Source organism: Pituophis catenifer, unplaced genomic scaffold, assembly GCF_029215685.1.
Source record: "Pituophis catenifer annectens isolate HBS135680 unplaced genomic scaffold, rPitCat1.0.hap2 SCAF_2, whole genome shotgun sequence".
Taxonomy (NCBI): domain Eukaryota; kingdom Metazoa; phylum Chordata; class Lepidosauria; order Squamata; family Colubridae; genus Pituophis; species Pituophis catenifer.
Genome location: NW_027256882.1, coordinates 233,341,040 through 233,485,218, shown reverse-complemented (window position 1 = coordinate 233,485,218; position 144,179 = coordinate 233,341,040). Strand labels below are relative to the sequence as shown.

Here is a 144,179-nt window from a genome sequence, read left to right as displayed (position 1 = left end):
TAATTTAGCTTTAAAATTACACATTAACCATTTAAAGCCTGCCTAAATAATCTTTAAAACCTACCAAAAATTTCCTATTGAAAAGTAATTCAAGGAAACGTTTCAAAACTTAGGGGAAAACATACCTTTATGCAATTTGAGGAGATCTGAAACAATCTTTGCATTCCCATCATTCATTTCCACACTGCTTTGAATTTCATGATTTTGATAATCCCTGCGTATATCAAGAAAGATATGTGAAGTGCTTAATTCAATAGATCTCCTTTGATGAAGAAAGGACATTATTGCCAGATACTATGGCAAGAAAGAACAAAATAGGCCAGTGGGGGTTTCTAGGACTGTGGGTGATTTTACTTTATTTCTTCACTCAGCCAGTTGAAAGATCCACTTATTAGTGAGAAGCTGAACAGAGTTTTCATTCATCTGTCACACTTGCTTAAAATGCAAGGTACTTGGGGAAGATTATTTCTATGAAGGATTCCTCAAAACGTTTTTTGTTTTGTTTTTTGCTGCCAAGTGCAAGGCTGCATTATTGGAACATACACTTGATTACTTCAGAGTACAACTTGAAGTGTCCAAGTTATTTCGGGGTTGCTAAAACAGTGACAAAGATATAAAGGAAATCCATGTGTTTATCGTTGGGAAGGAAACTAGTACCATATGTTCCCCACATACACCTCATTTTTTGTGTCTGGCTTTCTGGTCAGGCAGCATCACATTGGGATGTCATGGAATAGAGGGTAAAATCAACAATCTGCTTTTGCTTAAAATCTCTTTCAAAGACCACATTGTGATGACCTGTTCAAAAGCCATCAAAGTTCATTCTGAGTGGCTAATTGCAAAGCTCAGGCATGGAAGACTTTTTTTTTATTTTAAATGCAGTTTTTTCTTAAGGTTAGACCTGAAGTGCATGCATAGCAATTTTTGGTTCTTTCAGAATATTAGAAGTAGCTGTCTGTCTCTGGGTGACAATAACAAGTCTTCTTATAAAAGAAAATTTCTAAGAATACCCTCCAATTTTCAAAATTACAATCTGTTAAAATGTCCACATTTGGTGAGAGGGTAAATACTTTTTTTTTCTGCAGTTGAATTTTGTTTTAGTTTACAGCAGAAGCTAAGATCTTCTTATCCTTTAAATTTGAAAATCACGTGAAGTATTAGTATTGTTTTACAAAGCCTTAGTGAGACCACACTTGGAATACTGCATCCAGTTTTGGTCACCACAATATAAAAAGATGTTGAGACTCTGGAAAGAGTGCAGAGAAGGGCAACAAGGATGATTAAGGGGCTGGAGGCTGAAAAATATGAAGAACGGTTGCAGGAATTAGGTATATCTAGTCTAGTGAAAAGAAGGACTAGAGGTGACATGAGAGCAATGTTCCAATATTTGAGGGGCTGCCACAAAGATGAGGAGGGTCAACCTACCGGTATTTTTCAAAGCACTAGAAGGCAAGACAAGAAACGATGGATGGAAACTAATCAAGCATAGAAGCAATCTAGAACTAAGGAGAAATTTCTTAATGGTGAAAACAATCAACCAGTGGAATGGCTTGCCTTCAGAAGTTGTGGGTACCGCATTGCGGGAAGTTTTTAAGAAGAGACTGGACAGCTATTTATCTGAAATGGTATAGGGTCTCCTGCTTGAGCAGGAGATTGGACTAGAAGACCTACAAGATCCCTTCCAACTCTATTATTTTATGTTCTACAATATGTTCTAAACACAGATTATGGGGCTCTGCAGGCAGGGAACAAGGAAGAGGAATGACTTGTATCAGATGTTAAGATGCAAATACCCAATGGTGGCATTTTTGTGGTGGGGCAATCTTACGAGTTGTTATTTTGGCATTATCCCAGTTTCCTACAAATAAAGCTATATTTTAAACCGACTGTATGTGAAAGGTAGGTGTTCATTCTTCAAAGTAAGGGTGCACAATTTTTCTTGGTGTGCTGCAATTCCATAGTCCAGAAGTAGTCACGAAGAGAGTGAACTACATTATAGTAAATATAAAGGTGAATAGAATTGTATTAAATTAATTAAGTAGTGTAAGAGTTCTTAATGTATTAAATAATGTTTCTCTCTTTAAGAGACACTTTGGAGTTCAAGGCTTCCAAGGATTGTATGTGATTTGTGATTTTATTTTGTTTGCCTATGCTATTATTATTGTTGGTCACATAGTCAACAAGATGTGTAGACAGGATTTAATCCGTTTATTGAGTCCACCCTGAGGACCTGGGATAGGCAGATATCATTGTTTGATGGTGTTAATGATATTGTTATGAATTATTATTTTTATATAATAACTATGCTTTAAAGCAAATACATGTGCAAGAATCAAGTCAATTTATATCCAGACTCAGAAGTCCTATGTTAATGGCAATTGCCCCAGATATAAATATGCTCACCTACTTTCAATCTAAGCATGATCTATTCTAGCAGTCCATCACATCCTTTTTCTGGATAGGTTGTAGAAGATGGTGGTGTAGAACATGGAAATTCAAGAAGTCATAACACCTGGGGATGACAAAATTGAAGAAGATTGGTTTATTCATTTCATCACCTTCAATTTGTCTCATGCTGAATGCCTTAGAGCTGAAATTCTACCATATAATCTAGTCTAAGAAAAATATGTTGAAACTTGTTGGAATTACCTAATATAGTGATGTCCAGGGTGCATTATTTTAAAGTAATTTTTGCTATTTTTTTTAAGCAATGTAGAATTACATTCAAAGAAGGCATTCATCAGTTACACTGGAGCAGCTTCCTTATCCCAACTGGTTTATATAAATCAGAAGAACAAAGATCAACATATCCATGGCAGATTTCACCCTGTTGAAATCCCAGTGAGTACAGATAAAAATATATCCCTCAACTGGATAAAATAAGGCCAGAGTTACAGATATATGATATGAATTACAGTAGTTATTGCATCCAAGTTGTTCTGCAAAACCCCACAGAAACATGAGTCTAAATCTAAGCATGGAACTTCATTCCCATCATAATTAAAGTATAGGAGAATATTTGAAAGGCTGTTTCATGTAGAAAAATACCTTTCAAGAAGAAAATCTGAATCAGATTAAATAATATATGTGGAAAGAGTGGTTTTTCTACCTTTTTTTTCCCATACATGGTCCCAAATAAGGAATTAGACTTCAGTTGAACAATAAATACTCAGATCTGTTCAATAATGGAGCAGATTGGTCAAGAGATGATGGTACAAATGGAGGTTAATGGCAGTGGTGAAATGTAAAATTTGTTACTACTGGTTCTGTGGGTGTGGCTTGGTGAGGGGGTTATGTGACTGGGTGGGCGTGGCCTTTTTTTTTTTTTTTAACTTTTAAAAACATTTTTTCTACAACCTCTTCTGCTGAAGAGGTTGTAGAAAAAATGCTTTCAAAGGCTCTGACGATCCCAGCTGAGCTGCGCGATCATCAGAGGCTTTTTTTAACCTTTAAAAGCATTTTTTCAGCCGAAGAAAAAATGCTTTTAAAAGTTTAAAAAAAAAAAAAGCTTCTGATGATCGCACGGCTCAGCTGGGCATGAGCCAGGGATTTTTGCTACCAGTTCTCCGAACCACCCGCCACCATCGCTACCAGATCGGGCGATCCGGTCCGAATCGGGAGCATTTCACCCCTGGTTAATGGCCAACTTTTGAAGAATCTGTAGTAGTGGATTCCTGCATTAAAGTTAGAGAGTATAATTTCCAGGATCCCTTCTAAGACTTCCACTCTATGATTCTATGTTGCAGAGAAAAAAATCTATCTCAAATTCACATTGACATTTTGAGATGATTTATTCTGGGAGGAAAATGAAGGGAAGGATTTCATGAATGCTCTTTTTTTTCTTTCTTTCTTCTGTTTGTTCATCTCTGATTCTTGGACACTGCCTGGAGAAGGCCCTGCGGTTGTTTTGACAAGGTTTTTCAGAAGTGGTTTGCTTTGTCCAGTGGTGAAATGTAAAATTTGTTACTACTGGTTCTGGGGGTGATGGTGGTAATATGACTGAGTGGATGTGGCCAACTTTTTTTTTTTTAACTTTTAAAACCATTTTTTCTACAACCTCTTCGGCTGAAGAGGTTGTAAAAAAAATGCCTTTAAAACCTCTGACGATCCCAGCTGACTTGCTTGATCGGCAGAGGCTTTCTTTTTTTTTTTTAAAGCCTCTGATGATCCCAGCTGACTTGCCTGATCGGCAGAGGCTTTTTTTCCTTTTAAAAACATTTTTTCTATAACCTTCGGCCAAAGAGGCTGTAGAAAAAAATGCTTTTAAAAGCCTCTGATGATCCCAGCTGAGCCGTGCGATCATCAGAGGCTTTTTTTTCTTTTAAAAGCATTTTTTCGGCCAAAGAGGTTGCAGAAAAAATGCTTTTAAAAATAATTTAAAAAAAGCCTCTGATGATTGCGTGGCTCAGCTGGGCAATGGGGGGGGCAGGGATTTTTGCTACCGGTTCTCTGAACCACCTGCCTCCATCGCTACCGGATCGGGCAATCCAGTCCGAACCAGGAGCATTTCACCCCTGCTATTGTCTCATTTCTAGGGCTGAGAGAAAGTGACTGGTCCAAGATCACTTAGTTGACTTTGAGCCTAAATTGGACTAGAATTTATGGTCTCTTGCTTTCTAGCCTGATGTCTTAATGACTACACCAATTTTTTTATTTTTATTTTATTTTATTAGTCATATTTCTATGCCACCCACTCTCCGAGGACTCTGGGTGGCTTACACCAAAGACAGTATACTAAATAGCATATTGCCCCCTAACAATCTGGGTCCTCATTTTACCCACCTTGGAAGGAATGGAAGGCTGAGTCAATCTTGAGCCAGTGAGATTTGATCCGCTGATCTGCTGAACCAACAGTCAGCTGAAGTAGCTGCAGTACTGCACTCTAACCACTGCGCCACCTCGGCTCTTGCTAAAATTGGCTAACATCTACACCAAACTACACCAAAATAAAGCCTCTCCCCTAATGTTTTTTTCCCATAAGATCTGGTTGGATTTATTACATAGACAGACAATGTGTAGTTCCATCCTGAATGTCAACATTTCTTTTTCACCATCTCTTTACCTCTCAAAAGTCTCACCTTCAGAGTGAAATCAGTGTGGAAGCAGCTCAGATTACGGGACAGTAACGCAACAATCCTGGATACAGGATCTCCTGTCTCAGATTTTTTCTTTGGGCTGGAAAATGAGAGATGCCTGTTGCCCAGTTCAATCAAAGATTATTATTTTTCATTAAAGTTGAGAACCTTGGAAAAGCCCTTGGAAAAACCTAACCGGTTTGTTTTAAAAAAAGAAAAACAAATAAATCCTGCAGCAGCCCAGAGGGAGGATCAAGTTACCTACTGTTACTTTAAAATATGTCCAGTGCTATGTCAAAGCAGCAGTGGGCATATTTAAAAGTGACAAGTCAGCCCTAAAAACCAACATTGTTCTTATTCAGTTTCCTAGCGCCCCCCCCCCACTTCTCACTCTTCTAAAGAGAAGAATCTCATCTTAGCCCCCCAATTAGCAAGCTGGAGTATTTATAATGCCAGCAAGGACCTTCTCCTCCCTCTCCTACTCATTAGCTCACTCCGGCTCTTTTTACCAGGAGGATTTTCTAAAGAGTCTTGTTAAGAACATTAATAATAGTAATTAGAGGGTCAAGAAACCATCCTGAAACCTGACCCAAAATCTTCACCAGTGCCTAAAAGCCTAAGACGAGTGATTTTTCCCTCTCCTGTTTTCTTTGGCCACTGGAAGTGAGTGTCTGTTTCTTTTAAACAACAGCAGACTTGTTCCATCCTTGTATATCAAAGCCTTTCAGCATTGTTTTTGAAGGATGCCTTTAAAAAGCTGATCTTTCTCAAAAAGTGATCACCACACAATCAGGCAACCCGCAAGGAACACTATTAAATTAGCAAATCTGGCGCTTTGGCAGGAGATTCAGCCCAAGCCTGAAACATCTGCATCACAAAACAAATCAGCAAGTTGGAGCACCAAGGCATGACTCATCGTACCCTCTGTTTTATTTATCTCTGGTTTTTCCCTCACGAAGCAGAGCTCCAAGCTTAACCAACTTCGAGCAGCTCAGACTACCTTTGGGATTCCTCTTTCTCTCACACAATCCAGTTTTTCACGCTTAACAAACTCATTGAACAGCCACCTTGATTAGAAATTCTGGTCTTTATTGTGGTCATAAATTGAGGAACACAGGATGCTCCTTGTTGAAAGTTGCATCAGTAGGAAGAGCCTCTTGTCACCAAAAGGAGCGTTTGTGTAATGTTACAGATAAACCTGCATGTAAAATGGATACTTAACATCAAAAACATCATCAAAAAAGCACAAAAAAGAATGTTCTTTCTGCGCCAACTCAGGAAGCTCAAGCTGCCCAAGGAGCTGCTGGTACAGTTCTACAGAGGAACTATTGAGTCTGTCATCTGCACCTCTATAACTGTCTGGCTTGGTTCTGCAACTCAATGAGACAGACACAGACTTCAGAGGATAATTAGAACTGCAGAAAAAACAATTAATACCAACCTGCCTTCCATTGAGGACCTGTATACTGCATGAGTCAAAAAGAGGGCTGTGAAAATATTTACAGACCCCTCGCATCCTGGACATAAATTGTTTCAACTCTTACCCTCAAAACAACGCTATAGAGCACTGCACACCAGAACAACTAGACACAAAACAGTTTTTTCCCAAACACCATCACTCTGCTAAACAAATAATTCCCTCAACACTGTCAAACTATTTACTAAGTCTGCACTACTATTAATCTTCTCATGGTTCCTATCACTCATCTCCTCCCGCTTATGACTGTATGACTGCAACCTTGTTGCTGGTATTCTTAAGATTTATATTGACTGTTTCCTAATATTCCTTCCAAAAAGAGCCTTGATAGTACAGTGGTTTAGTGCACCCTGTTATTAACACAGCTACCTGCAATTTCTGCTGGTTCGAATCTCTCCAAGGCTCAAGGTTTACTCAGCCTTCCATCCTTTCTAAGGTAGGTGAAATGAGGACCCAGTTTGTGGGGGCAATAAGCTGACTTTGTATAAAATATACAAAAGAATGAAGGCTATTGCTTAACTCATTGTAAGCCGCCCTGAGTCTCCGGAGAAGGGCGGCATATAAATCAAATTAAATATATATATATATATATATATATGATTTGATTGCTTATTTGTTCCCTATGATTAACATTAAGTGTCGTACCTTATGATTCTTGACGAATGTATCTTTTCTTTTTACGTACACTGAGAGCATATGCACCAAAGACAAATTCTTTGTGTGTCCAATCACACTTGGCCAATAAAGAATTCTATTATCTATTATGTTGTTTCTGTTGTTCAACTGCCCTGTTTGATCACAAACTGAGCCTAATGGACAACTAAGTCTGCCTCTACCTTGACCTTTACTGAATATTTATGTAACTTGGCTTGATAAACCAAGTATTTTCTATATAGCTCAGCCTCTTAAGCCCTGACTAAAAAAATTCTCTTTTCCTGGGCACACAAGCACATGTTGTTATGTCTTAAGTTCACAGCTGCTTGAAAGTGTTTTATGTTGCCAGATTTGGAACATTTATTCCCTAGCACATTCAACCTACTTTTCTGTGCCATCTGTGTTTTTCTTAAGGAGCTGAATTCTTCCCTTATTTGTGCTACTTTGCTGCTTTTTTGTGCCAAGGTACCACTTCATCTCTCACTTGAATGCACCAAATAAATACTGCCCAACACGCTGGCCCTGGCTATGTCCTGCTTGCTTTGCATCTGGCTCTCCCTAGCCATAAAACTATTTGTGTTCACTTGAATCTGAATCAATGCTTTAGTAAGATCGTGGCTTACACAGAGAGCTGCTCTCGCATTCAAGGGAAAGTGAGTGCAGCTTTCTTTCTGGAATCCACAAAGACGTTGTAGAGAAAAAACAGATGGGAGTCATAAAAAGCAGAGGCTTGTTGTGTATGGTTTCTTTTGCCTGCCATTTTAAGTCTCCACAAGGACAGGGAACTTGACATTGTGGCCAGATCTCTTTCAGTGATTTAGACCAGTCACACGGTAAAGTTAAGTCCGAGACGCTCAGATCATTGTACATTGAATAAACAAGCAAAGTATTTATGTTGCCAACTTTTTGCAAGTCTCATGAAACCTTTTGGAGCTGAATCCGATTCAATTACAAGTTTCTGAATCTAAAGCCAGTAGTAGTTTATACAATGGCTGATAGTGAAATCAACCTGAGCTTAATGGGATTTCTGTGGTCCTCATCTCCAGCCGTGAAAGACCTGAGATTTTGCCATGGAAATTAAGGTTTAAACATGAATATAAGGATTGGAATGAGAGTCGAGGATTCTGAGCAGTGGTGAAATTTAAAATTTGTTACTACTGGTTCTGTGGGCGTCGGTTGGTGGTGTGGGTGAAGGTAGTGTGACTGGGTGGCTATGGCCAATTTTTTTTTAACTTTTAAAACCATTTTTTCTACAACCTCTTTGGCGAAGAGGTTGTAAAAAATGCTTTCAAAAGGCTCTGATGATCGAACTGAGTTGCCTGATCAGCAGAGGCTTTTTAAAAAAGCCTCTGATGATCAGGCAACTCAGGTTGGATCGTCAGAGGCATTTAATAGAAAAAAAGGGTTTTTTTCTTTCAAAAAGCCTCTGACAATCAGGCAACTCAGCTTGAATCGTCAGAGGCATTTAACAGAAAAAAAGGGTTTTTTCTTTTAAAAAGCCTCTGACGATCAGGCAACTCAGCTTGGATCGTCAGAGGCATTTCATAGAAAAAAAGGGTTTTTTCTTTTAAAAAGCCTCTGATGATCAGGCAACTCAGGTTGGATCGTCAGAGGCATTTAATAGAAAAAAAGGGTTTTTTTCTTTCAAAAAGCCTCTGACAATCAGGCAACTCAGCTTGAATCGTCAGAGGCATTTAACAGAAAAAAAGGGTTTTTTCTTTTAAAAAGCCTCTGACGATCAGGCAACTCAGCTTGGATCGTCAGAGGCATTTCATAGAAAAAAAGGGTTTTTTCTTTTAAAAAGCCTCTGATGAACAAGCAACTCAGCTTGGATCGTCAGAGGCATTTCATAGAAAAAAAGGTTTTTTTTTCTTTTAAAAGTGTTTTTTTTACTTTTAAAAGCATTTTTTTCAGCCAAAGAGGTTGTAGAAAAAAATGCTTTTAAAAGTTAAAAAAAAGCCTCTGATGATTGTGTGGCTCAGCTGGGCATGGGGGGGGGCGCAGGGATTTTTGCTACCAATTTTCTAAATCATCTGCCTACATCGCTACCGGGTCGGGCGATCCGGTCCGAACCGGGAGCATTTCACCCCGATGCAATCCCCCCTCCCAATTTCCCACAGCACCAAGTGTGAGAGCCCTGAAGATCCAAATAAAAAGCCCCTCCAGGACTGAGACGAAGAAGCTCAGTCTACAGACAGAAAGTCTGGGCGTAAGCTTATAATGTAACAAACTTTACCCAGAGGCAGTTTCTGGAAACACTTAAAGCTGCAGGGCAATTAAGATAAGGATTAGGTTAGAAATACAGGCATAGGACAATGTTTCCTTCCTGCCTCCCTTGCAAGATTAGCCCTGTAAAGTAGGAAAAGATTTCTTCCAACAACCGGTTCTCCAAACTGCTCAGAAAATTAACATCCGGTTCAAGAGAACCGGTGTGAATCGGTAGCAGCCCACCTCTAATGCTAAGGTTAAGCACCATATGACAGGGTGAGTTCCCGTCCTGCCTCAGCTCCTTTACCAGTGGGAAGGTAACAGTGTTCCCATGCCTCAGCATATAGTCATGCTGGCCCACATGACCACCGAAGTGTCTTCAGACAACCCTGGCTCCTTTGGCTAGGAAACAGAGATGAGCACTACCCCCTAGAGTCAGATATGACTGGACAGGGGAAACTTTCACCTTTACAGTTTTTTGTACACATTACCCATAATTTCAGGTGAAATAGACAAATGATAGCTGCTCATGATATATATGCTCACCACAATGTCAGCTAAACATGTTGTACAGATTAGATCAGGGTGAGAGAGGTATGTATTACTTACCTTTGAGTCTAGCATTTCTAAAAAATAATTTTCAGCTTTGGGAAAAACAATGGACTCTTATCAAAGGGATGGCCAATTTCAACAAAGGTTATTCAGGTGACAATACTTTAGTGTTGTTTCTTTTGCATATTAAAAGAAAATTCTATCAATGCATAAATGAGAATATCTAGTATTTAAAAACCATCACATTACTGGAAATGAAGCAATTATTTCTATGACTATATTATAAAATATAAATATGCAAGATGAGCTTCCACTGTTTTTGGACGTCCTCCTGACTTTGGTTCTGTTCCATTTAGTCTACATTCTAATCTGATTTTATTGCTTTAGTTTTAAACTACTGGAATTTTTAGTTCTGGAAAATCACTTATGGTGAAAAGTCTGATCCAGTAAAGGACTTGTAAAGTCAGCAATAACTATTTCCTTTGGGCAGAAACGTCAACTCCATTTAACTGCAATGTTTTTAAAAAGCAAAAAGTTAAAGCTTCTTATTTTTATCATTTCTCAGTGTGAACAGTTGAATACACAACACACTTCCAAAAAGATTTCTTACTTGGTTTCCAGTGGCTGGATTCAGATAATTTAACAACCGGTTCTCTGCTCTAATGACCGGCTGGGTAGGCTTGGTTGTCATGTGACTGGGTGGGCATGGCCAACTCGACATCATTCATGTTGAGGGGCACCTCACCTCTCCCACCATCTCCTCACCATGCCATACCTGGCCCAGCCCGGGCCACTCCCCTCCCAGCCACTCCTTGTCATGCCCAGCTACTCGCCCTGCCACCCAGCCAGTCGAGAGGCTGGGTGAGCAAGTGGGTAATGAGGCAAGGAATGGCTGGGAGGAGAGGGGCAAAGCATGGCAATTCAGCCGATTCGCTGAACTGCACAAAAAGTTAGCTATCGGTTCCAGCGAATCTATGCAAACCAGCCGAATCGTACCACTGGTGGTTTCTCTTAAATACCAGTAAGCCTATTTGTATAATGAATAGGACAGAAGAGACATACTGTTGTTTATAGGGGGGGGGGGGGGAATCCCAAATAGTTAATTAAAACTTCCATTCTATTTTCCCTATACACAAACTAGAATATTTATGTACAATCCTGGTGTTATCACATAGTATGTAAAGTTACACAGTCTTTACATACATGGAGGTGCCATATCTGATGCTGCCCAGCTGCTATATTCTTACCAGTAGGGATCTCCTCCAATGTAAAGAATGCTTGGCATTTGATACTTCTTTGTAATTGATAGTTAGCTGTAATTTAATAAGAAAAATGAAACAAGTTAATTCCCAATGCTCCTCGTTCTTGCTTTAACCTTTGTAAAGAACTATAATGTTGCAAGCATTAATTGGATAAATCATTTTGTGAGATTTTTCACTATAATGTTAATTGCACTGATTTTGGAGACCTGCAGAACCAGAAGAATTCAAGGAGGAGTCAAAAAAGTCAAGATGGCCCCCCACAATCATGACATCTAAGTCTGATCCCCTTTTTACGTGGATCGTAACAAATGAAATTTAGAAACTTCTGGGAATATGACTTCCAACCATGTCTCTATTCATAATAAAGCACAGATCTTTCCATAATTGGACAGCTAGCTAGCCCTTCTAGAGCTAACTGAATCTGATCAGCCACTATGCAACCTCATTGCTTAGCTCAAATAATCACCCAAAACTCAGCTCAACTTGTCTCACTGTTTTCAGAGTGCTGCAATAAACACATAAGAGACTATAGCATCCGTCCTGATGCTCTTTAGGACTGAAACAGATCACCGGACCATGATGTTAAAGGTTAAGGACTATGGATGGTACATATTTCCGAGAGTGTTAGATAAAGGGGAAAAACTGACCTCTTTTCCAATCTGTGAAGGTCATCGGTGGAAGACGAGATGAAGCCAGCATTATGTGAGCAGGTGATATAAATTATGTCTTTGATGGCTAGATATCATCAATGTTAGCTTTTTCTGGATATTTTCAACACTGTTTGGAGACAAAAAATTCAGTTTGAGTCAAGGCTTCCTACATCTCAGATGATGAAATGGAATGTAAATATATTGTTATTAGGAATAACAACATATTTGGATAGATAAGCTCACTTAAATTGAGCATTCACAGAAAATTTAAAAATGTATATTTTGTCACAGGAAATCAATACCATATGTGGCACTACTTTATATATACATGCCTAAAATATATTTTCAGAAATGTACTGTATTGTTTTGGAGGTTTGGCGGGTGACACACTCTAGCTCAATTCTCACCTAGTTTAGTTTAGTTAGTTTTAGTTTATTTGATTTGTATACCGCCCTACTCCCGAAGGACTCAGGGCGGTGAACAGCCAACAATAAAATACATAAATACACAAAATTTAAAAACCCGATAAAATCAAATTAAATTATTTGGCCCAGACAAATTAAAATACCCCAATAATTTAAAAACAGATTAAAATTTACATATTTAAAAAGGGAAGAGATTAGGCCAAGCCCGCTTGATGGAATAAAAAGGTCTTCACAGCACGGCGGAAGGAGCGCAGATCCGGGATCCTCCGTATCTCCGGGGGGAGCTCATTCCAGATGGTAGGTGCCCCCACAGAGAAGGCTCTCCCCCTAGGGGCCGCCAGTCGACACTGTTTGGCTGACGGCACCCGGAGGAGTCCCTCTCTATGAGAAAGCTTTGTCACAGAAAGAGTGTTTAATTTACCAGATTTAAGCCTGGAAAATTTTAAGCATATATTAATAGTGAATTAAAGGGAAGTTTTGTGGGAATCCAAACTAAAAACAGTGGAGACATAGGTTATTGGAGAATCCATGTAGAATGTGGACATTGTATCTTAGATCAAATAATATGAATAAGCGCTATTATTTGTGGAGTTGCAGTCTAAGTATCATTTGTCACAGTGTGCAGATTGGCAGCATTTCAGTTAAACCACTATTTTTCATCCACATATGAGCTAACCTTTCAAAATTTTAGACACCCGTAAAAAGCAATAATTTTAAAATCCCTCAAAGGTATTTGGCTTGTAGGGCTATGTCATGGATGCTGTAGGCCCCTGATGTTCTTTTAGGAATGGCTGAATATGCACAGTCTAGGTGTCATGAAAAGGTTTCTGAATTATAAAAAATTCATCCGTCAAGAATAATGAATTTTTCCAAGCTTAATCGCTTCGCTCTGTAGATGTATATTTGCACAGAACCTGGAGGGCAAAAGAGAATGCTAAGCGCACAGAGGCCATGGCAATTTTGCACATTTTGAATATGGGAAGGTTAGCAGTGCTCTAATTAAAATCTGATTAGCCAATGGACTTGATCCAGACTATTTCAGCAGTGAAAGCATTGGTATTTTCTTTTCCTTTGGCTGCCAGTTTATCAGAGGTAGGCAATTAAGAGCTCACACACCTCCAGCTTTTCCTCATTTGGAAAGCCTGAATCTCATGCCAGTCAAGCCATAGTGTCCCATTGTCCTTAGAACAATATTCCCCTCTAATCTCACTTCTAGCAATTTGCTTTTTCTTTCTGAGCAGATTTAGAAACAAAAAACCCTGAATAAGCATGGAAGGGAGGGGGCAGGGAAGAGGAGGGTATGGCAGTGGCCAGCCATGGAGTAAATACTGCTGGTCTTACATCTAATCCCATCCCTAAAGTGAGAGTTTTCTCAGCCTATTCAGGGTTTTTTTTTTCATTTAACAAGCAGTGGATAAATAAACGTTGACTACATCCCTGCTTTGATTTAAAGGGAACTGGGAGGATCCAATTATATTTTCAGCAGGGAGGGAGACGTTGGAGGCTGCTTGGAAAGAAATGGGCAGACATTCCCTTTCTCAAAGAAAACATAATGTCCGCCGTGTAAGTCCCCTATAATTATTGCTTCACTACAAATTGACAAGCTCAGAGGTGAGCTTTGCTTTTGTTGACTGCTTAAATGCAATTATTACCTTTCTTCCACTTTTCAGGTTCCCAAACCTGGCTGCCTGTTGCTTTTGTTCACAAAGCCCCTAGATCTAAAAGAGAGACGGTGGGAGATTTAACTGGAAATCCACTCAATAGTATTGCGTTTACGGAACACAGAGTGATGCTTAGCCAAAAGCTGTTTATGGAAGGGATACCCAAATAGGCTACCTGCAATTCACGTTCAATCAGAGAAGCATTGGCTTTGATGTGCACCCCCAAAGCAGGATCTATTATTGATATCTCAGCAGTAAAGAAGTTTTGGTAGGCTTGAGATCTTTGGGGTCCTGTTTTCTGATTTGAACAACCAATATGATTTTCCCCTTTAATGAGATTGTTGTACTTGAGAGGTTCAAGATTCTTGACCTCATTCATTGTGATAAATAGATTTGCAGGTTCTTCACACAAGAATCAAGGGCAGAAATGAAGTTTAAATGGCTTGCAAGAGGCATCTGCCATAAATTTGGGTTGTTGCAATTTTTTGTTCATAGTTACATTTTTTCTCAGGTTGCCCAGAAACATTCCTTTCTCCTCCTCAGTTATCCAGCAGCTCCCCTATGGGCAATCTGTAATCAAACTGTCATCTTGTTGGAAAGGAAGGAAGGATTGCTGAACAAAGCTATGAGCAAAACTTTGTAGACTAGACTAGACTAGACTAGACTAGACTAGACTAGACTAGACTAGACTAGAATAGAATAGAATAGAATAGAATAGAATAGAACAGAACAGAACAGAACAGAACAGAACAGAACAGAATAGAATTCTTTATTGGCCAAGTGTGATTGGAAAGAATTTGTCTTTGGTGCATATGCTCTAAGTGTACATAAAGAAAAAATAAAATATATTCATCAAGAATCATAAGATACAAAACTTAGTGATAGTCATAGGATACTAATAAGCAATCAAATCATACTAGGAAACAATAAAACAATATAAATTGTAAAGATACAAGCAACATGATTATAGCCATAAGTGGGAAGTGGGAAGAGATAGGTACTAGGAAGGATGAGAATAATAATACAGTAATACAGTCTTAGTAAATAACAATAACAATAACAATAACAACAACAACAACAACAACAACAACAACAATAATAATAATAATAATAATAATAATAATAATAATAATAATAATAATAATCTTGTGGGACTTTAGGATTCAGACTAACAGGCACTTGGTCCACAACACACCTGACATAACAATAGTTGAAAAGAAAAAAGTATGGTTCATTGACATTGCAATACCTGGTGATGCACAGATTGAAGATAAGCAGCAAGAAAAAATCACAAAGTACCGGGATTTGCAAATTGAAGTTGAGCGACTGTGGGAAAAGAAATCGTGTGTTGTCCCGATTGTAATTGGAGCCCTTGGAGCAATACCCAAAGGGCTACCCCGCTATTTAGAAATTCTAAATTTGCCAGACTTGAACATTTTGACTCTACAAAAAACCACCTTACTCGGAACAGCTTACATCCTCCAATGATACCTTAACAGTTCCTAGGTCCTTGGTTAGGACTCGAGCTGCTGAGCTATTAACCAGCCTCAAAGGCTGTGAATCTCACTAAAGATTAAATAATAATAATAATAATAATAATAATAATAATAATAATAATAATAATAATAATAATAAAATAACAGTGTTGTGGGACTTAGTTGTTTAGCAGAATGATGGCATTCAGGGAAAAACTGTGTCTAGTTGTTCTGGTGTGCAGAGCACCATAGCATCATTTTGAAGGTAGAAGTTGAAACAATTTATGTCCAAGGGTCTATAGATATTTTCACAGTCCTCTTTTTGACTTGTGCAGTATATAGGTCCTCAATGGAAGTGTTCAGTTGAAATTAAATATGTTAACAGAATCGATAAGGTTTACGTAATTCGTTATAACTTTTGAGTTACAAAATGTGAGTTGCAAAGTCCAATAAAATAATGTCTTAAAAGTATCGGCTTCCCTTTGATTCCCAAGTTCTCCTAAATGTTGCCTTTATTTTTTGTTCTCCTTGCCATGGAAGGGTTAAGAAGCAGAAGGCTTTAAGAGCTTACTGCTGAGTGGGGCGGGTGGGGAAGGGGAAGATTGATGTATTACCACTCTGAGAAACTCATTTTCCAGAGGCAGAGATTAATCAGCTCTGAGTTGAAGTGTGTATCTCCTTGGGCTGCTGTATTTCCTCAAGTGTTTTGACTGGGTATTTCTCAAGAGGAATTTCGGTATTCAGTGGGTGATACGTATTTCTCCAGAAGATTGTTTCACTTGATACTGAGCTTAACTCTTTTCACTGTCCAGGATTGAACTAAAATCCACTTAATACCAAACATGGACAGACGCTTTGGAAGAGGGAGTGAATGAAAGGGAGGGAGGAATAGCTAGTTCATCGTCTGAATAAGGCCATTTATATCCAGCAGGAGTCAGAGATGTTGCACTACTAAATAACAGCAGCATGGCTGTATCCAGAAATAATTATGTGGCTGATGGCCACATACCAGGGGTGGGTTCTAAATTTTTTTACTACCGGTTCTGTGGGCGTGGCTTATTTTGTGGGTATGGCTTGGAGGTCATGTAACTAGGTGGGCGTGGCTAGCTGGTCAGAGCCATTTCTGGAAGGTCCTCGCACTTACGACCCAACTCATTTGTTTGCTTTTAACACTGATCAGCTGTAGGACGGCCCTTTGAAGCCCCGCGGCAAGAGTTTAAAGTTTTTTTCCCTCTAGTCATCAGCTGGGACTCAGGAGGCAGCAATAGATTGGGGGTGGGACCAAATAAAAGGTAAGAATAACATGGGGGGTGGGGGGTGGGAGGGCGGGGGGGGAGAACCGGTTCGGTGATGTCATATCGTCACCGCTACCAGCTCGGCCGGACCGGACCGAACCGGGAGGAACCCACCACTGCCACATACATAACAGGACTAGGGTCACATGCTTCACCAAAACCTTTCTAATGGTAAACACCTGTTGCAAAGCCAAGCTCCATGATTAGTAAGCCTCTGTGAAGAATCTGCTGTTGGACCAAACTACTTCAGGCAAAGAAGTGTTGGAACAGATTTGATGGCTTCTTTTTCCCATGGAAATAAACATAAACTCTGCCTATACAAAATTAGCACGTGTCAAATCCATTGCAATTTGACATGGAATTGTGTTAACAACATGATAAACTTGGATTCATTCAGGTCATGCTGTAGGCCACATGTGGTCCCCAATCCATGTTATTCCCCTCCCCCCCAAGATCTCACTATTCCAGTCATTCAAAAATCATATATAGTATATATAACACCTCAAAACTCTTTGGCCTGCTTATGTAAATACTGTACAGTTTCCTCCAGCAGTTTGATGACGATATTATCCATTCAGTTGTGTCCAACTCTTGGTGGTTCTATGGGCCAGGTCTCTCCACATCTTCCTATCTTGCATTACTTCTTTGAGTTGTTCTGTGCTCTGGCTGGTGTCAACTTTGATGGTTTCCTTTCCTACCACTAAGTCTTCCAAACATAATTGCTTTCTCCAGTGAATTCCTCCATATGACATGGCCAAAATAAATAAGATACAGTTTTGTGATTTTTCTAGCAGTTTTCCACAAATAAAACTGGTAATTCTACAGTTCTGAAGCACATGAGGCATGTAAATCTTCCTCTCTCAAGTTATATTAGTTATATCCAGATAGCAAGCATACAAACAAGGCAAGCTGTTAAGGTTAGATGAAATAAATCCATAACCAAAAAAGATACTGATGGACCTGTAAGTACTGCAATGCCCTTTCAAAACAGTATAATATACTGCAATTCTTCACAATATAAAGAATTAGGAAAGAAAATATGACATGCAATGCTTAATGATCATCAACATCTTCATAAGTTCTCTTTTAGAGCAAGCTTCCCTAATTTGGTGTTCCAGTTCTCAGAATTTCTAGGAAATATGGCCAATGGTAGAATAAGATTGGCCAAGAGATATATTTATTTGTATAGCTTTATTGCTTTTAACCTTATAAACTGTCCAGAGTTGCCTTGCGGCAGGATGAATGGCAAAAAAATTCAAATAATAAATAAATAAATGTTGTTTTATTCTGTTTTTATTTTATAAATTTATAATAATTGAGCAATTGCTTTGTTCTTGGGAACTTTGGAACATTCAACAAAAATCAATTACCTTATCACTCTTTCACAATCATTTGGAGTTTTCATTTCTGCCCCACTCAGCTTTTCTTTAAAAAAAAAAAAGTATAATAGACATAACATTTATAGTAATTCTGAGGTATTCATTACTTGGAGGCATATTCCATAGTTTTCATCATTCAGGATTTGTTTGCTAGAAAATGTTAGGAATGTAACTTCAGTTATACCTTCCAGTTATTCTACTCCAACCACACAATGACTTCATTTTATTTCTTAACTGTTACAGGAAACAAAATCCAACATACATACCCATTGTTCAAAACGAAGTGATTGTTTTCAGTGATTTCCATAAAAGACTAAAATTTCAGCACATGTGGAAAGCACTCAGGTTAATATGGATGGTCTATCCTGAATATTTTCTCCTCATAATAAACTCATTAAGAAGATAAAACTGAATTAAAGTAGATATTGTAAGTTGCCCAGAATCATGCAGAGACATGGTGGATAAAGAGTTGAAGACATATAATCTTACTCCAAATCTATAAACATTACCTTTGACTTCCCCAACCTGCTATCCTTCCATAAACTGGAATTATAACATACGTAGAATTCTAAGAGCTGCAGTTTGTCCACCAGTGGTGGGTTGCCCCCGGTTCGCACCAGTTCTATAGAACCGGTAATAAAACCAGCAGGAGCCTCCGCCCACCAACCCCAACGTCATCAGAACGCTTCTGCGCATGTGCAGAAGAGCGTGCATGTGAGCGAAGCAAGTGCACACACACAGGCTCATTGCGAACTGGTAGTAAAGGTAAGTAGAACCCACCCCTGTTGTCCACACCTGGAAATACCTAGTAAGGAAGGCTGCACTATTCTTTATTGGTCTTTTCTTCGTATGGTATTTTTCCCTTTAAATAAGTTAAACAGACTAAAGATGGATATTATATGTTTGCAAGAAGTTCATATCAGAAAACAACACAAAAAACTATTAGAACATACAAAATTGGGAGTATTATTTACTTTGTTGATAGATCAAAGCAAGAGAGGGGTAGTGTTATATATTAAAGAAAAACTAGAACCCAAGCAAATATTTGTTGATGAAGAAGGGAGGATACTTATGGTGGAGGTGACAATGAATTACAAACAAATGCTGTTGATAGCATTATACGCATCAAATGATAATCAAGAAGAATTTTATGGGAGATTATATAGAAAAATACTAGAATTTGAATATAAAAATATTTGTATAATGGGTGGTTTTAATGTGGTGATAGACGCAGATTTGGATTATAAAACAACAAAGATAAATAAGAAATCTAGGAAAACACTTCCAAAGACTTTTTTCGCAATGGTTGAGGAATTAAGTATACAAGATGAGTGAAGAAAAGGACATCTGAAAGAAAAACAATATATCTTTTACTCAAATAGGCATATGTCATGGTTTAGAATTTGTGATGTTTTTGCATGTCCCTACAATGCCATGGCTTGTATGGCTTGTTGGCTGTCTTGGAAAAGCAACCCCATTAACTTCTTAAGTTAATTCTCTTCTCAAATTCCTAGGTTTGTCATCTCTCTGCTCTGGGTCTTGCTCATGTGTATTTGCTTTGTAATTGTTCTTCCTTATGGACATCAAACCAGGAGGTGTACTCTGAGGATAGGGACAATGTCCCTCTTTTTGAGCTTGCTTCCATTTTTTGAATTTGCTCACCATTTGAACTGGGAACTACTGAGTAGATGGTGGTGCAAAAATGCTGAAGTGAATTTGAGATGGGAGGGAAATGTGAATCTGCTGGGGCAAACTGTACATATAAAGCATTCTAAACTCAACATCTCCTAAAGAAATAGCTCAGAGTATGAATAATGTCATTGCTCAAAATCTGGGGATCATAGCAGTTCCATTTACATAAAAAATATTGTTAAGATCCTTTGTTTTCCAGATAATTTAATACACGACTTCATGGACATTATTGATACAAACTACTTTTGCATGTTACTCAAATTAAAAAAAAAATGTGTAAGGAATGTGGCACTTGCAGCTTTAATTTTTAGTATTTGACCTGTTACAATAATTTATGTTTTTCAATTAGGGTACACTTAAATGGCAGTTCTACAGTTAACTGTAGAAATAGATCTGCAAAGCACTACTTCCTCTAATAGTAAGGACTGACGTTACTGCATTTACTCCAAACCTCTCAAACCTCTCACATTCAGATATTAATTTCAAAGAGAAAGAGTCTAACATATCTTTCTGGGGAGTGCTTTTTTATGTATATGAATTTATATTCCCCCCGCCCCCAGGGAAAATTTGAAGCATTTGAGCCATGGTGGCACAGTGGTTAGAGTGCAATACTGCAGGCTATTTCTGCTCACTGCTGGCTGCTGCAATTTGGCAGTTTGAATCTCAACAGGCTCAAAGTTGCCTCAGCCTTCCATCCTTCTGAGGTCAGTAAAATGAGAACCCAGATTGTTGGGGGCCATATGCTGACTCTGTAAACCGCTTAGAGAGGGCTGTGAAGCACTGTGAAGTGATTGATATTTACTTGCTGTCTGAAGTTATGTAAGTCCCTTAATTTGCCATCTCATTTGCTTAAATTAATTAAATTATTTTCCTTTTTTATTACTTAAAATGGAAATGAGCTCATAATGATAAGGTCAGGAAACAAACCAATAGAAATGATAATTTTGTGCTTATTTCTTAGGCTACTCTAGAGTTTAATAGAAATTATGGGATGCTTAGTGCTAGTGACTTCTCAAAGACCAGCATTAGCTCTATGAAGGTAAAAGAAGGGGTTGACATCAGATTTGACTGCAAAGACTACTTACGTACCCTTCAGATGAAGTCTAAAGCTACGTTGGGATCTCATTCAGGAAAAGCAGACTTTTACATAGTGGTCCTTTCAAGGACTAACTGGGCTGCCACAATTGATTTCATGGGACAAACAGGACCACGTCCTCCACATACCCAGGTTTTAACTACTTAGGAGGCTAAGATTAATAAATAGCCTCTCAAATTTAAATCCAAAATGAGCTAATGATAGTCCACCATCAATTTACTTATTTATTCATTTATCATAATTTATACATTGTTGCCAAAATTAATAGGATAATACCTAGGTTCCCTGAAGTCACTTTTAAATAACTAAAATAATCTAATATACAATAGTTATTCTTTGGATTTGTTATTTTTGGTCTTCAATCTATTATAGTATATATTGTAAGTTTATACTATATCAATAGTGATAGTTTTCGGTAGAAGACAGTTACTAATATAATAGTTTACTGTCACTTATTCCCGAGTAGGGATGTAACTTGTCTACTATAGTGCATTTTTAAAGAAGACACCACAGAAAACATATTATATTTTGCATCTGTTTACAAACTAAGCATTAACTGACCATTAATGCCCCAGGAAATACTTTTCCCTATCAGTTTCTGAATGCGCCAAACGCCAAACATTAATTCTTTCAAAGAGCAATTCTACTCCACCTATGTTCTTTTAGTTCCTGTTTTAATCCTGCAGATGTGAGAGGATCTTTCTTAGATTCTTCTTCTTTTCTTTTCTTTTTTGTAAAGTTTTTTTTTTAATTTTTAAATATACATCAATATCAATATCAATACATGAACAGTGAGGCACCTAGGTATCATTCATTACAAGTAGTAATGATAGTATTAATAATATTTGTTACTTAAATCATACTTACGTAAATGTAATGTTATTATATATATTTGTGTTAAAATATAGGCCTTTATTTTTTTAGTTATTCAGCATTTTAAGGTTAGGGTTCTAATGACAATAACAATATCATTAAAACATACATCGTGTCACCCTCTTTCAACATATAATATTTACAGCTAGCTATTACTTTTAGTATATCTTATAGAAATATGTATAATAATATTCCCCCTACTTCTTGTTTCTGCCTTTGTTCTAGCTCCTAGTAAAGCCAATCTTGTGTTACAAAACATTTTCTCTATTCATCATCTCTTGCCCATTTTAATATTTCAATTCTTATCTGTTTTTTTACTTGCCTCCCAAACTCTTCCCTTAGGTCTTTATCTCTATCTACATCTTTCCTGTTTAACCTAAGTATTTCTTCCATCTCTACTATCTTTTGCTGTCAAGCCTCCAGAGGGTCTGCCCAAGTCTCTATCTTCTTTTCAAGAATATCTTTCTGTTTATCCAGTACAATTTTTTGGTCTTTTAGCATGTATTTTCTCTGAATTGTTTCATAAATCTTTATTGCCTTTTCCTTCTTATCTTTTTGTTTTATTTGTTGATTTGTCTGTTCTATCTTTTCCCATGGTCTTTCTATTATCTCCTCTATTTCCTGGGCTTTTTGATCATTGTTCATTATCCTTTGTTGAATACTTTCTAGCTTCCCATCTGTTATTCATTAGATCCTTTATCTCCCTGTGATTCCTTATCATAATATCATAAATGCTTTGAAATATTGACACCATTTCTTTTTGCAACCCACTTATTTTCCCCTGCTGAAACATCTTGTCTTCTTTTGATAAGTCCAAATATAGCTCAGTAGTCTGTCAATGGTCTATCACCGCCCCAGAGTCTCAATTATCTTTGACTTCAGAAAGTCGATCTGGAAACCATTTATTCAATCCTGACGTTGCTCCTCAGGGAATACAGTAATTATAATTCTTTATGTCCCACGGTTAATCAATTAGTTCTTTTTAGGTAATCCAGGAAGATTTCCAAATGCCTCCTTAAGTCCACTCTATAAGTTCAATCATAACTCCTAGTATTTGAAAGTCACTTTATTTAGATGTCTTCCGTGTTCTCACCATTAGAGCTCCTGTAGTCATGAAATAGATAAGTATAGAGCAGTAGATAGCACGGCAGTCCTTCAGGTATTATTTATTTCCACTTTCTCCTCTGTCTTATCAGTATTTTCCCCAGGGTTATAGGAGTATAATGTCTATTCCATTCACCAGTAGCTGGCACCTTCAGCTTAACTTTCAATGTTGCCCAAAATCTGACAGGTTCCATTAATATTTATTCAAATAAATAATAAAAATTCTGACAAGTAATTTCAGCATTTTAAAATGCCTTATTGCCAATAAAAATTAGAAATCCAATCTTTCTATGTTTTTAAAGGTTTTGCGCTCTCTTAGAATCTTTTCTTTCGGGTCTATCATTTTTCTCTCTGTAATTGCTCACTGCTTAAACAAACTTTTCAAAGACTCTCTTTTCCAGAATTTATTTTCTTTAGGGTAGGTTTTAGGCAAAAAAAAAAAAAGAATCACCTCACCCAGTTCCAGTCATTGTTCATCCACACTGCTCCAGCACATTCTTTGTTTCTTTGGCTGCCTCGGCTTCATGGCAGCCATAATGGCTGTCTCTCCTCTTCATCATTGGATGAGAGGGAATTAGCCCTGGGTCAACAGGAAAGCTGCCACTCTCTGAGACCTGCAGGGCACCCCTCCACTCTTTGTCACCCCTACAGGGTGACTTTAGCTCCTTATGGGACCCTCCAACAAACAGATTCGGTGTGAGTTCGCAGAGCTCTGCTCCTCACGTCCGATAGCACTGCAACATCAACTGGAAGTCCCAGATCAGTGCTTCTTATTGTGTTGATCTTCAATTCCTATAATTCCTAGCAAGCATAGTTTTGAATTTTGTCACTGACTCCAATAGAATTACAGACCAGTTAGGCAAGTCCTCTTAAGCAGTCTTGCCCTTAGGATAACAAACACTGATAGCTCCTAGAAAAAGCCCAGAACTTGGACATATATATATATATATGCATATTCTTTCTAGCCAGGTTTTACCTATGTAAACTTAGTTGTTCTTCAGCCCTAGGTTCTGTGAAATCTCATTCACAAGTTCTTGGGCCCTTTTTCTGCTGACAAACTGCAACTCTGTGTTGCTTCCTGGGAGAGTTGCAGTTTGTCAGCAGAAAAAGGGCCCAAGAACTTGTGAATGAGATTTCACAGAACCTAGGGCTGAAGAACAACTAAGTTTACATAGGTAAAACCTGGCTAGAAAGAATATGCACATAAAAGCCTATGAAAAAAGAAAAAAGATATATATATATATATATATATATATATATATATATATATATATATATATATATATATATTTCTATATCTATATTATATATATGAATAATTGTCAGTATAGATTTTTTATTAAAACTGCATAACCCAACAGGCATAACCAACTGGAGTTTATGACTATTCTAGATAAAAGCATCAGTTTAACTACAGCATTCAGTCATTTCTATATTTTTGGCTGTTTGCCAATCCACATAAGCTCTCCTTGGTTAAAATGTCTATAGCTATGTCTATTTGGCACAACAGGAGAAAAATATAAATTATAGCATATTCTTGAGGAATATTATTTCCTCCTTTGGATTTAATTGGTTATTTTTCTCACCCTCAACAGTTTGGCTATCACGGAGTTAAAAACTGCAAACCCATATCAACATGTTTCACTTCAAGATATATATTGACAATATTCAGAAGTTGAGCATACAATACAACGAGGTTTGCTCTCATTTCCATTTTCATGAACCAAGGATGCTGAACAATAAGTTCTGGGAGAGTCAGGAGTGACACATTCGTACTTTATAATAAATATGGGTGATTGTGTGAGTTACTCCCATTAAGTTTAATAGTAGCCACATGGTAAATTTCCCTCTGATTGCACCATGGCTCTCGGCCATCGTCTGATTGTACAAGACAGTATTTGGATGAAAGATCGACTAACCAAAATTAAGTACCACAGGAAGTCGTGGGATTGACTAAGAACTCACATTTGGAGCACTGCTTAATGAGTCTTCAGAGAACTTATGTTGCAGAATACAATGAAGATTTCTGGAATAAATAATGCTTGGAGCAGATGCTTAGCTGGAGTCAAAACTTTCTTACTGTTTTTAAAAATTAAGACCAATCAATAAGGTTTTGTTTTGTATAAAAAGAGAAACAGAGTTGAGGGGCTATTCCTGAATTCCTGCACATCACACTAGCCTCTCCCAATCTGCTGGATATGAATTAATTTGTAAATTAAGTTCACAATAGAGACAAAATTGGGAATTGTTCTTTTTATATAAACAAGCAATTAAAAAAGGGGGAGTCCAGCTTCTACTGCCTCCTAGTTTGCCTTGTACTTCTTGCTGTACTTTTTTTATTGTTTGAGAAATTACCCATGGCAATTCTGACAGTCTCAGTACTGTAGCTTCATCAGACATGGAGGATGTTAAGTGGAACAACTTGCCTCCAGAAGTTGTTAATGCTCCAACACTGGAAGTTTTTAAGAAGATGTTGGATAACCATTTGTCTGAAGTGGTGTAGGGTTTCCTGACTAAGCAGTGGGTTGGACTAGAGCAGCAGTCACAAATTGGTGGTCCGTGGACCACTGGTGGTCCACAGAAAAATTATTTGCATTTTTTTTTATATTGCACTAAATCAGGGGTTCTCAAACTATGGGCCCTGGACCAGATACATGCAATGAACGTTTGTGGTATACTGTATACATTTTAGGACTAATTAAAAGTGAAAATTTAAACAATATAATACTAATATTTAGTATTGGTAATGGTATATTGTACTTAATATGTATAATATACAACACTTTTAATAATTTATTCAAATATTAGATGATTAAAATACCAAACTATAAACAAGTAATCTTGCAATGAATTTTATGGCAAGGTGCTAGGATTTTATAAAATCAGTAAATAGTCATTATATTTAAAAAAAGGTTATTCTACAAGTTCTGTTCTTTCAACTGCACCATATTTGACTAGCTGTCAGGCAAAATAAATATAATAATAATAATAATAATAATAATAATAATAATAATAATAATAATAATAATAATAATAACAATAACAACAACAACAACAACAACAACAACAACAACAACAATAATAATAATTGTACTCGGCACACTGGGTGCTGTGCCTAAAGACCTAGGCAAACACTTAAAAACAATTGGCGCTGACAAGATCATCATTGGTCAGCTGCAGAAGGCCACCTTACTGGGATCTGCCCGCATAATCCGCTGATACATCACGCAGTCCTAACTGCTTGGGAAGTGTTCGACTAGTGATTTGTGATACGAAATCCAGCATGGTTATCTCGTTTGCTGAGTATACTGTCATTTTTGTGTATATAATAATAATATTGAATCCTTCTTTATAAGTCACATGATGCAAACCAGGTACAAATTAATTATGTTCTCAGAGTGAGTTGTAAATCTTTCCCACTCCAATCAGGCCACTTTGGTTGTTGTCATCCCACTTTTTTCCCTAACTCTACAAGGCAGTATCAGAGTACCAGGAAGAGGTTTTCCCTCTGCCCCCTCTTCTTATTTTGTTATGAGATGGTCAGTTTCTCTCTCAATGTAGGGGAAGAAGTGGCAGAGTGTGGGAATGTAGTTAAAAGAGGGATCAGCCTAGAATTCCCACATAGCCACAAGCAGACTAAGCCCAACTCATCTTGAATTCCATTGATCCTTATATAACTCCTAGCAGGTACTAATTCTCATTTGAAAATATTCCTGTGCATAGACATGAGTAGCAATAATTCAATTTAATTGATCTTCCCATGTGGACCTGGTCTTTCCATGTGCGTAGCTGCTAAAAAAGCCAACAGAGTTCTAGGCTGCATTAACAGAGGGATAGAATCAAGATCATGTGAAGCATTTATACCACTTTATAATGCCTTGGAAAGACCACACTTGGAATATTGCATCCAGTTTTGGTTGCCACGATGTAAAAAAAAAAAATGTTGAGACTCTAGAAAGAGTGCAGAGAAGAGTAACAAAGATGATTAGGGGACTAGAGTCTAAAACATATAAAGAACAGTTGATGGAATCGGGTACATCTAGTTTAATGAAAAAAAGGACTTGGAGTGACATGATAGCAGTGTTCCAATATCTCAGGGGTTGCCACAAAGAAGAGGGAGTCAAGCTATTCTCCAAAGCACCAGAGGGCAGGACAAGAAGCAATGGGTAGAAACTAATCAAGGAGAGAAGCAACGTAGAACTAAGAGGAAATTTCCTGACAGTGAGAACAATCAACCAATGGAACAGCTTGCCTTCAGAAGTTGTGGGAGCTTCATCACTGGAGGCTTTCAAGGAGAGATTGGACTGCCGTTTGTTGGGGATGGTGTAGGGTCTCCTGCTTGGGCGGGGGGTTGGACTAGATGACCTACAAGATCCCTTCCAACTCTGTTAATCTAAATCTAAATCTAAATCTAAATCTAAATCTAAATCTAAATCTAAATCTAAATCTAAATCTAAATCTAAATCTAAATCTAAATCTAAATCTAAATCTAAATCTAAATCTAAATCTAAATCTACTCCACTCTATTATTTCAGGCTGATGCTCAATTTTGTGTAATACATTCATGAAGTGTCACCCACTCATAAGTTTCATATCTTGGAATACCTGCAATTTCCCGGAAGGTTTCTGGGGAAATGAAGATAAGAAGGAGACTCTCAGCAAATCATTTTGCTAGTAGTAGTACTAATGTCCTCACCACGAACAACCACATACTTCCTCATGGTATTTGAAGATTTCTTCATTCTACAGAATTACAATATGAAGTATAACCCAGTATAAAAAAGGAAATTGATTCTGATACTGTTTAAATAAAAAATAACTAAATCATTTAATATAATCATTTTTAAAAGGTAAGTGAAGTATCAAACCTTCAATTAATAGACTCCAAAGCAGTAAATGTCCCTCTAAGAGCAAAGTATTTCTACCAGAAAAGTTGGGAAAATTCATATAGAAGACAGTATTTTATTATTATTATTATTTTAATGTTCCCAGTCTGCCAGCTGAAATATCCTTGCAGAACATAACATGGTGCTCTTTTGAAGAATTTGAAAAACCAAAAGGAGATAAGGGAATTGGTGCAACTGACATGTTGATAGATTTTAAACATTAAATGAGTAGTAAAATACACTTCTGGCTGCTTTGCTAGTTATATCACATTTGACTTTTAGGAGTAAAAAAAAATATTTTTCTTTTACCGATAGTTTTTCTCCAAGTTTGCCATTCTATTCTTGTGTATCTATTTGTAATCCTAGGAGGTCCTGTTAGCTTTGCAAACTGTTTTGGCAGAAGATGCAAGATATTCATAATTTTATAATACATAGTTACTTTTAATGTTGTTTCTTGACATTCTGAGTATAGCTAAAACCTTAATATAACAATAACAAAAGTATAAATTTCAGGGTGAATCAAGTCTTCCCCTTTCAACGTTTGCTGAGAAAGAAAAATCCATTCTGCTCACCTATGCAGGAAGGAAATTTCATTCATTGTAATAGCTTGAAAATGTTTACAAATCGTTCTACAATTAAATACTGGAATTTCTGAAAACATCATTTTGAGTAATAAAGATATTTCTTAAACTGGAATATTTTATTGTCTTTCAGATCAGTTGTTTTTAAAAATCCACAGTATCTTTAATGTTGTTAGATTTGGCTCTGCTCTTATCACTTCTAAGGGCAACCTAGTTTTCTTTCATATGTAAGCTGCTGAGTAACTATATTCTTGTATTATTTGGATGCTATTTTTACTACCAGAAGGAAAAAACAACATGGTCCAAAAGAATGGACAGGACATCCAAGGAGAAAAACACCAAGACTCAAGGCTGTAAAAAAGGCGTTCTTAAAACATTTTATTATGACTCCAAAAGAGCATCCATATTTAAATTCCTCTTTCATTTTATGTTGAAGATCTATTGCTTTTGTGACACCAGACCTCCTAATGTCTGCTGTAGCATGTTGGGGGCCACAGTCTTATTTTTCCAAACAGCCCCTTAAATGAATGCAAACTTTTACTAGCACAAGTTTTTCACCTACCTGACAAATTATGCAAAGTGAGGATAAAAGGTGATCTCTATGCAACACCTGGGCTTCTGCTACATACTTGCATCTGTGATTAAACTGTCAGTGTCGGCTACTTTAGCAATGTTAATTACTTGCTTCAGATGTTGAGAGAGACTAATTCCAAGAGTGAAGGTCCCTCTCATGCCACACATATGGGAAATAATTATCCTGATCATAGCTTGAGATCTCCTTTAGATCTCACAATATTTTACTAAATGTTTGTCTACTAAATTGGGCAAAGTCATGTAAGAGCCTACAGGTGCAAAAGGCTTAAATAGAAAGATACACAAATGTAAGTACTATATATATAATCAGGCTTTTTTTAGGTTGAACTTCTATGTAAAAAAATGTTCTCTATGATTGAAACCTGCTATGAAGAATTTTTTTAGCAATATGTGATTAAATGACAAATGTAGAGTTATTTGCCACACTGAGCTTTTTTCAGAAGGATCTAGATCATCAAACCATCTTGAACTTTGAGCTATTGGACATATGAATCACTAGTTTGAAGCCCTTTAAGAAAAAATTACCCAACTCCTCAAAATAGCAGCCCATATTCTAACTTTGGCCATTATCATAAGCCACAAAGCTAAGGACCAGATCAGAATTGTTTGGGTTTAGGAATCTGGATAAATCAATAAACTTTCTATTATTTTGTCTCCTTCACCACATATATATATGATCTTAGGCTGAAATGAAGTAGTTACATGCCAAGATATTTCAATGAGATCACTATAAATGTTTTATTGTTTTGCTCTCAGCTTGAGTTTCTCTACCATTTATAGAGAGACCTTTATGGTCATTTCTACTAGTAGTTGGATTATCTTAACATATCGCTTTTAGACTATTTTTTACTAACTACTTTCCCCTATTAAAAAGGAGAAAATTATATTAGACTTACTATACATATATTTTTTCTTATCAGAGATGATCCATTTGTTATAAAAGAGGCCATTACTGTACAACAGGGGAGTCAAACTCAAGGCCCGGAGGCTGGATCCAGCCCACAGGGTGCTTAGATCTGGCCCGCGGAGCCGCCCTAGAAACAGCGAAGGACCAGCCTGCAGTGCCGCTGCCAGTGAAAATGGGCTCCCAATATCCATTTTCCACTGGGATGGCCTCCTGCAATCCTCTGACAGCAAAACAGAGCTTGGGAGGACCTGTTTTCACTGGCAGAGCGCTTTGGCCAGTACAGGTGCCCCTGACACGAGTGATGTTGAGCTGGCCAAGCCCACCCTGGCTACGCCCATGCTGGCCCCCCCAAGGTCAAACACAACCCTGATGCGGCCCTCAATGAAATCAAGTTTGACACTCCTCTCTACAACATAATGGCAAGCCAGTGTTATTTTGGAATTATTTTACATGCAGCCAAGATAAATCTGTATATTATGAGTTGGCAAAGTCATATTAGCAAGCCATTTTTGTATGAGCAGATTGTTAAATAAGATTAATCAGAAATCTAGAAGAAATCTATTTACAGTAGTATCACAATGCCATCTTAATTCTAGATATTATAGATCAGGGGTGTCAAACTCGCAGCCCATGGGCTGGATGAGTCATGCACTGGCCATGCCCGCCCCCATTTTAGCGAAGGGGAAAAATTTTTCTTCCTGAACTTCATACATTTAATTTCATAATTTAATATAGTTTCATAATTCACATCCTGGACATAAACTGTTTCAACTCCTACCCTCAAAATGACGCTATAGAGCACTGCACACCAGAACAACTAGACACAAAAATGCCCGAACTTTTTTTCCAAACACCATCACTCTGTTAAACAAATAATTCCCTCAACACTGTCAAACTATTTACTAAGTCTGCACTACTATTAATCTTCTCATCCCATCACCCATCTCCTCACACTTACGACTGTATGACTGTAACCTTGTTGCTGGTTTCCTTACGATCTATATTGATATTGTTTCCTGATTGCTTATTTGTAACCTATGACTAACATTAAGTGTTGTACCTTATCATTCTTTTTTTTTTTAATTTGATTTATATGCCGCCCTTCTCCGGAGACTCAGGGCGGCTTACAGTGCGTTAAGCAATAGCCTTCATACTTTTGTATATTTTATACAAAGTCAGTTTATTGCCCCCATAAACTGGGTCCTCAATTTACCTACCTTAGAAAGGATGGAAGGCTGAGTCAACCTTGAGCCTGGCAAGATTCGAACTTACTTTAATTGCAGACAGCTGGTGTTAAATTACAGTGTTTCTTGATGAACGTATCCTTTATTTTATGTACACTGAGAGTATATGCACCAAGACAAATTCCTTGTGTGTCCAATCACACTTGGCTAATAAAAATTCTATTCTATTCTATTCTATTCTATTCTATTCTATTCTATTCTATTCTATTCTATTCTATTCTATTCTATTCTATTCTATCCTATCCTATCCTATCCCATCCTATTCTATTCTATTCTAAAAAATAAAGCAGTAAGATCCTCCTGAAGATAATCTATCTGTGTGAGAAGAGTTGACATCCCTTGATGGCACATAACCAATCAATCAAATCTACAAGAAAGAGTTAATGAGAAAGCTCTTCTCTAGTTTTTTTAAGTCCTTCAAAATTCAAAACTTCAAGGAAGATCAACAAAGAGAATTTATGTAGATCATTATCTTTTTTTGGATAACGTATCTACTAAGACAGTGGAAGTTTTGATGTCTTACACTTTCTCTTCAGGAATTGGCACCATGATGCAAGAGATTAGTGGTTCTTCAGGGACAAAGAAACATCAACAAAGAGAATTGAAAGAAAACAACCCACTTTATCCAGATCATCTCACTGTTAATTGTTCTGGCTCTTTATATGTTATTGTAAACAAATATATTTTAAAAGCATGAATTAAAGAGACAGTCAAATGTATGCAGTCAGTTCAACAGCATTTGCTACCTTACAATTAGCTTCTTAAAGTGATTAAGTAACACCTGGGTTCTTAGCAAGACAGATTTTACAGACCTAATCACTTCCCTCTCTTCTTGTTACTGTTTTCCCTTTTATCATTCTATGCATACGTTACTACCACAAGTAAGCAAGGCTGTAACTGCACTTGCACAATAGGACAAAGATTGTGTTTATGTAATAATGGGCTGTGCCAAACAAGCATATGTTGTCATTTAAAAGACCGATTAGGACAGAACAGGATGGGAGATTGATACCTCTGGGGAATTATGAAGGCCATCAAATCCTTTTTGGGTGGATCCTGAGCCCCTACAACCAAATCACTGAAAAATAATAAGTGTGATTTTTAAAATATTTTTGAAAGGATGGGCATTAAGATAGATTTAATGTATTTAAAAAATACAGGCAGCCCCAACTTTTTCTCCCAAAGTTTTAAAAAAGGGGGGACACTGTTTGTTACTAGGTGTGTCTTTCTGTTTCCATTGAGCCAGCAGAATTTCTTCTCTTTGGCCACTCACTGGCCTAAACTAAGAAAAAATTCAATCATGAGGTTTATACATCCTTCTCCATTTGGGAACTAATGGTAGATATTCTTCTAATAAAATCAAAGGAACAGAGTACCAGCCAACATCCATTTACCCCTAATCAGAAGAGTAAATAGTTAGGGACGATAAGAAGAGTAATCCAGTCGAAGACACAAAATATGTATTTGGAATTATCATTCAAATGTATCTGTTTGCAACACAGAAAAATAATTCCTCATGAATACACTACATTAAAAGTCCTTGTAACTCCTACAAAGGATAGAGAAATTCACTGTAATACAGATTCCTTTTTAGTAATGCTCAGATAATAGGTCTTTCCATTTCCTAGGTGCACCATAAAATGAGCATTTGACAAGTGAACAGCAGGAACATCCAATCTGAAGGGTTGTTACTCCATAATGAAGAGAAAGATGCAAAATTGGAGCAAAAAAGGAGAAAGGGTTAAAGAGAATTGCATTACTGTACATCTGTGCAGGGCCTAGCCAAGTGACGGCTGCCCCTGAGCTGCACTTGGGTGGTCTGGTACAAATTCTTATGCAGCAATCTATTCGGGGCATCGAATAGCATGATTTATGCAGCTGTCAAGCAGACGTCACCAGCACAAGTGAACTGCGGGCATCATCAACTCTTGCAATGCCGTCAGAGCATCTGAATTAAAAGAAAAATAGCCCAAGGTGCCACCCACCCATCTTCTCAATTCTTTAATAACAAGTTCCCGCTTTACAGAAGGAAAAAGGAAAGCCTATAAAGCAGCTCACTAGAGACGCCTCTTACAGAAACCCTACTGTCTAACAGCAAGCAGTCTATGAAAAGCTCAAATTCAGAGACTGTGTAGGAGCAAGGAGGACAACAGGGTAGATTCGAAGAGCTCTCTCCAAACTTAACTGAATGTCAATACTAATAACAATTAATAATATATGTTTTGTTTTGTTTTGTTTTTTAAAGGACACTTGCCCAAGTTGGTGAGGTTATTAAATAAATACTCTAGCATTACTTTGTGAGGAAATAACATAAAATATTCTATGATTATAGAACTCTGACCTAGACTCCTATGTTGATCTGAAATGAAATATGGTTGTATTGATATATCACCTCTCAGCACCTGAAATAACAATATACATCTCAGCATTAGTAGCAATATTCTGATGAACTTAGATGAGAGAAAACTCTACAGATATTCAGTTGACCCGTACGATTTCTTAAAAATAGTGCATATGCTTCTTCTGGACCCCATGCATGCTCATGCTCATGTACATAAATTTATCATGTGAAATATAAATGAGTTATTCATTACACATCTCCTTTCTTTTCTTTAGGATACAGGTAGACAAACCTTGTAATCCTGTGATCTCATTTTCTCTTTATATCCACTTTAGATGCCACAAAGAACATGGCTCGTGATAGCAATAGCACTTAGACTTATATACCGCTTCATAGTGCTTTAACATAGTGCTGTAAACCTCTCTAAGCGGTTTACAGAGTCAGCATATTGCCCCCAACAATCTGGGTCCTCAGATATGACATCATTAAAGGGGGAGAGACCAAACATTTCAAGGCTATTTTTTCCTCTCATTTTAGCAGAAGGGTTGAAACAGTATCTTAAGCCTTGAAGAAATTTAACAAACTTGTTAAAATAGAAACTCAGCCAAATTCATTGGGATTTTTAAGGGCAGCTAAATGGACTTAAGCTTCTGCAGGCGTGATTTGTGGCAGCAGAACATAGTTTGAGATCAGATGAATGACAGGGTGGGATAATATGTGGTTCTGCCCTTATTTAATATATTTATTTGGTTAAGAAAATCTCATTGTACTAAATTGAAGCTGTATTTGGCCATGTTTACATATTCCACCGACAAAAAAATGGCACTGATGTTGTAAAACCATTTTTCAAATAAATGTATCAATATATATGTGTGTATTTTGCGAACAATTTTTCTACAATAAACTGCGTATTTGGGCTTTTTTTTTCTGTTATGAGAATCATTATGCTATTCCTTGGGTTACATTATACAAATCTGAAAAACATATACCTTTAGACAATATGCAGTTTGGATTCTATTTATTGTAGAGCTCCAAGATTAATTTATTCATATAAATAAACCAATGTAGTAGATTTTGCATGCGTCCCTAGAATTGGCTGAGCACATTGTTTTCATAATCACATAATACTGTAGCTATGTACCCTATTGCTAGATACCATACACATTCTTCTCACTGTTTACAGGTACAACCAGAATGACTGCTAATGTGAATACTTTGTATGAATGTTAGAGCCTTTTCCTAGATTAGCTACAAAAAAATGGGAAAATGTTGGCTTTGGTTATCATGGATATGCTTCAGTGGTGGGTTCCTCCCGGTTTGGCCCGGTTCGGCCGAGCCAGTAGCGGTGACAATATGACGTCACCGAACCGGTTCTCTTTGTTTGGGAGCTGGGCCCTCCCACACACACACCCCAATCTTACCTTTTATTTGGCCCCACCCCCAATCTATTCGCTGCCTCCCGAGTCCCAGCTGATTGGCTAGAAGGAAAAAAACTGTTTAAACTCTTGCTGCAGGGCTTCAAAGGGCCACCCTACAGCTGATCAGTGTTAAAAGGCAGTGTGGTGGTAGATTGGTGTCTCCAAAAACAAATGAGTAGACCGGTGCCTCCAAAAACAAATGGGTAGACCGGTACAGCTCTGCAAGCAGTTAAAAGCCTGGTAGACCAGTACCTCTGCTAAATCCTAAAAAATTGTCACATGACCATTAAACCATGCCCACAAAATAAGCCATGCCCACAGAACTGGTAGTAAAAAAATTTAGAACCCACCCCTGGGTTACACAGCAGGTGTATCCTCAAGTTATGGGTTTTTTATTATATACGTCACACATAAAAAGTAGGCAAAGCTTCAATTGCATCATTGTGCCACCATCTTGATTTTTTTAACGATACCTTGCAGACATCCCACTTACTCTGCTTATTTGTTATTTTTATTTATTAAATTTATATGCTGTCTAACTTTGGAATTGGGCAGAGGTGGGTTTCAGCAGGTTATGACCAGTTCTGGAGAACCGGTAGCGGAAATTTTGAGTAGTTTGGAGAACCGGTAGTAAAAATTCTGACTGGCCCTGCCCCCATCTATTCTCTGCCTCCCAAGTCCCAGCTGATCGGGAGAAAATGGGGATTGAAATCCACAAGTCTTAAAGTTGCCAAGGTTGAAGACCCCTGTTCTATTCGGTAAGTTTTTTTCCCCTTTGGGAGCTTTAAAAAAAATAGTTAATTGGGGTTTTTTTTAGTTGTTCTTTTTTAGACCTAGCCATTTAAAGTTTAGGAAGTTTTAAATTTAGCTGCTTTTATATAAAAATAAAAATAAATTAAAATAAAATAATATTTGTGCAGCTTTCTGAGATTTAGTGTGTTTCTGTAATGTTTCACTCTAACTACACAACACACAAAATCTCACAAAGCTGTATGTGGAATTTTGTGTGTGTAAAGTGTGAAAGTTGGTTTTTTGGGCTTTTTGTGGCTGTGTGAGGTTCCTGCTTGTTGCAGGGGCCATTTTGGGTCTAGCACAGCTGCTTTTACATTGTGGATGAGCCAATTGTGTTGTGTTGTGTTGTGTGTGTGTAAAGTGTGAAAGTTGTTTTTTGGGGCTTTTTGTGGCCGTGTGAGGTTCCTGCTTGTTGCAGGGGCCATTTTGGATCTAGCACAGCTGCTTTTACATTGTGGGTGAGCCAGTTGTGTTGTGTTGTGTTTTGTAGGTTAAAAAATGGCAAAGAAGTGACATTGACTTGGCCACACCCACCCAGTCACCTTACCACCAAGCCACGCCCACTAATTAAGCCACACCCACAGAACTGGTAGCAAAAAATTTTAGATTTCACCCCTGGAGAGAACCCTTTGAGTCACATGGCTCTTATGTGAAATGATAGATTCACAATAATTGGAAACATTTTCATGGAGGATTTAATAATGATGCATGTTCTTTCATTTGAATATTACAATCACAGGCAAACCTACATTACATTTCTAAATGTTAGCACCTGGCTATCTATTTTCTGGCAAATCCTTGGTTTGATTCACAAGTTTCCTTTGCAAGGCATATTGGCCCTGACCCAATAAAAGCTACCAAATGTAGTTCATACAGCTACTGTAATTGTCCAGGTTTGGACTGAGAATTGTACAGAGGTGATATAACCTGATAGTTTTATTATCCTAAGACTAAAGGCTGGCACTTTTTTTCTTTTCTTTGCCTTTCTCCTACACAGAGAAATACAGCTGGCAAAACTTTAGCCATTACATCAGTGGTGGGTTTCAAAATTTTTTACTACGGGTTCTGTGGGTGTGGCTTTGTGGGCATGGCATGGCTTTGTGGGAGTGGCTTTGTAGGCGTAGCAGGGGAAGGATACTGTAAAATCTCCATTCCCACACCACTCCAGGGGAAGGATACTGTAAAATCTCCATTCCCATCCCACTCCAGGGGAAGGATACTGTAAAATCTCCATTCTCTCCCCAATCCAGGGGAACGTTACTGCAAAATCCCCATTTTCTCCTGATCAGCTGGGACTTGGGAGGCAGAGAATGGATGGGGGTGGGGCCAGTCAGAAATGGTATTTACTGGTTTTCTGAACTACTCAAAATTTCCGCTACGGTTCTCCAGAACTGGTCAGAACCTGCTGAAACCCACCTCTGCACTACATGATATCCATCTGTTAGGAAAACAGATGCTTGCTAAATTTCTGTATGACTACTGAAATGTCCAGATGAAGAGTTGCTAAAATATAGGGACATCTACACAGAATATGGGCTAGATCTTTCTAAAAACAGATGGGAGATTTCACAGAAGGTCATGGAGACTAAGAAAGCTAAGATCCTCTGGGACTTCCAGATCCAGACAGACAAGCAGGTACTAGCCAATCAAGCAGACATCACGGTAGTTGACAAGCACTAAAAAACAGTGGTGGCCAAGCCAAAGTAACCCACTGACCTTTTTGGCTGAGTGGGACTTGAAGCCAAGCAATATTGGTCCAATAGTCTAACAGTAATATCAGCTATCACACCTAGGTTGCAGATATCTAAACAAATAGATGACTTTAAAGAAATGCAGGAGTCTCAATCACTGCCATGTAATGGTTGCCTGAGTTTTGCAGCCCTAATCTGTACTTCTAATTAATTCTATTTAAGCAACTAATTCACCCCATATTAATAACTTTGGGGGAAAAAAACTGTATGACAGTTGGTGAATCAAAGAAATAAGGAAGCCAGCTTTTAAGTCAGAACAATGCGAGCACCAGTGATGCAATAGTGGGGGTTTCTAATTCCTCTCAGAATATATATCATTATTTCTGCTCATGCTATTCTGCAGTTGTATCAAGAGAAGCATAGATTAAGATCTTTGCAAAAAACAAAAATAACAAACATTGCAAAAAGCATTTCAAAGTATGGTTCCAATTAAAAGATTAAATTTAATTAGGATTTGTTTGTTTGTTTTTCTGTCGCCTATTATCCTGTAAGTATATGGGAGTATTTATAAATAAATAAATAAATAAATAAATAAAAAATAAATAAATAAATAAATAAATAAATAAATAAATAAAAAAAATTTATATAGCCACCCATCTTTCAATCAACTCTGGAAGATTCCCAATCAAAGACCAAAAGACACATAGAATCACATGAAAATTGTAGGACCAAACCAATGAAAACATTAAAAGCATATCCGCCAGAATATGAATCCCATGACAAGACATTACAGATCTGTCCAACATGTCCCAGAGTTTCCAGACTGGGGAAAATTAAGAAACCTTGAAAAGCAATATACCATACAAGAGCCATTCTCTTTAAAAAAAAAAAAAAAAAAAAATCCCCTGTAAGTGCATTTATGTATGTGATATGACAAAATGTACACATTCAAAGTAAAAAATATTTTTAAACTTATTATGGCTTCTGTAGCATAACCTTGAAGTTGGTACTTAAGGCTCAAGTTGGTACTCAAACAACCCCTCTACCCCCATGCTGGTTCCATTTATAATTTGTTTTACTGTTCATCTTTTAATGCGATAAGAGATTTGTTCAAGGATTTATATGGCTTCAGTTTTAACACAACCACACATGTTTTAAAATGTTGCATAATCATCATAAAAGTTGATTTAATATTTTTTAAAAATTCAACATATATTTAATAATCTATAATGAATTTTAAGGATTTGGCTATCTTCTTTTATCTATCAGCAACCTTTACAACATGCCTTTCTGTTGCATTGTAAGAATGGTTTCCAGAATTCATAATCCGGCTAATATAGCTTTGATGGTGTCAAACTGCCACCACTATCTGTTCATCCCACAGAGTGGATTCTGGACACAATATCTAATATAACCATTAGCTCTTCAGCTGATAACTAGGTGAGGGTGTGTGTGAGAAGTGCAGAGCCTGGGTCCCCAAGAGTTCTTCTCATCTCTTATTCTATAATTTCTAAATGTGCATATCTTTGTTCAGCTACATTTTAGCTCTTTCTTCATTTACAAAGGTAACTCCAGCATTAATTCATTTTTAGTGGCTGCCAATAGGCCATGACAGCTGGTGCGGTGTGGGTGTCACCATCTGAATTTCCCCAATGTACCAACTGTAGCATTTCTCTAAGGCAAATTTATTTTATTTATTTTTATTTTATTGTATTTATATACCGCCCTACTCCTGAAGGACTCAGGGCGGTGAACAGCCAAAGAGATAAAACACACAAACTACAAAATTTAAAAGACAATATAAAAACCCATTAGATAATTTGGCCCAAAACAAATTAAAACACCTCTAATATTTTAAAACAAATTTACAATTTACAATTTAAAAGGGAAGTTAGGCCAGGCCAGCCTGCTGAAATAAAAAAGTCTTGAGGGCACGGCAGAAGGTGTGTAAATCCGGGATCGTCTGTATCTCCGGGGGGAGCTCATTCCAGATGGCAGATGCCCCCACAGAGAAGGCTCTCCCCCTGGGGGCCACCAGTCGACACTGTTTGGCCGACGGCACCCTGAGGAGCCCCTCTCTATGTGAGCATACTGGCCGGTGAGATGCTACTGGTGGCAGAAGGCGGTCCTGTAAGTACCCAGGTCCTAAGCCATGGAGCACTCTAAAGGAGTGCCTATTTTGGAGTGCCTATTCATTTATTTATTTATTACATTTGGCACTCTTGAGAAGCATTGAAGCTCTAGTTTTCATAATTCCAATCAGTAGGACCAATGGCCTGGAGCTGGAGACCCTGTAGTCTATTATATCTGGAGTACCAAATTGTAGAAGGCTGATCAAATGAGCATCATACTCATTCCTCTGAATTTCTCTGCCTTCTTCTGCAATATCTAGTGTGTTTGTGTGGATTTGTGCTTACGGATGGGAGTAAATGAAAGATTAGCATAAAACTTGTCTCCTTTACTGTTTATTCCAAAACACCCATACTCTCTATTTTACTGAAGTAAGGAAAACTTTCACAATCTATGATTACTGCATGAATATCACCTACAATACTGCAGTTCTCACTCCACAGGGGTACTTAATGTTGTCATTTTTATATACTTCTTTGTAGGGAATATTTTTATTCCCCATTTGTACTTCCAGCAAATGACTCTGAAAATTTTGCTACATGCTGTTAACTTTTTGGAACTGGCAACTATTTATGTCAAGCTGCCCTAAATTCAAGGATGTGACTTGCATTTGGAAAAGTCCTGTAACTCCACATGTCATAGTTGATGCACGAAGCATCTGAGTCCCAGTCTAGGCTGCAGGAAGCAGCAAGGCAGAGGTCTTGTCACACATGCTGAGTGGTTGGAAACACAATCACACACGGTTAGAGTAGTTATTATCATAGCTGATAGGAGGATTGTCTCTTGTTTCGCAGGAACTTCAGCTGTTCTTTTTCTGTAAATGTCAGCCAAATATCTTGATGATGCTTGCAAACATACATAGAATCAATTTCACTTAGAACATTTTTTTTTAAAAAAAAAAATCACATAAACTCACCAGTCAGCCAGCCAGCCATAGGCAGACAAAAGAATCTGCTGTCTCATCACCGCCGGATTATTCAAGCCAGATATACTGTATAATAGAAGAAATTTAATATCAAGCTCATCTGTAACCAAAGCAGTATAAATAAACATAACCTAGTCCGTTTTACAAAGTGTTTTGGAGCTACTCATATATGCACAGGTAGCCTTCGACTTACAATAGTTCATTTAGTGACCATTCGGTATTATAACGGTACTGAAAAATGTGACTTATGACCATTTTTCGCACTTAAGACCGTTGTGGCATCCCCATGGTCCCATGACCAAAAATCAGGCACTTGGCAACTGACTCTTATTTATGATCCTTGCAGAATCCTGAGGTCACGTGATCATTTTTTGCGACCTTCTGACAAGCAAAGTCAATGGGGAAGCCATATTCACTTAACAACCGTCTTACTAACTTAACAACTGCATTGATTCACTTAACAACTGAGGCAAAAAGGTCATAAAGTGTAGCAAAATTCATTTTACAAAGGTCTCACTTAACAACAGAAATTTTGGGCTCAGTTGTAATCATTAAGTGAAGGGCTACTGGTACAAAATGAAGATAATGTTGATTTCTAGAAAGATTTTAAAAGCAGCTAGAATCTGAACAGTAACAAGTCATGGATCATTCTGATACCTTGATTTCAAATCAATAGTAAGTTAGGTTTTCCTTAAATTCAGCTCAAGTGGTGATTACACTGACATGTCCATATTATTTTCGTAACAACAGTGCAGAACTGGTTTACCACTACTTTAATCCAGGAACTACATACTATCCAGAGATTTGTGGGGTTTTTTAATATATTTTAACAGCAATGAGGACGTTGTCTCTGTCTAGATTGAAAAAAGGCTGAATTAGCAATCCAGATGAATTTTGTACATCCAATAGGAGATGCTGTCAAGTAGATCTTCTTTTGTCTCTGTCTACCCCTGAGTGAACTTGTGAATAAAGATTATTCCTACAATTCCGCTGAGTCTTGATTGGATCCATCTGGTACTGATTTAGCTTCAGTTACTCAACATGGGCAGAACGAGTGACCTGAATATTTCCATTACATCTTATTTTGTAACTTTAGAGAAAGTATTTAATTTCTTGGTGTTGCTGTTCATATGTTATCGATGGAAAAAGATCCTCAAAGCATCTAGGATGGACCATGAATGCACTGGAGAATTTATTGCCTCTTAAATGTTGTTCAAGTATCACAGGGAAAGAAATATGGAAGAAACTGTGGCTTTCCCTTCTTAAATGTTAAAAAAAAAATGCCCAGAAATAATGCAGAAGAATTTAAACAGGGAAAGGTTTGTTCTGGTTATGCTAACTATGTCAAGCTGTTATTCTTTGTAGAACAATTTAAGCAAACAAGAGATGAGCAGAGATGCCAAAACTTTATTACTGCTTTAAAAAGTCTCTAGGATTTTTTTTAAAAAATGAATTACTTCAGTACTGCTGCTCCAACTGGTTTTAATATAGTGCAGTTTGTTAGTGTGGAATGATGGATCTGTTCCATCAAGGAATGGTTAGCTTTGCCACAAAAACATATATCCTAGAATTATTTTAAGTTACACTGTTCCAGATTCATTGACACTAACAGCTGGGAGAAATACCACAATCGTCCCAGCTTAAGTTAAAATCACTACCGTATAGCCAAGTCATATGTTAGATTTTGACATAATATTTGAGCCTGCCCGAGTGCTCCCCCATCTGCGTACATTGGAGTAGTGATTGCCACAAAAGTTTCCTCACTGACTTTGTTTTAACCCAATAGAGCCTTTCTAAGGTAAGCACCACAGTAATTTGATTCCAAGAAATTTGATTCTAGGTTTTTACCTGAAAAGTTGTAACCAAATTTACTCTAAACATAATCAAGAACAAATCCCATTCATCCCATTTTATTTCATACAAACTGCAGGAAAGATAGAATATTTTTCCCAATAAATAAATATAGTCTATCAGTCTGAAAGATGAACTAATTGTGCAATGTTTGGGATGCATATGGACTTATCTGGTTCACTTGGCAGTACACAAATATGAAATTGCTTGGTAAATCTTCAGTTACACTTAGTTCAATAGGCAGGGTGTGTTGTTATCATGTCGCCCAGGAGCAATGACTTCAGAAAAAAAATGAGGGTTGGCAGGGGTCAAAAGTTCAGCACATACTATATCTCAAAATACATCCACATTTCCATGGACATCCCTTTGTGAATCATACATCCAAAGAGATCAGCCTTCTCAAGCCTTATACCATCTATACAATTTCCTGGTACACTATATTTACTAAACGAAAGAGTCTTAAATTTGCCATACATTTGCACCAATGCAATCTTAATAATGTGATTGTGAAGGATACCATTGTATACCATTGGAGTGCAATGTAGACCAGCCTCCTTGTGGTGCATCTCGGGCAATGTGACTTTGTCATGGCTAAATAGTCTATGCCAGGGACGGGTTCTACTTAACTTTACTATCGGTTCACAATGGTGCCACACAGTTCTATAGAACCGGTGCGAACCGGGGGCAACCCACCACTGGTCTATGCCTTCTGGTTGCTGGACCGCACAAGGCTCTCCCAGCTAGAAGTAACATGAGTACCAAAAATAAAAACAATGGTTAATGCTGTATTCTGTATTCAAAATGCTGCAGTGTAACAATTCCCATAATAAACAATTAATAACCATAGTAAATAATGATGGATAATTTTTCAGGAGCAAAGCAAAGCAAAGCATTGAAGGGAAATACAGAGGGAAACATTGTGCTCAAAGTCTCAAGGCAAACATGTATTTATTCCATGTGAAGAAGAATTGAGTTGCATGAGTTGGATTATGATAGTCTTCTACAACCTGTTGCCTTCCACATGTGTAGCACTTCAACTCCTGTAAATGCCAAGGAGTAGACTAAGAAAACATCTCCTCATTTATACTGACATGTCATTTTTATCAGATAGACACAAAAATAAAGATTGTTGGGTAAGGCTACCCAAGTTTACTTTGATAGTGTATTAAAGCTCTATATAGCTAGGATATATATTAAACCCTCCAATAGGATCTCCGCCAACACTTTAGTCTTAAATTTGTTTTTTTCTGGAGCTAGCTTTTTTATCAAGAGCTGTATATTTGCTAATTTACAGACTGATATACCAACAGCAAGGGTTTCTATCCATCAAATTGGCAGCTTGCAGTCATAAGACTGCATCTGGACTGCTATTTTATTTAGAAGCCACAGAATGTTTGTGGAATGTACAAACAAGTTTCAGAAAACCTTATTTTTCCAGTTCATACCTAACTTTTTTTTTCTAATTTCTGGCAAATATAACCCTGGCCTTTTCCATCTCTGGGTGCCACCCAACTTTTCCAAGGAGTGTCTTCCTGATGCATTAATTTTTCTCTCAGTTTCTATGTTGTCAACATCTCTTTTTAATGAGAACTGATCTTTGCATCCGCTTCTGGTTCAGGCAAAGCAGGACAATTCTTGTGCTGTCTACCTACAGGGAACCAAACTGTCCTGTACAAAATAATAATAGAATGCAGTGAATAAAAATATAATCTTAATGAGCATGTAGAGATCTAGAGATGTTAGATTTATGCATTCCTGTTCTAATAGTTAGTAGAAATGAAGGTAAAGGTAAAGGTTCCCCTCGAACATATGTGCTAGTCGTTCCCAACTTTAGGGGGCAGTGCTCATCTCCTTTTCAAAGCTGGAACGCTGTTACCTTCCCACCAAAGGTGGTCCCTATTTTTCTACTTGCATTTGTTACGTGTTTTCGAACTGCTAGGTTGGCAGAAACTGGGACAAGTTACGGGAGATCACCCTGTTAAGCGGCACTAGGGATTCAAACCGCTGAACTGCCAACCTTTCGATCGACAAGCTCAGCGTAGAAATAGTAAGTCATAAAAGGAAATATTTATAAACAAAAGACAATGGAAAACGAGCCTTCAACATAGAACAAAACATGACTCTGCTTTGTAACTTTATTTATCTCATCCCTATGTAAAGTAAATGGGAGAGCTGGAATTCAAATAAAGATATGTATTGATAAATTCAGGATTTTCTTAACTGTAATGCATGGCTATGAAAGTTGGACTGCCAGAAAAACTGAAGAAAAAAATCAATGTCTTAATCAATGCTATGAAAACACTGTGATTTCCTTGAACTGTATAAGAAGAACAAATCCTTCAATATTGGATGAAATCCAGACACTGGAAACACTAATTACAAATTTAACCTGAAGTATGGCCAAAGGCAAGAGTCACTGGAGAAGACTCTGATGCTTGGGGGAAAAAAATGAAGGCCATCAAAAAAGAGGCTGATGGAAGACAAGGGAGTTACATTCTATCTCCAAAGACACAAACACAAACCTACAAGAACTCCGATGCATTACTGACAGATAATCATGGGAAACTGTTATCCATAGGGCCACAAAGAATCAGAAGTGAAAGAATATACAACAGCAAGAATTTCCTTTAATGATGAATAAATAATAATAATCTACTGCATCATAGCAGAGAGATGGAAAACATAAAGCAACATTTCTATAAAGTTGTGAAAAAGGCAGGAATGTAAAGCCAAGATGATGCAAGAAGCAATTCTGCTCTCCAGCAAGGGTTCCTTACTATGGCACCATCATACACTTTTGAAAAACTTCAGCTAGATTCAACTGAATGAAGTAACGACCGGCTCCAACAGTTCACAACTGTAGGTGGAGGAATTTAGAGTTGGCCCAACCAATTAGGTTCACCTGTGAAGCTCCCAGTGTGAGGTGTGTAACCAAACCAGCTTGGTACATTCTATTGGTCATGAAGGGTTGCTGCAGGACCAGCTCTGCTTCTGCCTACTTCTGCTCTTGCCTGCAGTTAATGAGGCTGGCCTCCCATCTTTCCTGGAACTAGTCCACAAAAGATTGGATAGCAGGCTTGGATGTCACAAGCACAGCAAGGTTATCACTGCCCAAAGTATGTTAATCTCAAGAGCCTTCACAAAGGAACCAGTCAAGGATCCCTTTTCCAGCCTCTCATTAGAAGACTATTTGATAACCCATTTTGACATGCAGGGCCAACATTCCTCTGAATCCCATGAAGGAAAATCTGATAATAGGTACCCTTAATAGGCATTTCCCTTTGTTGCAAAACAATAAAAATTCTCCGACGACATTATTTCTTCTCTCAATTTCCCCTTCTTCTGAACTGTCATTTGCCAGTAATCCTCTCCCCTCTCATCTTGCCAAGAAGGGGAAAACTATATCCTTATGTTTCTAGAAGCAGCTGGTCATTGTAGCTGTTCTTCATATGAAGAACGTGAGGAATGCTATGTTCAGACAGGAAATGAATAAAAATTGAAGTGTAAGCCTAAAATATTTTCCATCAAATTAAAAATAATAATAATAATAAACCAAACTGCCTCCAAAAGCAACATAAATTAAAATCCTAGCTTCATGCCACCCAACTTTACATCATAGCCACTTTCACTTTAATGCCCACTTCTCCAAAATGATTATGATCAATGGCCACCCAAAAAATATGCACTCATGTTCTAATTTCATATTCTGATAGCACTTGCTTGCTCGAGATCAGAAACTACTAGTTACTCTTAGTTTTTTTCCCCCACTTTCCCACCTGTTAAGGTGGACCCAATTATGCCAATACTTGTCCAGAACCTAAAGTAAACTAAGTACCTTGGCAAGAAATCAGAATGTTGAAACTTAGCAAAAACAGTTCCAACCTTTCAAAGGCAAAAGTATTGTTTTATTCACTGACCATAAAGAGGTTGATTCTAGCAACAAAGCCCCATAAATGAAACCAATGAACAAGTGTCAAACTTGTTATTCAGGTGTCAATATAATGAATGAATCATTGTAACCCAATGGCTGTGCTAATGCCAGGCCATAAATCATGGCATATAAACTACAATTGTTGGGCTTACACAAGAAACACATCAAACAAATTATATGGCTTGATAAAATTCAACCCTAGATACTGACACTCCAAGATGTTGAATTTTTAAACATTATGACCGAATCTAACTTATTGGTTAAATTATAGTTGTGGAAGAGTTGCCTAAATCAGTGGTGAAATCCAAATTTTTTTACTACCAGTTCTGTGGGCGTGGCTTGGTGGGTGTGGCAGGGGAAGGATACTGCAAAATCTCCATACCCACCCAACTCCAGGGGAAGGATACTGCAAAACCTCCATTCCCTCCCCACTCCTGGGGAAGGAATATTGCAAAATCTCCATTCTCACTCCGCTCTGCAGCCAGCCAGAGGTGGTATTTGCTGGTTCTCCGAACTGCTCAAAATTTCCGCTACCAGTTTTCCAGAACCTGTCAAAACCTGCTGGATTTCATCCCTGGCCTAAATCCATGTTTTGTAATAGGCTTACTTATCTCAATCATAGCTCCAGTGTCATCTCAACTTGGAAGGGAAAGCTTTATCTATGATTTTGGCATACATAGAGATGTCATAATGGTGATGAAAGAGCAGCCTCATATCACTCTGCCCTGCCAACCAGAATATCTACTGTATCATTCCTGCTGATTTTGCTCCTTCCTCCCCCGAAGCATTCAAAGGGTAAACAGGATGTGCAAGTGAACCAAGCTCAGCTCAGCTTCCTATCAACCAATGCAGATCTCTATGTTTCAAAAACAAAAATGCCAGCTGATTAGGCACTGCAATTCAAGAGAGACTGTCAAGCACCCAGAGACATTGTGACTTTTCTCCTGTCCTTGAAATAGGAGGAATGTTGATACATGTATTCATTCATCGTTTTTATATGGCCGACCATCTCACAGAACTTGACCCTGGGCAGTGTAATGTGCTGCACAGTCTATTATGTCTTGGCAATGAGTCAGGTCCCTTTTGAATATGGTGGCAATTTTCTCCAGTTTCACTACCCATCCACCCACCCAAAAAACTCCAGCTGCTAAGTGAGAATCTGGTGTTTCTGATAGCCAAACCAAAAAAAAAAATTACCTTAGAAGCAGAAAATGCAGTGGCCAGATGGGAGTAGTCATTTGGAATATGACTACTCCTGACCTCTAACTTCTCCTGACCTCTAACTTCTCTTTCATGGTCTCCATCTAATCGGTGGCCTTCTGGATAGTGAACAAAGATAAAAATATAACAGCAAAAGATATTCTCCTGTCCAGTTGTGTCCAATTCTAGGAGGCAGTGCTCATCTCCATTTCGTAGCCGAGGGATCCAGCCTTGTCCGAAGACCCTTTCCATGGTCATGTGGCCAGCATGGTTATATACTGAGCTGAACCCTGTTACTTTCACACCAAAGTGGTACCTACTTATCTACTAGCTTTTGCATTCTTTCGAACTGCTAGGTTGGCAGGAGCTAGGGCAAGTAACATGAGCTCGCCTCATTGTGCAGTACATGAGTCTTGAACCTGGGCTGTCAGCTTTCTAGGCTGACAAACTCAGGCCCTTTAACCGCTGAGCCATCATGTCCACCAAAATATCATACATAATCCAAATCAATTTTTTAAAAATCCAAGCCGAGGCCCCTATTAAAAATTAAATTAAAAAGTCTATTTGACAACATTTTTATGTTTTTATTAGTCTTTTTTTTTATCCTGTCTTTAGTTTTGATTAAAAGGAGGTGCATATAGCTAATGCTCTCACCTGCTATTTTCCCCACAATTACAAGAGGTGCCATGACAGAGATGGCATTCTTTCTAAGATCTGTCAGGTGACACTGCTTCACTGAGAGCATTCGGAACATGCCTTTTCTGTAAGGTCTGATGGGACAGGCAGAAACCACTGTGGAGCCATGCCATCTAGGGCTTTAAAGGTGATAACAGCCAACAACCTAACTAGAGTATCAGTGACTACAAGCAGTGTCTCATTAGCTAAAAAGGGCACATGTGAGCAAGATGTATTTGTGCAAAGACATTATTTGAGCAGGAGTATAAATCAAGGAAGACCTCCAGACTATGCACCAACTGTGTTTGGAAGATTGTGAGAATCTTCTGCTTCTGGCAAAAAGTACTCTAAGTAGGATGTCTTTGAGGTGCGGCAAGAAGGCTAGGTGGGTGAGCCCACATTGTGGCTAGTTGTGCTTTGTGGTGTCATCTGGACAGCATTTGTTGGGTGATTCACTTAAGCATGTGCTCTGCTACATCAATCCATTTGATCTGCAAGTCCTCCTAAACTAGACACAGTTTTCCTTAGTTTTGTCTCCACAAGCTATAGACTGGAATCAGGTCACTATAACTAGCTAAATGAATATGAAATGTGAACTGGGAGTTAGGGGGAAACATAGTCATTTATTCTCTCTAATGAAAAAAAAAAGCACAAGAGAAAAATGCTAGAATGCATGGTCCACCCATTGTAGAGATGTAAAAGAGGACAACATCTGTGGTTGTTGCTGTTTTTTTAATGCATGCTATGTGCCAGTCCTGGTTTTAGTTGAAGCTATGCAATTGGTGGAATGCATAAAAATCAGAAAGAGTCCAGCAGCCCCTTTTGAGAATAATAAAAGATACAAAAAGACCCAAACTTTTGTGAGCTGTAGCTTACTTCAATAGATGCAATCTATGATAGCAGATGGGGAAGGAACCCTCATGGGGTTGGATCCCAGCTGAGTATATCCCTAGTGAATATATTACCTCTGAAATCAAATTGAGATTCAGTTCTAAATTCTAAATTTTAAAGTCTGAATCATAAGACAAACCACAGGCACTGCCAGACAATCAACTGGTTTCAGACAATCAACTGGTTTTAGCGTATTATGACAGAGAAAGAAGCCAAGACAAAACAAAATCTGAAGACGTATGTTTAAACATACAGGTGATGTTTACATTTTTGCAAATAGTCCTCTGTATTAAAGGTAAAGGTAAAGGTTCCCCTCGCACATATGTGCTAGTCCTTCCCGACTCTAGGGTGCTCATTTCCATTTCAAAGCCAAAGAGCCAGCGCTGTCCGAAGACATCTCCGTGGTCATGTGGCCGGCATGACTAAATGCCAAAGGTGCATGGAATGCTGTTACCTTCCCACCAAAGGTTACCTTCCCACCAAACGTGCTTTCGAACTACTAGGTTGGCAGAAGCTGGGACAAGTAACGGGAGCTCACCCCGTTATGTGACACTAGGGATTCGAACCGCTGAACTGTTGACCTTTCAACTGACAACCTCAGCATCTTAGCGACTGAGCCACCGCATCCCTCCTCTGTATTAGAGGATTAAATAAATGCACGCTAAAGGTTATTCAAAACTGTTAAACTAAGTATTAGTTTTGAAATATGTATTTGCCCTTTTAATTAAATTTCCATATTGAATCAATAAAAAATCCAATCTTTTCCACCTTGATGCCCTCCAGATGTGTGGGAATTCTCAGATATCTTAACAAGCATGGAGCTCATTCTGAGCATTATGGCAGCTAAGGGACCCAAATGTCTGGGAGCTACAAGATTGAAGAAGGATGAGATAAACCCACCAACACATTAAATTTTAAAAATCTGCTAAATGATTGCATACTGCAAAGAAAGTAGTACGTCATATACTAATAACATTCTTCCACTGATGAAGAGAATCAGGCTTTATAAGCAGAACTGAATGTTACCAATTCGGGCTGTATACTTTTAAAGGATAGCCAAACAATGACTCATTCCCAGATCTGCACAGATGAAGCATTAGAATCAACTCTTGTGACTTTATGGATCCAACACACAATCTCTTTTTCCATGACATAAAGGAGATAATTTCATGGTAAAGTTTTCCAGATGTCTTTTTTCCCATAGAGTCTCAGTAAGAAAATGCGCTTTGTATATTAATTTGAAATCTTGAAATCCATGGCAAATTATTTAACCAGGAATGAATTTGCACACACACACAAATGTCTTCCCTAAACTCATTTAAAGAAGCATGCTAATCCTTTAATTATGCAACATGTTGAAATGATAAAACGTTCTTGAAAAAACACCTTGATTTAATGAAAACTGTTGACAAACCTTTGCCACCAGGGAAACTGATAAATCTGCGAGTTTGCAACAGACATCTTAAAAGTCATGATAACTGGGACCAACTTTATTTGACAAATTTAACTAATTCCAAAGTTAAAAACACCTGGAGTCAAGGTATTGCTTTATTTATTTATTTTTCTGCACTGTCCCAATAAAATTCTTTCTTCAAGAATCAAAGAGGTAATAGAGGAGAATATTTGTAGCTCTGGGTTGAAATGAGGGGTCCCTGGTGCTCTCTGAACTTGGTTGTTTTCTTGCAGATTTTTCATTACCCAAACTTAGTAACATCATCAGTGCACGTTACCTAATTTGGGTAATGAAACACCTGCAAGGAAACAACCAAGTTCAGAGAGCATCAAGATCCTCTCAAAGAGATGAGCAAGGAGCATGATATGTGCTATAATGGAAGTGTTGGTATATTTAGTATGTTAACTTGAATAGAATAGAATAGAATTCTTTATTGGCCAAGTATGATTGGACACACAAGGAATTTGTCTTTGGTGCATATGTTCTCAGTGTACATAAAAAGACAAGATACATTCATCAAGAATCATAAGGTACAACACTTAATGATAGTCATACGGTACAAATAAGCAATCAAGTCATACTAGGAAACAGTATCAATATAAATTGTATGGATACAAGCAACAAAGTTACAGTCATGCAGTCATAAGTGGGAGGAGATGGGTGATAGGAACAATGAGAAGACTAATAGTAATGCAGCCTCAGTGAATAGTTTGACAGTGTTGAGACATACATTCATTCCCAAAGTCCAAAATATCTCTTTATGATGGGGATCAGAACTGAAGGAGACCACAAGTCAACCCATATGCCTTTGCTTCACAATGCAGATTTCCTTGTTGCAGGGCGTATCCTTTTGACCATAACCCAGGGGTGAAATCCAGCAGGTTCTGACAGGTTCTGGAAAACCGGTAGCGGAAATTGTGAGTAGTTTGGAGAAGCGGCAAATACCACCTCTGACTGGCCCAAGACTGGGGGGGGGAGAAGATTTTGCAGTATCCTTTCCCTACCATGCCCACCAAGCCACACCCACCAAGCCACACCACACCCACAGAACCGGTAGTAAAAAAATTTGGATTTCACCACTGCCGTAACCCATAAGTGGCCTCACTTGTACCTAAATACAGCATAAATATACTCTAGCAGCATCTTCTCCATAACCATCTCTTCCTCTCATCCCTTGCCTATGTATGAGATAGGCTTGCCATCTTTAGTTATGCTCCTATGGAAGTTTTCCTCTTATTCAGACATCATCCAAGGGCAGCCTGAAGACATATAAAATCTGCTAGATGTGTCATCCATTACCTTGGAAGGAAGACAGTGACCGAAGGAAGAAAGTGACTGAAAACAGAAACATTAGATGTAAGACAGGGATCAACAAAGGAGACAAAGAAGGGTCAGGGTCTCTTTAACTTATCTCTCTGCTGCCTGTCTCCAAGAAATCTTGCATGTTGAATTCTTACTTCTCTATTTTGATGCCAGTTTTAAGCATCAAATAATTCTCTAAATTCTGAGCTAGCATGGAAAACACCAGGTGGTAAAAAGCTGGAACAAAGTCAAGGGCTATTTTATCCTGTACTCTAACTGATGGGAACCTTTCTATGCTTTTCGCTTCTTGTTTGTTAATGTGATTTCATAATGGTGGCTATTTTCTATACAGGTAGTCCTCAACTTACTACCACAATTGAGCCCAAAATTTATGCTGCTAAGTGAGTTGTTAAATGAGTTTTGCCCCATTTTACGACCATGCTTGCCACAATTGTTAAGTGAATCACTGGTGATGTTTAGTTGGTAACAGTTGTTAAGTGAATGTGGCTTCCCCATTGACTTTGCTTGTCAGAAGGTCACAAAAGGTGATCACACAGGGCACTGCAACTGTCATAAATACAAGTCAGTTGCCAAGCATCTGAATTTGGATCCCATGACCGTGGGGATGCTGCAAATATTGTAAGTGTGAAAAATGATCCTAAGTCACTTTTTCAGTGCTGTTATAATTTTGAATGGTCACTAAATGAAGTGTTATAAGTCGAGGACTACCTGTACTAGTTTACATTTTAAAACCTATTATTCCAAAGTGATATGAAATGGCACAATAGTTATAAAAAAGGGTTAACCCACCTTCCTCCTAGGATTCTCAGCAGCTGACAAGTATGGAACATAATAGATATAAAAAAACAGGCACTGAAAAGGAGTAAGGAAAAATAAATCAGAATTATTTTTTAAAATGGCTAGCCAATTAAAAGCTGGGATTGTTTGCATTGTATTCTGAAGCTTCTGGAACAGTATCTCAACTCTTGTGGTGCCTTCCAGATGTGAACAATCACTGGCTGGGAAGTGTGGGAGTTACAGTCCCAAGACATTTGGAAGGTGTCAGGTTAGAAAGACAGATTCAAAAGAGCCAAGCCGTTATATGCCAATCCCAAGGTATCCAGATTAGCCCTGATTTATAGAGCCTAAGAAAAGTACAGCCAGCCTCTTAATGGGCCACTCCTTAAAAAGCAGATGTTGTAAAATTGACAGATATATGCTGGTGTGTGTGAGAGAGAGAGAGAGAGAGAGAAAGAGAGAGAGAGAGAGACTGTGAGTTAGATAGTCTTTCAATCCTGAAGCTTTTGAAATAGATATGACAAATAGAAATTGAAATTTATGTACTAAAAATGAGCTTCCGTTTTGGTAATTTTGTTTTGGTTTTTACCCCACTTAACCCTCATGTCAGAAACTTTACTTATCATATGTCTTGTTATTGTAGATGGGTAATAAAATAAATAATAGAACAGACAAAATTCTATTATTGGCATTCATATCTTCGTTCAGTTTCCTCTTCAAAGCTTTGGTGCTGAATTCAAGGGGCACACTTTCTGAGCTCACCTAAGTGGGCCAATAAAACAAATCCCCACATAAAGTTGCCAAGTCTATACCACCACGGACTTGAAGTGGGAAGGTTTTTGTGGCTGACTATTCCCTGGGTGGTGAATATTTCATTTATGTAATAGCAGCATATCAGGGAAAAAGCAAGATCAATTTTTAAAACTCCATGTCATCTAACTATTTATGAAAATTGTTCCTCGGGATGTGCAAAACCTTATAGAATTTTTGCTATCCAAAAAGAAGAAGAAGAAAGATTTCTTTCACATGTTTACTTTATTAAACTATTATTTTTATAGAAATACTCAAGTTCACTTTAAAGTTCACTTCGAATGAAATTCGAATGAAATAATCGAATTGGTTATTCTGACAGCAAATTTTCCATCCAATTTCAGAACTATTGGTAATCAGCTGATTGCAAATCCTTATCCCAGATCCTGATGGACATAAACATTTGGACAAACGTTTACTTTTAAAATCATAGAAGGTCTTAATATTTCTTTTCAATGCACTAAACAATATACTATAAAAGAAAACTTTGCCAATCTGAATATGGATAATCAGTAACATTCTGCAAAGCACACCATCTATGCTAGTAAGAAGTGGATTGTGTGCCATCTAGTGGCAGCAGACTTGATATACACTTTCTAAAAGACAAGATTTTTCCTCACTATAGTACAGTACTAAATAATAATGCTACAGGTTCTACCTGTACCTTAGTAGGCAGTAAACTACATTAGCATCAAATTTGTCATCCCCACAGTTGATTTCTATCATATTTTTATTGCCTCTGTTTTGAGCCCCTGTGACTTCTCTTCAAAATAATGAGTGTCTGGCACTGCCCTGGGACAGCTTCCGAACAGGAGGAAACATACTATTTTATTGCTACGAATAATTTGAGCTTATCTTATTTGTGAACTGAGCATGAGATGTCATGGGGACAGGACAGAAAAAAAAATATGTTGTCATACCATGTTTGCACTATGGTTAGGTACCAATGAGAATAGAGCCACAGAATTATAAGGGATCATTTAAGGTTTTAGATCCAATCTTTCATTGAATTTAATGAAAAACTATTTAAATGTAGAAATAAAAGTTAGAAATAGAATCGGATCATATTGTCATTTTGGGTGAACAGGAAGTTTTTTTTTTTAAATAAAATAATTGATGAAATAATTAATGAAATAATTTCATCACAGATGATGGAATTACATACAATTTTTCAAAGTGATCCTAAAGTTATTGCCAGTACTATATGAAGTCCCAGGTCACTATTGGAGACCAGGAATCTCTTGCTGACAACTGTATCTATGAGTGAGCATGAAGATAAAGATACTTCCCTCTGATGAATTTTTGAAACAAATGCAAAAGGATGAATGGGAGAGAGACACAGGTCTTTCACTTCATGGCATGATAGGCTACCTTGTTGGTTAACATTGAGACCCTTGACACATGTACAGCACCGAGCTAAGAAGCATTTAGAAAGTGCAGGGTAGCACAATACAAGGTAACCAGCAACCAACAACCTTTCCCTCAGCTTCCTTTGATATTGTTTTCAAGGTGACAAGACAATTTGTGGCAAGGAAAGCAATCACACATTTTCGCTTCCTCTGCATTATTTCTATCAATATCTTTAGAATTTTATTGACAAAATATCTGCAAGAATTACTAAGTGAAGAAAATACCAGGCATTCTGTGTGCGTTCTTACACTTGTGTTTTCTCTTATTAGTTCATTTCTACATAAAAGGAATGGATTCCTTGCTGAGTACTTTGGCAGTTCAGTTTGATTAAGCACCCAAATGTTCTGGATTGTTTTTCTCTTTCTCTTTGATCTGAAGGGTGGAACTGGCAGTTCTACAGACAGGATTTTCCAGAGCAATGGTCAAAAGCTGATGTAATTTAGCATCCTATGTCAGTTTGAAACTAAATTGAAGTGAAATCCTGAAAAGTTTAGAATGCCTTAGAAAATAATGATGAGCAGCAGTCATTAAAAAGTAAGTAAGTGCCAGGCAAGTTTCTCTATGTGAGACATTCTACACTTGGTGAGCTTTATCTGAAAGGCCTCTAGTTTAGCACACAGATGCATCTAATTTGGCAGGACTCCTTTAGAAGGCTTTGCCTTCGTTTTCAAGGAAGATTTTAGCATTTGTAGGGTAAGGGAATGGAATGGAATGGAATGGAATGGAATGGAATGGAATGGAATGGAATGGAATCGAATCGAATCGAATCGAATCGAATCGAATCGAATAGAATAGAATAGAATAGAATAGAACTTTATTGTCACTTTAAATGCAAACTAGTCAGCATACATTAAAATGAAATTTCATTGCATTTAGCTCTCAAAAGATAGCCATTATACATATACCCACATACACGCACATATATATGACACGGAGAAACATCAGTCTAGTTTGAATGTATACATATACCTTGCAAAAAACAAAATATCCTGCAAATTTACAAGAATCTGGCGAATTTACCATGTAAGAGGAAACAAAGTTTCTGCCTTGGTGATTCTGTGATTCATTGGCAACCAAGAGGTGAGATTGCTAAATTGAAGTGGCTGTACAGCCGCCCACCTGGCACCACAGCCAGTGGAACTTGCCATCAGTTACTAAACATTGACAAGTAGAAACAAGCAAGCCTAATTCATGCTTATGTCTTGGGAGCAAATTGAACCGAAGAGCTTTGACAACCTTTCAAAAATTCCTTGAGGCAGTTTGCAGAGCGATTGATACTAAGTAGAGAATATTTTACACAAAGAAACAAGTTGAGAAACCATGCTAGTGTTATTTTTAAATAATATTTCAATCAAATGGTTCCGGTTCTCTTAATCTGATATTCAATTGGGGGAGGGGACAACACACAATTTTGCAATGACCTAGAATTTAAAAATGGGAAGGAATCTTGGAAACTTGTTAGTCCTGATCAGGACTGAAACCATCCCAGATAAATGGCAATGCAATGTTTGCTTGAAAACTTCCAAGAAGCAGGCCAGTCCACTGCTTAATAGCTCTTGTGATGCGGAATTTCTTCCTTATTTTGACTTTGGATCTCCCTGTGAAAAATTTCTATGCTCTGGTTCTTGTTCTTCCCTCAAGAGCTGTACAGAATATATCCATATCTTCTTTCCTATGACAGCCCTTCAGAAACTGAAAGGCAACTATCATATATCCCCTCAGATTTCTAATCTTTTTAGGCTAAAAATGTATTCTTTCTTCATTAGGATTTAGCTTCCAAACTCCTTATCAATTATGATATTCTTCTCTGAACTCTCTCTAGGTTGTCATCATCCATCTTGTATTATGGTAACCTAAAGAAAAGGATATGGCATTCAAGGTATGATCTGATTAATGCAACATAAAATGGACCTATCACACCTAGAAAATATAGTTTTCCATTCTTAAAAAATGAAAGCATCTTATATTGCTGAACTGTTAATTAAAAAGGAAAACATTTGCAAGAAGTGTGCATACTAGGCAAAGTATAATAACAACATTAATAGTGGCCTCCATTCCAAGAAGATATTTACTATTGTTTGCTCCTGGTGAGCATTTGTGTATATTACACTATATCTCTTCAGGCAGTTATTTAATTGAAGGGTTTCATTATATTTATTGTTAGGGTTGAAATTAGTGATGAGGCAACCCAACCCAGGCAAGAGATGATTATGTAAACATACCACAAATGACTTAATTTCAAGTCTAACAAGAACCAAGCCTATTAATTAATTAAATCCATTAATCTGGGCAGGCAGGAAAAATGAGCCTTGAGTTTAAACCCATGCAAATAGATACATATCTCTGACATTTTTGACCTGCAATGTTGACTGTGTGCCTTCATTTTTGACTGCAGTCAAGATTCTCATCTAGCTGAGTTGTGTCTGTTGAGTCTTCTGCCAAGTCAAGCCAAGAAACTGAGCTAAGGGGTGAAAATGTCAGTCTGGTGCTTTACTGTTGATCCCAGATGTGAATCCTGACATTATGAAATACTCTTTCACACTGACTACATATAAATTGTTGAAAAATGCCTTTGGCTTTAGGAAAAAGCAACCCCCACAGGACTTCACATCCAGAATCTATATGATGAACAGACCTGTTACAGAAGTCAGATTCATCTAAAGAGAATGTTCCATTTGTTCTAGGCAGTTCCTTTGGGTTTTCACAGCTTAGAAAAACATCAGACTTCAGCATGAAGACAATTGAAAGCTGTATGACATATACTTTGTGAGAAGTACAGTATAATCATAAAATGGGCATTACAGAGGAAGCTATCCTCATGCCAGATTTAGAGTATGTTTAGATTTAACTTGATCCCTTTGGACTTTTTAGAATTTAAGCATATGCTTATATTCAAGTAAATGTGTTGGTAATTTACTACCACTGATGGATTTACACACATAATTAACTTCATTGAATTAGGACAACAGCTTGTCAAGTGGAATGGAAGTGTTCATACTGGCAAGAGACTGAGGTAAAATATGATGCGTGATTTTCCTCCCCAAAATGTGTTCCAATAGATTTTTCTGCCCACCTGCAAAAAAAAGTTTTGAAGCAAGTCCATACTTGAATTTTTGTTATGTTTCTTATATAGTCTTGATTTTTTTTTTTTACCTTACAAATTATACACATTTATTAGTCTGCTTCTTGTCAGGACATTTTTAAAAATCTGAACAATGGAACGCAATTTAGTACATTTTTCTCCAAAAAAGAACAAAGACAGGAATGCAAGTTTTTAGTATCTTTGAAAGAATGTGAACTGATCCTTCATGCTAACATATGGTTCTTTCATTAAGTTTTAATAGGCCATAAGATCCCAATTTCTGAATCCAGAATGTAAAACTGTATTTTGAGAAACTTAGGAGAGCTAGGTTTAAACTTTCAATTTTATTACCTTATTTTCTTTAAGTAGTAACATGCTTTCTTGTGAACCTAAGGTTTTCTCATTTCCATTCTACTTGCTTGGGGTTTTTTACTGTTCCACTGAAAATGATCATACTGGTTAAACTCTGATTCCCAGATGTCAGTCAAGAAAACACATAATTTTTCTGATACGAGTAGAAACAGTTTTACCTTCAAAATATGCAGGAAAGCAAGGAAGATGCCATTATTATGGTGGTCGAACAGCAAAACATTTTATGTGGACTAAATCTGGAAGATGAAAATTGCAAATAACCCAAATCAATTATTACATAAGACAATATACCTGGAAAACATGTCCACCTGCCATTTTTTCCAATCACTATCCATGATAGGAATCATAGAAAGAGAACTGTTATATGGCACTTCCCTGTTTATCCCAAGCTTATTGGAAAGCTCAACCAGGCATCAGCCAGGAACACCAGGAAACATATATGGTTGTGGAATATACATTCGGAATATTGAAAACACATGTTTGGGTTGGAAGAGCAAAGGCAGGAGAAAAGAAAAAAACAGGCAAGACCCCAATGCAGTGCAGCATGAACCCAAGGGAAAGTTTCACATAGTGCCTATAAGACCAGAAACAGATATGTGCCTGCCTATGCAGAATCCTTAGTGCCTGAAACTTTGTAGTGCCAACACTGAACTGGACAGGGTCCAAAATAAAGATCACGTGAAGAGTTAATACCGCTCTATAATGCCTTGGTAAGACCACACTCGAAATACTGCATCCAGTTTTGGTTGCCACAATGTAAAAAAAGATGTTGAGACTCTAGAAAGAGTGCAGAGAAGAACAACAAAGATGATTAGGGGACTGGAGGCTAAAACATATGAAGAACGATTGCAGGGATTGGGAATTTGTAGTTTAATATAAAGAAGGACTAGGGGTGGCATGATAGCAGTGTTCCAATATCTGACGGGCTGCCATAAAGAAGACGGTGTCAACCTATTCTCCAAAGCACTTGAAGGCAGGACAAGAAGCAATGGATGGAAACTAATCAAGAAGGGAACCAACCCACTGTGGAATGACTTGTTTCCAGAAGTTGTTGGTGCTCCATTGTGGAGATTTTTAAGAAGTGACTCGACAACCATCTATCTGAAATGGTATAGCATATCATTTCCTGCTTGGGCAGGGTATTTGGACCTCCAAGGTCCCATCCAACTCTCTTATTCTGTTAGGGTAAGATGGATCTGGAGGTAAACATGGCTGCTCCCCTAGTCTACTGTTTTATTTTTTCTTACTTAGGCCCACATATCCTCTGTTTTCTTTCTTTTTTTCCAGGCAACAGTATGGGAAGAAATAACACCACAAATACATAGATACAGTATTGTATACACATAATACTCCTCACATACTTCTATTATTAAGAGCACAACTATGACCTCGAGAAATATAAATCACAGCTTCACCGTTGTGCCGCTACGATTTATCCTAAATCCCTCCTAGGTTTATCCACTCTAATCACCCTAGTATAACTTTACCAGGCGTACAACTCTGTAGAGCAGTGGGTCTCAATCTTCCTAATGCCGTGACCCTTTAATACAGTTCCTCATGTTGTGGTGACCCACAACTATAAAATTATTCCTAAGGTCATTGAAAATATGTGTTTTCCGATGGTCTTAGACGACCCCTGTGAAAGGGTTGTTCGACCCCCAAAGGGGTCCCGACCCACAGGTTGAGAACCACTGCTGTAGAGTATTTTTGAATAAATCAGCTGATCTAACTAGTTCAATACTTGCTAAATTTAATGCACTTAGAAATACAACAGGCTCAACAAAACTGAAGGAACAGAAAGGAGTTTTTTTTTTCCAAATAGCAGAGAACATATATCTTGACTATTAATACAGTTTTAAGCATTCTGAAGTCACACTGATTTCTCTGATAGAGATTTGAGGTTCTGCTAAATAAGATGGAAATTAACTGAATTTCAGGATTAATAGTCTGCATTCTGATGCAGCACTCTACATAATTTTCTTTACAATGGATTATTTGATATTGCTCATAAATCATTCTATTCCTTAAATTCCCACATAGAACAATGTATACATAATATTAAGTGTTTAAAAGTGATTTTAAGAAGATTCTAATTCTTTTGTCATGAATTAAATATTTGTCTGATAATAATCAAATAATCAGAATTCAAAATGTCAAAAGATTAGAAATAGATTTACATAGTTATGGACACATTATGATAAGAAATGGTCATGTCTAATATGCCCACCAGTATGGCAAGAAATGCTTTGTTTGTGAACACTTTAGTGAGAGTAGGATTAAGGTGCTACATTCAGTAATGAAATGAGCTTGTAGCTAATTAAGAAAAGCTCATTTTTTTCCAGGTGTGCATTATGAAAAATAACATTTGTTGTTTCTCCTCTTTTTAAATAAGGGAGACCTACATAAATAGCCCTCAGGTTGATGAACTTTATAACCACTGCAATATAAACTACTTCGGGAGCAGCAAAGACCTAGATTAAATAAATCTGTCAGTTCCAGCTACTTCCTTGATCATAAATATTGACTCCAGCTAAATTAGTTTATACTGGCAATGTACTCATGATCAATGATATTGTGACTTTCTATACATAATTATGAACAAAAAGGCAGAGTTAACACATCACTAAGCTTTTTTTATTTAACCACTTTTTTTAAAAAAAATCTACAATTAGTTGCATTCATGCAGCATTACAGTATTACAAATATTTTACATAACTAAAAAAGAACATAGACCTTGATTCAAAGCAAAACTTATCAGCATATCAGAATGAAAAGAAAAGGGATGACACCAGTAAGCAACCTGCAGTCCTAGGTCTGCATATTCACCCAATCATTTTTTCCCTAGTCCCTTGATTTTTGTTTAACCATCATTGTTGATTTAATATGGCTTAAGTAACAAAAGGCGCCAACTGATCCTCAGAAATATTGTGGTCACAGCCACCAAAAAAAGGGTAAAAATTATTAGCAACAAATTAATCTTAGTGAAGCTTTATGCGATTAATTAGAAAAAGCAGAAAATACTGTATAGTGGTAAAATCTAAGAAAACTGACAACAATCACACTGATTAGGGAAATAAAGTTTAATTAGAAATATATAGAATTCCTCCCCTAAAATCAAAATCAGAAACTCTTGGTAAAATATTTGATGTAATTTAATTTTTTTTTAAAAAAAACTATCAGACATTCAAGTTCTCTCCCTCTCTTCCCTGTCTTACTTTTGCCATACATAGAAAAGAGAAAACAAACTAGCAACTTTTGCAAACATTTGCGCACTGTACTATACCAAGTTTGATTTGTTTTTGGCTTAACATAAATATAAATTCTCCATTCTGGTTTAGATTTATGCTCAAACCAGACTTATATCGTTTCACATAGACTGAATGCAGCCACTAATTACTTATCTGCTGAATTGTTCAAAGAGCTTCAGAATAGAAAATATTTCTCTCGTTGCATCTAACCATGGTACAAATGTAACTTGGCAGACTTTTTTTTTCCTGCTGTACTCGCTTGTTGTTTAGCGACTGCTAAACAATGGTCGCTAAGTGAACACATGACATATAGAGAGATGCTGCAACAATCACTGGTTGTTGCCATCACATTCGGATAAAATTTTCTTGTACATTATCTTGTGCCTGAGGCATTTTTTTTCTTTTTTTGGTCCTCGTAGGGTGGAAAGCTTGCTTAAATTATTGTTTTGGTGTTTGTTCTTGGGCTACTCATTTTTTTCTGTGTTTTTTTTTTAGCTTTCCTACTTCTTTTAGCAGTAAGATATCCAGAATTGCTGGAAGCTGGCTAGCCTCCAAATGTTACAGATAAAAAAAAATGTTTACATCTTTTTAAATTGATTCCATGCAGCGGCAGACACAAGGTGTGTAAAATCTGTTATGCCTCATTATGGTAGATGCAAAGTCAGGTGACCAGAAATGGGTGAGCTGCTTATTGGCTATTTCAAATTGATGAAGACATCCCCCCCCTTTTTTTTTCCCTCTGGTCTCCAGTTAAGAATTGTTTATCCCCATTCTACTGCTGTCTAAACAGCTAGACACAACATGATGTGAAAAGTGAAGAAAACTATTTGCTGAGGAGTAAAACAGCATAACAGTGAAACTGTATACTGCAACAGCCTGAGGAGGCAAAGTAATGATATGACATACCAACCCCCAGCCTCTTGCCTCCCAAGCAGAAATAAGAGAAATGTGGAAGTTGCCTTTTGTTGCTTATATAAACAAAGGAAAGGAGAGAGAAAATTCTAAATAAAAAAAGCTTCTGTGACTCAACCTCAATCTGTTTTAATTTTAACTCTGGCTAGGATAGAACGTATGAGAAAGAAACTGAAGAGGGTGCCTTGAGGTGACTGACATTATCCTGCAGCTAGACTCAATCCATTCCTGCTGCGGTTCTGTGATCCATGGATTATTTTCTACCAGCTGGTGATGAGCAGAAGAGGAAGGACAGCAAAACCAACTGCTTAGCTTAAAAAGCTGCATACGTGCAGTATAAGCAGGATGGCATCGTCTGGCAGTGGTCTGGAATAAAGTCAAGAGAGGGGTGAACCATCAGGATGGGACATTTTGTTGTAATACATACTCTTAAAAGGAACTGGTGTCAGATTTCTCCTTTCCTCTGTATGTCTATGGTGATTCTCAGTCATCCATGTCATGGTTGTCCCAAAGGTGTTTTTTCAAAAGAAAAACTTCCAAGAAGCTTCTTCCATTCTGACTGAATGGTGGAGGATGGAAGGATTTCTATTCCTTGCAGTCATCTGGTCGTTAGCACTCTTAACACTAGGAGTGCTAACAACCAGATGACTGCAAGGAATAGAAATCCTTCCATCCTCCACCATTCAGACAGAACGGAAGAAGCTTCTTGGAAGCTTTTCTTCTGAAATAACTAACTAACTGTTAGAAGTGTTCAAGGATCAGGCCCAATAACTCCATCACACAAGTTAATTGCTTAATCAAGAATCTTTATTTATAGCATATCTTCTTCTTACAGATGTTCAACTGGACTTGGACCTGGACCGCATGGCTGGACCTTAAGTACCTGTGGGGCGGAGCTAAGGTAAGGAGGGGTCAATGGGTAAGGGTGGTCCCTGGGAGTTAACCTCAGCAGCTCCCTGCCCCCTGGCATGGGCATGTGGTCAGGCATTTATATGTGACACTAACTAATTAACTGACTGACTAACTAACTAACTAACTAACTAACTAACTAACTAACTAACTAACACTAACTAACAGTAAGAGTGCTAACAACCAGATGACTGCAAGGAATAGAAATCCTTTCATCCTCCATCATTCAGTCAGAACTGAAGAAGCTTCTTGGATGAGAAGTGAAACGACTTCAAAGAAAAAGCAAGTCCAGTTTTGAAAAACTATCTTTGGGATCTTTTCTCTATAGTATAAATCAGCAATTTGAGGGCTTTGTCCTTTCTGAGACATTTGAAATCACTGATAATTCAGGAAGCTGTAGTCTCATAGATCTGGAAGGTATCAAGATGGGATAGGCCCATGATGGCGAACCTATGGCAAGTGTGCCGGAAGTGGCACGCAGAGCCATCTCTCTGGGCACGCGAGCCATCAGCCGTTGCTCTTCTGGGTTACAGCATGCCAGCCAGCTGGTCTTCTCATGCGCAGGAGCCCCAGAAATCAAAAGAGCAGCCGCAAGGTGCACATGCGTGCACCTGGAAGATAATCTTCTGATTTCTGGCACGCATACACACACAAAGACCAGCTGGCCAGTGCACATTCGTGTGCCATAAACTGGAAGACCATCTTCCCAGTGCACACATGCGCACTGGGCGGCTGCTCTTTTGGTTTCTGGCGCTGCTATGTGCATAAAGACCAGGTGGCTGGTGTGCCGAAACACGGAAGAGCAAGGGGAGCAGAGCTGCCAGCCAGGACAGGTGGGTCGGGGCTTCCCTCCCTCCTGAGCGCGGTCCCAGCCCTCCAGCCTGCAGGACCGATGTGCGGCCATGGTCCAGAGCGCCTGGACGGCTCTGGCGCACGGGACAGCGGGGCAGTGTTTGCTGGCTGGGTGGCCAGCCGCCCTGCCTGCTGCTCCTGCCACCAAGGGGCAAGGGGTGGCGGCGGTTCTTGCACTGCTGCTTCCAGGCGGGATGCTGGAGCAGCCAGGAGGAAAAGGAGGAGGAGCCGCTGTTGGGGACATAAGCTGCTCCAGGAAGGCTGGAGGAGAGTATAGCATGGAGACTCCACCAAGGAGTTTGAGACGCACCACGCCAGTCAGGAAACGGGAAGGCACCGCCAAAGGATAAGAGGGGGGCCCACACTGGCTTGTTCTTGGTGGTGGGCTGGGGGGGCACTTCATCCCAACCAGAGTTGGAGTGAAGCTCTCCCACCTGCTGGCCCCCCAAGCCGAGCCCCAGGAACGCTGACGTCCCTTACCTATGAGGCCGGGAAGGGGCTCCTGCTTTCGAGCAGAGGGAGGCGGCATTTCCTGCCCAACTTTCTCTCCCTGTCTGGAGCTGTGGAACCAGGTCATCGGTGGGGATGTCCCGCCACCCCAACGGGGGCCAGGGGGTGAGCAAGGGGCCAGGCAGGGAGGCACGAGGACCCCCAAAAAGCAAGGTGGAGCTGGCGCATGTGCACTTGACAGCAGGTCTTCGCACATGCATGCACGCCAGAAACCGGAAGACCAGGTCACCAGCACACATGTATGTACTGGAAACCAGAAGATCATCTGCTTTTCCAGTTTCTGACGCGCAAGCTCCTGTTTCGGCACTCGGTGCCGAAAAGGTTTGCCAACACTGGGATAGGCTATTAGAGAGCACATACTACCAAAGACATTCTCAAGTGCAATTAGTCTCAGGTAAAAACAGGTGCCATGATTCAACATCCCAGCCTACTACGAGCTACCAGTACAGTATAAAGCAGGTTCTCCATATAGTTGCTGGTTTGATAGAAGCTATGTGCCTTTTCATAGCATCTAGTTTCATCCTGAACACACCACAGACTGGAAACCATTACTAATATAATCAGCTATGGTACAGTTATAGACATTTGAGTTTGCTTTCCTGCTGTTTACCCAGGACAATAATTTCTCCCACTTTCAGTCACTTCTGCCTAGTTAATTGCTTGTTAGATTTCTTGTGAACTTAGAAAATACTATTATCTGCCAAATGTCATCTGACTTGGAATTCTCTTGACAATCAACAAATGAAAACTAGATCTTTCAGAAATAAGCTTTTAATCAAAACACAAGCATGGAGGGGAAATGGCTATTTACTTTGACCAGGAATTCAGCCCATATTCCAAGCACGTGAATACCATAAACAGGGGGGGGAAACCCACAAAAATCCTTAGTCTAATTGCAGATTATACTTAAGATTTCTGTGAAAATGTATTTGCTTGTGGCTACATACACAAACATAAGTTATTGGCCAGGGCATTAGAATTTGATGCCAGAAAAACGTGGAGTGGCTGCCAAAGTCAATGCAGTACTTTTTCCTTAAGCTATCCAGGGTTAAAAGCTCCTATGCATACTCCATGACATAGTTAAACACAGGCTACTTTTAAAAGGCACAAATTCAGACCAGTTTTAGCTGATCATGCTATTGAATCAGCTGCACAGTGCAATAGATTTAATTCTTGTTTAGCAAATCATCTGCTTGGCTGAAAAACCTTGACAATTTTCTTATTGTCCTCTAAGAAATGAGACAAAAAAATGGAATACTTCTCATGGCACTTTGCCACGCATGCTTAGGGTATAGCTGCCCAATTTCCTTGCCTTCCAAATTCATGGGTGCAGCATGTTGAACTTTCGTTGTTACGGAATTAGGTGCTGTGGTAGATGTTGGAACATGGAACATCATTCCTCTTCCTCTACTCTATAAAGATGTTTAATCCATTGAAAAGTCGATAGCATAGAAGTTGGTTTGGCTCAGGAGTCTCTTACTTTCTTCAGCAAGACTGAAATCATTGGAATGAAGTGACAACATCTTGTACTGAATTCAAGTTCTGCCTTTGTCATAAAAAGCAGCTGGCTGACATTGGGCCAGTCACTCTCTCTCAGACTAACCCACTTCATAAGGTTGTTGTTGTGGAAAAAATAGAAGGAAGATGTATTGGATACAGTTTTCATCCTGAGTTATTTGTAAAAATAATAAAAGCGGGATATAAATATATAAATGAATCTTGGACTAACTGGTATTCCAGCCTGTCGAAGCGTGAATCAGCCTCGTTTCCCCCCCCCCGGGGGAAACTGTAATTAATTAGAGGTGAATGAATCTTGTTTTCCATGGTGTATACTCTCAAAGAAAGAAAACCCAAAGTATATATTCTAAGAAACATTTTATTATAAAAGTACAAAACTAGCAAACTACATCTTACTGGCAGTTATCTCACACAGACAGACAAAGGAAGTTAGAAAAGAAAGAATGTAGACATACGCAGTAGTCCAATGTCTCACAAGACCAGCCTTATCTCAGTTACAGATAAGTTCCCTGGCCAGGCTATCGTAAGTCTTAAAATGGGAGCTCAGCTGGCAAACACTTAACGCAGTGACACAGTCATCTTCTTTTTTGAGAAGTGAACCTAAAATTCAAGAGACTGCGATGACACAATGCATTTGCTAGATGAATAAAAGCTTCTAAAAGAGGATTGGGCACTTGATCTCCAACCTGAGCACTAGGTGTAGATAAATCAAATAGACCAATGAATCATGAAAGGCGTTAACTATCTGGTTTGAATGAAAAAAAGCACAAATTCTGTTAGAGTTTGAAGGGAATAGATCCTATGACTTAATGTTGGTGGGCTAAATCTGAAGCTGAGTGGCTTTGGCAGATATGGTTTAATTGACATGGGTGAATATGATACTTTGGGAAGGTAGTCATGTTAGGCTAGAAGTCATGTATGACTTCAAAACAATGTCTTCAAGAAAGTTCCTCCGGACATGAGAATGATGCTTGAAAAAGCATATGCATAATTCAAGACCCAATTAAGTGGCAGAATTCAAGAGGAATGTGTGTAAGGGCAGAATGCATAATGATTTCCCTCATTAAATATTGGGCTATCCTAAACATTGATCAATTCCCCTATCAGATTAATGAAAGTTTTGGTGCCCAACACACTATTGACTTACACTTAAAAAGCAGGACAGCAAAAAAATGCCTATCGAAGAAATACTACCTTTAATGGCGGAGTGAGAATGAAGTGAGTAATTACAATTTCATAAGTTTGAAATCACCAAAGGAAAAGATTTGATTTTTTTCATCTTTATGGATAAGAGAGAAGTCTAGGGGAATGGATCTCACGGGAGATCTTTCCCAAAATTCTCAAGATCAATTCCTATGCCTGACGAAGAGCCACTAGGAGACTGGAGCTGTGTCAACTCAAAAGACTATCCACAATAAGATTGGTAGCAGCGAAATTAGAAACGGTCATTGAATAGAGAGAAAACTGAGGTGTTGCAGATAAAATCAGAGAGTTTATCTTTGGTTTTGGTTTGGTTGAAATCAGCAAGTTTCTTAAAAGTTTGAATTTGTAACTGGCTGTTTTTTCAGTGCTAATAATTGTATAGCAGTGAGCTGAGGATTAATTACAAATTGTGGAGAATTTTACTGATCCCTTCAAGATAAATTAAATTAAAGTAAAATAGCCATCGTTTAATTTGGTTTTATGGTAGGAAGAAGATGAGAGGGGACATAAATTTGGAGACCATCACCTTTAGAGCTTGCTTCCAAAAGAGTGGTTTGCAAACAAAAACAATTGTGTCATGTCTGTTTAGTATAGCCCTTGTAATGTTTACAAGAACTGATTGTGTAAACTTCACTACAGCCAATTTAAAAAAAGTGGTGACTTGTCCAAGGCTAGTCAGTTAACTTCATGGCTCAGCAGGGATATCAACCAATTTTTTTCTGGGCTAAAGACCAACAATCTGACAGCTACAATACACTGACTTTCAATTATTGATTGATTAATAGTGATGGATTATTTACCAACTATTTCTACCTTTTAGATAGTACTGAGTCATTAATTGTTAATTAACTATTAATGGTACCATTAATAAATGCAGAAATGGGATGCAAAGTGGGATGAGGAACAAAATTAGCTACGGGCTGCCTAAACTACTTAGTTATTACTATTACAAACCTTGAAAATAATAGCAAGTGAAGAGTATTCCTTCAGTTTCTATGATGTCTAAAATGACAACATAATAGTGTTTGTGTGAAATAATGAGAATGCTTTTCTAGATATTCTTTTCTTTACAATCATTGAATTAAATTAGAAAAACTTGCTGAAAAGTGTTCTTTGCCATATACCCAAAATATGAAGCTCATAGGGAATTGTTTGACTTCATTTTAAACTCTGCCAAACCACAAATTATGTGAGGGTTCCATCTGAAACCATGAACCAGTCCTTGTTTGCTCAAAATTACTCCTAATATCACAACATTTTTCAAGATTTATTTAACTTTTCAACATACCTTTTATAAATCTTGCATCTCTTACAAAATATAAAGACATATACGTTACAGATGGATTAAGCTTTTTGCTTGCAGTCTTTCCTAATAGGTGGGGAGTATAGGTAGTCTTTGCCTTAGAGCCATTCATTTAGTGACAGTTTGAAGTTACAATGGCACTAAAAGAATTGACTTATGACCAAGTGATCAAAATTTGGATGCTTGGCAATGGGTATGTATTTATGATGGTTGCAGTATCCAATAATTTTTTGCGGTCTTCTCCAAATTCTTCAACAGATTGCCTGTACAAGAGTGAGTGACAATAAGCTAAACATAGAAGTGATATATGGAAGAAAAAGTTTTATGGTCGGCTTTCCGAGTGAGAATAAGCTATTCTCTTGCATATACAATTTGAAGTAGTCAAAAAGGAATACTCATCTTCATGAGGTACACACACACAATTGAAAAGAAGGTAAAGCAAACTAAAGAGTTGTGGAAAAAAGTAGAGGCGAAAGTAGTTTGTGGCTACTGTACTTCTAAAACCCAGCACTTATGTCCAGAATACTGAAGGGAGAACAATTTTGAGCAGGCTCTAATTCCCAACAGTATTTACTGAATGCCAATGCCGCTTTTTCATATACTTACTAAAGTCTGCACAAACCTATAAAACCACTTTGACCACAATGGGATAAGAGTCTCTCTGCAGATATCAGGTATGCAATTACATCAGCAAACTGCCTCTAATGATCTGAGAAGATACAATTTGCAAACATTATAAAAATGTGCAATTCTGGTACTGCTGCTACTAGTAGTAGGTAATATTATATTTACATTTAGTATCACATATAACGAATAGCAATAGTAATTATTCCAGATCAATTATGGAAGTGCTTAAGTCAATGCCCTGTGAAAACACTAGTTAAACAAGCTGCTATTTCATTATGTCTTAAAAATAAAAATCTCCTTAGGTTTAATTTACCAGAATTCCCACTGCTATCATGGAAATTAATTACATAAGCATGTGGCATAAAATGCTTTGCTCTTTATGTTGAGTTTGATTTTCTGAGCTCTCTAAAGCATAAGCATTAAAATTTTATTGGGTTACAGTTTCATATACTTAGCTTATAGAACCAAACTCAGATTTCCTCATGTTACACACCACACCAGAAAGCTTGTGGGCTAAAATGTATCTGCAGTACACAATCCATAAAGAGGCCTAAATTTACTCAGTTTTTTCATCCATTGTACATTCACTTTTCCCCCAGCTGTCTAGTGCATTTTTCCCTTTTTCTACTTACATAAATCCATTCAGCCCATTTCTTCATTTACTTGTCAGAGTATAGGATTGGAATGTAAAGAAAAACTTTCAAATGGAATTTTAATATTTATGATGGCCAGTGAAAAATAGAAGGGTGATAAACATAACATACATGAAAAACAGTTTCTAAGATGCTTATCTATTACCAAAAAAAAGAATAAAGATTTGCATAAAATACATATCTATTAAGTTGTACACAAACATTTAATTAAATATAACCTTTATAATTTAAATTGATGAACTCCATTGTTATATTTTTAATGACAGATTAATAGTTTTATTCATATCCATCAAAATCAGTGGTGGGTTTCAAAAGTTTTTACTACCAGTTCTGTGGATGTGACTTGGTGGGCGTGGCATGGCTTGGTGGGCGTGGCTTGGTGGGCATGGCAGGGGAAGGATACTGTAAAATCTCCATTCCCACCCCACTCCAGGGAAGGTTACTGCAAAATCCCCATTTCCTCCTCAGCTGGGACTCAGGAGGCAGAGAATAGATGGGGCCAGTCAGAATTTTTACTACCGGTTCTCCGAACTACTCAAATTTCCGCTACTGGTTCTCCAGAACTGGTCAGAACCTGCTGAAATCCACCTCTGCATCAAATATAAAGATTATAGGAAACATGAAACAGGAATAACCACATGCCAGTGTAGCACTTTCATATACAGAAAAATATAGACCATCTGACTTTTATTAATTCTACTTACTGAACCTGAAGATTGACATTCATAACATAATATTCCAGAAGGTTGTAAAATAGAAATCAAATACCTCATCTTAAACTGATGGAAATGCCTGCAGTTGTCTAATAGTAACACAAGATACAGCTTAGAGATTTTAGTATGTTTGTAGTAATTAATTTATTTTCAAGTTTTTATAGGCAACTTTATAGTGTTTTTGTAGAAATAAGTCCAACTTAATTTATTGGAATTTATTCATAGGACGAGTACCGAATTATAATATGAATTGTCTAGAAATTTCCGAAACAGATGTACACCCACCTAAATATTAAAGATGGCAAGCATCATTACAAAAAAATAATAATTGTGTACTTCTTCAAAAATTAAAGACTTGATGTTCTTGTTTCTGAAATATTATTTTATTTATGTGAAACAGAAGTTCATATCAATAAAATGGTTAAGGTTATTTAATTGAGTTATAATTCTAGGTTTAGAATCATTGAGAGATACAGAACACAGAATCTTAAAAATAAGTGGGTGGATAATGGAAGGTTCCAAAGAGCTAACACAAAATTTATTTCCAGCTTAGAAAAAAATAGATGCAAACTAAAATAAAAAATAAATGTGTTATAAAATATCCTTTCCATACTTGCTCAGGAGTAAATCTATCAAAAACCAATAAAGCTTTCTCTCAAAACTGTCTGCATAAATTTCAAACTCAATGTACTTTCTAAAATTAACTTCGATCTTAGTGGAGGGAAAGATAGTTATAGATATTACTTTGACACATATGTCAAAGTAATATCTATAACTATCTTTCCCTACACTACACAAACCATGCTGATTGCAAGTTCTGGGAATTATAGTTCCAACATATTAGAAATCTTCCACTATGTTTTTTAAAAGTCTTATGTTTAACTGCTATAGTTTGGGAAAAACTAAATAGCCTAGCGACTGGCAGAAAACTCAAGGGCTGTGAATAATTCTAAGAAAATAAAACAGTAATAAATTGTGACATCTAACTTACACATGTGGGCTTAAATCAGATGGGTGAATGGAGTTATTACTTTAAGTTTTCCATAAACGATGCAACGTCTCTTAAACATGATGGCTGCTACAAGAGAAACAAGCTGGCTTTTAATAGAATGAACATGTATATTGAAATTTATGTTAGATATCATTGGCAATGTTAAAAAAACCTGTGTTAGTCAGAAATCATGCCTTTTTGTTCAGCATATGGAATAATATAAACTTGGACATATACAGGTAGCCTTCAACTTACAATAGTTCATTTAATGACCATTCAAAGTTACAACAGCATTGAAAAAAGTGACTAATAACCGTTTTTCATGCTTATGACCGTTGCAGCCCCATGGTCATGTGATCAAAACTCAGATGCTTGGCAACTGACTCATATTTATGACGATTATTTTGTCCTGGAGCTATGTGATCATATTTTGCAACATTCTGACAAGCAAAGTCAAGGGAAAAGCCAGATTCATCTTACAACTATGTTATTCACTTAACAACTGTGGCAAGAAAGGTCATAAAATGGGGCAAAACTCACTAACAAATTTCTTGCTTAGCAAAAGGAAATTTTGGCCGCAGTCAAGAACTACCTGTACACTACTGTTCTATTTCATAAAGTACAATCCAGACTGACTACATCACAATAAATTGTATGAATATTTGTTGATCAGTAACATCCCGAGAATGTCATTCTCTCCTTTAAGTAAGTTCCCCTGTCCTGAATAAAAAAAAATATAAACTCATATCAATCCATCACCCATGACATGGTGAGCATTTCTGTGTTTTGTTTTACTGATTTTAAGGTGCTAATCCAGGATGTGAGCTGAAATTAAAGAGGCTTAATTGACCAAAAATAGAGTCTGTTGCATGAATAATGGGGCAGACTAATTCAGTACAGCACCCCAAGATTTGGCTGGGTTAATCAATTCTGGGTACCCATGGAAAGATTTGAGGAACTACAGCAGAGCAGCGGAAAAAGCAACACTCTTGAAGTTGAACCCATGCAACTGCTTGGGATAAAAACTGAATAAAATATTGTAAATCATCTATATCATCAAATAGTCAATTTATTTTGTATTAGTTTTGATGTGTGAATATAGAAATGTATTTAGAACAGAAATACAAGCTTGGGTTGCAAAGCCAATTCTCCTGATACATTATTTTGCATCAACTGCCATCTAGTGAGAAAGATTAGTTAATTTAAAAAAGCAGATTTATTCCAATATGATATCAATTACATTTATCAAAAACATCACTGTGCTTATTGAGAAAGCAAAAGCTTTCTGAGCAAAAGAGATGGGTGGTGTGGAAATGTGATAGGTATCTGATGATAGGATATCCTGCTGTTTCTGCAGGTCCAGTAGCTCCTGTAGAAAATGATCACTTCCAAATTCCCTCCTGTTGTACTTCATATGGAGTGGGAACTCTTAATAGACATTTGCTGTAAACATGCCTTGAATAGATGCACTCTGTTTGGAGTGAGCAGTCCCACAAATAATCAGGCCTCAAGCCATGAAGTACTTTTAAACAATGATATCCCAATCTTTAGTCAAATATAAGCTTAACTGAACAGTTTAATAATCTTGTAAAATTTAGACTGGTATTGCATGTGTTATGAATGTACCTGCTTGCCAGACATACACAATACTACATTTTCTTTTGTATGTTTCTTTTAAACAGCTGTTTTACTGTGATCCGGACAACTCTGGAATTTATCCTCTTCATCTTTGAATATTTGCCTAGTATCAAATTAATAAGGGTTTTTATCTTCTATCTGAAATACCTCGTTATGTTCTTTTTAAATAAATATTCATTTATTTGTGGTGAGATTGGTCTAGTTTTCAAGGGGGAAGGAACAGCTAAATCATTTAGCAGTACACCTTTACCTTATATGGCCAAGAGACTGCAATACTGAAATTATTTAACTTTTTGTATGTTTATTTTTTAATTGCCTGAAAGGCAGCACAGATTGTAATATCTATATCTCTCCCACATACTGGGTTTATAGGTATTCTAAACATGCTATCCCATTCTTATTGAAAATAGCTGACTGTTGCAGAAAAGAATGTAAAGAGGCTTTTGCCATGCAAATTGCCATACCATTAATTACATGAATTAATCAAGAACACTTGTGAAGTCTTGTTTGAATAATGTTCTCTGCTTTGTTCCATTTTGCACCATTGTATCATATTAGTCAAAACATTTCTATCTCATCACACATGCCATGAAATTAGAGAGAGAGGAAAAGAGAGAAATAATATATGGATGCATCTGAGCAGTGATGTTTTGGAAACAATTTTATATCAAAGAAGCAATTGCTATATAAAAGCGTATTACACATTGATTTAATCTGTCTGTAATATGAGAAATAGTATTATAGTATAATTCCTGTTATTGTTAGCTTATGTTACAGTGTATATGTCAAAAAGGGTTGTATTATGGAGGATTATTATACCATTTCTATATCAACATTTATTTAAAACATGCATTTAGATACCCATCTTGGAGTGCAACTCTGGGTGGTTCACAAAAACAATAAAAAAAACATAAAAACAAAGATGAAACCTGGTGCTTCAGCCAACCTCCTGAGATGCCCTCAACAAACATCTGTAGGCTCTACCCTAGCACCTTAATTTTAAAGCATTCTTTAAGGGAAGAAACCTGGATCATGACCACTTATCCACTGGTGAGTAGTCACATAAAGAGCATTTTGCAATAGTCCAACTGAGATGTGACCAAATCATGAATGACTATCAGCAAAGTCTCTATCTTGGGACGTATGCAGTCGGCACACAAGATGAATCTGTGTAATGCCTCCTCTGGCCACCGTTACCACCTGCTGTTTAAGCAGGAGCCACAAGTCCAGGAGAACCTCCAAACTGCACACCACTTGTCTGGGGAAGTACAATCCCATTAGGAATCAAAAATGAAATTTTAGCAGACCCTGGAGGGCTGAAAACCCAAAGCCATTCCATCTTACTAGGGTTGAATCTGAATCAATTCTTCCCATTCAAATTTTCACAGCCTCCAGGCACTATATCAGTACCTCAACAGGATCACCTGACTAGCTAGAGTTGGAGATGTGCAACTGAGTCTCATCAGTGTACTGATACCGTACCCAATACTGACATATGATTTCCTCCAGCAGTTCGTATACAGATAGTCCTCACTTAACTATGTTAAATCGGACCAACAAGTCCATTGTTAAGCAGTCCTAATTAATATTGTTTGCTGTTGTAAAGTATGACATCACTTGACCATGTCAATGTAAAATGCAGCAGTTTTGGTTGCAATCATTAAGCAAATCCCATGTGGTCATTAAGTGCAACCTTGTGCCAACTTCCCCATTGTCTTTGCTTGTTAGAAGTGGGAAGTGAATGTCATAAATAATAATCACATGAATGTGGAATCTTCTGGCTGCCATATTTGCAAACTGGTGGCAAAGGCCCAAATTGGAATCACCTCGCTACAGACACTACAATGACTGCAACTACAACATCTAATTGTAAATCTCCTTATTCAGCAGTGTGATAACTTTGAATAGTCACTGAATGTGTGGTTAACCAAGGACTTATCTGTTTAGGTTAAAGAGGAGTGGTGAGAGACCTTATCACTGAGACACACTACACTGATGACAAAGTTGTGAACTTGTCAGAGGCAAAACTAAGCTTAATAGGGACAGTTATACCTACATATTTTAGAACATGTAGAGGTATTCATCAGATCTTGTTATTATGAAGTTAAAAAGCACAGGAACCACGAAATGTTTTGAAAATAAGCTCTCTCCCATGTGTACTGCACTCCACTGAACATTCAATGTGATTTATAGCCATGCAACTATGTTTAATTTTATCCTTATAGAGCAAAACTTCACAGACAAGTTCAAACGTCCTATTAAATTAATAAAATTTATGCCATCTTGCAAATGCAGAATGGTATATTAAGCATTTATGAGCAGGCTTTTAAAGTAGTGTAAATTCTATGCCGCCCACTTTGGCAACATGCTTCCAATTGGCCTACACTGAAGGGAAAAAAATGATTTTCTACAGAAATAACTAGAATCAACTACTTCCTAACTTCAGACTCAGTGAAGATCAGACCTTCTTAAATAAAATCTAAAGGAAACCAACTAGAAACCTGCGGTCAGAAAAAGCCACATATTCAAAAGCATCTTTGCTTCAGCTGCATTCTGGAGAATCAACATGGCAAATAGGATTGGAAAGGGAGAGCTTAAATTTGTCACTCGTGTTAACATTTTTGCTGTGGGGCCGTTGGTTCTTCCTCTGCTTAATCTACCTCACAGAGTAGCAAGAATAAAGAGGCAAGGCTCTACCAGCATAAAGGCTTCCTGTTGTTTGTTGTTGTTGTTGTTTTGTAGGAATAGAATTCTTTATTCTTTATTGGCCAAGTGTGATTGGACTTACAAGGAATTTGTCTTTGGTGTATATGCTCTCAGTGTACATAAGGAGAATAAAATACATTCATCTATATAAATAAAAATGTAAATGTCCGTTTGTACATAACTGCACATCTCCGAAAGTTCTTCACCAATTGCTTTCAAATTTTGACACAACGTTGCATTCAACTACGGCCGTGTTTTTATATACCTATATTATATACATGTCACAGCTGTGACAGGTAAAAACATGAAAAACATTGGAAAACATTGAAAGACGTTGACAAACATTGAAAAACATTGAAAAACAGCACCATCTGCTGGACGTAAAACCAACATGGCAGCCTCCCAGCCCTGATTACGCTCAACAGATTTCTGCTCCTTATATTTAGATTCTCCATATTGCTTCCAAGAAACTGCACATTTGGAAGGCAGAGACGCCCAAGGGCCATATCCTGCCACCAGGCTCTGCAGGTGGCCCCCTTGCCCGCCGCTCTTGGGGCTCCCTCCAAAGAACACCTGGCAACGAGGCTGCCTGGGTCCGCTGAGCGGGAACCCTCCATCCCTCGCCTGACCCGAATCGCGCCTGGCCCAGTGCTACCACGGGCCCCAAGGTCAGAAAGACCAGCCACTAACCGGCGCTTTTTGTAAATCTGGTCGGTGAGTGGGAGATGGAGGCAACTGGAGCCTCGGGGTCGCCTTTGACCACTGCTGCCTTTGATTCCCACGTGGGCACTCTGGCAGTTCACGGAGCCTACACAAAAATTTTGCCCTCTGGCAGAAAAGGGGCTCTGGGGAGGCTTCGGGGGGTGGAAACGGGCAGGAGGGAGGATGGCTGGCCCTCCTTCATTTTGCCTGGAAAAGCGGGGGATTTAATCATTGGCCGGCGGGGGAGAACTGCGCAGCAGGGGTCGTGTGGTGTACGTGGCTCCTGGCTTTGCTGCTTTCTTCCTTCAGCCGGGAAGCCCCAAACAAGCCTCGAACCCTCACCGCACCCCCTCCCTCCCTCCCTTCCCTTTCCTTCCCTGGTATGCGTCTCCCCGTCGAGCCCCCAGAGAACATCTGTGTAGGGAGGATGGAGGCAGCCCCCGGGCTTCTGCTGTGGTGCAGAGAGCTGCGAAGGCCTGGCCTGAAAAGGTAAGGGCGATGGCGGGGGATGCAGAAGAGGCTGGGCCAGAGACAGAGATAAACAGAGAGAGAGGGAGAGAGAGACATAGAGAAATACAGAGACGCGTGGGGAGGGAGAGACTCATACAGAAATAGAGAGAGTGGGAGAGAGAGACATAGAGATACAGAGAGAGGGGAAGAGAGAGACACATAGATACAGACAGGGGAGAGAGAGACACAGAGAGAGATACCGGGGGGGGGGGGGAGAGAGAGACACATGGAGAGATACAGAGGGGGGGAGAGAGACAGAGAGACAGAGAGAGGGGGGAGAGAGACAGAGAGAGAGAGAGATACAGACGGGGAGAGAGAGAGACATAGAGAGATACAAAGAGAGAGGGGGAGACAAAGAGGGAGGATTTTGTGGTTCCCATTGTTTTTTAGCAACCGGTTCTCTGCCCTAATCACCATCTGGGTAGGCGTGGCTTGGGGGCTGTCATGTGATGATGAAAGTGAGTGACCTCGAGTTGGCCACACCCACCAAATGTTCATGGAGAGTTTGGAAATTCAGCCTCGCTCTTTTAGCCCAGCGGAAGCACCAGACTGGGCCACAGCAATCCATGGCTGGGTACAGCTAGTCAAGAATAAAAAGATACAACACTTAGTGATAGGGTTATTAATAAGCTATCAATTGTACTAGGAAACAAGTCAAAACAATATAATTGAAAGATACAAGCAACATGGTTATAGTAATAAGTGGGAAAATAGATACTACTAAGGAAGAGAAGAATAATAGTAATACAGTCTTAGTAAATTATTTGAGTGTTGTGGGAATTAGTTGTTAAGCAGAGTGATGGCATGGGGGGGGAAACTGTCCTTGTGTCAGTTGTTCTGGTGTGCAGTGCTCTGTAGCGTCCTTTTGAGGGTAGACGTTAAAACAATTTATGTCCAGGATGTGAGGGGTCTGTAGATATTTTCACAGCCCTTTTTGAGTCCTGCGGTATACAGATTCTCAATGGAAGGCAGGTTGGTAGCAATTATTGTTTTTTGTTTGTTTGTTTTTTTTGCAGTTCCAATTATCCATTGAAGTCTTTGTGTTTGTCTTGGTTGCAGAACCAAACCAGACAGTTATAGAGGTGCAGATGACAGACTCAATAATTCCTCTGTAGAACTGGATCATGTAAAATTCACACTGGATTTTTTTGATTTAATTTGATTTATATTTATATGCCGCCCTTCTCCGGAGACTCAGGGCGGCTTACAATGCGTTAAGCAATAGCCTTCATACTTTTGTATTTTATACAAAGTCAGCTTATTGCCCCCACAAACTGGGTCCTCAATTTACCTACCTTAGAAAGGATGGAAGGCTGAGTCAACCTTGAGCCTGGCAAGATTCGAACTTACTTTAATTGCAGACAGCTGGTGTTAAATTGCAGTGCCTTGTCTGCAGAGCTATCCAGGCTCCTGGATAAATTTACCATGAAAAATTGCCACAGATCCTAAACTTTCTAAGGTTCGGAATCTGTATGGCGACATGACTTGGCAACTACGCGTAAAAAACAAAATTAGTTTTTTTTTTGGGGGGGGAAGGGGGCAGGGAGCTCTTTTTCCTCTCGAAAGCGAAAACGTTTTTTCTAAGTTTTCGCACCATGAGCTACATCTGCTCCTTTACAAAAGGAAGACGGACTCCGCCGCTGGCGCCACGGCCGATATAGGAACCGATGACGCGCGAGGGGAAAAAAAAGAAAAAAAAAAGAGAGAGAGAGAGAGAGAGAGAGAGAGAGGCGCGGCTCTTCTTCTGCCTCTCGTGTCATGGCGCCGGCACCCCGTGAGGTAAACAGAAAGTGCCGGATGGAGAGAGGCCGGCGCGACCGAGAGTGGGCGGAGGAAGGCGGTGAGACGGTTTTGTTGTGCGACGGGGGCTGCTGCGGGCTTCCGCCTTGGCACAATGGACGGAGAGCAGTAACCGAAGCGGGGACAGGAGCCGGCAAGCGGCCGTGACGGCGGGGCGAGGGGCGAGGAGGCACGACCGGCGAGAGCCTGTGGCCCGAAGAGCGGCTGTATTCTCGTCTAAGTGAGTGTTCAGCCTTGTCCCCTGTCGACCCGTCTCTCCCGCCCCGTTGGGCGGGGTATATAGGGAGACACGGCCTGACGCCCTCGGCCCCACCCACCTCCCTAGTTACCCACCAGCCGCCCCTGGTCGGTGGGATTCCCCATTGGGGGAGGGGGCGAGGGGGGTTTCCCCGACGCCAGCTGAAGAGCACTGTGGTAGATGGGTGAGGCGGACTCTCTACGAACTCTCTCTCTCCCTTGGGCCTAAGTCATTACCTCGGTTGGAGCTCCTCCTCCTCCAGCTGTGGCTGATGATGTAACTGCCCCCCCCTTGGGGAGGAGGACTCCCAAGTTGCCCCTGCTGTCATAGACGTTTTCGCGAATCTATTATGTATTCCCTTTACCGTCTGCTTATCCTATGACATACACTATATAGCCTTCTGCAATCTGTTTTGGACGGCCAGCTCCTTTCTCCCTAACTAGATGGGCTTTGAAGCGTAGCTGGAGGGCATTATATACAGGAAGACCGGATTCGATTATTTGATCCACATTTGCCTCAGAATTAATGTTCAGATGTGGCAAGAAGAGATTTTTTTTTTCAACTGCGTCTCTGTTCACTTGAGAAGGTTTATATAGGCTTAGAAAAACGTATGCTTTCTCAAGCAGCAGTGAATGCAGGTACACATTTTATTAAATGATGGCCTTTATTGTCTACTTGTCTTAACGTTGCAGTGTGAAATGGAAAACAAAAATCCAGATGTCATTTTAAGCATGGTGTGCTCGTAGATTTAGAAGCATTCCTGCAGATGCAATAATATTGCAGTAATTACAGAAATAAGTTACAGTAATTTATTATTGAATGCTTCCCGATCTATAAACACATGATGCTAAAATGAAATCTAATGTTTTTCTTTCACACTGTAGTGTTAAGACTATGGACAGATTACTTCTTTCTAGAAATATACTGTATAGCTACCCTCATGGGACATTCATGTGATTTCTTTTGTGGAAAAAAAAAATGTGGGAACACAATGACATTCTATGTACTCTGGTAATGCCGTTTACATTTGTTCAGGTGAATGCAGCCTTGACAGTTAGGTGGAATTTGTTCTGCCCTGTCGCTTTGCCATATAAAGAGTGGGATGGAGCCCATCAAGTGGCTCGTTTGATAGTCTGTTGTCACCAGAGGGGAGGGAAGTTATTGTTTTTTAATTCTTTTATATTGGGGTTGGGGGGGGTTGTTGTTAAGCCACCCAGAGCCACTGAGAGTGAGTGGGCGACCATATAAATTTAACAAATAACTATTCTGAAAGATGTTTTAGTAAATCACATGGCTTCCTCATAGGCTTTGGGTGTTTCTAATAGGCACTGTTTTTACTACATAAACATACAGTACTTAGTAATGTATTCTGTAAATAAGCATGTCTATGCTCAATAGGGCTCTATTTTCTTGTAAGGTTTGGGTTCTGTGCATCTTTATAGTTAAAGCTGTACTATAACAGCTTGGGAAAAAACTTCGTTATAATCAAGCTCTTTTTAGAAGAATTAATTATGTGCAAAGTAGTTACCTTGATTTATTAAAATAAAGCGGTGTAGAAATCAAATTTTCATGTTAAATCAAATTTATAGTATAACTTCAGTTTTTAGTTTGTCAGATCAAAATTCATTGAGTATGTTTTATGTGGCATGCCTAGTGAATTATGTAATGGATTATCTTTTTTTCAAGAAAACTTATCTTGGTTCCTCAAGAGTTAATGAACAGAATAGAGTTGAAATATGTCTCTTACAATTTGCCTGCAATTGTTGATTTATGTTTTTAGCTGGTCACATCTACTTGCATTTCTAATTGCCATTAATTCAACAATCTCAGAGTATTGCAGTATGATATATGAGCTCCTTTCTGTAAGGTTGTCAAATGGGGAGGCAATGAGTTAATTTAAGTCTGAAAATAAGTGATTCCCTTCCTGGTGATAAAGGCCTCACTTGTTAAATCATATTGCCGACTGACAGTTGCATGAGGAGAGTGATGTCATTTAATGATTTATGATATACATCATTGAAGTGACTGGGCTGGGATGGTTTGCTTTTGGAGGCAATTGAGCTACACATTGTATTTATATTATTTACTACCCTGGGATAGAAGCTGTTTTTCAGCCTATTTTTCCTTGTTTTTGTTATCTTGTACTGTCTGCCAGATGGTAATATTTCAAAAAAAGGGTGCCCAAGATGAGATGAATCTTTAAGAATGTTTTGAACTTTCTTAAGGCAGCGGGAGCTATAAAGTTCATCCAAGGAGAGGAGAAGGCAACCAATGATCCTCTGGGCAATAACGTTAACCCTCTGGAGTGCTGTCCTATCTGCTACTGTGCAATTAGCAAACCATACACAAGTACAGTAAGTTAAAATACTCTCTATGGTACAGCGGTAGGTCATCAGCAGTTTTTCATTCAGTTCTTTCCTGAGAAGTCTCAGGTAGTATAATCTCTGCTGGGCCCTTTTGACCAGTGCTGCAATGTGAGTGCCCCAGGTCAGGTCCTCTTTTATGATAACACCCAGAAACTTAAAACTGGCCACTTGCTCCACTCGGTTTCCATTGATAAGCAAGGGCTGGATATCTGATCTATTCCTTCTATAGTCCACTATAAGCTCCTTGGTCTTATTGGTGTTAAGGACCAAGTTACTGTCTCCATACCACGAAATCAAGCGGTCCACCTCATCTCAATAGGCAGATTCATCCCCCCCCCTTCCCGGAGATGAGTCCCATCTGTTCTAAATCTGCAAATTTAGTAATAGTATTACTAGCATGAGTGGGAATACAGTCATGCACATAGAGTGTAGAGTAAGGGACTCAACACGCAACCCTGTGGTGTACCAGTGTTAAGAATAAGGGCTGAAGAGATATGATTACTTAATCTGACCCTCTGAGAGCGGCCAGATAGGAAATCCATAATCCAAAGGCAGATTGAATAAGAAAGCCCAAGATCCATAAATTTAGACACTAGTCTATGTGGAAGCATTGTGTTAAATGAAGAGCTAAAATCTACAAAAAAACCCGTTAACCACCTGAAATTTGCCAAAATTAGCACTGAGGGCACATCAACATATAGTCAATTTGTAAGATTTAAGATTGGTACCACTTCTCTCTAAATTTCTGTCTCTTGGGAATAAATTCAGAATGTTACTTTAAAATCCCACCACTGCGTATTGTCACCATCTTATTTACTATACCGTCTTTGGAGCTTAGTGCTTTTTTAGGTACTGAATGTGCTTTTATGATCATTATTGAAATAATGGGCATTGTAGAATGATAGGTATATATGAATATACACAGATATTCAAATAAATTCCTAAAGTATGTAGGTTTTCTGGAACATTTATTCAGCCTTCCTCAACTTGCTACTATCCTGTTGCTGTATTTATCATTCCCTGAATCCCCAGCCAACACGTGTATCCCCAGCACATGTGAAACTTATCAGGCTGAAGAACTTTGATTTAATTTGTTCTAGTATATATAGCTAAAATAGCATCCATCAATATTAGAATATTTAGTAATATATTTATTGTGTTTGGATGATAACTTTTTATCTCAGTTTCATAACATGATGTATTCTGTTGTGTATTATGCTAAACTTGAAAGAAACAGTACAGACCTCATACTGAAAATGTCCTGCATAAGTGGCTTGGTTGTAGTTTGCTTCAGGTGCCTTGTGTCTTGATATATGGGATCGACAATTTGAACTATCCCATATGTTCCCATAACTATCCCATACTCTTGCAAGTACCTGATCTTATTTTGAAATTTTATTTTAGTTTTTCCATCATCCACAGGGAAAGAGTAAGCAGTGATTACAATGGGCGATGCTGCAAAATCTTGCTATACGAGGCGTAATAAGGACTGGGGAGTTACAAATGAGGAGGATTTCCAGAAATGTGCTTCACGTCAAGTGATGGATGATTGTGGAAATGGACACGGTAGCAAAGTGGACACCAAATTTGAAAAAAGAAAGGGAACATCAAGTGACTATGGAACAAGTCCTAGAAAGGGAGCGCATGCTGCTTTGAGTAGTCCAAATTCTTCAAAAAACATTGTTTACAATCAAGGGGCAAGAATAAATGATTCTTCAAAAGACCAAATTAAGAAATGGGTGTCTGACAACCATCAAGCTAATTCCAGCAATTGGAGAGAATTCAAATCTACAGCCTGGATACCTGTGATTATCAGACCACGGAAAGAGTTTCCTCATGAATGTGAGAATTTAGGAGGCAGAAGTAGAAGAAGGCAGCTCTTTAGAGACCTGACAAGTGAAGATTTATCTGATAGAAAAGGAAATTCTGGTAATACATATTTTGATGATCTTCTGTAGATTAACACTCATATTTTTCTGCAGTCATTACTAACTATTGAAACTATTCACACTATTGAATATTGAATAGTTTGAACCATTAAACTATTATATAGTTTGATATAAACTTTGCTACAAGTTTAGCCAATATTGGTAGGTATCTTCTAATCCTCAAAAATATTAAAGTAGACTTGTTACAACAATTCAAGCAGTTAATGTTATGAAAAGATTGAAGGATATATAATATTAATGTCAATGCAGTTTTAGGTGGTCTGTTATACTTCTGTTTTAACTTCAGCTTTTCCTCTGGCAAATCTAGAAGTTTCTTTGCAGAGAGTATAATAGTGTGTTCTGTGAGGTAAGTGGGTGTACCACTGACCTCCCATAATGTTTCAGTTAAGACCATTATAAGCATTACTTTAAATATTTTAGGGATGACATAATTTCCATTGGTTCAGGTTGCTGCCAAAAAATTTAAGTGCCAGTGTCAAAACTGTAGCAGCACCATGGGGAGTAAGCTACACCAGTCCTACTAAAATGAAAATGTGTGAAAGTTGCATAGTGCTATATTGCTTTTGTGCAGGATCCATTCCTTTCAGTGGACATAAGTTTGGCTGAATTCTGCTTTGTGTGCCTTGTGTAAATAGACACAAATGAGAGCTTTTTATAGGACATGGCCTCTTTCAAATATTGCAGTGGTTCTTTTTAAGAACTGTCATTTGTTTTTAAGTAAAAATTTCAGTATTACCGTGCTTTTCCTTTTTCATCTTATATGCAGTATTATTCAACTTAACCTGATGTTAAGACATGAGTTTAAAAGTACACATTATTTTCAAACTGATGTACTAGAAATTTAAAGTTGCACACGTGCTAGAGACATGTAAATAAAACTGCATAGGACTGTCCTGTACTTTTATTTATTTTCTGAGTATCTTTTCTATATTGTACTCTCTCTGGTTGGGTCTGCCTCCAGAGTTTTTAAACCATGACTATTACTTTTGAAAGTTCATTGCTCAATGTTCCTCAGCAAAGTTTTGCCATATTATCAACACATGCTGTGCTAATAACGGTTAATTTATGCAATATCTTAAGATAATTCTTTTTCTGATAACCGCAAAAAAAGAAATGAAGAAGCATAGGAAACCAAGGAGATCAAGAAGAATAAAAAAAGAAGACAATGATCAGGATGATGAAATGGATGGACCCGTTATAGATGAGTCTTTACTGACAGCAAAAGAATTACTGGGGTTGCAGCAGGCTGAAGAACGACTTAAGAGAGACTACATTGAGAGACTGAGGAAGGTAATATTTCTGCCACATACATGCTTATTTAAACATGTATGTGAACCAGGGTTGGGTAACACACGTTCAAATATATTAGAAAAGCAGAAATAAACAAGTTTGGGAAAGCATAAGAATTGTCTATTTGAGAATTATAGGGCTTTGCTTTCTTATACTAAGTAGCAATGGTTTAGATAAATTTATTATAAATTGTTACAAGTTTTGATTCAAATGGCCAGCGGGTATATTAGAGTAACATTTGAATATGTGTTTTTTAAATGTGCAGCAAAGTATCTAAAAAGTAAAAAAACTAATGAGCAACCCACTGTAGTGGAATCATCTTCAATACAATTTTGCAGTTGTAGCATATGAATACTATTCTGAATACATAAAATATAAATATTATATGCCAATATTCATACTCAAAATCAGCCTTAGCCCAGCTTGGTTCCTTCAAGATCTCCAAATTTCCCAGTTTATGAGAAGTGAGAGTTGCTATCCAACACAAATGGGAGGCTCCAGACTAGAGAAGGCTATTACAAACAATACCCACAGAGCATAGAATTCCAGATGTACCCAATATACAGTGGTAGAATGACAAGCCATTAAAAAAAACAAAACCCTAAATGATTCTGAGTTCTTAGGAGTACAAAAATGTAAGTTCTGACAAAGTATTGTAGAGCAAACCAGACATAACTGCAGGAAACAAGTAAATGCAGTTGAATATAGAATGGTTCAATATATAACAACATTGGTCAATCTCTGGTAGCATTCTGAAGTTACTGGCTTACTATCTTTGACTTTGGCAGTATTTGCAGTTAAAATTCTCTAATTTAACAGAGGGTGAAGATGAATTACAGGAACTGTGTGCAGATCACATGGGAAAGGTGAAGTCATTAAATCAACTAGAAACTGGAATATGCCCAGCTTTAATTGGGCAAGTAGTTCCCAATATGTTTTATGACACTATAATTTTTCTTGACAAATATAATTAAAAAATAATTTATTTTTCTCTAGCGACCTCGAAGCTACCCAACAGCTAAATATACTTGCAGGTTATGTGATGTATTGATTGAGTCAGTGGCATTTGCTCATAAGCATATCAAGGAAAAAAGGCACAAGAAAAACATAAAGGTGAGTTAATGACAGTAAAAACAACAGCAATATTCAGTTTCATGATGTTATAAAAAGGGAGAAGAATACAAATGTGGTCCTATTTGTGTTTTGTGTCTCTATGTACTAAAATATATTGATTTCTGCCTAGCTCTTCTAATCAACTCTGCTTTGGGTTCTGTGAGCATGTAATTGTGGAATGTGATATCACACACAAAGCCCCATGTAACCATCAAGACAACAGAAATTGTGTACCATGTTAAACAGATAAAATATTAGAACAGCAGTTAAGAGCAGCAACTCATTTTCACCATAGAGCTAGGCAGCAATCCATTCAGCACGCTTAGGGCCTTCTAGAAAAGTCTGTAAAAAAAAGCTGGTTGTTTAAATGAGGAGGATACTTTCAGACTGCAGATTGAAGTGGGCAAGCAGGAATACATTACAGGTAGTCCTCGACTTATGACCACAATTGAGCCCAAAATTTATGTTGTTAAATGAGAATTTGTTACTTTATTCATGTCACTTTATTCAGTGCCGTTGTAATTTTGAATGGTCACTAAATGAACTGTTGTAAGTCAAGGACTACCTGTAATTAGGACATTTATTTGCATTGGATGGGAAACAGATTCTCAAATTCTTTGCCTAAATGTAGTCCTTATAGCCTTACTGCTAAATGAGTAAGCCATTCATTTAGAAACCATTCAAAGTTACAACAGCATTAAAAATAGTAACTTACAACTGGTCCTCGCACCAATGACCATTGCAGCATCCCCAAGGTCACACAATCAGAATTCAGGTATTTCGTAACCTGCATGTATTTATGACAGTTGCACATCCTGGGTCATGGGATCACCATTTGTGATCTTCCCAGATGGTTTCTGACGAGCGAGATCTGTGGGGATGCTGGATTCACTTAACAACCACCTGATTCACTCAACTGCAGTGATTTGCTTAGCAACCATAAGAAAAAGGGTCATAAAATAGGGCCTTAACCACCTTGCTTAGCAATGGAAATTCTGATCCCAATTGTAGTTCTAAAGTTGTATTTCACAATCTCAAGAAGATTTTTTTATTTTTTTCATAATTGGTTTGCTGCCTTGGCAGCTATTATTTTTTTGGTTTGTTTGCTATGTTTTTATTTTTCTTTGGTGTGGAAGCTTCTTGAGATAGACATCTATATTTTGTGTTGTTACTCTTCCAGTTGTCATTCATGTGGGCACAATGGGTTGGATCTAAATTTAATGAAATTTAGTATTAAACCACTGAACTTAATAAACTTAGAATTAATTCTGAGTTGAAATGTATAAGTTCACTAGATTTAATGTTATTGGAATCAATAGAGTTGAATATTAGTTCTAAATTGATATAATTGATTTAACTACCCATAGTTACGACTAAAATGAGATCTAATATTTTGTATGCATTAGTAATATTTTATGTGTGCTCTCTTTTTCTTGCAAAAGGAATGTTTTTGTGATTGAATTGTGATTTCTATGTTCTGATAATAAATTCTCTACTGAAGAGATAAATTATAATGCCCTTTGGAGGTACATTTGAATGTATTGGTTGTTGGGTTTTTTTACCAAGATATGAAGGAAAATCAGTCATATTGTTTTAAGTGATTTGTGCACTAGCATTGATATTCTTACATTGTTAAAATATTTGACGTATTTAGATTGCTTTATATTTTATCTTTAAAGGAAAAGCAAGAACAACAACTGCTGAATGCACTTCCTCCACCAACACTTTTGCAAATTGAAGCTATCCGTATAGCCGTTCAAAAAGTAGTAGAAGAGTTTGGATTAAATAATGAAGATGTCGAACAAAGGCTTGGAATCAAAACTACTATGGAAAATATACTTCAACCAAAATTGCCAGGTTATTATTATGATTATTATACATAGATTTTTATTTTAATAACTTTTAACATGTCATGGCTGTGAATATTTTCCCTGCATTTTAGCAGCATAATGCAAAATATGAGCCTAAAACAGTAAAATTTAAATACCATATTACTGAAAAAGTTACAAAATGAATTGATACAGAGAAATCATAAGAATATCTAAATTTTGTCTCTTAATTATCGATGAGCTAACTTCAGGGGTTTTTGAAAGATGAGCCTTCATCTTCAGCCTTCACCCTTCATAATAACTCCTTTTAAAATTCTGGATTAGACTGTCTTGGAGAACACTGGGCTTCTCGTGGTTTTTCCGTTTGATTTTAATATTCTCATTTTCTTTCATTAATAGATTGTTCTCTAAGGTTATATGGTTCTTCCTGGAGCAGATTTGGCTTTAAAAATTCTGATATAAATCTGGATATCCAGTTTCCACCCAATGTAAGATATTAATGTTACTAGCAAATACAGGATAAACTGAGTTGTAGCAGTCTGGTTCTTCAGTCTATATTTATGACATGTTGATATTGTAAATTGATGGATTAAAATAACAACTTTGGGGAATGTGTTCATTTGAGACTTTTTTTATTTTTGAGAAATAACATGTTCCTATTTGTTTAGCAGAAGTATTTATCAATAAATTTTGAATCTGCATGTACTTATGGATTGAATGTAATAGCATTGTTCTCTCAATATAAAATGTATATACACGTATATAATGTATAAAATATATAAAATGTAGTGTAGATGGCTGAAGTACTCTTTGGAACCTATTTGATCTGGAAGGATAAGGATAAGATGCTACATGAGTGGGAGACTGTTCACGTTAGCTTAAATCCAGCCCTATTGGCATAAATTAAAATTGAAAATTAAATTTATTTATTTATTAATGTATGTATTAAAAATTTTATTGGCCACCTGCCCTACCACAGGATAATTTCCCCCCCTTTAATGTATTAATCAGCATTGTGAACACATGAGCCAAAAAAAAAATCCCTATTTTGAAAGGAGTCACAACATTTTGGCGGTTCATGTGGATCTTTGGCAGAAGACAAGTCACAAAGAACAGTTGTGTTAGAGCAGCTGTAACATTAGAAAAAAGCAATTTTATACTGTTCCTAATATTTTCAAACAGTAATTTCAAACAGGACTAATTGGATAGTTTAAATAAAAAGAGATTAGAAAATTAATTGTTCTGCTGGACTGATATTTTGAAATATTGCTGGAAAATATTTAGGAAAATGTTATATTTAACTTTTGTTCTGCTCTTCTTCATAGATGTCCCAACCAGATGTTCTCTTACTTGTACAAGAAAGCCTGAAGAACAATGGTAAGAGTTCAATCTATAATTATTTTTTTTCCTCATCTGATATGAAAAAATAGCATTCCTTTGCACTCATAAACAATTAGTTGTGAATAGGTGGTACTGTAGATCAAAAGAATTATATTGGATCAGAATTTTTCTTCATCATAGAAAAATGTCCTCTGTTGCCCTAATAAATAAATAATTAAGGAAGATAATTGCTTGGAGGAAAGGAGCAGAATAGTAATTTTCCTGTAACCCCTAGCCTGCAGTGATACATTATACTGAAGGGTTCCCAATCTTTCAGGAGAAAATATTCAGGATGAGTAAGAGCATTAGAAAATAAGGGAGTTGATTTCTTTCCTCTTTCCTCCAATCATGTTCTATCATTGGGAACATCCAGTGCATGGAGTTCATACAACTATTACGTCCATCTCTGATTTTTTCAATGATAGATGTAATTGTCCATTTCTATATACAGCAAAGAAGAGACTTTAGTGTACCAGTATAAGGGACACCAGATTGAAATGTTGGGTTGGAATGGGGAATACTTGGGGTCAGGCCTGTAATTTGATTGTCGAGCTGTGATTTTCACCATAGAATATTTAAAAATGAAGTATGAATGAATTGTTGCTCAAATTCTTTAGGGATTGTGGTGATGGGAAGACATAATGCCCAAATGTTGTTAAATCTGATTAGAGATATGTACTAACAGGGATCTTTTAGCAGCACAAAGGGAAATGCCTTGTACATCCTGTACTAGATTGCCATAGGGAATTCTAATTTATGACTTCATTAAGACTAATGAACACTAGTTCTTCTAGTTTGTTGGTTTATAGGACTAGTCTAGCAAGAATAAAATATATACTTAAACACATACTAAAATTGGAAACAAAATGCTACTGAAACCATTTCTTTCAGAACAGAGTTTTACTAAAGAATATTGTAAATCACAACAAAAAAAGTTTCTAGTAAAAGCATTTGTGTTATCTAGAGCAGGGCTGTCAAACTCCCGGCCCACGGGCCACAAGTGTCACAGGCTGGCCATGCCCACGCCCAGTATAGCGGAGGGGAAAAAAGTCCCAATATGTCATGTGACGCCACCATGACAACATGAGTTTTACACCCCTGATCTAGAGAGTCTGCAGTAGTTAGGTAATATTCAGAATATTTAGTTGACATATCTCATTCTGTAACAATTGTTCATGCACCCATATAATAGGTGGATTGTATTAATTATAACCAGTTCGCCATTCAATCCAAGGGTATTTTCAGAAGAATGAAAAAAATAGAACTTACAGTCAATTCGTTGCTAGTCAAGCTCAACTTACATATGTTGCTGTATGATATATCCTTGGAACTAGTTTCATGTCTTAATGAAGATACAACCTGGCCAGCTTACTGAGGCCTCGGGAATTAATGAAAGTTTGCTGCTGAAAGAAGGGGTATAAATCTTCAGATATTCAGTATAATATGTGATAACACGAGTTAATGTCAAATCTGCTTATTGATTATGTAATCTTAATTGGGCAAAACTCTAAATTGTACGGCAATGATTTTTGAACCAAGACAGCTCATATGGGCTTAGTTACAGAACGTGTCCAAAATCTGCATTTATGACATAATACAAATTGTCCTGTAACATTTTCTGTGATAAACTCCTGATGTTTGATCATGCTATAAAGTTCAACATGGGCTATTTTCAAAGCAGATACAACTCTGAATATCTCTCCAATTTTTAAAGAACTTTTCCAGTGAAGGCATTGCATTAGGAGCTGTGTCACTGTCATTAGCAGCTGTGGCATTGAAAATCTGGTAAGGAAACAGCTCTGAGATGGGTCAGGGATTGTCTAGTCATAGCTAAAGTTTGAAGGGCAGGTACCAGATCCAAACGTAAGATCAAGCATGTATTTTACATAACTGGACAGAGTATTTCTTTTTTTAAAAATTAAACTTCTTGAAAATATATTCTATTTCATTTTCTTATAATCCAAAATAGATTTGTATTGCTATTGAAATTGAAGTTCAGTTAAGATTTATTTAACAAGTGCAATAAACTATATACAACAAAAGTTACCATATGGAGTACCCACACCTGATAATTTCAAATAGCAATTCTATACTGTGATTTCACTTGTTTCATGCAAATTGCATCCATGTGAGTCCACCAATAAACTACAGAAAGGAAACATACATTTTCTGTTTCATTTTTCCTTCAGGAGAGACATATTGGTACGCATGTTTCTTTTGGTACCATGATTAATGTGGCTTTCTTTTTTCCCCTAGAATCTTTTATTGATGTTGATGCAGATTTCCATGCTAAAGTGCCTGTGGTGGTGTGCAAAGAAAAACAAAGGTCTCAGTTAGCAAATTTGTGTGTTCCTATAATATATCATAATGTAAATTATATATGGCCACACCTAAATTACCATTCTTATTAAATAAATTCAAAGAGCTCTACTTACAGAGCAACAATAAAAGTGAATTCCAGACCACAAACCTCATTGGATCAAATGAAAAGCCTATTAGTTTAGCATCTTGATCCTGCAGTGCTCATTTGGATGTTTTTGGGAAGTTGCAAGCAGGTGCAATAGCACTTTGCTGCTGGTGGTCTCAGCAAGATATATTATTTGTGGAATATAGCAGCCATGATTTTTTTCATGTCTTAGAATTACAATTACTAGGCATGATCCATGGTTATCTAATCCTCTTTAAAGCTATAAATTGACAGCCTTCTTATATTTTGTCATAGTAGATTCCCATTGAATGAAACATTTCTTTCATTTGTTATAAACTTCTCACTTTTTAATAGTACATTCCACTCTCAGATTAAACTTAATTGCTTGTAATGGCAGCTATCTATTTTTCTTAGCAATGTTGTATAAGTGTTTTGTTACTCCTTCACTGATGTGTCTTTGATTTCATACTTCAGCCTTAGAGTATGGTGGTGTCTCTGTTCTTTATCTCATTAGATGTGCTTTCTTCCAATTAGCATGTTTTACATTATGTAGGATTTCTATCCAAAATGTTAAGGTTGGGATACTGGAATATTACTATGGTGATATAATGGCTGCAATCCTAACCCCAGCAGTGTTTTTTTTCAAGAGGCAACTGGAGTTTATTAGAACTAGAACTTGAGTTAGAACTGAAGAAACTTCTTGGATGAGAAGTGAATCATTTTCAAGAAAAAGAAACAAGAATGTCCAGTTGCCTTTTGAAAAAAAGCACTTTTGGGACAACTATAACCTGGATGATTGAGAATCTATAGACATCTGCAATCCTAACTTACCTATGCTGAAATAAGTCTCAATGAATGGATTAATACTATAAAAATGAGCAAAAAATGCCATATTTTTAGTATTCAGCTTGATTATGTGCCATCAAGTCATTTTCAACACCTACCATAGTAACCGCATAGATAGATTTTTTTTTTCTATGATAGCTTGTCCCTTGCCTAGTCCTTTAGGTTTTCCAACACCAGGAATCCAATCTGGAAAAGGAGGATTTATTATCCTGAAGTAAATAGTGAAATATAATTATTTTATTATCTTTATAAATTTTACTTGCCTAAAATTTCATTTGTCATCATTATAATAACTGGGTTTTCCTAGCCTTACTCTTCTTAGTTGCAATTTATATGCAACTAAATATATGTAAAATTACTTGTAATGTGTAATCACCATATTAGCACTGTTTCAGATCAATGGACTTCACTGCTAATGGAAAATACGGTAGATATGCAATTTAGTTAATACAGACCCTAATCATTCCTAAATTCTTTTATTCGTCTTTAATAGAATGCCATTTCACTGGCCTGTTCTGACAGAAACCCTAATAATTTACATGTAGGTTTATGTACTATAATCAAAAAAAAAAAAGAAGTAAGTATCAAATAATTTCAAAGAACAATAATTGTAATTGCTTCTCTCTTTGATGGATTTCTGGATATACTTCCAGCGTATGTTAATCTAGTGGTCCCATTTAGCTTGAAATAAAAAGTGCTATTTTTCATTTAAGGGTCTTGCCCAGAAGCTATCTTAAATGCACAATGATAATTTCAAACGATTATCTTTTAAAACTCAATGTAGTTAAATGATTCAAAATATCTCTATTACAGTAGATTGTAAGTACTTTTTAAATTACTACTTCTTGTTAGCTGACTTGAGTCTGGTGTGGGCAGGAAGGTGGAATTTATAGCAGTAACATCACCAGTAACAACAGATGTAGCAGCAGATAAAGTTGTTTTTAATGTCCTGGGCAAAATCACTACTCGTTGCCATTGAATAGCAAGTTCTGCTCATGATACTGCATCACCTTGATTTCTACCAGAAATTTTATTGCAGAAAAAAGATGGAGAGAATGTAGCATTATTCTTTTCCACCACAGCCACTCCTTTCTAGTTGTGTATTCTTCTGTCTCATTTTGCATATCCCAGAATGAGAAAAAGTTAACGTTTCTGTGTTTATTATTTTAGTGGCCTTGTTTGCAGAGTAAGTGCAGGAAATGATAATGCTTGTCTGACGACAAATCACTTAGCTATGGTTGGAAGATTAGAGCCTCATCTTGTGTCCTTGGTCATTGCTTTCAGACACTGGGCCAAGGTAGGTTTTGTTTAGTAGCAAAACATGTTTATTAATACATAATCAAATATATATTCCATGTGTACTCAGTCTGTTTTGGAAAAAGTAAGAAGATGCATCCTGTAAATGTTGGGCAATATTTCTACTACTGCAAAGGGATTTACCCTTCCTTTAGCTGTCCTCCCCTCTGGAGTGGGACAACTCGCTGCAGCCAACTTGCCATGGCCAGCTCACCATGGCCAATTAGCTATGGGACAACTCACCACGGGACAACTTGTTGTGGAACAATTTAACAATTCTATTTAATTATTTAAAATAAATATTGTTTTTAATTTTTGCCATTCACATTTCATTCTGTCCCTCCTGTTGCATCCGTTCTTTATATTCCACCATTTCTTGATATTAGTGTAATTCTTGTCCCGCAGCGAGTTGTCTTGCGGCAAGTTGGCCATGGTGAATTGGCAGTGGTGAGTTGGCCATGGAGAATTGTCATAGACCCCTCTCCTCCCCCTCCACCCATCTGTTTCATAAAATCTTGAACCAATTTTGCTGGCTTGTGTAGGTTAAAGAGAGGAGGCTTAAATTGTTCCATTAGTTCTTCGGCTCCAAAAAAAAAAGTTGCTCATCTTAGAACTCCATTTAGATGGATTTCTTAAGGGGTAATTTTCTATAGTTCTGTTATGAAAAGAAGGGATCAGGAGTTTCTCTCTTTTTCTTAGGGCTTCTAACTGGAAATAATGTATCTCACATAAGGATGACTACCTGTTTTAAAGATAGCAGCTAAATATTTAGCAGTTTTCTTTATTAATCATTGAATGCTAAATACATCCATAAGAAGAATATATCAGTGATCCTAAAGTAGTTTAGAAGAGGGTAGTATTTGTGGCTGTTCCAGATTTTGAATTTTCTTCCCTAAAGTAAACATGAGTTTGTTGATCAGAAGATGATAGGCTTGCTTTTATACTATTATGAGTCTTAATCATAACAGACTGGAAGGATATGGAGGTAATAAATAAAGTTAATAAAACCAATTTTTTGAAATTATGGTTAAGCTATATCAAGTTATAGTATAAAGTTAAGCTCATTGACTTTTTGGATTGTGCAGCTTTGCCAGAGTATGACATACACACACATACCCCTTTCATTCATTTCCCAATCATTGTAATTGGGTCTCTTAATTTTCTTTTATCCCACTCTACAGTAGTTTGTTTCAGTTTCTATAGTATTTTCTTCTATAAGAGTAGCTTTAAATATACACTATGCAGTACAAAGAATGCAGTATTTCCACTGCAAATGAATGCTTTATTCTGTCAATCGCCTGATGCTTAATATACACCCTTCAGCTGTTCCTTACATTAAGCTTATAAGACTTAGTCATATAGCCTGGTGAAAAGGAGCGGCCATGTCTGCCTTGGTTATACAGCCAACTTTATTAGATGTGATGATATGATGGTAAGTAGGTTCTGTGTCACGGCCCAGTCTATAAAATTGCTGTAGCTGCATGTGAGTGTATTACTCAAATACTCAAAAGTAGAAGTATACAACTGTCTTCAGTTTGCCTAAGAGTATATTTAAATAATTTTTATAGTAAAAGTTGGATTAATTTCTTCAAATTCATGAACTGTCAAGTTGAAATGTTTCATAATGTTACTTTAATAAATATTTTTCTTTCTGTTTTAGCTATGTTGTATAGATCATCCTGAAGAAGGTGGTTTACCACCTTATGTATTTGCTCTCATGGTTATTTTCTTTCTGCAACAAAGGAAAGAACCTTTTCTGCCTGTCTATTTAGGTTCATGGGTATGTGTCTATAAATTTTTTTAAATGCAAATAAAATGTTTTCATTTTAATCAAATCAAATAAACTAAATTGTGTTTTGTTTATGTAGCCTTGAGATTATGAATTCTTACTTTTTTCCAAAAAGAGGGAGAAAGTTCTTTATTGATTATTGCTTTTACAGCATCCATTATATTAACACAGTTCAAAATCAATGAAACATCAATAAAATCAATTAACAGCACTGTAACAGTTCATTGGTCTGACTGATTGACTGCTCATGGGCCTCACATTAAAGTACTGGCAGTCTATATAATGCCCTCCCCTCCAAAAGCTCTTTGAAATGGCACAGTCTTAATTGCTTTTCTCAATGATAGCGAAGTAAGAGTCATGTCTTGAGCAGGGACATGTTCGTGTTCTGGATTAGCATTTCTCTCAATTCTGGGTGAAAAGAGACCCATAGCATGCCTTCTTTGACTGCTTGTATTGAGAGCAGATTCTGCCTTGATTGATAGTCCTATGAATAGCAAAGATTCAAGCTATAATGGCTTTTATTAGTTATAAGCAGTTATTAAATATCCTAAAGTTGGGAATGAGTAGCAGATAACAAGCAATGCTGAAATCTCACAATAGTTTCAGAAAATTAATCTAGATATTAGCTCAGACCTATTATAATGGTGACATTTTGTTCATTTTTAAAGTTTTGTGCTGGATCCAGAATTAACAGAGTTGGACTATAGCATCTTAAGTTATCAGGGCCAAGTTTAACTCAAATATTGCCATCTTCCATCTGATCATCCTAATCAATTAAAATATTAAAATAAGACCCACTTTTGTATGTTTCAGATTTAGACATTACAACATGCACCCTAAAAAAACCCCAGGAGGAAGATAATCTCCTAGTTGTGGAATTTCTTTTCAAATCAGGTGTTTTAGGGCTGACACCATGTTTAAGATACAAAGAAAAGGCTATTGTATTCATTCTTCTTTAGTGGTTGCTTTTATGTATTTAAATAGTTCATAATATTTGTTGATTTGAATGCTATTTTGAGGGGGGGAAATAGCCCTTTTTCCAAATTTGTAATGAAGAAAGAATATCTTTAATAGCATAAAGAATGGCCAATGAGACTTGCTGTTAATGAAAAGTAATGTAATGTAGAAGACAAAAATCATGGCTTCTCATAGGTACCAACAGTCTAAATTGGCTATGATTACAGAAGGAATACTTCATTAATACTGGAAAATATGTACAGTATATGTTAAAATACAAAGCCAGATGTAAAAAAAAAAACAAACCCAGGAATTAGAAACAATAATATCCTTACATTATATAACTCTCTGGTATTATCTCTTCCAAAACATCACCTCCAAATGTTTTTAAAATGACTATAACAAAAAATAGAATTGGCCAAAATAGTATCTTGGAGAGGAATAAAATCTTTTTTAAGTTTCTGTCCTTAATGTTGATTTTTTTCCCCTGAGGTAATTATTTCTAATGATTTTTTTTTCTTACATTAGATTGAAGGATTTTCATTAAACAAATTAGTGAATTTTAATCTTAAAGAAGCTGAAAATAATACTGTGGTCTGGGAATACAGCCCTGGTGTTGATCCCACTTCTTCAAAGGAATCTTCTCCTAAAAGGGGAAAGGTATGTTAATAAATTAATTGTAGGGATAGAATGTTTTAAATGTACATTTTTAAAAAGTTTCTGTTGCTAATTTATAATGAAGTAGGTTTCAATAAACAGATTGCAGTTCTCAGAATTAAAAGATTGCCATCAAATAAATGTGGGCATTTATTTAACAAGTGTAATATTCATTTAAAAAATAAAGTAATTAATATATTTAGTATGTTCTATAATGGTTTGTCTGGTTTCAGAGCTGAGTACATAACAAAGATACAGAAACTAGAATCCACCATGTTATAGTTAAAATAGAAGTACACCAATGAACTGTAATAATATGTCTACCATATTTTTTTACTTTTCAATTTTGATTAGATACTTAAATAATTTTAAGTGTAAGCTAAATCACAGTTACCTTGAGAAGCAGAATAGAATCCTATTAGTCATTAGTAAAAGCCACATTTTTTAGAGAAACCACTAATTAGTATACTTCCTGTAGGACAGATGATGACCAATGTTGATATGTGATGGGGCAGTCAGCTGGAGTTGGTTTGAGGATGGTATTTGTTAGCCTGTCTTCTTTCTGTTCTAGAATTATTTCCCTACAACAGTTGATGATAAGGATCCTATGGGGAGGAGGAATTGTCCAAATGGAAGAGATTTCGGAATCATCTTTGCCTCTCTCTTCCCATCTGCTTATAGATGTAGAATAAATCATTGACCCATTGTGCTAATTTTTTTGAGTACAGCTAGTCTTCGACATACAACAGTTCATTTAGTGACCATTCAAAGTTAAAACAGCACTGAAAAAACTGACTTATGACCATTTTTCATGCTTGGGACATTTATAGCCACCCCATGATCATGTGATCAAAATTTGAATGCTTGGCAATTGGTTCATACTTACGACCGTTGCTGTGTCCCAAGGTCATGTGATCATCTTTTGCCAAGCAAAATCAATGGGGAAGCCAGATTCACTTAACAACCATATTACTAACTTATTAACTATAGTGGTTCACTTAACAAGGTCGTAAAATGGAGCAAAATGCACTTAACAAATGCTTCAATAACAGAAATATTGGGCTCAATTGTGGTTGTAAGTTGAGGACTACCTGTATACTTGGGATGTATATATACTATGTCCATTTAAACAAGTTAAATGTTTAAAAACAAATTCTTGATATATTTTTTTCCGAGGACAAGCCTGTGCTCTTGACAGAATCATATATTTTAACCATAACAATCTAGTTTCACAACAGAGCTTTTATCAGAGCTCAGGTACAGTATTTGAAAGAAATCTAATCTGATCACAGGAGTATTTTCCTAATTTGTCTGCAAAACAGAATATAAAGTTTTTATATAAAGTATTTTATATAAATACTTTGAATAGTGTTTAGCCTATATAAAGATCAAGTGTGGTATAGTGGTGAAGGTGCTGGCCTAAAAAATAGGACACTGGAAGATGCCTTAGGTATGATAATTGGATTGGTGACTTGGGATGGTCATTCTGTCTCAGCCCAACCCTCCTCACAGGGCGTTGTTCTATTTCCCTTTTTATGGATTCATTAGATGTTTTAGTCATTATCTTGCACTTGTCCTTTAAAAGATTTAACAATAGTATAATCATATTTTTCCGCTTCCAAATATGGCTTCTGGGTGAAAACAGTGATTCAATTTTTGTTTTGATTGACAGGTTCCTTTAGTATTTGATTCAGATCAACAGTGTTCAGTTCCAATTGGACAGCTGTGGGTTGAACTGCTTCGTTTTTATGCTTTGGAGTTTAATCTATCTGACTTGGTGATAAGCATACGGCTCAAAGAAAAAGTATCTCGTGAATCCAAGGACTGGCCTAAAAAAAGAATTGCTGTGGAAGGTATATTACATAGATTGGCTTGACAGTGTTTAATTATCTTCAGTATAGGAGAAACCTATATCACTATATATTAAGAAAAAGATAGAATCTAGAACTAACTCTGGTCAGCAGATATAAGTTTTACTGCTGAAACAGAAAGGTGCAGTTCCCTAACGTTCTCAAAATATACAGTGCAGAATCTCAACTGGAGTATATTTTGAAGGCAGGCTTCTTTTTTGACTTAATGAGGCTAAATAAAATAAAATGTGAAAATTCAGAACTTGTGGCCAATAGAACAATGATTAAATTGGTTCTCATGCTCTTTCTATTCATGTTGCAAGCCTTAAATGTTCATTTCTTAGTCATGTGGATTGGGTGATACACAGGCTGACCTCAAGTTACAACTGCTCATCACAGTCATAACTTTTGACAGTTTGTAAAACGGGTCAGTCATGTGACCTACCTGATTTTATGAACTTTTTTGCAGCGGTTGTTAACCGCTGCATAGTCGTTAAGCTGATCCACATGGTCCATCATGGTCGTTAAGCTGATCCACAGTCATTACGTAATACCATGGTTGTTAAGTGAACCAATGGTTTGCTGTGGACATGGTTATGCTGAAAATTGGAAGTAATTGGAAGCCTGTTTTCAGGAACTGTCATAAAACACAGTGCTATGACTGTGAGACAATGCAAACAGGTGTAAAGGCGGCCAGATTGCATAGGCCTGAATTATGTGACTGGAGGAGGCCTCTGATTCCTAGTCATTGAATCCAGCTCATAACTATCCCCAAATAGGTCCACTGGAACCTTGAAAGATCACTAAGCAACCAATTATAAAATGAGTACTACCTATATTTCTATAGGTTTCTCAGCCTAATGAGTTGATTGAAAGGCTTGAGGAAAATTAGTGCTATTCTTGTTTGGTTAAATTGTTTAAAGAATGAAAACATGAGCATAATATTTAACCCTCCATAACACTTTTTACCTTTTCTCCCCTCCTCAGATCCTTACTCCGTAAAGAGGAATGTGGCAAGAACTCTTAATAGTCAGTTAGTATATGAGTATATACTTCATTGTTTACGGTCAACTTACAAGTATTTTGCCTTGCCTCATAAACAGAATGCAAAAAACAACCAAATAAAATCTCTAGAGGGCTCAATACTTCTAGAACCTGAGAACAATGACTTTAAGCAAACAATCCCTGATATAAAAAATGTCCATAATGAAATGGAGAATACTGTAATAGACAGCTGTATAACTTCTACCAAGAAAAGTTCTTATTTTCCTCAAGAACATATGTGTGAGCCTTCTCAGGTATTTATTGATGAAAACTTTGTGGAAGAACAGTTGGGAGATGGTGAACATTTAGGAATGTCTTATGAGGACTCAGATTGTATAATTGAAGAATTCATTTTGGGTGACAATGAGGAATTTAAACCAAGCTGTGAAGAGACCGAGAGTGGAAATGAAGACGAGGAAGAGGGACATGAGCAGGAACATTTGGCTAGTAACCAAGACAGTGAAAGTGGAGATCTTGCTATTCCAATTAGTGAGCACGATGTTGAAACAGATAGCATTTCTGATTTGGAAATGTTTCAAAATGTAGTAGCTGCCCTTGATGAGTTTGCTTTAGAAGAGAGAGGTATTCCAAATGATAAACTTGACATTGATGAGGAGAGCACAGAAGGTACTGATGAACTGGATGATTCCCTGTTCAAACTGGAACCGCCAACTCAGGAACAAATATCTGAAATGGATAACTCGGAAGAAGAAGATGAGGAGGAAGAAGCAGAGGAAGAAGACGAAGAGCATAGTATTAAAAGCCAAGAGCAACATGAGAACATAGTCAATACTGAAGATGAGCTGGACAATACATACACTGGATCTGGTGTTGAGGAACCTCTTTCCGAAGAGGAAGAATTGCTTATTGCCCATGGGGATATTGAGCTAAAGAAGAGAGTAGATGAATTTTCGAGTGTAGATTTGAACAAAGAAGATGATCCTGAAAAAGAAGTACTTACTGAAAATAACAAGCCAGTAGACCAGAATTACAGAATTACAGAATACTTCTATGAATTTAATAAAACTGCTTTCACAAAAGGCAAGGTAATAGCACCTATATATCAAAGTATTACTAATCATATAATGCTTTAATTCCAGGACAGACTTATACATAGAAATAGGATTTAACACCCACACTGGTAAAATTTGATCTACAAATTCTACATGTAAGAATCTGGATTCAAATGTTTTAAAGCCGTTTCCATCCATGGCTGTACCCAACTGAATCCTGAAATATTAATTCCTGCCAGTTTGTGTTCACAAACAAATTAGCTGTGAACTTCTGTTAAAGTAAATCGAAGATCATAGTAAACTTCAAGTGTAAGCATTTAAAATGTAAAGTTAAATTTCATCTTTGATTACAGTAGTGCAGTGTGATGCATACACTATTCATAATATACTCCATCACTGATTTCCTAAGTAGCTGAGAAAAATTGTTCATATGGGAATTAAGAACATTCTTGTCCCAATTGCAATATAATACAACACATTTTGGCTGTTTCATAATATAAAGCAAAAGTATCAGACCAAATTGAGATATAAAGATATTAAATATTTGCTCTGGAAGGGTTAGAAGATCGAAAAATATTTGGGTGATGGGAGAATTATGTCCTCAAGTCTACTAAAGTGACTGGAAGTACATTGGATTTCATCCATCATCAATATATATTCAAGATTGAGCATTTGGGAGCTAGGTGGCGTTATAAAGCTGAGAGAAGAGAATTTTTAGATAAATCTTTTCTTTTGATCTAGACTCCTACAGTTGTATGCAGTTTGTGTAAGCGAGAAGGTCATCTAAAGAGGGATTGTCCAGAAGACTTTAAAAAAATTGAACTGGATCCTTTGCCACCATTAACATCCAAGTTTTCCAGTATTCTGGATCAAGTGTGCATCCAGTGTTACAGTAAGTTGGAAGAACTATATTTTAATTATTTGTTAATTTTACAGAAAAAGTATTAATAGTTTCCTGCAGCTATATTCTACTTAGAATATAGGGATTTATTTATTATCAGAAAAGAAAGATGTTGTCCCATTTCTTTGCTACCAGTTAGATTCTCCATTTTTTATTTCAATTTTCCTACCAAAGTTTGCCCTATTATACAAGTTGTATCTGGATCTGTGTTGCTAGATGCCTGCTCCCATAATGGCTATAACTGATTTACTTTTAACATTTTTTATTTGTAAAACTATTTGAAAGCAATAGAAGAACAGCTTGTTTTGTGTGTCTCTTACTTGCTACCACAATTCCATTTGTAAATGAATGTAAATTGTGTTCTGTTTTCATAGAAGATTTTGCTCCAAATATTATAGAAGACCAGGCTCGGGAATATATAAGGCAAAATCTTGAAAGTTTCATCCGACAAGAATTTCCAGGTGCTTCCTGTAGTTAATTTTTTAATTTTAAATTCAGAGATTTAAAGTGATCTTTATTATTTTCATTTAAATCTTGTTCAAACAAAATGCCTTACTTGATAGAAAAATATTGTATGCTGAATTCCGTTTTCTTATATTTTTAAGTAACCTGATGTTAAAGCATGTATTGCTAACTACGCTAAAAATTTATGTGAATTAGTCATAGATCTATATCCTCCTTTATAGGCACAAAATTAAACCTGTTTGGGTCTTCAAAGAATGGATTTGGCTTCAAGCAAAGCGATCTTGATATTTGTATGACAATTGATGGTCTGGAAACTGCTGAGGTAGCTTGTTGATATGGACAATTTGATGAACAAAAATTTATGTTCTGTGTGTCTTTTTTGTTTTCTAAGCTGCTAATGTTCTATATGTGTGCGCACAGATGTGTTTGGTTACCCATCATTATAGTTTTGGTATATAGGCTGGGCACCAAACTACAACCAGTAGCTACCTTTATATCAATCTAAAACCAGTGCACTGCTGAAGAAATGTTAGGAAAATATCATCATTCAAATCATATGGATTGTTCGTTATTGTTTTGAGGGCTTGTATTGTCCTTGGCAGTTACATCAGATGTGAGACATCAGTGGGAAGATAAGTCTCATTGCAGCGATTTGCACTCAGAAATAAATGTATAAATTAAGCTGAGTTTGGAAAAAAGTGGCTGCTGTTTAAGAAGAGAAAAATAATTTATATTCAACTGTTTATACTGTAGGGCCATGATGGCGAACCTATGGCACGCGTGCCACAGGTGGCACACGTAGCCATATCAGTGGGCATGCCAGCTCAGCTCTGGCGTGCATGCGCATGCCGGCCAGCTGATTTTTGGGCCTTCTGGGCCCACCAGAAGTAGGGAAACAGGCTGTTTCCTGCCTCCAGAGAGGGCATGGGGAAGGCCCACTTTTCTTTCTTACCTGGCTCCAGATCCTTTCTATGCATCTGCGGAGGGCGAAAACAGTCTTTCCCACTCTCTCGGAGGCCCTCCAAAGGCCTGAAATGGCCCATTTTCTAACTCCCGGTGGGACAGGAAGTGATGTTTTTTGCTGTCCCTAGCCTCCAGAGACTCCTAGAGAGGCTCTGGAGGCTGGGGACAGCAAAAAAGTCACTTCCTGTCCCACCAGGAGTTGGGAAATGGGCCGTTTCAGACCTCCGGAGGGCCTCCGAGGGAGCGGGAAAGGCTGTTTTTGCCCTTCCCAGATAAAGAGAGAGGACCTGGAACCAGATAAGAAAGAAAAAATGGGCCTACCGGGCCATCGCATGCCAGGAATGGGGGGGGAGGGGAGGTTGTGTGCGCATGCACAGGGCAGGGCACATAGAATTATCGATGTGGGCACACACGTGAGCCTTCCCTGCCCCCCCTCTCCTGGCACGCGATGGCAAAAAGGTTAGCCATCACTGCTGTAGGGTGTTCTGAAACCCTCATCAAATAATACACAGTACAGGCACTATTTCTACTTTTACATCTCTTGCAACCGAAGAAAAAGAAGTGCATGTTTGCGTTCTTTTTTCCTCTCCTTTAGTAAGTTTAACAAGTCCTTGGCAATTTAAATATTTGCAACATTTGGGTCAGGACTGTGTGATGCTTCCATTTTCTGACACAAATGTTTCTGGGAGTTAGCATACATTTGCAGTTTCAAAATCAAAAGTGGATTAGAAACTACAGAAGTCAGTACCTAGCATTACGAAGACATGCTTCAAAGTAGTGTCAAGTATTGAAATTAAACCTGTGTATCCGGCAAAGAGGCTAGAGACCTATTAAATGGATGTTTTTCTTGGATATAAATACTGTCAATATACTAACATTTTTTCTATCACAGGGACTTGATTGTATAAGAATCATTGAAGAACTTGCAAGAGTGCTGAAGAAACATTCAGGTAAACATCCGATTCTTCAAAATTAAAAGGCTGTGTTGCCTTATGAAATATCGAATCAGGTCCTCATATTTTATATAGTGTTACTTCATTTACATAAACATTTGGCTTAATTGTCTATGAGATTCTCAGTCATCCAGGTCATGGTTGTCCCAAAGGTGCTTTGTCAAGAGGCAAGTGGACTTTCTGGGGGTTTTTTTGAAAGATATTTTACTTCTCATCCAAGAAGCTTCTTCAGCTCAGAGCTGAAAAACCAGAAAGTCCAGTTGCCTCTTGAAAAAACACGTTTAGTAGTTGGCTTATTTTTTAAATAGCAAAAATGTTGGCCAACAGCTGTATCCCAAACTGTTCACTTTTCATAATTCAGAAATCAAAATGCATTCAACTGGTTTCTGATGCAGTTATTTATATAAAATTTATATAATATTTTGGCAATCTCATTTGGAAAAAAGTTTTTATGGATTTTTTTGGATTGCATATTGTTCTTACCTTTCAGAAGGCAGTATTGAGGGAATATAGTATTTGTGTCTTTCACGAATGCCTGTATCTTTATTCAGATTATCTCCTAAAGTTTAAACCAAGTTTTGCCAATGATGTTATAGCTAATATATTGATTGTTTGATTATATACCATAGTATTAGAAAATGTATATTTCATTGCACAATTTTCATTGGCTTTCCAGTAAAACTTGATTCACTAAAACGTCTTGCCCTATATATTTTTTTCATATCATCTATTATACAGTTCTGTCTTTTGTCAGATTTCTGCGTCCCATACTGTTTGCATATGCTGACACCATTTTTTCCTATAACTGAGTGCACTAAATGCATTTCTGTTATTATGAAATACAGAAAAGCCTGAAATAACTCTGTGCCAACTGTTGCTTAGTGATTTTTGTAGTGAAACATCTTGTCAATTTTCCAAAACACTGAAATAAGGGCTGTTGAATTAACTGAGACTTGCCCTTAAATAAGTGTGTATGTTTTTGTAGCTTAAGCTTCATATTTTATTTAGTCTGCTGCATCTAATATTGTCACTAAGTTCACTTGAAGTAAGTATTTTTTTACTTGCATAGGTTTAAGAAATATCCTGCCCATAACAACTGCTAAAGTGCCGATAGTCAAGTTTTTTCATGTCCGAAGTGGCCTTGAAGTAGATATCAGTCTGTATAACACATTGGTAAGACCATTTAACAGTTTGAAATGTAAATATTTCTCCAAATAGTCATTTGAAAGTTTTTATAAATAGGAATTGTTCATGGCTCTAAGGAAAAATAATGCTTTAATTTATATTTGAGTGTGTCATCATCATATGGACCAAAAAACAAAATAGCAAACAGTGATATGGGCAGTTAATGAAAATTGAAAAGTTAGAAGATAAATATATCAGCCTTGTCTTTACAATATTTTATTTCAGAATATTCTGTGAAAATAGCTTAATGTAAAAATATGTCAGTCCCAAAGAAGCATATGATTTCCTGAAATGACTAATTTTAATGGCATATTTTAAAAATGAAGCTTTTCTTACCTGAAAATGAAAGAAATAAGACAAAATTCTACCATGTATCAGTCTAAAACTTTATAAACTTCTGAACAGCTTTCCATGCCTGAACTTCTCATTTTACCTTTCCAAATTTTTCTGTAAAAGAAAAGGGGACTTATACTTAGTCTTTTTGTTTTTTGCAGGCTCTGCATAACACAAGGCTCTTGTCTTGTTATGCCACAATTGATCCCAGAGTAAAATATCTTTGCTACACAATGAAAGTATTTACAAAGGTACAGCAATGTCCAGGTCTAATGGGGATTCAAGAGCAACCAAGACTTTAAGCTAATTTTTCTCTCTCACTCCAGATGTGTGACATTGGTGATGCATCCAGAGGCAGCTTATCTTCCTACGCATATACTCTAATGGTGCTCTATTTTCTTCAGCAGAGAAATCCACCTGTTATTCCAGTTCTTCAAGAGGTACAGTATATAATTGTTGTTTGTACACTTCCATGTCTACTTAAAAGAATTCAAAGGCTATCAGTTTAATGTTAAGCTAATATTTAATACTTCTTTGTTTAGATCTATAAAGAGCCAAAGAAATCTGAAATTCTAGTTGATGGCTGGAATGTTTATTTCTTTGACAGAATAAATGAACTGGTGAGAATCTGACTGATTCAGGGGACAAGGTTGTATGTATTCTTAAATTTTACATTCCTAAGATTTTCTGAATAAAAATGAGGACAACCTCAGCCTATATTATTAAACCCAGGGATCAGCTTCTGTACAGCTAAAGGGAATTAATTAATAAACAGATTATTTCAGATCAGCAGATTTTACATTCAGTGAAATCAGCCACATTTCTTATCTTTTTATAGGGCTTTCAGTTTAACTTTCATCCTAGAACAGTAAAAAAACAGAGAAACAGGTTTCTTTTGCGCACAGGTTAAAATGTGCATAATAATTAAATTACGTTTCCCTTTTAAAATTTAACCACCTAAAAAAATGAGCAAAAAAGGTATTTTTCTCTCTCTTTTCAGTCAGAGGTTTGGTCAGATTTTGGTAAAAATAAAGAATCCATTGGTGAATTATGGCTAGGACTTCTACGTTTTTATACTGAGGAATTTGATTTTAAAGAGCATGTTATCTGCATCCGAAGAAAAAGTTTGCTTACAACATTCAAGAAACAGTGGACTTCGAAATACATAGTGATTGAAGGTATCTCTATTTTATGAACATTTTATTGATATTTTAACATAGATTTTTTTTATTGCAAGGGCTTTATTGGGTGACTAACTGCTAAATGCATAACAGTGTCTGGCACTGGAATGAATGATATCACTATAACACATTGAAGAAAGATATCCACTTAGTATTTTTCTGCATGGTGCTTCTCTTGATGTCCTTTCACTAAGGCCACTGCTGACAGTCTACAAATGAGCTGCTGGATCCACTGCCATTGCTCTGTATGTTACATTAAACAAAGGGCACAGAGAAGAATTGGTCTCTAACAAAAATAAGATGGATATACAGCACATACCAGAGTTGTTTTGTAGTACAGAATGGATTTGTAGAGTACTAGCTATAGATTCTAAGCTTCCCTTATGGTCTCTCTTATTCTTCCGTGTCTCATAATGTACCTAATGTTACGCAGAACTCTTGAAATCATTTAATTCCTTTGAATATTACAGATGAAATCACAGGGATCCTATATTGACCCTGCCATCCTTTTTTGTAGCTTTATCTGCACAGCACTCTTCTTTCCATCCAGCCTGATCTATTCTGGGTTTCTGAGAGCAGATCCTAAAGGACATTTCATTGCTTTCTCCTTCTCCTTGCATTGGAATTTTCTCTTTACTCCCTGACTATATTGAATTCTAGTTCTAACCAGGTTTGGATTGATAAAAAATTTGACTGAATGTTATGATCTTCAATACTTCACTCATGCTAAGTTTTTATGTTTATATCATCTAGAACTTAAATATCACTCTTCTTTTTTAGGACTGAGTGCATCTATCACACTATGCCATAATGTGGCCTATCAACAATTGTTTATAACTCATAGAAACCAGATCATTATAGCTTGCTAAATAAATTAGTATTTAATACAATATGTGAATACTACCTATGTGTCAAAGAGATACAAAGTTGCTCTAAAATAGCCATTCCGTTGATAAGACTTGTTTAATATTTTTCTATGGATTTTGCTAACGTCTTACTTGTTTTGCAGATCCTTTTGATCTGAATCATAATCTTGGAGCTGGATTATCAAGAAAAAGTAAGACTTTTATCAATTATCTTATATATACTTGCATCTAAGTAAATATTGATTATTTTTGATTACACAGTTAATTATCTTTGTTTCAATTATTTTAGTGACAAATTTTATAATGAAGGCTTTTATAAATGGCAGGAGGGTATTTGGCACTCCAGTAAGAGGATTTCCAAAAGAATATCCTTCAAAAATGGTGAGTGTGTTAGGAAATTCATGACCCAGTTGCCTTTCAGGTACTTGTTAATGATGCTTTTTCTCAGTCAAATGTATACTTTTTATTGATGAAAGAAAATAAATATATATTTTAAATTAATGGATGGTTACTTAAAAGTATGACCATTATAATATGGTTTATAAATGAAATTACTGAAGAGATCTATGATAATATTTTTGATAATGGAACTGCAAGGTATTTTTAGGTACTCTAGAAACTAACAAATCTTTATAAAGATATTTATTTATTTATTTATTTATTTATTTATTTATTTATTTATTTATTTATTTATTTATTTATTTATTTATTTATTTTGTCGCATTTCTATGCTGCCCAACTCCCGAGGGACTCTGATTGAAAGCTCTTACTCATCAGAATCATATGTTTAAATATTTCCATGTCATAAATAGTGGATCTATAACCAAATATCACAATTTTCTTATTTAATACAATTTGGACTGCAACATTTAATCAGATGTTAGTTGTTTCAAATTATTTTGAATCTATATATGAACTGGATTTAAAGTTGTAATTTTGTAGGTTTTTACATGTTTTCTAGAGTCCTTACTGAAATAAACAATCTAAATTAAATACTAGCAGAGTCAGACTTAAGAAGTAGGTTTTATTTATTGTGCTTTAGGGACAATCATAGTGTCTTCAGGTCTTAAAAGCTTACTATGTTTAATGCTTTGCTAGGAATATTTTTTTGACCCAGAAGTGCTTACAGAAGGAGAATTGGCCCCAAATGACAGATGTTGCAGAATTTGTGGTAAAATTGGACATTTCATGAAAGACTGCCCGATGCGGAGAAAGTAAGTTTGTTTTTGCTCAAGTGCGGAAATAATCTAATTATTAGAAACTTACAAATATTTCCTCTGTATTTTATGCTGCATATGGAAGATAGATGGTTTAAAACATGTATAGTATTCTGAAATAATGAATCCTCATAATTTGAAAATACTACTGTGTTACTAAAAAGATGGCATTAGATTGACCTAATGGAATATTGCATGTTGTATAAAGTTGTTTTCATCAATGCCTTTAGTTTTGATTGAGAATCTCCTAAGTAAACTTGTTTGGACATTTGAAAATACAAGCAGTGAAGAAATAATATACAGTATTAAAAACTTAAAAGATGGGAAGTGCAATTGCAAAAAGACTAGTAAATGTATTTTACTGTTAGCTCCAAGATGTGCAGTAGGAGAAAGGAATCCAGCACATTTTAAAGTGATTTTGCTATACCAGTAGTACACTTCTCAGCCTTAAATTGCATAACAGAAAAATTATTTCAATCAATACTGTTGCAGACTCCGAAGACGGCATGATAATGAAGATCCTAAAAACCAAAGATCCACAGAAAATAAAGAAAAAAGAAGTAAAGATGAACAAGAGACCCCAGTTAAAACTACAGAAAGAGAAGTGTTGTTAAAGGATGGAAAGCTGCAAATATGTGCACCTAACAAAAATAAATCAGGAAAAGGAGGAATGGAAACTGGAAAAGAGAAATCTCCCAAGCCAATGGGAGAGAAATGGAAGCGGCAAGAAGATAGAGATTTAAGAGAAAAACGTTGTTTCATTTGTGGAAGGGAAGGACACATAAAAAAAGAATGCCCACAGCACAAAGGAGTTGCAGGTATGAATTCTAGTTCCAGTCCAATGCTGCTAATGGATGTTTTACTCTATATTCATCAGGGTTAAACTGTAGGCCTCAGCATTGATCTTATCTTTCTAAAGCTATGATTTGGATCTACAGCAGCGCAGATATTAACACTCGGCATGAGATTTTGGGATTGAGAGCTGCAGTCAAAAGGGGAAGTCATTGAAAATTGCCTCCTAGCCTGTCAGCTGGAAGGGGTGTCTAGTCAGCAAATTAAGTGCCCTTTGCTGTACATAGGAATGGAAATAATGAAATTCATTTCCATTTATGAAATAAGAACTCTGGATATAATCCTTGATGCTGAAAACATTTCCAGTAGAAAAATAATAATAAATGCTTTAAAAAGTGATGTTTATATTATAAAAACACAATTTAAGTGTAGTGTTTCTTTAAGGGACCATTCAAATGATATCAATATAATGACAATATAATGACATTGTTAATGCAAATAATAAAATTAGAAATGATGGAAATTGTTTCATTTGATTGCTTGGGGTGGAAGTAAGATACATTTAAGTAAATTGTGCATATTACTTTGGATATAACAGAGAGTTTATTTCAGGGGTATTGTGTCTCTGCAAATTTTCACTGAAAGGGAACATATTAAATCAACATTTTTCTTCCCCTGCTAACTTTTTAAATTTTCCACCTTGCTGCTTGAGAATTTTACCCTCACCCAAAAAAAGTGTTTAACCTCTGGATTGAGGAAGGAGAGAGTAGTGAAAGGGAGGGAAATTTTCACTTGGAAAATTGCAGGAGTAAAGAGTAAGAACTCGGCCCTCTTTCCTTTACTTCAAATGGTAACCTTAGCAATTTCTTCAGGTGAATCGAACAAAAACCATTAGACCTGTTTTGAAGGATAGCCTTCCAAAAGTTGCACCTTATTTGTCTTGCCATGTTGCATGAATGCAATTATGAGTTATAAACTATCATTAAAGACAAGGCAATGCGTAAATTCAGACATTTGTGATGTATTTAACAAACCATGGTTTAACAGCTCTTGGGAGCTGAGGTCAAAAGTATTTGGAAGGTTGATGCAGACATGTAAACTTTTTCACAAACTATAATTTTAACTTTCTAAGGTGTTCTGATGTTAGAAAATCCATGTGGGACCCCTATATCCAGTGCTGTTAAACACTCTGGTCGATTAAATCAGGTAAATCATGTATTGATTTTTTTTTAAAAAAAATTAGCTTTTATCTTAATACATGATAAATTTCATAGTACATCATTTCAACTAGAATACCTGTTAACATATTGCAGGATTATATTTCTGTTATCACATTATATATTGGCCACCTCCAAGTGTTTGTTTATGCTTTTTCTTATTTATTTTTTAAGGGACTACCTCCACAGGAAGAAAAAAAGAAACAGAAAGGGAAACTGATTTTGGGTCCCCAGTCAGGTTTGTAAATTAAGCTTCTTCTTTTTTTTTTAATGCAAACCTTACTAAGAAATGATATAGATGCAATTATTAAGATGTATATATGTATGTATATAAAAAGTATCTCAGATTTTTTTTCTCACAATGATTTATGTAAGCTCCTTGCCTTGCTGAATGGCTAAAAATTTGGGATTGGTGTTTTCAACAGCATCGCTCTACCCAGTTTTTTGGGTGAGATGGGGGCGGGGGTTATTCCAGCTCTCAGAAGTTTTGGAGAGCAATATGGGGGCTGCAGCATGAGGAAAGAACAAGAGCATCTATTTCTGCCCTTTTTCCTACATGGCTTTTAGGATCCAACCCAATAGCCTGAGCAGAATTGTGCATCATGTGGGCAGTATACAGATGTTGTCGTTGATATTTTCTTACAGTAATGAAAAGAGGCAGTGCTTTTCAAGATACATTTGTCATTTGCTGATCTGCATTAAAAGCAATAACATCTTTTGGCTTAATGCAGAGATATACTATGTACCGTATTTTTCGGAGTATAAGACACACCTTAGTTTTTGGGGAGGAAAATAAGAAAAAAACTGATTGGTGGGTTGATCAGCCTCCCAGAATACCCCCAATCAGCTGTTCCCAGAGGTGAATTTTAGCAACAGGTTCCTCAGTTGTCAGCTCTGTGCCTTCTTTTTTTTCTGCCTCTGAAACTTCTGAAACTGTGTCAGAAAAAACTTTTTTTTCTGCCTCTGAAAGCCTCCGAAACAGAGCTTCAGGAAAAAAAAAGGCTTTTTTCTGAAGCTTCTTTCAGAGGCTTTTATTCTGAAGGACTATCTGTATTCTGTTCAATCTCCTTTCTTTGGTATTCGTATGTAGGTTAACCTCTTCCAATCTGTTGGTTATTGTGTCATTCTCCAGATTTGTTAGCATAGTGTGGTTAGAACCTTTACTGATTCTTCTTTTGTTTCTTGCCATATTCAAAAACTTTTTTTTTTTTGGAAGCTTTTTTCAGAGGCTTCTTTCAGCCTCTGAAATCTCCGTTTGCGAGGCTGGGCGGGGCTACATTCAGAGTATAAGACAGTACCCAGATTTTCACCCTCTTTTTGGGGGAAAAAGGTTCGTCTTATACTCCAAAAAATACGGTATGTATGGGACTGAAATTCCCATCAGTTCCAGCCACCTATAACTAAGGGTGAGGAGTGTTAAGAATTGCAGCCTACCATCTCAATCACATTAGCTACACCACATTTCAGTATGTAGATGTTTCCCAATTATACATCTTTGACCTTGGCTGTCCAAGTGAAACTCTTGAGTTTGGATGGGAAGAACAGGTGGTGACATTTGAAGTTTGAGATTACAAGAGCTATTGTGAATAGTATAGAATGGATTTAGTGATTTGAAAAAGGGTATTTATTTAAGCTTTACCAATGTGCCATTTCTCCTCAGTTATGAAGAACTGTCTTACCCTTTGGGAATTTTTTTTTTTTAATGCTGTTGATAACTTTCTTGTTGATGTCTTCATTTTGGTTTTTTTGTCTTAATATATAGGCAGCCTTTCCAGTAAATACATGACTCAGGGAAACGCTTCACAGAAGAGACCCCAACAAGATTCTTGAGAAACTGAAGCAATCTTTCAGTTGCAATACAGACCATCAATTTCCTTCAGAAAAGTTTATTTTCTTTTATAGGCTTTGGGTTCACAAAACAGCAGCAAAAACTGTCTTTGACATAAATCTAGAGAAAACACCTTTTATTTTAATTAAATTGCTAAAGTTACAAAGGCAATGAATTTTAATGTTTGTTCATACCATGAATCCTTGCTCTGAATAGGTTTGAGCATTTTAATAGAAAATCATGTTTGTATTTACTAGGTAAAACATGTAGATCAGGGAAATCCTTCACCCAAATCACTTCTAAGACTTTCTACATTCAGTGTGAATGTTTGAGTGCACTTAAATGATGTGCAAGCCAAATATAATGTCACCTTCAAAATATTATTTTTGAAGGGTAAAAAGGGTATTTATTAATGTTGAACATTGATTCCTTGTGTAAAAGTGTTTGGAATATTTCTGGACTGCTACTGCCATATTTGCAAATATTTTAAAATGTGGACAACTAAAACATGGACATAAGTAAACTTTTATGTAAAAATCTTTGTGGAAAGCAGTGCCAATGAGTGAATTTTTCCCTTCTATTTTATTATGGTTGCTATGCTGCTGTCCTTTCTGTACAGAGAGAGTGAGAAGCAAGTTAGCTATGTTTGCTGCTGCTATGATTATTTCCCATTGTCCACAACTTGAAAAAAATTCCTCTGAAGAAACAAAGGGAGTTAAAACAAAGGAACGCATTTCTGCTTTATTGAAAACTAAACATGAGTGTGCTGGGCAAGGATTTACTTTTATATCATCATCACTACTATCATCATCATCATCATCATCAAAGTTTTATGTCAGAATTTTCTGCAGATGATGCGGTACAGCCTTTCCAGGAGAAAATATACAGCAAAAACATAAGAAACTGTTATTTATGACCTTGGAAATAAAACAGTCAAAAGAATACTTTAAAGTTCTACATTTTTTGTGTTGCATGATTGGGTAACTATTGTACAGAATTTTACTGTTATATGTGCATAAAAACTTTTCATCCATTTTTCATTCAGAATTTCACTTAAGGCATCTAACAAGGGAATTTTTAAAAAAATATGACACATTTTAAAATATACAGCATAATCAATATATTAAAATTGGGATACAGCTTCATTGAAAACCTCTGTTCTAAGAATTCTCAAAAGAAAAGTAGCTTCTGTTCTTTTTTAAAAAATCCATGTAAGTACACTTTACATAGATAAATTGCTTTAATTTGGCACACCAAAATTTGAAATAAGTATAATCAGGTGCATGTTGAAAATTAAAATGCACATGAGAGCAAACAGGATATAAACATCAATTATTTTTATTAATTTTCAAATGGTGAAATAATGTCTTCAATAAAATGCCATTTTCTCAAGGACTTTCACTAAAAGAAAATACCATTGGATAAGCCAAAGGCAGAGTTGAATTTCGCTTACCAGGGGAGATGAAGACATCCCAGGATATCTACAAGGTTTTATTTAAAAACTATAGCAAATAAAAAGTATCAGAGACCTGATTATGATCGCATGATCAAAAACAAGAGACTGGAAAGTACATGCTGTTTTGCCTATTTTCTTAAACGTAATTTATCCCAGGTCCAACAGCGGATACTACAAAAGTCTACAGGTAGAAGAAACATTTAGAAACACTAGTATTGCACAGTGAGATATCCCATCACCAAACACAATGCAGCAGATTAAAGAATGCCTCAAATGAATTTTCAGGGTTTGGATCAATTGACAATTAACTGAAGAGGAAATGTTTATTAAATCCGAGGCTCTAACAAAATTTGGATGGAAGTGCATGTTCTCTCTCCCAAATAAGACAACATAATACTCCAGTTGGTTAAAGACAACATAGTTAAAGACTCAGAAACATGAGGAAACTTTAAACTAGTTCTTGGAGGAAGATCAGGGACAAGGAAGCAGTGTTTGAAATAAACCAATATGCCTGAAAATACAGAATGCAAGTTATATGCTGGAACCTTACCTTGAATTAAAATGATTCCCATTATAATGGTGCAGATGAGACTTTTAGAGGAAACCTGGGATCTGCCTTGCAACCTAGTACCTCTTCCCAAGTTACCAAGTGAAGACTTTCCTACCATTTAACTGGTTACGAGCCAGCTAGTATTACGAAGATTTCAGGTAGTCAGCCAGCCAGCCATTCCCTATTTGATGCAAGTTTCCTGAAATCTTGGATCACCCTTCTCTCCTGGAATTAGAAATGACCCATCCAGCACAATTGGCTTTCCAATCTGTACCTCTCAGAAGGACTTTGATGGTAAATTTGTATAGTGACTCAATTATCCCTTTGTAATACAGACCCCTTCATGGCCTGCAAACTACTCAGGAAGTTTCCCTTTAGAAAGTTATAGAATTTTGTAACTGGTGATTATTCTCCTCAAAAATAATAAGAAACAGCAATAAGATAAAAGGAACAAAAATAAAGGAAATTTTGAGGAGTCATTTATTAAATATAAATATATGTTATGGCAATGAAAGTTGTGATGAATGCAAAGTGGCTGCTTCAAGCCCAGGAGAAATTCAGAGATGTAATTTCCTTTAATTACCCCTATGCTTGACCTGTGAGACTGCAATTTGATCCTTTTTCACCAGATGGGATTGTTTTGAATGCCAAGGAAAAATGTGTCCAGGGAAGGGTGAAAAGAGCTGTCTGCCTTACATGTAAATTCCCGAGGTAGTCCTCGAGTTATGACCATAATTGAACCCAAAAATTCTGTTCTGAGACATTTAGTTTTGCCCCATTTTCATAAAATTTCTCACCACAGTTGTTAAGTGAATCACTGCAGTTGATAAGTTAGTCACATGGTTGCTAAGCGAATCTGGTTTCCCCATTGACTCTGCTTGCCAGGTCACAAAAGCTGATCACATGACCTCAGGACACTGCAACGGTCATAAATATGAACCAGTTGCCAAGCACCTGGATTTTGATCACACCATCATGGGGCTGCCGCAAAGGTCATAACTGAAAAAACGGTCTTAAATCACATTTTCTGTGCCCTTGTAACTTTGACCGGTCACTAAACAAACTGCAAGTTGAGAATTACCTGTTTTATGTTTCTCAGTGGGAAAAAGGGTTCTTAAAACCCACCTGACATTTTCTGGATTTTATTTCCAGCCGGAAAGTGAGGCTACTACCAGATTAAACTGAATAAATACAAGTCGCTTTCAAGCTGTTTCGCTTGTTTACAGTTACGATGCCTTTCTTAGACTGCTGAGCCAATTTGTCGTGAATAGGGTTCCCAGAGCATGTTTTCTGCGAGCCTGGGAATCGTAATCCCGACATTTCCGGAGCTCATTCCCCTGAGGACTGATCGCCGAACCTAGTCTGTCGATTTGAACGAAATTTGTTCCCAGGGAAGTCCCAGCGATCAGGATTAAATCCTAATTATCAGGCGAAGTTCAGTTCGAAACAAATATGAGAACTCGATTAAAACTGGGGGAGAAACAGGTTCATTATTATTCTCTCTTCCTTTTTTTAGCGCTCATATTCCCTTAACCTAACGGTTCGCTCTATGTACGTCTGAAATTCCACCGGGAAATGTCTTTGGAGATTCTCAGTCATGGTTGTCCCAAAGGTGCTTCCCCCACCCCCAAAGAGGCAACTGGACTTTCTGGGGTTTTTTTTCTTGGAAGACGTTTCGCTTCTCATCCAAGAAGCTTCTTCAGCTCTTCTTCCTCAGCCCCCTCAGTTTCCCGGCGTTCTTCCGAACGCACCCACGACAAAAGACAACCGTCCGCGCACGGTTGGCTCGGCCCTCGCGATTGGGTAGCCTTGCAGAAAAGGGAGGAGAGACCCAACCTCCTCTGCAACTAACCCGCCCGCCCAGACTACTGACCGGCGCGCGATACACCCAATAGCGGCCAAAACCCTCGAACAAGGACCGCCTCTCTCACCCCCCCTGATGACGTCACCAACGCGCCTGGCTTTGCCTTGCTTCGACCGCTGGGTGTACATGGACAATATTGGAGGACGCGGCTGAGAGGTGTGGAGGGCGGGGGAGAGGGGGGGCGTCATGGCTTCCTCCATGGTCCGAGCCACCGTCCGGGCTGTGAGCAAGAGGAAGATTCAAGCCACCCGAGCAGCCCTCACGCTGGTCAGTATTCGGGGCGAGGCGGAGTTGCACAGGGCAGCCTCGCGTCACCCGCTGCAGAGCGGGATTGAGGCTCGGGGAGGAGGGGGGAGCTCTACCGGTTGGTAAACAAGCGTGCTGCGCAGGCGTGCATGAAAAGAGTGGGGGCGGAGGGGGTCCCCAATGATGGTCTGGCGGAGATTGCAGCAGCCGCTTTGATGTTCTTATCCGCTTTTTGTAATATTTTTTGCTCCTTTTTTTTTATATGCCTCATCTGCTTCTCACCCCAGGCAGACAGGCGGTACAATATCGCTTCTAGTGAACTGTTACCGTCGTGCAGCTGGTGGCAGATGAGCTTTCACGACTTTTCACGATTGTGTAAGGGGAGGAGAGAGAGAGAGAGAGAGAGAGCTGTAGCTCTAGAAGCCTTTGTAGTGACAGTTTAGGATTCTTGTTTTTTAAGTTATAATCCAAGACTTGCCCGTTTATTGTATCTGAACTGAGATTCTCCACTATCAGAAGATTATAGAGCTGAAAAAAATACCTTTTATGCTGCTGTGTTTTCTGTGGTTGCCCACCTTCTTTAAAATATATATATATAGAGAGAGAGAGAAAGATGTGAAAAGAAGTTATATTGGAGCGAAAGCAAATGCCACCACTAGCACTGATTATGTTACTTAGTCAAGGTAATGAAATGTCTGCAAGAAAACAAGCAAGCTCAGAGACCACCAAGGACCCCTCAAATGCCTTGTGTAATTCTCCTGTTCTGGTGTTCAATATAAATTACGGAAATGATTATTATATTTTATTGCCACACTATTGTGCGTAATGATGGGCATCAACTACACCGCCATGCATTGGGTGGTACAAGTAATCCTCGATTTACAGCCATTCGTTTAGTGACTGTTCAAAGTTACAAGGGCACTGAAAAAAGTGACTTGTGATCAGTATTCACACTCATGACTGTGGCAGCATTCCCATGGTCACATGATCAAAATTTGTGCATGTATTACATTTGCCCTTTCCAGGAGTCATGTGATCACTATTTGTAAACTTCCCAGATAGCTTCTGAAGCAAAGACAATGGGGAACGGGGGGGGGGGGGGGAGCTAGATTCATTTAACAATTTTAGTGATTCATTTAACTGTGGTAGAAAGATCATAAAATGGGATGCAACTCATTTCACTGTCTTGCATAGCAATGAAAAAATGTGGGCTCAATTATGGTTGTAAATTGCGGAATACTTGTATTTGAGAACAAGCTGTTTACATAGGGATAAATGTATACATAGCTATTGGCACATTAAAAATTTTCAGTCTTCTGTGCATAAAACTAGCGCTGTGATATTGTTTTATGGGAGGAAAATCTCAATGGAGAAATGATTAAATACTCTGAGTATACTGAGATCTGAAAGAATATGATTTATATTTTCATAAGCAAAACTAAACCCGAGAAATTTGGGATCATGCCCACATAGTTTTCTTGAACAGTGTTACCAAACTGGTTTGCCCCTGCTTTCTTCTGGAGTGGTTTTTCAATTTCCCAACCTATCCCAAGCCCTTTAAATTGCTGGAGGTCTCCCTCCCTAGTACTAACCAGGCCAAGCCTGCACAGAGTCTGACATTAATCAACCTTATCTGGAAATCATTAAATGTTATTTAAATATGATAGTCATACATAAGAAAATCTTAGGCAATATTTTCTTAAAATACTGTAATTAGCACTTCCTTGAAATTTTTAAATTTTAAAAGAAAGATGTATAGTTTTATTTTTTAGATTTTTTTAAACCAGTTTTTTTATTATTATTATTATTATTATTATTATTATTATTATTATTATTATTATTATTATTATTATTATTATTTAGACTTCTATACCGCTTCATAGTGCTTTACAGCCCTCTCTAAGCGAATTACAAAGTTCGTATATTGCATATTAGCATATTGCATTAGCATTAGCATATTGCCCCCAACAATCTGGGTCCTCATTTTACCCACCTTGGAAGGATGGAAGGCTGAGTCAACTTTGAGCCGGTGAGATTTGATCTGCTGAACTAGCAGTTAAATAGAACAAGGTGGTGAACAAACATAATACTCTTTTCCTCCTACTATTTCCCCCACAATAACCTTGTGTGACTGGCCCAAGAGTGTGTGACTGGCTCAAAGTCATCCAGTCTGGTTTCATGCAATTATAATGCACAAAATATAACATTAGCATGCCCAAATAACTACCAATGGATTTACAGCTATTTCTGAGTTATAAACCTTGTAAGAGTTTTTTTTCCATGTGTCAAAGCAATGTATGATTGTAAAATGGAATTCTTCCCATAAACCTGTTCCCCACCTCCAACACATTACATTGGTGACAATAAACTCTATACATGCAGCTATACATGTAATGGGAAATTACAATCATGCCATGTTTCTCAGTAAGACATACAGTCTGTACCTAAGTGCATATCTTGGTGTACAACAAATATGGATGGAAGAAATGCTCTACAGACTATGTATAAAATGACTAGAGATTCATGAACTGGTAGCTGCGTGGGAGGGAAAGTGTCATTCAAAAGAGATGTTACTGAAATGTTGGGAAGCCTAATTATTATTATTCACACAGCTTGGAATAATAGTGTATCTCTAAAAAAAAACACATGCCAAAGACGATAAGTTGAAAAACAGGGCTGAATTCATATTATGCCAAAAGATTATTTTAGATTAGTATGCTGCATAATGATGAACAGATAACAAAACAATTAACATTAAATGAAATATTCTTAATTCCCTTCTCCCCTACATATTCATGTGTTAATATTCTCTTACTGCTTATAGCTTTCTATGAATAAAAGGGATAAAATAGAACATATAATCCAAGATTTGTATATTGTCTATAACATTTTTGTTTTAATTTAGAATAAAGAGGTTATTTTATTACATCTGAAGAAAGAAGTCATTCTTTATATATTTTTTCTTTTTATTCCCTTTTTCTTGTCACTTGCTACCCCTTTCATCTCCTTCTACTTTTAATCTTTTTTTCTTTTTGTTAATTTTATCCTTTTTTGTAACTTAATAAATTTGCTTTAAAAAAGATGCAATTGTTGAGTTGTGTAATGCAAAATCTCTTCATATCTTTCAGACCCCATCTGCGGTGAATAAGATAAAACAACTGCTAAAAGACAAACCTGACCATGTAAGTGGTGCTAGATGGCATTCCAGGCATTACTTGATGTTCAAGACTGCATCACAATCTGCCCATAGATATTGCTGTAGCCGGTCACCATGTGGTTGAAACAGGAAAATGTTTTATTTCAGAACAAACCAATGCAATCTGGAAGCTGTGCCAGATCACTTTGAACTTGCAAAGGTTTGCAAAACCAAACCTCAGAACACTCTGATTAAGCCAGATTTCAAACAAAGCATCTGGCAAGCAGCTATGGAAAAAGACCCCCCCCCCCCAATCTCCTCAGCACTTCTAGCCAGGCATGATCTATCACCCACCTTACTAGCCTCTCCCCTGTCACTGCTGCTGGCTGATCCCTCTAGTCAGCACATCCCAACTTTCCCATATCTTTCCTTCTCCAAGTTGCTCACCTCTCCCACAAACTTATTCCACCAAACCTGCCAGTTCCATCTTTCGAGCAGGTTTGTTCCCTCCTCTCTCCCTCCCCAAACTCTTTTTACATCCCAATTTCATTCTGTGTACAAATTAAAATAGCCCTGTTTCACTAAATCAGTGATCCTAATTCCCTAAAAGGTGGCCGAAATTAGTTTTATTTAGATGAACAGATTCTAGTCATGTCCCATTTGGGCAATTTTGGTTTCCATGAGACTTACAGTACAGTTTTACCTAACACTACTCAAAAATAAATGACACTTAAGATTGAAAGGACTCAGAATCTGTGTGTATGGCTGATTTGCACTTAAAACTTTATATAGTTAAATTAGGATAAAAGCATTGAAACAGTAATTCCGGCATTTGAGAATTTTGACTTCATACAAAAATGTTTCTAATATGTTAATATTTATATTTTAGGTAGGAGTTAAAGTAGGTGTGCGCACAAGAGGTTGTAATGGCCTTTCCTATACACTAGACTATACAAAATCAAAAGGAGATTCTGACGAAGAGGTAGTACAAGATGGTAAGTGTACTTGGGATAGTAAGAGTGCAAAAGTCATTGCCAATTCTAATTTCCAACTCAATCTATTTGCAGTGTGTAAAATAGAACTGACAGAATTGAATTTGCGTAGCACTTCAGATTCAAAGGCCAAAAGTTGCTTCAGAGCACATATGGATGGGCCTTTGTTTCTAGGTATGCCTTCTGCAGTTGTCCAGGGAAAGATACATTTAGTGTCAGGTATTGCTGCTAACAGGTGCTAGATTTGTGATCTCATGCTCTCAAAGCACATCCCTTTTGCCTTTAAATCCAACATGCTGAATAGCCCTATCAATAAGAATATTTATTTATATTTCACCTATCTGTAGAATATTGACAGAGGTTGATTCTCTTTAAGTGAACATGGTGCTTTTACCATGAAATCAATGACTCACTAAAGGTAGGTAGGTTGGTTGGTTGGTTGGTTGGTTTATTTGACTAAGTCTGCCTACTTTTGAATGTTTAGGCTCATACACATTTGGAAAAATATCCAAAAATTATCAATGTGGCTTGCAGAGTACATCATGGAATATATTCAAAACAAATAATACTTAAGGAGTATCTATAACTTATTAAATAATTGTTGGCCTGTAGTGAAATATATAAACTATATTGTACCAATATTTTGCATAGTAAAAAAAGCCTAGTATATGCTAAATCTTTCAAATCTCATATTTTTTTTTCTTTTTAAAAAGGTGTCAGAGTGTTTATTGAAAAAAAAGCCCAACTTACACTTTTAGGAACTGAAATGGACTACATAGAAAACAAACTGTCCAGTGAATTTGTTTTCAATAACCCAAACATCAAAGGAACGTGCGGTTGTGGAGAAAGCTTCAATATTTAAATTACCAGGACTAATTCCATGACTTTTAGCAATGCAGAACTGCTTTCTAAAAGCAATCAGTTGTCGTGTGTTTTTCACATATATGGGCTTTGTAAGATAGTGGGCTTGACACAAAATAAACCTGCTTGCATTTTGAAAATATAATCTGTGTGTTCAGTTCCCTCGCCCCCTTACTAAAGCTTAAAAGGGATAGAATGAAAAGTGGTTTGTTTGCCAAAAAAAAAAGAAATCTACACTGTTGCATAAGAATTCATAATTTGGTTTATAGCAAATACTACTTTTTAGGAGTCTACACTTAGTAGTTTGTGTTTACAAAATTAAAAAAGTTTCTTAAAAAGTTCCATAGACTCAGATTTCCACTTATTATATTTTGAAATAGTAACTGCTCTCTGTATACTTCTCTGTGTATTATAGGATCTAAATATTGTTTGTTATACTTTAAAGCAAAAGGCAATCACATACCAAAAGGGTTCAGTATTCCCTGTTTAAATATTCCCTTTGAAATTTTCCGTCTGAAAAATTAATTTGAATTCTGATACTCATGAGATTATATAACTTAATCCTCTTTAAGCAAGTAAATGTTTTTTTATACCAGAAAAGCCAACAGTGTTTTCAGCAATCTTGTACTGTGAATGTAGCAAACAGTAGTAATAGAGAATTCTGTTTGAAAAAAAAATTACCATGAAAGCAACTGAAAGTGAATTCTACATTATATTTCCTAATTGATAGAGAAAACATTTTCTCTAGTAGACTAAATAATTTTATTACCATGCAGCAAAATTAAATTATTGAGCAACCACAGTTTTGATAACTAATGGCAATTTATGATTTGACTTTAATTTTGTTAAAAACTGAGTAAAAACTCAACATTTTGCTTGAAAAAAAGTTTGAATTGTGCTGACAACTTACTTAGAGAGTAATTTTACAAATATATTGTGTGTTCATGTAATAATCTTGGATGAAATTAAGACTCATTTGCAGGATTTTATGATTTACGATGTCACACTTTTACAAACTTTAGCGTTATTACTGTTCTTTTTCCAATGAAGTAAATGTTTCCAAAACACTGTCTCATGTAAGATGGCAATTATCTTATACAGTCATACATTCACACTAGCCTTAGGATGGGAGAAGAAGGAAAATGTTATATGAATGATATGTCATATGTTACAGCGCAAGATTATTACTCTAGTAACTTATCAGTTGCCACAGCTCTGCTTTTCAAATACTTGCACTTAAGTGAAACACTGGGGAACAAATCCATTTGAAAACAGTTTTAATAGGTGGAACAAACTGCTTTGGTAAACTGTACAATCCTTTGCATGGCAGATTTGACATGCTGCTTCACACAGCATGTTCAAGTACAAGAAGAAAAATCAGCCTACTCTGTATAGTTTGGCATGCTGAATTTTCAGCTCCTGCAAACATATAGGTTGCCTGGGCTATGGTTCTTGGTGAAATTTCTATGAATATAGTTATATGCATAATATTAAGTGTTTTCATTTTGCAAAAATGGGTTACTGTATTCCTTGCTAAAAACAGCTATGCTATGTGATTTATGGTTATGAAAAGGACTTGAATGTAACTAACATCATGTAAGAGACTTATAGATTTTTTTTTTTGGAAACATTTTGTTCTTTATTGATTCATAAGCTATGTGAATGAGACTCCCAGTTATGAAAATACAACGCACTATTATTCTTGAATACCTAACGCACAATTATGAAGTAAATTTATATTAGTAATAATTTTATGAATGTGTCTTTATTGATCATCTGTTATGTGTATAATAATGTAATTAAGAACTGTAATAAATTATCTTTTGGTGAACATGGAATACATATTTGTAGCAGTTCATAAACCACCATGAGTATTCTATTTTACCTTCCTAATTGCAAAATTATTACATTAAAAAGACAAGTTTTCCATAAGTCAAGCTTGACTTCCAATTATTCTCTCCATGCAGTTTCCTTGTTGCTTCCTTGTGAGATGTTTTTCAACTTCCCAGTCTATCTTACTGTTTGGGGAGTGGTTTCCCATCAAAGTCCTCAAACATTGCTAAATTGTTTGGATCATTGTAATTCAGCTAAATATTGCCATGTGTGTTAACTGTCACAACCTAGATTAGGTGATTTCTAACAAAAACATTGTACTCCTTATAATCTTATTTTAATCTTTTAAAATATATATTTTAAAATGCCTAACAGTTTGAGCCCCAAACTGACAAAAGCATCTTCATGTTTTAAATCTGCTATAGGTTTACCAGGTCAGTACTATTTATTTCATTAAATTTATATGCTGCTCATCTCACTATTGAGAGCTACTCAATAAAAGGTAAAATATACCTTTAGCCTTTGGAAATATTTTAAATCTCAGCAAAGTAATTGGGCCTTTAAAATCAAATTGTATGGAAACTGGCAGGGGACATACTACCATTAAGAGGACATGAGAGAAATAAGGCACAAATACAACTGGAAATGAGAGAATTGGATGGTTGAGGAAAATCTATGGAGTATCATCCCACCGACTTTGCAAGCCCTAGAAACCTCCCAAGAGGTAATGTATATCTTAAAGAAAAAGAAATTTTCACAAGGGGAATTAAGCAAGCTATTCCTCAGCAAAAATTGTGTCTTTATGTCAATAATAACTTGACAAAAGCAAAGCAATCTTCACCTACATGCCCCTTTGGCAGGCTGATGATCTCAGCATCACATCCAAGATAAACTAAAGTCATCAGCAAAACAGTAACCAACTCCTGCTTGTTAATGACTGGAGAGTCAGTTCCAGGTGATGTGGGAGGGGAAATCCACACATGGTTTTGCAGGAAGAGGAGTTGGGGAAAGTAGAAAAGGTGAGCATGTTGATGGCACCTTTGCACAGAACTTGTGAAAACGTGGACTATGATTCCCCCACACACCCAGCATCACTTGAGTTAAAATCAGGCACGGATGAATTTTCACAGCTTAGCAAACTGGAGACCAGTGACATTCTAACTGTTCTTACATGAAGCAAATTTCCGTTATGCAGGTATATTATTTTTATACTGGTGTTTTTCATACTTGGCAGCTTTTAAGATGTATGGACTTAATGGGGAATTCTGGGCATTGGAAGTCCCACACATCAAGATGAACCCATAAAATAGTGTTGCGTGTATTATACAAATAGAACAACTTTACCGTAAGAAACATTTTGCTATCCTGTCTTTTCATCGCTTGGATCTTGCTTCTTAGGGCAACCCTTTCATCTTACTTAACGGGATCTGGGCAATTGGAGAATCTCCTGATCGAGAATTGCAGTTGACTCAGCATTTCTTACTGTGCTGGCTGAGGCACCTGGAGGACCACAGCTCCTCTACGCCTTCATGTCTGTATCCTTAAACCGTATCACTGATGTGAGGTCCTCCCTGCTCTTGCCGCGAGTCCCGGGGATTGCAAACCTGCTTTCAAAGAAACGCGAAGAGGGCGAAGACAAAAGTCGGGGTCCCAGTTCGTTCACCGAGGAGGCAGCTGGAGCCTCATCGTTCCGTGGGATTTGCTGCTGGTGGAGATTCCCCGTCAGACCAGCGTCGCTTGGCTGCTGGTTGATTTTTGCTAATATTTCATAGAGCAGGGGTCTCCAACCTTGGCAACTTTAAGACTTGTGGACTTCAACTCCCAGAATTCCTCAGCCAGCTTTGCTGGCTGAGGAATTCTGGGAGTTGAAGTCCACAAGTCTTAAAGTTGCCAAGATTGGAGACCCCTGTCATAGAGGGAGATCGAGCTAAAGCCCGGCTGGCAAGTCCAGCCCCTCCGTTACCCCCCTTACCTTGTTTTCCAACATAGAGGCAGGGGTAGAAATTGTGAGACGATAATGAGGCGTCCTGTTGAAACCACTGATTGGTTCAGCGGGCGAGAAGAGACCCAGCCCCGCAGCTGGAGTCAGCGCGGCGCATGCGTGATCACTCGCCGCCTGGTAAGTTTTGGTAACTTGGTTATTATTATACTGTGGTCTTTAAATCCCCAAAAGCTGATTCCTCTAGTCTAACGGATCTCTCAAACGTCTCCTATTTTTCTATGCAGATTCTCAGTCATTCAGGTCGTGGTTATTCCAAAGGTGCTTCCCCCCCCCACCCCCAAAGAGGCAACTGGACTTTCTGGTTTTTCCTTTGAAGACGTTTCACTTCTCATCCAAGAAGCTTCTTTAGAGCTTTTCTTCAGCCCCCTCAAGTTTCCCGGCGTGCTTCCGAAGCCACCCTGGAGCCAGTCAGAGCTGAAGAAGCTTCTTGGATGAGAAGTGAAACGTCTTCTAGGTGGCTCAGTGGCTAAGACACAGCTTGTTGCGGTTCGAATCCCTAGTACAGGTCTCTTGCGTGAGCAGGGGGTTGGACTAGATGACCTCCAAGGTCCCTTCCAACTCTGTTAACTGTTAAAAAAACCAGGAAGTCCAGTTGCCTCTTGAATAAAAGCACTTTTGGGACGATTCTGGTATTTTTGCCTGTTCTTGTAGCCAAAAAGGTGGTTTAGTGGTTCTCCAAGGCATCTTTTTCATCTTGTGATGAGAAGGTTTAAAACACCAAGCGGTAATAAGAATTCCTTCAGCCGCCCCCCCCCCCCCCCAAGGGACGCTAACTTTCTTTTCCTAGGAAACAGCGACACCCACAGAGGGAACCTTTTCACAAGTCAGACACTCCTTGGCTTCTTCGTTGCTATGGAAAGAAGAGTTTGGCTTCTTTGTTGCTATGGACGATGATCTCGTACATAGTCCGGTCTCTTTTCCTTACCCCTTCCATGTAGAAAAACAGAAAGTTTTTATCAAGTCGGAAAAGGTTTAAAATTGACGTTTCCTAGGCTGGGTAAGTTTCAACTAAGTTTCAAAGTTCTAGCAGGACTACCAGATTCTGTAACAGCTTTGTTCCCTATGCCAGGGTTGTCCAACCTTGGCAACTTTTAAGACTTGTGGACTTCAACTCCCAGAATTCAACTCTGGGAGTTGAAGTCCACAAGTCTTAAAGTTGCCAAGGTTGGACACTCTTGCCCTATGCCATCCCTCTAGTAACCTCACAAGATTCATTTTTGTCGCCATGTACATGTATACTTCTGAACTAGACAGTGTTGTTTCTCTGTGTCATATAATATATGTGAGTATGTGCATATTTTTGTATTCATTCATTCATTCTGTCATGGTTATGCAATGTATATAGGAGGTGGTGACTCTTTGAGAGCTGTATACAACAAAATTTCATTTTAATGTATGCCGATAAATGTATATTCAAAGTGACAATAAAGTTATTCTATTCTATTCTATTCCATTCCATTCCATTCCATTCCATTCCATTCCATTCCATTCCATTCCAATCCAATCCAATCCAATCCAATCCAATCCAATCCAATCCAATCCAATCCAATCACATTGGTCTAAAATGTGGTTTATTCATTTCTACATTTGTGCGATGTCCGAACCCAACCATTCTGGTTAACCAAGTTTGTTATGTGAGTCCAGCCAGTGCCATGAAGTTGGTGTTGACTTAGTGACTACAAGTAGTCCTCGACTTACAACAGTTCATTTAGTGACTGTTCAAAGTTACAACAGCACTGAAAAAAGACACTTATGACCATTTTTCACACTTACGACTGTTGCAGCATTTCCATGGCCATGTGATCAAAATTTGGACGCTTGGCAAACTGACTCCTATTTATGATGGTTGCAGTGTCCCAGGGTCATGCGATCAACTTTTGTAACCTTCTGACAAACAAAGTCAATGGAAAAGCCAGATTCACTTAACGGCCACATTGCTAATTTAACAATTGCAGTGATTCACTTAATAAATGTGGCAGGAAAAGTTGTAAAATGGGGCAAAAGTGACTTAACAAATTTCTCACAACATAAATTTTGGGCTCAATTGTGGTTGTAAGTTGAGGACTACCTGTATATAGATATATTTTTCCCGTGGCGATCTGTCCCCCAAACTGATCTTTCAGTCTTCCAATGGTGCACCCATCACTACTGAGTCCATCCAGTTTGCAGCTGGTTGTCCTCTTCTTCTCTTTCTTTTCCAGCATCAATGCTTTCTCTAGAAAGCCATGTCTTCACATAATAGTCTAATGCAGGATAATATATATATATGCCTTGAGTGAGAACTCTGGATGAATTTCTTTGATAATCCATTTATTTGGACAATTGAACCAGGCAATCCTAGAGCTCAAAAAAAGGGAAGTCCATGTACGAAGAACTGTACAGGTAGACCCCAAATTACAACAACTGTACAGGTAGTCCTCAAATTCATTTAGTGGCCGTTTGAAGTTACAACAGCACTGAAAAAAGTGACTTATGACCCTTTTTCAAACTTAATGACCGTTGCAGCATCCCCATGCTCATGTGATCAAAATCCAAATGCTTGAAGGACTATTGCCGAGTAAAATGTGTAGAGGTTTTTATGTTAATTTTCTATGTTAGATATGATTGAATTGGATATCGATATAACCTACATAGATGAAAGAATATATACATTTGAAATGTGATAATTAGTGTAAACTTGCATAGAGATAAGGAAGTGTAGCAATTATAAGGTAAAATTTGACGAAAATGTTTAAACCGGAGAGGTCATGCTATGTCCACTGTTTTTAATTTGTATTGTTAATAAAAAACTGTTTTTTTTAAAAAAAATTCAAATGCTTGGCAACTGACTCAAATTTATAATGATCACAATGTCCTGGGGTCGTGTGATCACCTTTTGTACCCTTCTGACAAGCGAAGCATGGGGAAGCCAGATTCATTTTAACAACCATGTTGCTAACTTAACAACTACAGTGATTCACTTAACAGCCGTGATAAGAAAGTATGCAAAATGGGGCAAAATTCACTTAACTGTGTCACTTAGCAACAGAAATTTTAGGCTAAACTCTGGTCATAAGCTGAAGTCTGTATTCATTCAGAGTGCTTCAGAAAAGCTAGGTGAGTTGTCAAAATCAGGACTACCAATACATGGCAGCCAAAAGATATCAAATATTCTAATTTGTTGCTGTTTAATAAGTCATCTGAATTGGACCAACCGGATGCAGCTTTAGTATACCGAACAAACACTAACTATTTGTAATGGTTAACATTTTTATTAAAGTTATACACTGAATCAGAGGTGGGTTTCAGCAGGTTCTGACCAGTTCTGGAGAACCGGCAACGGAAATTTTGAGTAGTTTGGAGAACTGGTAGTAAAAATTCTGACGGGCCCCGCCCCCATCTATTATCTGCCTCCTGAGTCCCAGCTGATCGGGAGGAAATGGGGATTTTGCAGTATCCTTCCTCTGGAGTGGGGTGGGAATGGAGATTTTACAGTATCCTTCCCATGCCACGCCCACCAAGCCACACCCATCAAGCCATACCACACCCACCAAGCCACACTCACAGAACCGATAGTAAAAATTTTTGAAACCCACCACTGCACTGAATGCAAACTAGTCGGCATCAGTGGCAAGCAAGCCTAAGTTAAACTGAATCAGCTGAAATATCCTGAATATGGCCATTGCTATATTTATATAATGAAAGACTTTTATAATTAATCCAAGTGTAGATAGCAATATTATGCTGAATAATTAAGAGCCTTGATAGTACAGTGGTCTAAGCACCCTGTTATTAACACAGCTGCCTGCAATTACTGCTGACTCGATTCTCTCCAAGGCTCAAGGTTGACTCAGCCTTCCATCCTTTCTAAGGTAGGTGAAATGAGGACCCAGTTTGTGGGGGCAATAAGCTGACTTTGTATAAAATATACAAAAGTATGAAGGCTATTGCTTAACGCATTGTAAGCCGCCCTGAGTCTCCGGAGAAGGGCGGCATATAAATCAAATTAAAAAAAAAAATACAATTCATTTAGTAAGAGCATTGAAAGGAATGAGATTTTTTTTCTTAGTTAACTGCAATATGTTACCTTCTCTACAAGTCGATCGAAAGGTCAGCAGTTCAGCAATTCGAATCTCTAATGCCACATAACGGGGTGAGCTCCCGTTATTTGTCCCAGTTTCTGCCAACCTAGCAGTTCGAAAGCACGTAAAAAATGCAAGTAGGAAAATAGGGACCACCTTTGGTGGGAAAGTAACAGCGTTCTGTGCACCTTTGGTGTTTAGTCATGCCGGCCACATGACCACCGAGATGTTTTCGGACAGCAGCTAGCTCTTCGGCTTTGAAACGGAGATGAGCACCACCCCCTAGAATCGGTAACGACTAGCACATATGTGCGAGAGGAAACTTTACCTTTTACAAACATGAAACTATGGTTTTCAAACTGTAATGGGTAGGCTTGTATATTATGCTAAATCAAAAGAAAAAAAAATATCCACGTTGTGCCTTTCCCTTAAAATAGTTGGCTGAGTTGTGCTTTAAATCAGTTACAATTAGCTAGGATCATAAATCATGCTAAATCAAAGCTAAACATGGTTTTTTTTAAAAAATTAATAAAATTTATAGGTCACCCATCTTACCTCATGTTAATTACTAATCATTACTAATTATACTTAATATATGTGAACAGGGATAGGACGTATTATATATCTTTGAATATTACAGATCAGATTACAAATGTGCAGTTTAGTTTAATCTGTTGCAAATCACTTTCTAGATAAAAAGAAATAAAGGGATACTGTTAGCTTAGATTTGTGCATGTGTATTGTTGAAACAGAACCACTACTATTTAAGTGTATGTGAAGCAACTATGTACTGAAGTGTATGTGAAGCAACTATGTAGAATGACTTTTAAAGAACCTTACTCAACTCTTCTCTATGCCATTCAGCCAGCAGTTCTTGAAGGACAGCTGTGAAAATGGATAAAGACCAACTCCAGGAACCCAACCCAACCCAACCCAAAATGGATAAAGACCAACTCCAGGAACCCAACCCAACCCAACCCAAAATGGATAAAGACCAACTCCAGGAACCCAACCCAACCCAACCCAAAATGGATAAAGACCAACTCCAAGAACCCAACCCAACCCAACCCAAAATGGATAAAGACCAACTCCAGGAACCCAACCCAGCCCAACCCAAAATGGATAAAGACCAACTCCAGGAACCCAACCCAATCCAATCCAAAATGGATAAAGACCAACTCCAGGAACCCAACTCTATCTGCTCCAGTATGCTTCATGAAGATGCAGTTGTTATAAAGGATTCAGATAAAGATGCTACCGAAGGCAGAGATACTTCCACAACTGTACTTCCCAAAGTTTCTTGTTTACCTGTGGCTTCAAAACATCTGATTGGCTCAAAAAGCAAACAGAAACCTTATCCTGAACTGCCACCAGCATATGTGCTTCCTTACCTGGTTTTAATCAAGAATTGTCTTGATTTGCCATTTTCTACCATCAAGAAACAATGTCTCACAGGAGAAATACTGTGCAAGATAGACTCTTTAACGCTGAGGCGCAAAAAGAAGAAACCACCTACTTCACTTGAACCAGGAAAAGTACCAAGACTTCAAGGTTGACTACATTCTCAATTGCAATTGGGGATGAGTAAAGCATTCAGTTTAATAAGATTAAATGAGCCCGAACAATTAAGTAGGGATCCTTTTGAGGTCAGGGAGAACTCCTGAAGATTGTGTTGTGAATTATAAGAAAGGAAACAGCCCCTGATTGGAAGAATAGCTATAACCGTGATGGCGAACCTATGGCACACGTGCCACAGGTGGCACACAGAGCCATATCAGTGGGCACACGATCTCCGCTCCAGTGCACATGTGCATGCCGGCCAGCTGATTTTTGGGTCTTCTGGGCCCACCAGAAGTTCCATTTCCGGCCTCCAGAGGGGGGGGTAGGGAAGGCCCTTTTTGCCCTTCCCCTAGAAAGGCTATGGAGCCTGGGGAGAGTGAAAAATGGGCCTACTGGGCCCACTGTGCCATCGTGTACCAAAAGCAGGGAGAGCACGGAACAGGGCGCACAAGCATGCGCGTGGGAGTGGGGTGGGGCACATAGAATTATGGTGTAGGCACACACATGCACAACTCCCTGCGCTCCCCCCACTTTTGGCACGCAATGGCAAAAAGGTTAGCCGTCCCTGAGATATGATATAATATGATAATATAATATAATATAATATAATATAATATAATATAATATAATATAATATAATATAATATAATATAATATAATAATAATATAATTAATATAATATAATATAATATAATAATATAATATAATATAATATAATATAATATAATATAATATAATATAATATAATATAATATAATATAATATAATATAATATAATATAATATAATAAATACTTAAAGTGAGAAAGAACTAAGTTTGCCATAACTCAGATTTCTACTTAGAAGTTAGTAGTAAATTTCATAGTTTCCTGAAGTCTATCTATAGTTTGTGAATCTCACTCCAAACCTGTCTGTCTCAATCTAATGACCATAGATGTAGTGGGTAAGAATCCTAGAGTAGCTCTCCCAACATATGTGGAGTATGCCCTGCTTCAGAACATTTACAATAACCCATAGTTTCCAGCTTGATTGTCTTCCTTCTTTAGCTTTAGTCTTTAGCTTCTGGAATTCTCAGAAATTGTCACACTGGCTGGGAAATACCTGGACCTAGATTGAGTTGGCTTGAGTTAAGCTTTTAGTTTCACATCAAGCTTTGTCTAAAGTTTAGTGGCTGAAATAGAAGTGGCATTTCATTGGAGGGCAGGATTGAATGTGGTCACTTAAGCTTGATCTTGAACTCCCACCTCCTTCAGTTCAAGTTACAAGCAGGGGAAGTAGCCTCTACTACCTGGAAATGCATGTATGTACAGAACCTTCATGCAGGTCCTAGCCAGCATGTCTGGTGATGCCAGGTACTAGGATTTGCAATTCTGCAGTACCTGGGAGGCTGGTTTCCAACCCCAGCTCTACAAGAACAAAATTGTATTACTAAGCTTGTTCTTCCTTTGAAGTCTCAAAAAATAATTCAATAGGCTACCTAGCACCAATAGGCTATCTGATGGGTCTGGCATCTGCAGTTCCCAGTCCCATAATAATATTTTGGCATAATATACCGAGTGCTATTCCTTTTTGAGTTTTTCTCAGTCAAGGAAAAAAAATAACATATTCACTAATACAATATTGATCTGATATTCTGTACTTCTCTTTTGTCTTTGTTTAAAGAAACAAAATATGTAACTTTTGAAGGCCTGGAGGACCTACAGTGGAAATTATTCAAAGGTCTGCTAAAACGAAAGCCAAAAACAATCGGCATTTGGAGGGAAGCAAATTTCAAAAAGAAATCTGTTACAACTGTTATTCGCGAAGCAAAGGAACACATCCTTCCCCTGCTACCTAAAGACTGGATAATTGATGAGTCCCTCAAGTTTTCCAAAGAAAAGATTTTTTCCTTCTTTTTAGAAACTGAGTCACACCTGTGAATATGTAGCAGTCTCTGAAGTTCGGAAAGAATCTATGTAAACAAGCAATAAACAACACATTGTGCTGGACATACAGTGTGGTGCCATTAAGTAATTTGCTTATTGTAACATAAAACAGAGCCATTTTGGTTTCCAGCAAGCCAATTCTATATTATTATTATTATTTTGCTACAGTAGCCTTTTATGTTATTCTATGCCAATTTATAAAGTCTCATGGTGTTCTTCAGGTGGATCTCACGTGGAATTTAGAAGTTGCAGCCCCATCTCTCACCCTCACCAGGTAGACCAGAAGACCAGGAAATCAATTCCACGGGAAAGCTACAACTATTTTTTATTGGAATTAAAAACAGAATTTTGTGAGTATGATCGTGCCATTCCTCCCCTCCTCTTTATAGTTCAGTGAATTAGAGAGGTATCTCGTCTGTTTTCAAACATAATCTGGATGTTCTGAACTTAAATAACACTTTAGCTTCATTTATCTAAGCAATAGCACTTATATGTTTCCATCTTTATACTCTACGCCACCAGAGCTAAACAAAGAAAGAGCTATACTTTACTGGAGAATACTGATATATGATCAGCGGTGGGTTTCAAATTTTTTTACTACCGGTTCTGTGGGTGTGGCTTGGTGGGCGTGGCATGGCTTGGTGGGCGTGACAAGTGAAGGATACTATAAAATCTCAATTCCCACCCAACTCCAGGGGAAGGTTACTGCAAAATCCACATTTCCTCCCGATCAGCTGGGACTTGGGAGGCAGAGAATAGATGGGGGCGGGGCCAGTCAGAATTTTTACTACCAGTTTTCCAAACTACTCAAAATTTCCGCTACCGGTTCTCCAGAACTGGTCAGAACCTGCTGAAACCCACATCTGTATATGATCTTGCTGCTTGGTCGCAACTTCAGTATTGGTCTCATTTTACTGATGCTGATAGAAGTAAAGGCTATTCTGCTGAATGCTGTGCAAACACCTTTACATCCTTTTGTTTGGCAGATCTAGAAAGACTTGTTGGAAGAGCTAGAGAAGCAAGGCTCTTAGAATTCAATATAAAAATCATATTCTTGGCTATGTCTATGATCTATGACATTTTTAGATCAGATTAACAATCCCTATATATATTGATAAATAGTCTATTATAGGTCTGTAAGTATATATGTATTCAACACAGGGGTGAAATCTACTTACCTTCCCAAGCGGTTCAGAAGTGCATGTGCTGCGTAGACCCTCTGCACATGCACAAACCCTTCTGTGCATGCACAGAAGGTAAAAAACAGGTTACTTCCTGGTTAAAACTATGAAGTAACGATGACTGGGTGGGTGGGTGGAGCCTCACGCCACCATCGCTACCGGTTCTCCGAACCACCAGCTGCCATTGCTACCGGTTTGGACGAACCGGGAGCATTTCACCCCTGATTCAACATCACTAATAAACACAAGTGCTTAACTAGTATGCTGACACTATTATGAATGTACTAGTGGGGATAAAATTGGAGGAGAACCATGGGTATGTCTTAAGGAACTTACAGAAGAATGACCTGTGATCCGAAAATAATATCCAATGTTGTTATTTAGGGATGGGAGAGATGGCTATCTATTTCCAGAAATAGAATTCTTTATAGAATTCTTTATTGCCCAAGTGTGATTAGACATACAAGTAATTTGTCTCCGGTGTATAAGCTCTCACTGTACCTACAACAATAGTGATGGATCATTATCATAGTCATTGTAAAACAGTCATTCTATCTAGTATAAGCAGCTGCTTTTAGTTACCCTATGTTTGCTATTCAAACTAATCAAGGTTTAAATACCTATTGTTCAGGGGTGGGTTCTACTTACCTTTACTACTGGTTCACATTGCGCCCGTGCATGTGCAGATCACCTATATGATGTCTGAGTCAGTGGGCGGAGCCTCCCGCTGGTTTTACTACCAGTTCTTGCGAACCCATCCAAACCAGGGGTAACCCACCACTTGTTGTGGCTATTGTCCCCATCTGAAGCACACTTGCCATAGAAAGGAAGGCCAAGAGGAAGTGTGAACTCACATTAACCAAAGTTGGACAGTAGGTGGTTGGTCTGATACTCTTTCTTTGGAATCCTCTAACTCAGGGATCCCCCAACCCCTGGGCTGCGGCCCACTACTGGGCCGTGAGCTGTTTGGAATTGGGCCAGAGAAGTGGTGGGTGCACGTACATCCCTACTTGCACAAGCTGTGGGCAAGGGTGTGCTCACGCTAATGGAGCTGCAAGCATGCATGCACTTGCCTGACGCTCAAGCAGAAATGCACTCCGCTCTGCTGGGCTGCAAAACCAGAAAAATTGGGGAACTCTGATCTAATTCATTTTATCAATTATTTGCAAAAATGTTCCAGCAACTTGACAATACCAGGTAATCCTCACTTAATGAGGACAATCAGGACCTGTAACACTGTTGCTAAGTGATGCATTAGAATGTAAGTTGCACCGTGGTTGTAAAGCATATCATGAGAGTAACTTATTGTTTTAAAAAAAATAAATTATAAAAAAATAGGTTACTAATGCTTTAGGTTTCTTCTTGGTTAATTAAGGAGCTCCTCTAAAGCCTTTTGGTGTGAAATCACTTCATTGTTCATCTCTGAATTCCAGAGCTTGATAATGCATGTCCCAAACTATCCCCCACCCCTTCTCTGGCTTCCCTGCCTTGGCTCTTGATTCACCGACCTAGGTCTGCCTCTGCTGGATTTTTTTTTCTTTTCTTGATTAGCAATATTTCACCCTGGACCAGCTTCTGGTTTTATCTGGTCTAAATTAGGCCACTTAACAGCCTGGTATTTCTCTATTTTTAGATAGCTTTTGTTTGTGTGCTTTCTTGCTCTGCTTGCTCTCCCTCCACATTTTTTCCTTATTAAGTTATAGCACTGACTTCAGATAGTCTATGATATTTATACCATCTGAGTAAAACTAATGAATCCATAAGCACCTGAGTGAATTTCCTTAATTAAGGTGTGGCCTTGTAGAGATTGGTGATGGCTACAGCCCCATCATCTAACATCTAACCAGAAAGTGATTTGACTGTAACAAAGGATTCAATCCTTGCAGAACACTTGTAATCTGCTTTAAGGAAAAGACTGAATCTGTTGAATGGACACCTGTGTGCATTGTGCCAATTTTTGTATACAACCAGGTTGCTATGGAGGTAATGAACTGCTGAGTCATCCTAGAACCCATCCTCGGGATTTGAAGATTGCAAACATACTTTCAACAGCTGGATCAAATCCAACTTTAGCCTCTTGTGAGATCAATGGTTTCAGGTAGGAATACTGAACAGAGTGAATGGGACACCAGTAGTAATGTTCCAAACTTTAATATTTTTTTCCTTGAACGCCCTTTGATGCTTGGCTTCACTGTCTTGGCAAAAGTACTGTAATAGGCATATGTTTTGTTTTAGACTGTTTTTTCAGAGGTCAGCAATGAGTGTCTTTTTTCTCAGAGTGTATCCTCTTTAATGGCTTTATTGGACTTTTTAATGTTATTACAGGCTGAGCAATTATGTAAGAGCTTGAAAAATTTAATTTTCCATGTATAGGGTTAAGATGAGAATCTTTCTATGCTGAGAATATTCTTGAGTGTCCTGCATTGACCCACAGCTATGAAGGCTGCATAAAGGGCAGCCTACATTGCTTTGGAGTGAGTAATTGAAGGAATTGTAACTGATCTACTGAAACGTTTGCAATTTTATTCTGATAGAAGAGCAAAAATATTGATTTTCTTTTTCTAATGGCAGTATAGAAATGCATGCCAAGAACTAATGACAGAAGAATACAATTTACTCAGAACACCATGAAACCTGGACACACACATACAGACATACACACACCTAATTTATAGTGTTGTAGTGTATATTATTTTACAGATAGCTTTGACTTAAGTATTTTTGACTTAAAAGGCTATTGTAATTTTAAGTTCAGTTTATATAATGCCTTATATAAAGAAGAGCCTAATGCTGGGAAAGATTGAGGGCAAAAGAAGAAAGGGACAACAGAGAATGAGGTGGCTGGATGGAGTCACTGAAGCAATAGGTGTGAGCTTAAATGGACTCCAGAGATGGTAGAGGACAGGAAGGCCTGGAGGAACGTTGTCCATGGGGTCATGATGGGTCAGACATGACTTCACAATGAACAACAACAAATGCTTTAAGTCACTTGCTTAATATGTTGGGGGAATCCAATATTATAGTTAGTAAATACTGCTTTGGGTTTATTTACTGAGTTAGGTGACCCCAGTGAATTTGTTTATTCAATAACAACAACAACAACTTTATTGTCATTGTACGTGTATATACAGTATACCCATACAACAAAATTCACTTAACACCCAAAGACCAGGTCCAACACACATAACAATCCCCAAACACCCCCCTACCCACCACAAATTCCCCACCCCTAAACCACCCAAACATCCACACAACAGACCAAGTAATATTGTCCAACAGCTCACTGATGGTGGCCCTTTAGTTCATTGTTGAGTGCAATTATATATAACATAGTTATATCATATTTTATCATGATACCTAATTTAAAACTCTATGTGAGCATTGTACATGTCCTTAAAAGAAAGTGAAATTCTGCCTATGAATAAGGGCTTGTGACTGTATATTATGCACAAATATAGAACCACTGCTAATAATTGTATTGTAGCTTATTGATGAATATATAATTACTGCAAAACAATCTCTTATGCAAGATTTTAAGCAATATGTTTGATTGAAATACTGCATGCAACTTAGAAGGAGCCATTACTTTGACATATCCATATTTATGAGAGCAAGTGTAAATCTACTTAATATAGTATTAATTAAATCTTAAATTTTTTTAAATCTGTATAGGTATGTTTGTATTATGATTAGGAGAATGTATCTTATGAACTGTATTGTTTTCTGGCTTTATCATTGAATGTGCAAGCAAAGAATGTGAAGTTATTAATATTAAGCATCTTGAGTAAAATGGTAGAAGAAATATTATTTGGTAGTGTTTCTATAAAAGTAAAAAAAACAACACCCATCTATTATGCTACAGTATATAATAAAGTAAAACATGTTTTTTTTTCAATTTTAGGCTGGCCAGCAGATGGCAGCAGACATATAATTTTGCACAAAAATCATTTGATGGTTGTGGGGGGGGGGGAGGACCCCAAAAAATCCAAAGCTGGCTGACAGCTTTATTGAGATAACAAAAATGATAAATATGGGTGTGTGACTCTTTACTTAAAGCAAACCCTGTCAACCACAAAAGGTCTTTAGCAGTAAAATAAATAAAATAACAAAAGGAATGGATTCTTTTCACAGTCTTTGTATTGCGAGCCCGTATTTGCTTACAGGCAATTGTCCAGCTAAAGCAACTCCTATTAAGCAACAATTTCTGTACAATTCAATATGAACTGTATCTAAATTATTACTTTGCAAAAATGGCATTATTGGAAAAAACCAATGAGAGCATTACAGAACTTTTGGATACTGTGACTATACTAGAGAAAAGGAATTGCAAGCAGTGATATATATCCAGTGGTGGGTTTTAAAATTTTTTACTACCGGTTCTGTGAGTGTGGCTTGGTGGGCGTGGCATGGCTTGGTGGGCGTGGCTTGGTGGGCATGGCAGGGGAAGGATACTGTAAAATCTCCATTCCCTCTCCAATCCAGGGGAAGGTTACTACAAAATCCCCATTTCCTCCTGATCAGCTGGGACTTGGGAGACAGAGAATAGATGGGGGCGAGGCCAGTCAGAATTTTTACTACCGGTTCTCCGAACTACTCAAAATTTCCGCTACCGGTTCTCCAGAACTGGTCAGAACCTGCTAAAACCCACCTCTGTATATATCCCAAATGTATCTGTGTGTTTGGAACTGCCACTTCCAGAAGTTCTAGTCAGTATATTGCAGCATATGTGGGAAAAATAGCAATAGCACTTAGACTTATATACTGCTTCACAGTGCTTTTACAGCCCTCTCTAAGCCGTTTACAGAGTCAGCATATGGCCCCCAACAATCTGGGTCCTCATTTTACCCACCTCGGAAGGATGGAAAGCTGAGTCAACCTTGAGCCAGTAAGACTTGAACTGCTGAATTGCAGGCAGCTGGCAGTCAACAGAAGTACTGCATTCTAACCTCTGCGCCACCATGGATCTTATGCATTTATGCACCGCCCCATAATGTTTTACAGCACTCTCTGGGCGCTTTATAAATGTCAGCATATTGGCCCCAACAATCTGGGTCCTCATTTTACCAAAGGAAGGTTGTAAGGCTAAGTCAACCTTGAGCCCGATCAGGATCGAACTCCAGTCTGTGGGCAGAGTTTCCCTGCAATAATACATTCCAACCACTGCACCACCAGAGATCCTTATGCTGCTATTAATATTAAACTCATTCCTTAATACACATAATGGTACTATCTATGTACAGTACGGGACCTAGTTTGGTGTAGTGGTTAAGGCATTGAGCTAAAAATTGGGAGTCTGGGAGTTCAAATTCCTGGGAATTCCAGTAAATTAATACTCAGGCTGCTGGAAAGAGGGGAAAAACATATAGTAGTTCTTCTTAGCCTTAGAACCAGTGGTGGTATTCAGCCGGTTCTATCCGGTTTGGACGAACTGGTAGGGGCGGCGGCGTGAGGCTCCGCCCACCCACCCGGATGTAATCACGTCCTGTTTTTGACGCTCTGCGCAAGCGCGGGAAGGTCCTGCGCATGCTCACATTTGCAAACCAGTAGCGAAGGTAAGTGAATACCATCCTGCTTAGAATCCAATCTCCAGTTTTGCCTTTGAAATTCTCCCTTTGTTTTAAAAAAGATTCACATTTTCTGCCTCCAAGATTGCTTAGTAAGATCTGTTGACTCAGCTGCTAATAGCCTGCTCAATAAGTAAAAGCTAAACTGCAGTTTAATTGTACATTTTACTGAATTGTAAGGGAGACCCAAGTTTAAACAAAAGTCTGCTAGCTGTTTCCTAAGTAACTATTAATGAAGTCTCCTGGAAGAAGGTATTTTCACTAAGAATTCTAATAAATCTTGGCAAAAGAAGGCAGCGTATAATGTTCAGTATGTCACTCCTCACTACGCTAAACTTTAGGCTGCAAATTGCCTGACACACAACTGCTATGTCCATAATACAACATATTCTAAATTCTAACCTTTATAAAATATAATGGTTGGTTTCACACAATATTAGTTGATTCAAACGGGATGTGATTACACAAATCTAGATGTAGTCAAGTTCCTAAATCTTCCAAATCCAGCCTGCAAACTCTTGGTCTTCAGGGATCCAAGTGATTTTATGAAGTCTGCCTAACTATTCCCTTTCTTGAATAAGTAGGGTTTTCCTTGTTGCTAGGGAAACATTCTTTCAAGTTAACAGACTTTTACTTGCAGTTACTGACTGCAACTGACTCTTTGTTCCTTCCTTTACCCCTATATCTGTTCATTCCTTTGCAGGGTAAGTTTTTCCTTGAGTCTTCATCCTTGTTTGGTTTTGCCACATATTTCTCTCTTTGATCTTAATTTAAATACCCATAATTCTCCAGCCTATATTTTTGCCTTCTCCCTTGTAAGCTTTGACACATGATTCTTTAATGGTTTAATCAGACTGTAATCTGAGTACAAGAATCCATGAAAAGAGGCAATTAAATTTTATTCAGCAGTATAGCAACTATCAATATGTTACTCACACAATATAACATAAAACATTTATTTAAAAAGCTCTACTACAAGCTTAGTTTCAGTAAGTTCATCCCAGGATTAGAATTTACTTTTATTTTGTGCCTTCAAATCTATCTCGACTCCTGGACTCCTTTTGAACAAATCCACAGTTTTCTTGGCAACATTTTCAGAAGTTGTTTGCTATTGCTTGTTCTGCCCCAACTCCGGATTCCCGAGGATATTGACACACATCAAGTGTCCTTATCAAATTTATTAAGTAGCAAGAATAAACCAAGTCTGGCAAAGGTTGGCAACCAGCCCAGAAAACAAGATACGATAAGACTTTTCCAAAAATGCTCTGATGATAATTACAAGTTGTTTCCAGGAAGAAACTTACTAAGGCATGTGACTTAAATAGGCTAAGGGAGTAGCCAATTATCCTCAAGCCTTACTCTCGAGTAGACCTCCTCCTCCTGAGTAGCCACTCCTGCCTTTTGGCAGCCCTGCGTGCTCGAGCATTGAGAAGAGGCTCCTCCACTTCACTCCCTCCACTTGAAGGAGCCTCTGGAGGTTCTGAAGGCCCTGGCTGAGTCTCTGCCTCTGGCACCACATCCTCTTCAGCCTCCTCGCTGTTCAATGCGAGCACTGGCTGCGCAGGCTGCTGGCACGACCCCACACCAGCCTCCTCGTCGTCGAGATCAGCCACGATCTGCGCAGGCTGCTGGCGGGCCACAACATTGCTTTCTTCCTAGGCCTAAGAGAGGGTGACCAACCTAAAATCACTGAACTGGTTTCATATCTAAGGCAGGTGTAGATCTGGAAGTCTCTTGGTTTCTAGCCTGATAACCTTTAACCCAGGGGTGAAATCCACTTACCTTCCTTACCGGTTCGGAAGTGCACGTCATGTGCACGCGCAGACCTGCACATGCACAGAAGGTAAAAAAGCTTCGCTCCGCCATCACTACCAGATCACCAAACCACCAGCCAAGATCGCTACCGGGCCGGGCAATCCGGTCCGATCCGGGAGCATTTCATCCCTGCTTTAACCATTATACCAAACTGTCTCTCAAGGCTACAGTGGGTCACTCAGTCACATAACGATGGTAACTCCTTGAACTAAGCTGTGGCTGGCTAACTTGTGACTCAGTTGCCACAAACATTGAATGATAAACCAACCAACACATTTTGGCATATTGTGTTATATGATTCAGTCCACATGGTTGTTTTATAATATAGCTGATCTAAAGTGTGGCAGACTGATCTAAGACAGGGGTGTCAAACTCAAGGCCCACAGGCTGGATCTTGCCCATGGTGTGCTTAGATCTGGCCCACAGGGCTGCCCTGGAAACAGCGAAAGACCGGCCCGTGGTGCCTCTGCCAGCTAAAATGGAGCTCAGGAGGCTGCGATGGTCTCCTGTAACCCTCTGCCAGCTAAAACGTAGCTCTGTTTTCGCTGGCAGAGGGTTGAAGGAGGCTGGCGTAGCCTCCCGAGCTCCATTTTCGCTGGCAGAGTGCTCAGGCCCCCACAGGCCCCCCTGACACGAGTGACATCAAGCTGGCTATGCCCACCCAGCCCCCAAGTTCAAACACAACCCTTATGTGGCCCTCAATGAAATTGAGTTTGACACCCCTGATCTAAGAGATTCACCCTTCCCATTTCAGTGTGTTGTTTGAATAACATGTTTAATAAACTATGATTCATTTAATCCAAAATTATTTAATGTTTTTTAAATTGTTTTTAAATTTTATATGTTATGTTTTACCATGGCTGTTCACTGCCCTGAGTCTGTTGGAGAAGGGCGGTATACAAATAAAATAAAATAAATAAATAAATAACCATGGCTTAATAAGTTGCATAAATGCAATCCATATTGACTCTTGATATATTTATGAAAGTGGGAATTTAGGACAATGAATATGTTCTAGATTAGAAAGACTAAATTGTAGCTGAGACAACTGGATCAGGTAGAGCATTCCAGACTTTGACAACCCTATTACAGAAACCTGTTAACCATCATCATATTTGTCTCCGGCTGAGTCATTTTGTACCAAATTAATATGTTAAAAATTACTTAATATATCTCTAATATTCCAGTATCCCAATATCTAAAAACTCCAAAAAAAGTCAATTATTAATACAATTTATCAATCCCAGAATTATTCCTCCAAGTCCCCTAGCTTCCTAGTCTTTAAAAGCTATACATTTATACTTTAGTCTTTATAGTTTCCAGTTTACACGTTCCCAATTGTCTAAATTTTAAAGTCTTATTTGTCTTTTTTTCTTTTTCTCTCCCCCCCCTTTCTATCGCTTTTCTTCTTTTGCCTCTTAGGATGATCTATCAAATGATGTTACTGAATCAAATCCAGCTTGGCCCACCAGGTTTCCTCAAATCTTTCAAATCCACCTTTCAATGAACAGTTCAATAAGGTTTTGGTATTCAGTTTGTTTAAAAATCTTCAAACAACTCAGTAGATATTTCGAAGCCTACAAATCACCTACTAAGATAAAGTCAAAGTCAAATAGCCTTCCAGGTGTTGTTTGCTTTCTCTCCTTTCATCACTTTCACTCAAATTTCTCACCTTGCAGTAATCTTCCTCCAGTAGATGGCTCCTATGCTCCCAATTCCAGCATTCAATAGAGTGTAAAAGTCAAAACAGCTGACTGTTAACCATTCAGGGAGGTTATAGAGTTTAGAAAAGCAATTCCTCCCAATAATCACTTTTCACAATGTTATTCAACTTTTTTTCCAGGTTTTCTGTGTTTTAAAACATCCTTTAAATATTTCTTTTGCATCTGTGTCCTTAACTTTAGGCTTTCTCTTTTATTTTTAGTCTTTAATCTTTCTCTATAAATCCAATCACCGCTTTCTTACTATTTGGAGATTATTTTTTATAATTTTTAACGGGTTAAATCTTTGAAAAGTTGGAAGTTATTTCACCCAGTTTCACTGCTCTGTCCCCACACCACTCCAGCACAAGATCTTAGTGTCCAGGTTGTGTCAGTTTGTGACAGACCAAAATGGCTGTCGTATTTGCTGCTGTTCGGGAGAGCTTTCTTTGGATCAACGAGGAAATTGCAGTTTCCTCATGATCAATGAAGTGCCTCTCCTTTCTTCACCCTATCTGGCCATTTTCAGGC

The 144,179-nt window shown here is 37.6% G+C and overlaps 2 protein-coding genes across 5 annotated transcripts; both read left to right on the top strand.

Moving 5' to 3' along the window:
• Nucleotides 1–79,026: 79,026 nt before the first annotated feature.
• On the top strand, nt 79,027–113,828 carry TUT7 (terminal uridylyl transferase 7). 4 transcript variants are annotated; one of them, XM_070938679.1, is made up of 30 exons: nt 79,027–79,177; nt 81,351–81,549; nt 82,984–83,490; nt 84,622–84,800; nt 85,797–85,913; nt 87,593–87,770; nt 88,142–88,230; nt 89,068–89,119; nt 91,379–91,448; nt 93,567–93,693; nt 95,353–95,472; nt 96,967–97,098; nt 98,768–98,948; nt 99,933–101,035; nt 101,744–101,894; nt 102,278–102,364; nt 102,590–102,690; nt 104,224–104,281; nt 105,354–105,457; nt 105,964–106,053; nt 106,129–106,242; nt 106,345–106,422; nt 106,803–106,980; nt 107,993–108,040; nt 108,139–108,230; nt 108,948–109,063; nt 109,559–109,884; nt 110,991–111,064; nt 111,250–111,313; nt 112,838–113,828. In XM_070938679.1, exons 3-30 carry the CDS (start codon nt 83,007–83,009, stop codon nt 112,903–112,905), a joined length of 4,581 nt encoding a protein of 1,526 aa, XP_070794780.1. In that variant the 5' UTR covers nt 79,027–79,177; nt 81,351–81,549; nt 82,984–83,006; the 3' UTR covers nt 112,906–113,828. The 4 variants fall into 4 exon arrangements, with proteins under 4 accessions (XP_070794780.1, XP_070794779.1, XP_070794781.1 ...); XM_070938678.1 differs by lacking the exon at nt 81,351–81,549; XM_070938680.1 differs by lacking the exons at nt 81,351–81,549; nt 110,991–111,064.
• A 3,061-nt stretch (nt 113,829–116,889) lies between these two features.
• Nucleotides 116,890–123,940, top strand: ISCA1 (iron-sulfur cluster assembly 1). Its single transcript, XM_070938677.1, has 4 exons — nt 116,890–117,040; nt 120,148–120,201; nt 121,045–121,150; nt 121,861–123,940. Exons 1-4 carry the CDS (start codon nt 116,960–116,962, stop codon nt 122,007–122,009), a joined length of 390 nt encoding a protein of 129 aa, XP_070794778.1. The 5' UTR covers nt 116,890–116,959; the 3' UTR covers nt 122,010–123,940.
• Nucleotides 123,941–144,179: the final 20,239 nt, after the last annotated feature.

Coding starts and splice junctions, on each gene's coding strand:
- TUT7 (XM_070938678.1), top strand. CDS start 83,007: ATGGGCGATGCTGCAAAATCTTGCTATACGAGGCGTAATAAGGACTGG. Junction 83,491..84,621: donor TGATAGAAAAGGAAATTCTG/GTAATACATATT, acceptor CCGCAAAAAAAG/AAATGAAGAAGCATAGGAAA. Junction 111,065..111,249: donor ACTCTGGTCGATTAAATCAG/GTAAATCATGTA, acceptor TTATTTTTTAAG/GGACTACCTCCACAGGAAGA.
- ISCA1 (XM_070938677.1), top strand. CDS start 116,960: ATGGCTTCCTCCATGGTCCGAGCCACCGTCCGGGCTGTGAGCAAGAGG. Junction 120,202..121,044: donor TAAAAGACAAACCTGACCAT/GTAAGTGGTGCT, acceptor TTTATATTTTAG/GTAGGAGTTAAAGTAGGTGT. Junction 121,151..121,860: donor CGAAGAGGTAGTACAAGATG/GTAAGTGTACTT, acceptor CTTTTTAAAAAG/GTGTCAGAGTGTTTATTGAA.